Source organism: Oryctolagus cuniculus, chromosome 14 (assembly GCF_964237555.1).
Source record: "Oryctolagus cuniculus chromosome 14, mOryCun1.1, whole genome shotgun sequence".
In the NCBI taxonomy this organism is placed as follows: Eukaryota; Metazoa; Chordata; class Mammalia; order Lagomorpha; family Leporidae; genus Oryctolagus; species Oryctolagus cuniculus.
In genome coordinates, this window is record NC_091445.1 from 24801914 (window position 1) to 24946092 (window position 144179).

At 38.4% G+C, this 144179-nt stretch overlaps 1 protein-coding gene across 4 annotated transcripts; it reads right to left on the reverse strand.

The window, feature by feature from the left end:
• Positions 1-17147: 17147 nt before the first annotated feature.
• On the reverse strand, positions 17148-115197 carry SLCO6A1 (solute carrier organic anion transporter family member 6A1). Of its 4 annotated transcripts, XM_002713955.4 has the most exons (14): positions 114548-115197; positions 104777-105037; positions 91788-91973; positions 89415-89511; positions 85294-85415; positions 84362-84468; positions 73266-73410; positions 62552-62747; positions 56739-56895; positions 49825-50012; positions 32898-32962; positions 28052-28189; positions 19744-19901; positions 17148-17328 (listed from the first exon to the last, which is right to left on the reverse strand). In XM_002713955.4, the coding sequence occupies exons 1-13, from the start codon at positions 114864-114866 to the stop codon at positions 19759-19761; spliced, it is 2124 nt and encodes a 707-aa protein (XP_002714001.2). In that variant the 5' UTR covers positions 114867-115197; the 3' UTR covers positions 17148-17328; positions 19744-19758. The 4 variants fall into 4 exon arrangements, 3 of the variants coding, with proteins under 3 accessions (XP_002714001.2, XP_051709913.2, XP_051709914.2); XM_051853953.2 differs by lacking the exon at positions 104777-105037; XM_051853954.2 differs by lacking the exons at positions 91788-91973; positions 104777-105037.
• Positions 115198-144179: the final 28982 nt, after the last annotated feature.

The following is a 144179-nucleotide window of genomic DNA, read 5'->3' on the forward strand; positions in this document are numbered from 1 at the left end:
GAGAGAGAGAGCTAGAGAGAGATCCTCCTGAAATCATTTAGCAGTGAGATATTTCTGCTGTGGAATGTCTTATGTGAAGTATTTCCCACTGAGTGCACTTTGTTGTCCCATAGGTTATTCATAGCATCTTAAGAGGATTAATGTCATTTAGAACTTTTCTTCTTGTTCAGACAACACTGAAGTGGAAGAGCAAAACAAAACATCTTAAAGGAAGTTTAATAAAGAAAGCCAGAGCATAGGTACATTTTTGTTCTGAAGAGCATAAATATAATTATGGCAGGGTTGTTGTATTCATTGAACACAGTACCAGGAAAAAATAACTTCCTGGATGGGTTAAAGTGAAAAAGCTTTCATTAACACAATGAGAAGATTTTTTTTCTACTTGGAAGTTTCATAGCATTGTTGAAATAGGTCTAAGCAAGCAAAAGCACACACACACAACAGTACTTAAGAAAAGTTCTAGAGAAATATATTTAAAAGATAATTTACTTTGGAACAAAAATTTTGATCCATGTATAGAGTTTTTTTTATAATACATGCCTTTCATGAACTTTGGAAGTATCTGTGTGTCTGGGTGTGGGGATGGATGGTGTATTAGTTTCCAAGGGCTGTCTTAATAAACCGAGTCATTTAAAACCGCACAGATTTATTCTATCACAGTCTGGAGACTGAACATCCAGAATCAATGTGTCAGCAGGACCACAGTTCCTTGGAAGTCTACAAGGAAGAACATTTCTTCTGAGTCATCGAGCTCCATTAATCATTTTATGGATGCTCCTGGAGAGAAACCTCTTCCTATTTGCTTCCTCTCATAAGCGTTTGAATATACTCAAACCACCCATCATATCACAGCGTCAATAGCAACAGTCACCACATATCTCACCTTAAAGATATTTTTTACTTAATACACAATTTGTTTGACAGCTATTTTTAAGTCACGAATTAAGGTAACCTTCCAGTTTTGTCATTACTGTTGCTGTTCAGAAGTGTATTACAAGTAAAATTTTTGTTCATGTGTATCTGATCTTTTTACCTCTGGTGTTTTTAATTCTTTATATTTTATATTCTGAAATCTCATTTTTAAGAAAGTAGACGTGAAATTGAATGTGAGGATTCATGTCTCAAGACTAAATGAAAAACTTTAATCATTAACTGAATAATTACTTCCATATTTATATACTAACATATAGAGAATTTTTTGTTACATATTTTATTTAAGTTATACACATTTCATGTATTTCTTTATACTGTAATAGGAACATATTAGCACTTCCTCACCAACCTCCCTCCTACCCACACTCCAAACTTTCTTCCCCCTCCCTCTTGGACTCCCACACTTAATTTTTACAAAGATCTTTTTTTAAGTATACTTAGTGATCATAGTTAACACTACCCTAAGTAAATAATTTAACAAATAATATGAAGAGAAAAAAATAAAATACAATTCCTCAGTCAGAAAGACAGGGCTATAAACCATCGATTCTCAAAATGTCTATTTCACCTTAATATGTTATATTTCACATACTCTATTTGTTACCTCTGATCAGGGAAAACATATGACATCTGTCTTTTTGGGACTGGCTTATTTTACTAAGTATAGTGGTTTCTACTTGTGACCAATCTAGTTGCAAAAGATAGGATTTCATTTTTTTTTAACTTTTATTTAATGAATATAAATTTCCAAAGTACGGCTTATGGATTACAATGGCTTCCCCCCCATACCGTCCCTCCCACCCGCAACCCTCCCCTTTCCTACTCCCTCTCCCCTTCCATTCACATAAAGATTCACTTTCAATTCTCTTTATATACAGAAGATCAGTTTAGCACACATTAAGTAAAGATTTCAACAGTTTGCTCCCACACAGAAACATAAAGTGAAAAATAATAGATGATTTTTTAAATGATGATGAAATCAGATCAGACTTATTGTCATGTTTAATCCCAGTGAGAGTCAAGTTGGGAATTGATAATTTCTTCTTCTTTTTTTTTATAGAAGATCAGTTTAGTATACATTAAGTAAAGATTTCAACAGTTTGCACCCCCATAGAAACACAAAGTGAAATATACTGTTTGAGTACTCGTTATAGCATTAAGTCTCAATGTACAGCACATTAAGGACAGAGATCCTACATGAGGAGTAAGTGCACCGTGACTCCTGTTGTTGACTTTACAAATTGACACTCCTGTTTATGGCATCAGTAATCTCCCTATGCACCAGTCATGAGTTTCCAAGGCTATGGAAGCCCCTTGAGTTCTCTGATTCTTATCTTGTTTAGACAAGGTCATAGTCAAAGTGGAGGTTCTCTCCTCCCTTCAGAGAAAGGTACCTCCTTCTTTGAAGACCTGTTCTTTCCACTGGGATCTCACTCTCAGAGATCTTTCATTTAGGGTTTTGTTTGTTTGTTTGTTTGTTTTGTTTGTTTGTTTTGTTTTTGTTTTTTTGCCAGAGTGTCTTGGCTTTCCATGCCTGAAATACTCTCATGAGCTTTTCAGCCAGATCGGAATGCCTTTAGGGCTGATTCTGAGGCCAGAGTGCTGTTTAGGACATCCGCCATTCTATGAGTCTGCTGAGTATCTCGCTTCCCATGTTGGATCACTCTCCCCTTTATTTATTCTATCGGTTAGTATTAGCAGGTACTAGACTTGTTTATGTGCTCCCTTTGACTCTTAGTCCTCTCATTAAGATCAATTGTGAACTGAAATTGATCACTTGGACTAGTGAGATGGCACTGGTACATGCCACCTTGATGGGATTGAATTGGAGTCCCCTGGTATGTTTCTAACTCTACCATTTGGGGCAAGTCAGCTTGAGCATGTCCCAAATTGTACATCTCTTCCCTCTCTTATTCCCACTCTTATGTTTAACAGGGATCACATTTCAGTTAAATTTCAACACTTAAGAATAACTGTGTATTAATTACAGAATTAAACCAGTCATATTAAGTAGAACAGACAAAAAAACTACTAAGAGGGATAATGCATTAAGTTGTTCATTAACAGTCAGGGCTATGCTGATTAAGTCACCGTTTCTCATAGTGTCCATTTCACTTCAGCCTTTGTATACACAAGCAATGCCATGGCTGAAAAAGAACTGCTAAGATCAATCCCATTCACAATAGCTACGAAAACAATCAAATACCTTGGAGTAAACTTAACCAAGGACGTTAAAGATCTCTAGGATGAGAATTACAAAATCTTAAAGAAAGAAATAGAAGAGGATACCAAAAAATGGAATAATCTTCCATGCTCATGGATTGGAAGAATCAACATCATCAAAATGTCCATTCTCCCAAAAGCAATTTATAGATTCAATGCAATCCCAATCAAGATACCAAAGACATTCTTCTCAGATCTAGAAAAAATGATGCTGAAATTCATATGGAGGCACAAGAGACCTCGAATAGCTAAAGCAATCGTGTACAACAAAAACAAAGCCGGAGGCATCACAATACCAGATTTCAGGACATACTACAGAGCAGTTGTAATCAAAACAGCATGGTACTGGTACAGAAACAGATGGATAGACTAATGGAACAGAATTGAAACACCAGAAATCAACCCAAACATCTACGGCCAACTTATATTTGATCAAGGATCTAAAACCAATTCCTGGAGCAAGGACTGTCTATTCAATAAATGGTGCTGGGAAAACTGGATTTCCACGTGCAGAAGCATGAAGCAAGACCCCTACCTTACACCTTACACAAAAATCCACTCAACATGGATTAAAGACCTAAATCTACGACCTGACACCATCAAGTTATTAGAGAACATTGGAGAAACCTTATAATATATAGGCACAGGCAAAGAATTCCTGGAAAAGACCCGGGAGGTACAGGCAGTCAAAGCCAAAATCAACTATTGGGATTGCATCAAATTGAGAAGTTTCTGTACTGCAAAAGAAACAGTCAGGAGAGTGAAGAGACAACCGACAGAATGGGAAAAAAAATATTTGCAAACTATGCAACAGATAAAGGGTTAATAACCAGAATCTACAAAGAGATCAAGAAACTCCACAAAAACAAAACCAACAACCCACTTAAGAGATGGGCCAAGGACCTCAATAGACATTTTTCAAAAGAGGACATCCAAATGGCCAACAGGCACATGAAAAAATGTTCAAGGTCACTAGCAATCAGGGAAATGCAAATCAAAACCACAATGAGGTTTCACGTCACCCCGGTTAGAATGGCTCACATACACAAATCTACCAACAACAGATGCTGGCGAGGATGTGGGGAAAAGGGGACACTAACCCACTGTTGGTGGGAATGCAAACTGGTCAAGCCACTATGGAAGTCAGTCTGGAGATTCCTCAGAAACCTGAAGATAACCCTACCGTTCGACCCAGCCATCCCACTCCTTGGAATTTACCCAAAGGAATTTAAATTGGCAAACAAAAAAGCGGTCTGCACCCTAATGTTTATTGCAGCACAATTCACAATAGCCAAGACCTGGAACCAACCTAAATGCCCATCAACAGTAGACTGGATAAAGAAATTATGGGATATGTACTCTTTAGAATACTATACCGCAGTAAGAAACAACGAAATCCAGTCATTTGCAACAAAATGGAGGAATCTGGAACACATCATGGGCTGAGTGAAATAAGCCAGTCCCAAAGGGACAAATACCATATGTTCTCCCTGATCGGTGACAACTGACTGAACACCAAAAAGGATTTCATTTTTTTTTTTACAGCTCAGTAGTACTCGATAGTGTAAAATTACCTTAACTTCTTTATCCAGTCACAGTTGATGGACATCTGTGTTGATTCCATATCTTAGCTATTGTGAATTGTGCTGCAATGAATATGGGGGTACTGATAACGCTTTCATATGCTGATTTCTTTTGGTTTGGGTAAATTTCCAGGAGTGGGACGGCTGAATCACATGGTAAATCTATATTCAGCTTTCTGAGGTATCTTGATCCTGTCTTCCACAGTGGTTGCACTGAGTTTACATTCCCACCAACAGTGTACCAGGGTATCATTTCCCCCACATCCTCACCATCATTTGTTATTTGTTGATTTCTGTATGTGGGCCATTCTAACTGGAGTGAACTGAAACCTCATTACAGTTTTGATTTGCATTTCCCTGACAGCAACTGAGGCAGCTGATCCTGAGCATTTTCTCTAGTGTCTGTTGGCCATTTGAATTTCCTCTCTTGAAAAATGCCTGTTCAAGTCCTTTGCGCATTTCTTAACTGAATTGTTTTGCTTTTGTTGAATTTTGTGAGCTCTTTCTAGATTCTGGATGTTAACCCTTTATCAATTGCATAGTTTGCAAATAATTTCTTCCATTCTGTTGGTTGCCTCTTCAATTTGCTGAGTGTTTCTTTTGCATTGCAGAAGCTTCTCAGTTTGCTATAATCCCATTAGTCAATTTTAACTTTGACAGTCTGTGCTTCTGGGGTCTTTTGCAAGAAGTCTTTGCCTATTCCAAATAGCTTGCAGACTTTCTCCAGTATTTTCTAATGATTTGATGATTTCAGGTCATAAATTTAGGTCTTTGATCCATTTTAAGTGGATTTTTGTGTAAGGTATAAGGTAGAGGTCTAATTTCATACTTCTGCGTGTGGAGATCCAGTTTCCCCAGCACCATTTGTTAAAGAGACTGTCTTTGCTCCAGGGATTGAGCTTCTTTCTCAAAGATAAATTGGTTGTAGATGTATGAATTGATCTCTGGAGTTTCTATTCTGTTCTGTTGGTCTACAAGTCTGTTTTTGTGCCAGTACTAGGATGTTTTGATTATAACTTCCCTATAGTGTGTCTTGAAATCAGGTATTGTTATGCCTGTGGCTTTGTTTTTGTTGTATAAGATCGCTTTACCTATCTGAGGTCTCCTGTGTTTCCATATGAATTCTAGCATCATTTTTTCTACATTTTAAAGAATGTCCTTGATATTTTGATTGGGATTTCATTGAATCTGTAAATTGCCTTTGTTATATGGACATTTTAATGATGTTGATTCTTCTAATCCATGAACATGGAAGATTTTTCCATTCTTAATGCTTTCTTCTATTTCTTTCTTTAGTGTTTTTTAATTTATATTGTAGAGATCTTTAACATCCCTGGTTAAATTTATTCCAAGATATTTGATTCTTTTTTGAAGCTGTTGTGAATTGGACTGATCTTAAAAAGATCTTTCTTAGCAATGACCTTGTCTGTGTATAAAAAGGCTATTGATTTTTTGGTGATGATTTTATATCCTTCCATTTTACTGAACTCTTTTGTGAATTCCAATAGTCTCTCACTGGAGTCATTTGGATCCCCTATATAAAGTATCATGTCATCTGCAAATAGAGATAGTCTGATATACTCATTTCCAATTTGTATTCCATTTATTTCTTTTTCTTGCCTAATGGCTCTGGCTAAAACTTCCAGTACTATATTAAATAGCAGTGTGGAGAGTGGGCATCCTTATCTGGTTGTGGATCTAGGGGGGATTCTTCCAGCTTATCCCCATTCAAAAATATGCTGGCTGTGGATTTGTCATAGATTGTCTTGATTGTGTTGAGGAATATTCCTTCTATACTCAGTTTGCTTAAGTTCTTCATCATGAAAGGATGCTATATTTTATCAAATGCTTTCTCTGCATCTATTGAGATAACCCTATGTTTTTTGTCTTCAGTTTGTTAATATCATGTATCACATTAATTGATTTGCCAATGTTGAACTGTCCTTGCATATCAGGGATAAGTATCTTTTGGTCTGGGTGAATGATCTTAAAGATGTGTTTTTGGATTTGATTGGTAAATTTTTATTGAGGATTTTTGCATCTATGTTCATCAGCAATATTGATCTATAGCTCTCTTTCTCTGTTGTATATTTTTCTGGCTTAAGAATTAAGGTAATGTAGGCTTTAGAAGGAGTTTGGGAGGTTTCCATCCCTTTCAATTGTTCTGAATTGCTTGAGAAGAATTGAAATTAGTTCTTCTTTAAAAGTCTGGTAGAATTCAGCAGAGAAGCCATCTGGTCCTGGGCTTTTCTTTGTTGGGAAGGTCTTTCTTAGTGATTGGTTATTGGTCTGTTTAGGTTTTCTGTGTCTTCATGAGTCAGTTTTGGTAGAATGTATGTGTTTTTTCTGGTCATGTCTGTTAAGAGTTCTATGTGCTTCCTCTACTTGGACATCCCTTTCTTTCTCCAAATTGGGGAAATTTTATGTTATTATTTCACTAAATAGGCCTTCTAGTCCATTCTCTCTTTCCACACCTTCAGGAACTCCTAAGACCCATATGTTGGGTCATTTGATAGTATCCCATAAATTTTCCAATACTGATTTTAAGTTTTCTATTTTATTCTTTTTTTTTATTTGTTATTGTCATTTGTTTTGGTTTGACTCTAGGATTTCCAAAGATTTATCTTCTAGTTCTCTAGTTCAGAGATTCTTTCTTCTGCCTCACTGAATTTGCTCTTAAGGCTTTCCACCACATTTTTATTTGATCTATTGAGTTCTTCATTTCTAATATTTAATTTTGATTTCTCTGTAAAATCTCAATTTCACAGGAAAAATTTCATTCGTGTCATTTTTGTTTTTAGTTCATGGATTCGCTTTTGATTTCTGTTGAAAATCAAAAAATGATTAATTTTTTTGAATTCTGTCTGGCATTTCATCAATCTCTTCATCTTCACATTCTAATATTTAAATGTTCTTGTATTTCTTTGGCGGGCTCATGGTATCTTCCTTATTTCTGTTTCTTGAATTTCTGAATTTATTTTTAGGTATTTGTGTAGTTAATTGTTTTTCCCCCTATTATGGTTTTTATCTTTGAGTTGTACCTCTGTGGCTTAGTGGGGTGTCTGTGCTTTCAGTGAATACTGAGAGGTGTGTGATGGGTGTAGCCAGGGAGCTCTGGCCAGTGCTCCAGGGTAGAGTGAGTGTCTAAGGTAACACCCAAGTTGGGGGTGGTTGCTCTCCTCTTCATTAACAGAAATGGAGGCAGGGGTGGTCACGTCTGCTGGTGTGTTCACCCCCTCACTTCCTCTCCTTCACACTGAGCAATGCCTGGGTGTTAGTCCCCAGTGTGTTCAACACTCATCTGTGAAATGATCTGTGCAGACCTCCCTGTATGCACAGTTCCAGCTGCAATGAACTGCCCCAGCAACCGAGGAGTTCTGAGAGTGTGGCTGTGCACCCAGAGCTTACCCAGAATCCCAGTTACACCCTGCACCATCTGACACAGTTGCAGTGTTTTTACAGACTCATCAACCCAGGCTTCCACAGTGAAAGAGTGCAAGAGAGTCCACTCCACCACAGAGCCTGTCCTGTCCACAGAGAGGCTAAAGTGTTCCCAGTGCCACTGCCTATGTGTTTCACCCTGTGCAGACCAAGTATGTTCCCCCTAGCCAGACTCAAAATCTGTGGGGAACCCAGATTTTTCCTTCTGATAAAATCCCTGGGTCACAAGCAAGCACAATACCTGCCTTCCACAGCCCTACTACTTTCACAATTATGCTGGGTGGGTACAAGATTCCTTGCGGGCTGACTTCGCTTTGGTGGGGATGGCTCCCCCTCCCTGCCCATTGCCACATGGGCATAATGGAGCTGGTGTTGTTGCCCTGATGATAAGGTGGGACAGACCCCACCAGTTGACTCAAACTGTTTTGGTTGCTGTGGCTGCCCTTGTGGACAGTTCCTGCAGCTGCTGGTTTTGCACAGATAAGCTGGAGCCACTGCTCCTGGTTATGTCTGAAATGGTGCCAGCTTTCTCCCAGCTAGCTAGCTCCAAAGTGCTGGTATGGCAGGGGAAGAAGTGGAGAGAGAGGCATGCTGTTCCTCCCCCCACCCCAACCCCACTCCTGGTGAGCAGGTGCCCAGCTCCCCTGAGGGTTCCGGTCAGACTCAAACAAATGCAGTCTACTAGACTCTCCTTCCAGCTGTATCAACATTGGCATGGGCTGATGCAGTCTGGCCTCACCTTGCTATCCTGAGCAGGCTTCTGGGTCCTTTGTTGTGTTCGTGCTGCATGCTCCATGCCCCATGCTTGTTGCATGTCTGTGCCTTCCCATTAGCTCCAGCCCATTTCTACTGCTTTCACAAGATCTCCCTCTGCAGTTTTCCCTGAGAGCGTACCTTCTCCAGTTTTTTTTTTTTTCTGCTAAATTCACGAAGCCTAGAGCAGACCTCTTTATCGCTATTCCACCATCTTGCCTCCCTTATATATGTATATTTTTAAGATTTATTTGATTTGAAAGGCTCAGTTACAGAAAACATCCATTTTGTTGCAAATGACAGGATTTCATATTATTTTTTACCGCTGAGTAGGATTCTATGGTGTACATATCACATAATTCCTTTATCCAGTCTTCAGTTGATGGGCATTTGGGTTGATTCCATATCTTAGGCATTGTGAACTGAGCTACAATAAAGATGGGGGTACAGATAACTCTTTCATATGCTGATTTCATTTCCCTTGGGTAAATTCCCAAGAGTGGAATGGCTGGGTCATGTGGTAGATCTATATTCAGGTTTCTGAGGAATCTCCATACTGTCTTCCTCAGTGGTGTTCCCAGTTTGTATTCCCACCAGCAGTGAATTAGAGTACCTTTTTCCACATATCCTCACCAGTATTTTTCTGCCATTTAGGGGGTGAACCAACAGAAAAGGAAGACCTTTCTCTCTGTCTCTCTCTCTCACTGTCTAACTCTGCCTGTCAATAAATAAATAAATAAATAAAAACTGAGGTCACTATTTCCTCCTTATGGCATTTTCAAAATTATAGTAGTTCACAGAAATCTGGAATTTGCAGTTGAGAATTTTATTCCTTGACTACATATCTCTAAAATCTGTATTTCCACATTTTTTCTACTAATACCTTAATCCAAGTCACTACTGGCTCCTTTCCAAAGCACTCAGAATTAGAAGTTTATCACAGTTCTCTATGTAAAAGCCAAAGTTATTTTGTGATTATTTCCATGACACTATTTGAAATTATTTAGAGGTTTCCCATTTGTTTTATAAAAAAATATTGAAACTATAATGTTGCTCCCATAGCTTTTCATCCTCGGGTTCCCCTGTATATTCATACAAAATTCTTTCTTGATCCCAATTCTCTCTCAATGCTGCCTTTTACTTTTTCTCATTCCTCAAATGCATCAAGTTATTTTTAAATTAGAGACTGTATTCTCTCACTTGTTTCTTTGGCTCTCAAATCCATGCCAAAATCATTTCTTGGGTAACCCTACCAGTACATGTGTGTGTTTGCCTCATTCCTCCACATCTCATCACTCCCTGCATACTACCCCTTCCTTACACATATCTTATCTTGCTGAAGCACATACATTAGCATATCTTCTCCTAGGGTCTGTGGGAGGTAAACTGTCTATCTGAAATGTTTCTTTATAACACTCTTGAATAATAATTTCTCTAGGAATAGAATCCTGAATGGCATTTCTTTTCTTTCAGTGTTTGGAAGAAATTATTCCATTTTCCTCTATTACTAAGTTAAGGCATCAGTCTAATTGTCACTTTGCAAAGGATTTAGCTATACTCCCTGGTTTTGATATTCAAGAGGCTCACTGAAATTTTTCTAGGTGAGGATTTTATTTTCATTTTTTCAAGTCTGAAATATTCATAACAAATTATTTCTTTCTGGGTATATAAATTTTCTATTGTAAACTCATTTTCAGTGGTGGTTTGTCTATAGGGAATGCCCATGGGTGTAGCTGAAGAAACAGCTTTTGAAAAGATTTAACCTAGCTTATACCAGAAACTGAGGGAGTCATTAGCTTGAGCCAGTTCTTTGGCTAAGACCAGTTCTTACTTTCTCTACCTTCCTTCAAACACTTCTATTTTTTTTAAAGATTTATTTATTTGTTTTAAAGTCAGAGTTACACAGAGAGAGGAGAAGTCTTCCATCCACTGGTTCACTACCCAGATGGCTGCAATGGCCGGAGCTGTGCTGATTCGAAGCCAGGAACCAGGAGCTTCTTCCAGGTCTCCCACATGGATGCAGGGGCCCAAGGACTTGGGCCATCTTCCACTGCTTTCCCAGGCCACAGCAGAGAGCTAGATTGGAAGTTGAGGAGCCAGGACTTGAACCGGCGCCCATATGGGATACTGGCATTGCAGGCTGCTGCTTTACCTGCTATGCCACAGTGCCGGCCCCTCAAGCACTTCTTTAGTCTCGAATCTCTCAAACTATTGCAATATTCTTCTATCCTCCCTTTCTTCTCTTCCCACTCAAAATACATCCCACATCCTGCTACCAGGGACAGTTCCTCAAAATGAGGTTCTAAACATTTGCGCATCTCCGGTTAATACCATTTCATGTCAGCTATTGCATAAGATAAAGGTCAAGGTGCTTAATATGACATAATGGTTCTTGCAAGGTTTCTCTGTGTGTAACTTCCTATGCACAAAAAGGTTTACTTCTCACTGCAACATTACTAGCAACCTCATTTTCTAGCAATTTAAAAAATTGTTGAGAGCAGGCATTTGGTGCAACATTTTAGATGCCACTTAGAATGTCTGCATCACATTTCTGGGTGCCTAGTTTGAGAACTGGCTTTTCCGCTCTTCTAATCCAGCATCATGCTAACACACATCCTAGGAGGCTGCAGGTATTAGCTCAAGTACTTGAGTCCGTGAAACCCATGTAGGAAACTTGGGTGGAGTTCCAGGAACCTGGCTTCAGCTTGACTCAACACTGGTTGATGAAACTATTCGGTGAATGAACAAATGGAAGATCTCTATCTCTCTCTCTGTCTGTCTATCACTCTGATTTTCAAATTTCAAATAAATAAATCTTTTCCAAAAAAAGGACATAAGGAATAAAGAAGTGATTGCTAACCTATTCAGTATAGACAATAACCAAAGAGACTATTCAAAATTTATGGCCACTTTCCTGAAGAATAGACCAGAGAACAAGATTCAGACACCAAAATGTTTGTGGAGGAGCTGGCCATGAAAACTAAGGATGATCATTGAATATATTTTCATCTGAACTAAAAAAGTATAGTATGTAATAAGAAATGGCTCTGGACAAAATAGCTGTAATATGCAATAACAGATGATTAATGAATTAGGAAGAATGTATTAAAAGTAAAATAAGCTTGCTGGTTGCCTTACAGTTATTCACAGCAAGTAAAAATTATTGTCCTGTGTTGAGAATAGGAAAGGAATGGGAAATAAAAGTATGCTAGTTAACGTTGGAAGGCAATCCTTATGGGTCATTTGTGTTTATGCACATCTGAATTATTCTTTTAAGGAATTATATGTAGTAAACAGTCTTGGAAGGTACTCTGCCTCTGGGTTAAAGACAATGCATCACCATATAATATAAAATATGAGGGCTTTGTAACCGCCGTCTTCTTCTTTTCCAGCATTACTCACTTCATGTGTAGGCAGATTGTTCTTAAAAGCACAAACTGATACCAGGCTCTACTTAAGAGATATATTTCAACCAAAGAGTTTGAGGAAGCTTAAAAATAAAATAATAGGCATAAATATATTACAAGAGGCCATTTAAAAGAAAGCAGTTACAGTTGTAATATATGATAAGATAAAATTCAGAACAGAAGGCGTTAAAAAAAGGACTACTATGTAAAATGAAAATACAGGAGTTATTTACAGAAGCAAATCCATAGTAACTGCTTTTATGAACCTTAAACTATGGTCTATTTCAGTATAAAATTTATTATATTTCTCTGAAGCTGCAATCTTCCAGTGCAGGTTGTGGGACAAGCATTTAAGAGCAAATGATTTATTTGAGAAGGGGCCCAGAGGAAGAATGGGAAGTGAAATAGAAAATGTAAAGCCACTAGATGGTGCACTAGATTGCTGTTCACTGGGGCCTGGGGCCTGATTGCTCCAGGAACCCCTGGGAGATCATGTAGAAAATGCATCAGAGCTGTCTTGCTGAAGCATAAGAACTAGTTTGTCTTTATTCCCCAAATCCCTTAAGAGTGGAAAATATTCCCAGAGTCACTTATTCCTTAATATTTCTGGTCTGTTTTACTCCCATCCTGAAGGAAACATCTTGAATGGGGAGTGCCAAGAGCTTGTGATGGGATGCTCTTGGCATATAGTAGAAACAGTGCGCATGAGAAAATATGGCTAAAGCACTGACACCCCTGATGAAGTCTACACCTTGCACAACTCAGATTCTCTGTACTCCATATTAAATTCACTTAATCTACATTTCATCACTCCATCTATCATCTAGCCTCCATATATGGGATGGTGAACCGTCAATTAGGGATTCTGGTGGCAAGAAGAGATCAAGTACAAGGCCATGGAAAAGATTCAGGGGAAATCTTGGACAGCTAATTACAGTTTATTTTGGCCAATTTCAATTCTGAACACAGTAGCAACTACCCTTTCCCCACCTCCCAACTCCAGGTAAAGCAGTTGTGCATGTTTTTCTGGAGCAACTTACACACAGCTACTGTGGACAACTAACTCTCTGTCCTACAAACAAATAGGTTTTGATCATCAGTGGAAGCTGCTTTGGTCACAGAGGTGCAGACAGCAGGGCATGGGGTCATGATGTTCTTACTTCCTCTCACCATCACAGGCCCTCCCTGTGGAATTTAAAGACTTGGAGCCCTTCTCCCCTTCATTTTTCTTTCTCTCTTTCTGTGGCAAGACAAGAAAAAATATGACATTCAAAAGGAACTGCAGAGGTAGGGAAAATTAGACATTGACTGTATATTTCTATGGAAAAATCACATTCTTTTTTAGGAAAAATTTGAGAACACCTTAAATGTGTGCCTCAAGCTGATTCTTGGCACAAAGACAGCCTTAACTCATTTTAAAAACAAAAACAATGTCAACAACTGGACAAACAAAACCCTGAGAAAAGTGGAGAATCTGATTTCCAGAATTAGATTCAAATGTTCTGTGTTCAACAAAAGTCACAAGCCATACAAAGAAATAGGAAGGTAGGGTTCATTTCAAGAAAAACATAATTCAACATAAACTGTCCCTAGAGAAGCCTGATGGCAGACCCACTAAAAAGTCTTTAAAACAGTTATCTTAGAGTTGCTTAAAGAACAAAATGGTGTAACAAATGCAACTATCAATAGGGAGATAGAAAACTTAAACCACAAAAGGGTGAAATAAGAAGGCAACTGAGTAAGGTGCTAACTGAACATTTCCCCACAGAAATACCAATTTGAGCAGCTATTCACTTACCAAGTGATCTTAGGGGCCAAGGAAACCAGATGAAAGAACCTGTTGCTTTGTTTTAGTCCAATAATAACAGAAGATGCACTGAAGAATTGCCTCATCACCTCTTCTCCAATTCCAAGCAGTCCCAGATAGAAAAAGAGATACCTCCTTCTTGGGAATGGGAGAGGGACTAAAATCCAGGCCTTATATTTGAAACTAAGTACCAGGCCTGCTTTTCTTATTTATGGAGTTGGGTGGGGTCCCATGACCTCTGCACCAGGCCAGTACCTGCAGACTGAGCCTTTGATCCCCTCTTTGTCCCAGGTGGCTTAGGGTCACATCTACCACCACTCTCCCTATCTCCTGCAGACAGCTGAGTCAGACTCCAGTTGTTGGAGGGTAGGGTGAGAAAGAATTTAGGACCTTGCCCTGAAACTCAGAGCAGACCTGCTGCTGTGAGGTCTTGTGCCAGATAAAGCCCAAATGTTTCCATCCCCAGGGAAGTGTTCACAAGTACAGCTGCTGGATCTGCTTTGGCATCAGGAAGAGAACTGCATCCTTATAGAATGGATGCATTTCAGTGTGTGTCACCATCAGCATTGCGCATGCCTAGAAGACACCCGGAGATTATTCAGGCCCCGGTGACTATGAGACTCATTTGTGAAGCAACTTAATGTTAGCGTGGGCAGCCTTTGGACTGCCTCTACCACCTCTGCCCCAAAATACACACTCCAGGCAAGGAATAAGACTTCACTCACAAGGGAAACAGGCAAGGAAGTGAGATCACAACTTTGACTTGAACATCAGAGCGAGTCCCATTATGGTGAAACCCAGAACCAGATAGAGACAATAGGCCAGTATTCACAGAAGTCTCTAGAATTGCCCTAACATCTGATGGAGGCATGGAATACATAGAACACATAGCATGATGTGTATTTCCGACTGCGTCATTCTCAGCCTCTCACAGGATTGGTGTACATTTACAAGACAGTGCACTGTATAACAGCTGTGAGACTCAGGTGCAACCCAGCATAGTGTCAGGGTGAGAAGCCAGGAAATTACCTTCTCTTCTCTCCCCTAGCCATGGGAAGACTGAAAGGTGCGAGATTCCAGACTCTGGGGAGTAGGGCACTGAAGTGAACACAACTCTAAATCTTGGATTTAATGAAACCATCACTGGGCATATACTAGCGGTCTTTGCCCCCAGGCCAGTGCCTGCAGAAGAAGCACTGGATGTGCTCCAGTACCAAGTAGAGACCTATGGCCACAGTCAACCAGAATAATATCCCAGCCAACATCACATGATTGGTTGCCGTGACCTTGGGAGATATAAGCTCTTATACCATAATATGGAGGTTTCTTTCACCAATGAAAAAAATCAGCCAAAAAACATCAACAAAGAAGCAACAGAGTTAACCTACACTTCACACCAAAAGGACCTAACAGAACATTCCATCCCATAGCTACAGAATATATATTGTTTAGGCCTGCACTGCGGCTCAATAGGCTAATCCTCTGCCTGCGGCACCGGCACACCAGGTTCTAGTCCCAGTCAGGGTGCCGGATTCTGTCCTGGTTGCTCCTCTTCCAGGCCAGCCCTCTACTGTGGCCCGGGAGTGCAGTGGAGGATGGCCCAGTCCTTGGGCCCTGCACCTGCATGGGAGTCCAGGAGAAGCACCTGGCTCCTGCCTTCTTCGGATCAGCAAGATGCTCCAGCCGCAGCACACCAGCCACGGCAGCCATTGGAGGGTGAACCAACGGCAAAAAAGGAAGACCTTTCTTTCTGTCTCTCTCTCTCTCACTGTCCACTCTGCCTATCAAAAAAATTTAAAAAATTATATATTGTTAAAGGTTTATTTATTTATTTGAAAGTCAGAGTTACAAAGAGAGCAGGAGAGACAGAGAGAGAACTTCAAATAGATCAACATAAAGATGTTAGAAATTAATCCACTCACCTATAGCCAACTAATCGTTGATAAAGGTGCCAAAAACATGCACTGAAGAAAAGACTGTGCCTTCAGTAAATGGTGCTGAGAAAGCTGCATATCCAGATCTAGAAGATTAAATCTGGGCCCTTTCCTTTCACCCTACGCAAAAATCAATGCAAATGGAATCAAAGATCTAAATGTAACCTTGACATTATAAAATTAATAAAAGAAAGGGGAAGTATTCAAAGCATTAGACTATGTATCTGATTTTATGTTAATACCATGCGATTTTCCTTTCAATAACCTTATTATATCTTGAAACCTGGTATTGTGAGACCTCCAGCTTTATTCTTTTTTGTTCTAGATTGATTTGACTATTCAAGGTCTTTTGTGCTTCTGTATGAATTTCTAGTCTAGTTCTAGTTTTGTATATATTCATTTACATTGTCCCTTTCACCAGAAATAAGTTTATGAAGAAAATACAGTAAAGTCTCCCCAAAACTTCTGCAGCTTTGTAGCCAGAATACAAACACAATACAATCATAGTCTGAATATGTTTCAGCACAGTTGAATCTCCACTACTATTTTTACCTAGAATCAGTATTTTGTCAGGTTTAAATAATAGTTTTTAGGGCTAGCCTTGTGGTGCAGTGGGCTAAGTAGTTGCTCGTAACACCAACGTCCCATATCAAAGTACAGGTTTGACTCCTGGCTGCTCTGCTTCCCATCCAGGTTCCTATTAATGTGCCCTAGAAGGTACTTGGGCCCCCACCACCCATGGGGGAGATCAGGATCAAGTTTCTGATTCTTGTTTTCAGATTGACCCAGCTGCATCCATCTGGAGAGTGAACGAGTGGATGAAAGATATCTCTCTCTCTCTCTCTCTCTCTTTCTCTCTCTCCCTCACCCATACTCCTACCCCTCTTCCTCCTCCCTTTCTTATTCCCACTGAGATCTATTTTCAATTGACTTTATACATGTTTAACTCTATGGTAAGTAAGATTTCAACAAACAGTATGAAAAAAAGAAGAAAAAAACTGTTCCTCAACAGTCAAGACAAGGTCTGATGAACTTATGTTTAAAAATCCTACAGAAAGCAACCAGAAATGTTTCACAAGAAGGTCCTTTATTATTAAAATACAGATTAGCAAAAATAAATTTCTGCAATCTAGGTAAACACCATGTGTGATTATCCTCTTCAGAATACAGGACACAGCAGAAAATCATGTAGAATCTTTAAAGATAGATTCTGGTTTTCATCTTCGGATCCTGGACACCCTGTGATCCTGATGGTTCAAACAGAGGAGTCAGTGAAGCAGGGTTTCATGTAAGACTGGTTTTATCATTTCATAAATGAATGTTGAAATTAAGGAAGAAAAGCACATAAAGCAAGGTTTGAATACCCTTTCAATCACATTTCCTCCTCCTTCCAACCGTGTGACCTTGAGTCACAAGGTCATTGACTAGTAGAAAAAAATAAGAAGCAATTTTGTCAGTTATCACTTCTAGGAGAACCAGGAAGCGTTGCAGAGAATATCTTTGCTATACAGCAGCTTAATTTTTAGCCAATATTTGGAAAATATAATTTGGATGAAAGCACAAATATTGTATGAATATTACAACAAAAATTCTGCAGGCATATGTTGGCTTCAGAAAAATCTCATAAATGATTGACACATTTTCTACATTTAAATGTGACTATTTCTTCACATGACTAGTGATTAATCATAAAATGAAGTATAAAGCACAAATGGATATATCAGTTCAGCTTAATAGGTAGCCTTTATCAATAAAATTCAAGTGAAGATAAAAATGTAAAGGTTTGTGGTCATACAGAATTTTATAATTACTAAATTAAAGGAGACTTAGAATATGTATTTTAAGGTGGTCAGTAGACTGGAGAAACTTTCTGGGTAAATCTTTTCTTGTCCAATCATAGATGAAGAAAATGATAATGTTTAAATGGCTTTAAGTGGAGCAAGTGTTGTGGTGCAGCACATTAAAATGCCCGAGACTTCTGCATCTCATATCAGAATGCCTGTGAACATGTTCCACCTCTGCTTCCGATCAAGCTTCCTGTTAAGGTGCCTGGAAAGCAGAAGATGATGGCCCAAGAATGTGGGTTCCTGCCACCCATGTGGGAGAGTGGGAGACCTAGATGGAGTTTCTGATTCCTAGTTTGGCATTTAGGGAGTGAATCAATGTATGGAAGATTCATTCATTCTCTCTCTCTTCTCCCCTCTCCCCCTCCCTCTCCCTCTCCCTCTCTCCCTCCTTCTCTCTTCTTTGTCTCTATCTCTGTTACTCTGCTTTTCATTTAAATAAACACATAGATAAATATCCAAATAAAAGCTTTAAATGGTCTATTTTTGAAAAGAAATATTACTTTAACTTATTTAATATTCATTATATGACCTGAATCCAAAGCACAATTGAAAAGTAACATGAACAAGCCGGCGCCGTGGCTCAATAGGCTAATCCTCCACCTTGCGGCGCCGGCACACCGGGTTCTAGTCCCGGTTGGGGCGCCGGATTCTGTCCCGGTTGCCCCTCTTCCAGGCCAGCTCTCTGCTATGGCCAGGGAGTGCAGTGGAGGATGGCCCAGGTGCTTGGGCCCTGCACCCCATGGGAGACCAGGAAAAGCACCTGGCTCCTGGCTCCTGCCAGGATCAGCGCGGTGCGCCGGCTGCAGCGGCGGCCATTGGAGGGTGAACCAGCGGCAAAAGGAAGACCTTTCTCTCTCTGTCTCTCTCTCTCACTGTCCACTCTGCCTGTCAAAAAAAAAAAAAAAAAAAAAAAAAAAAAAAGTAACATGAACAAACTACAGGAAACTTTGTCATCCATATACTACATGGCCAAATGATAAAGCTGCCATCAGAATGAACCTATGTAATGATTTCATTTCTTTAGGATATTTGCCTAGCAGTGAGACTACAGTAAAATGGATGGAACTGGAAGACATTACATTCACTGAAACTTGCCAGACACAGAAAGGCAAATACTGTGTGTTCTCCCTCCTATGTGGAACCCAAAGTAGTCTATCCAAACATAAAGTAACTATTACTAGGATCTGAGAAGGGTGGAAAGTGGATAGAGGGAGGCTGGACAATGGTTACCAAAACACGGTTAAGACAGAAGGAGTAACTTAGTGTTCCACAGCACAGTAGGATGACGACAGTTCACAAAAATGTATCATAAATTTTCTGAGCAAATAGAAGACTGGAACTTGCAGACTCTAATCATAAACTAATAACATGGAGAGAAAAATCTGCCAGAATACATTATAAACGTCCATTGAAATGTTTACACTATACTCTGCACGTAAGTACAATCATTAAATCTTAATAAAAATTTTAAGAAATGTTTAAAGAGAAGGAAATACTAACTAACATAATTAGATCTTGGACACACCTGTTGCTTTATCACCATTAAAAGAAATCACTTATTTCATTTTCCCATTTTCACCTCAACTTTAACAGCCAATAAAACTATCAATTTCCTATTGGTAGCATGCAATATGTTCTTATAATATTTCTTCAAAATTCATAGCCATTAAGACTATAATTTTATTATATTTTTACTCAATAAAATTTACAGAAATAAATGAAGCATACTCATTTGTTAAACATGTAATTATATTATTATTTTATATTTTATCAATATAATATCACATTGAAAAGTAGAAAACATGAAATTCTTACACAGTGATGATCCAGTTATAAATCAGTTCTTTCCCCTCCTTTAACTCTCAGAATCCTCATAGGCATAGGCAAGCTTTCAGTGCTTTCCTTTCTAATACCTTTATATACATAAAATGCAACAGCAGTGAAGAATATAGTGCATAATTTGCAAAAAACACCTGAAATTTAAAAATTCAATAATCAGGTTGTTTTAGAAACAAAATGTCTGTGGAAAGAATACCATTGACCAAGAAAAAGGTAAGTGTAGTTCATCCCTAAAGGTATATATTCCCTATGTGCAAAATTAAATTATTACGTGATCTTAAAAGATATTTTTAGTGTTTACTAAACATTTAAGATCTCATTAGTCATATGACCCAAAACAGAAGGTATGTCATTATTTCATATAATATGTTAATTCTGAAACATAAAAAGAAATTTGTTTCACCTTTTAAAAATATTTATTTACTTGAAAGGCAGAGCAACAGAGAGATGGAGAGACAGAGAGAGAGGGAGAGAGAGAGAGAGAGATCTTCCATCTGCTGGTTCACTTCAAATGGCTGCAATAGCCAAGTCTGGGCCATGCCAAACATAGGAGCCAGGAATTCCATTCTGGTCTCACATGAGTGGGCAAGCGACCAAGTATTTGGACCATTTTCAACTTTCTTCCAAGGCGCATTAGTTGAAAATTGGATCAGAAGTGGAGCAACAGGGAATCAAACCAGTATTGGTGATATAAGATGCCTGTGTTGCAAGCAGTGGTGTAAACCACTGTGCCACAATGCTGGCCCTAAATGCCTGCTTTCAAAACTTAATAGCAATTAGAACCTGTCACTTCATGCAGCTGTGCTTTGCTTTCTTTCCTCCTTCCTTCTTCCTTCCTTCCTTCCTTCCTTCCTTCCTTCCTTCCTTCCTTCCTTCCTTCCTTCCTTCCTTCCTTCCTTCCTCTTCTTTCTCTCTCTCTTTCTCTCTCTTTCTCTCTCTTTCTCTCTCTTTCTCTCTCTTTCTCTCTCTCTTTCTCTCTCTCTTTCTCTCTCTCTCTCTCTCTCTCTTTCTCTCTCTCTCTGTCTCTTTCTCTCTCTCTCTGTCTCTCTTTCTCTCTTTCTTTCTTTCTTTCTTTCTTTCTTTCTTTCTCTTTCTTTCTTTCTTTCTTTCTTTCTTTCTTTCTTTCTTTCTTTCTTTCTTTCTTTCTTTCTCATGTTTGAAATATCTATCATTTTCCCAGTACAAATAGATGAAGAGTTTTTTTTAAGTCAATCTGAACATAAAATAGTAATTACTAGAGACTTGGAGAATGTGGGAGAAGGGGTAGGGAGGGAGATTAGATAACTACCAAGTCACAGTTAGAAGCAGTAAGTGCTAGTGTTACAAAGCACCTTGGGATGAATACAGATCATAGTAGCACACCTATGCAAGGAAATAGAAGAGAGAATTTCCAAGACTCCAATAGTAAAGTAACAATAAAGATAATGAAACATTAATTACCCTGAATAACTTGGAAGAAGCAGAGTTAGTTCTTTAAATGTCTGGTAGAATTCAGCAGTGAAGCCATCTGGTCCTGGTTTCTTTGTTTTAGGGTCTTTATTACTAACTAAATTTCTGTCTTGGTAATGGGTCTGTTTATGTTGTCCATGTATTCATGGCTCAATTTAGGTAAGCTGTATGTGTCCAGGAATCTATCCATTTCTTCTAGATTTCCCAGTTTGTTGGCATGCAGCTCTTTGTAGTAATTTCTGCTGATTCTTTTTATTTCTGTGGTGTCAGTTGTTACATTTCCTTTTTCATCTCTAATTTTATTGATTTGGGTCTTCTCTCTCCTTTTTTTTTTTTGATTAGTCGGGCCAATGGTGTGTCAGTTTTGTTTATTTTTTATAAAAACCACCTCTTCATTTTGTTGATCTTTTGTATTTTTTGTTTCAATTTTGTTGATTTATTTTTTAATTTTAATTATTCCTTTTCTCCTACTAGTTTTGGGTTTGATTTGATGATGTTTTTCTAGATCCTTGAGATGCATAGATAGCTCATTCATTTGGTGCCTTTCCAATTTCTTGATGCAGACACCAATTGCTATAAACTTTACTCTTAACACTGCTTTTGCTGTACCACGTAAGTTTTGATATGTTGTATGGTCATCTTCATGTGTTTCCAGAAATTTTTTGATTTCTCTTCTGATTTCTTCTATGACCCACTGTTCATTCAGGAGCATATTGCTCAGTCTCCATGTGTTTGCATATGTTCTAGAGATTCCTGAGTTTTTGATTTCCCCCTTCATTGCATTGTGGTCTGAGAAGATGCATAGTATAATTTCTATTTTTTTGAATTTGTTGAGACTTGTTTTATGGCCTAACATGAAGTTAATCCTAGAGAAGGTTTCATGCACTGGTGAGAAGAATGTGTATTCTGCAACTGTAGGATAATAAATTCTGTGGATATCTACTAAGTCTATTAGTCTATAGTATCGATTAACTGCTGTTTCTTTGCTGATTTTCTGTCTGGTTGATCTGTCCTTTGCTGAAAGTGGAGTATTGAAATCCCCTATTACTGTTGTATTTGAGTCTACATCTATGCCTCCCTTTAGATCCCCTAACATTTCTTTTAAACAGCCTGGTGCCCTGAAATTAGGTGCATATGTGTTTATAATAGTTAACATCTTCATGTTTATTTGATCCCTTAATCATTACATAGTGTCCTTCTTTGTCTCTCTTAACAGTTTTTGTGTTAAAGTCTATTTTGTCTGATATTAGAATGGCTACACCAGCTCCTTTTTGGTTTCTGTTAGCATGGACTATCTTTTCCCATCCTTTTGCTTTCAGACTGCGTGCATCTTTGTTAGTGGAATGTGTTTCTTGCAGGCAGCAAATATATGGGTTTTGCTTTTTAATCCATTCAGCCAGTCTGTGTCTTTTAACTGGAGATTAAGGCCATTTACATTTAAGGTGATTATTCATAAGTAATGACTTTGCCCTGTCACTTTTCCATAAATATTCCTATTTAGTGCTTTGGATTTCTTGTGTATTTTTACTGGGGAGATTTCCTTCCTTTTCCTTCTTCTGTAGCGATGATCATGTTTCTGTGTTTCTTTGTGCAGCACATCCTTAAGCATCTTCTGCAGGGTTGTACGAGTGGTGACAAATTCTTTCAATTTCTGTTTGTCATGGTCTTTATTTCACCTTTGTTCATAAATGAGAGCTTCGCAGGGTATAGTATTCTGGTTTGACAATTTTTTTGTCTTAGTACTTGGAATATATCTCACCATTCTCTACTAGCCTGTAGGGTTTCTAATGAGAAGTCCACTGTGAGTCTAATTGGAGATCCTCTGAGAGTAATCTGGCGTTTCTCTCATGCACATTTTAGAATCTTTTCTTTATATTTTACTGTGGGAGTCTGATTACAATGTGTTGTGGTGAAGATCTTTTCTGGTCATGTTTATTAAGAGTTCTATTTGCTTCCTCTCCTTGGATGTCCCTTTTTTCCTCCTAATTGGGGACATTTTCTGTTATTTCATTAAAAAGGCCTTCTAATCCTTTGTCTCTTTCCATGCCTTCAGGAACTCCTAGAACTCATATGTTAGGTTATTCTATAGTACCTTATAGATTCCTAACAGTGTTTTTAGTTTTCTAATTTCTATTGAGTCTGACTGTATAGTTTCCTATGCTTTGTCTTTTGAGTCAGATATTCTTCTGCTTCACCAATTCTGTTGTTAAGGCTCTCCACTGCATTTTTATTTCTTCTATAGAATTCTTCATTTCCAAAATTTCAATTTTTTTTTTAATTTATTTGACAGATAGAGTTAGACAATGAGAGAGAGACACAGAGAGAAAGGTCTTCCTTCTGTTCGTTCACACCCCAAATGGCTGCTGCAGCCGGTGCCACGCTGATCCGAAGCCAGGAGCCAGGTGCTTCCTCCTGGTCTCCCACATGGGTGCAGGCGCCCAAGCACTTGAGCCATCCTCCACTGCCCTCCCAGGCCACTGCAGAGAGCTGGACTGGAAGAGGAACAACCAGGACTAGAACCCGGTGCCCATATGGGATGCTGGCACCGCAGGCAGAGGATTAGCCAACTGAGCCACGGTGCCAACCCCTCCAAGATTTCATTTTGATTTCTCTTTAAGATCTCAATTTTGTGGGAGAAAATTTCTTTTATGTCATGTATGGATTTCATTAGTTTGTGCATTTGCTTCTGATTACTTCTAAGTTATCCTATGATCAATGTTTTTTGTTTGTTTGTTAGTTTGTTTGTTTTTTGACAGGCAGAGTGGACAGTGAGAGAGAGAGACAGAGAGAAAGGTCTTCCTTTGCTGTTGGTTCACCCTCCAATGGCCACCGCGGCCAGCGCGCCACGGCCGGCACACCACGCTGATCTGATGGCAGGAGCCAGGTGCTTATCCTGGTCTCCCATGGGGTGCAGGGCCCAAGTACTTGGGCCATCCTCCACTGCACTCCCTGGTCACAGCAGAGAGCTGGCCTGGAAGAGGGGCAACTGGGACAGAATCTGGTGCCCCGACCGGGACTAGAACCCGGTGTGCTGGCACCGCAAGGCAGAGGATTAGCCCAGTGAGCCGCGGCGCTGGCCTTGATCAATGTTTTTAATTCCATTTCTGGCATTTCTTCAATCGCATCATCTTCACAATTTAGTATAGAAGTGTTGTATTCTTTTTGGGGTGTCATGTTGTCTTCCTTATTTTTGTTTCTTGAATTGGAGAGTTTGTTATTTGGCATCTATGGAGATACTTGTTGGTTTCTTTGTTTTTTTTTGTTTTTTGTTTTTTTGTTTTGTTTTGTTTTGTTTTTCACCGTGGTGGCTTTTATCGTTGGACCATGTCTGAGATTATTAGTGGAGTGTATGCTTTCAGGGAATACCTAGGAGCTCTGTTCTGTGTTCCAGGGTGAAGGGTGTGTCTGAGGTGACACACTCATGTTTGGTGTGGTAAATCTCCTTTTTTTTTCCCCTCAGAGGGAAGTTTTCTTCTTGTCTGTTGGTGTAGGCTTAACTGAGCTCCTCTCTTCAAAGGAGACCAGTGCCTGGGCCCTAGCCCAGGTAAAACTAATATAATTTTAATAGAAATCTGAAACAGATTTGTATGGGAGGAAAGAAATTAACTGGAAAGGGAGTGCCATGGAAGAAATTCCTCTATCCTGTTTTGGATGCTGTTTCTACAGGTCTATCAGTTATCAAAAACTGTCAAACTGAACTCCTAAGATCTATGTTAATGTTATTAATACAACTAAATTCTTTTTATGAAAAGTATTGTTTGATAATTTTTCACAAACTAAATACAGTGGGCACAGTACTGGGATCAGCAATAAACCATTGTTCACATGCCAGAATCCCTCCTCACAATTCCTCAAGGTACTAACCCACAAACTTTAGTTTTCTTTGATTTTAGAAAGCTTATATGCATATATAATGGGTCAAAATAGGTAAATCAAATCATGAGCATGTTTACATTCATTTCTCTACTTTCCTTCAAAATTAGACTTGAGCGATTCATTCTTTCTTTTTATAGTTGTGTAACTTTCATTTTCATTGATGTATAGGATTCTGTTGTTGAATTTACCACAGTTTGCCATCCATTCTGTTATTTATTAGCAATTTGGTTATTCATTTTTATGAAGAGTTATTTCAAGTATTTGGTCCCTTTTCTGTTATCTATCCTTTTGTTATTACTATTGCACTGTCTCCACCATGAATCAGATGAGGGTACTTGTTAAAATTTGTTTCTGTTTTCTTGATTCTGTTATGCTGGTCAATGTGATGCTACTTTAACTGATACTGCTCTGTATTATTTTTATAGTTTTGTAACAGGTCTTGATATCCAGTAGCATACATAAGTGGTCCTTAGGAAACTCATGGAAAATGCAAATTATAAAAAAATGTTTTCAAATTTTTTTCTCCTAAAATAAACTTATCCTATAATTCTGTTTTTCCACAAAATTTTAGAAGTGTGAGGCAATCTTTCATTGTAATTTTGACATTGTGGTTTTAACTAGTGACTTTTTGTTTAGAATTCATAAAAGAGCAGAGATGTTCACCCTTACCACTTCTATTTAATATAGTATGGAAATTCCTAGCCAAAGCAGTTATGCAAAATAAAGAAATAAAAATTTATGTAAATTATAAAGGAAGATGTACAACCATCTCCACAGATGGCATGATATTTAGAAAACCTTAAAGATTCCACTACAAAATATTAGAACAATTGCATGAATTCTGTAAAATTTCATTAAATAAAGTTTAAATGAAAAGCTTTTATCTGTTCACATAACATGACTGAGGATTGATCACATTTGTCCTTATTATGTTGATTTGCTACATTCCTTCCTCTTCCATTTTTGGAATAATTTGAAAGGAATTAATATTATTTATTCCTTAACTGTTTGGTACATTTCACCAGTGATTCCATCAGTTCCTAGACTTTTCTTTGTTGAAAAGTTTTGATTACTGATTTGATCTCCTTATTATTAAGATCTAGATAGATTTTCTCCTTCATGATTCTTAGTAAGTTATGCATTTGTAGGAAATTTTAAATTTTATACACATTTATTCAGTGTGTTGGTATATAACTATTCATAAAGGTTATTGCGTTCTTTATAATGGTTCCTCTTTCATTTGTAATTTCATTTGTTTGATCTGTCTTTTAACTTTGTTATTCTAACCAAAAGTCTATCAGTTTTGCTTATCATTGCAAAAAAAAATAAAGAAATTCAATTTCATTGACCTTTTTCTTTTCTTTTCTAATCTCTTTTCATTTGCTTCTGCTCTTATCTTTATTATTTTCTTCCTTCTGCTGAATTTTGGCTCAATTTTTTTCTAGGTCCTTGAGATATAACACTAGATTCAGCCTTGCTCTGATTTTTTATTAAATAATTGAATCAATTGACCTTTAATTAATTGTAAGTAAGGATATATTATTGTTAATTGGGTTTCTATTTTTTATTCTTTTGTTCCAATACTCCTCTCTTGCTGTCCTTTATTATTATTATTATTTTTTCAAAAACTTATTTATTTTATTTGAAAGTCAGACCTACAGAGAAAGAGATGGAGAGAGAAGTCTTTGATCTGCTGGTTCATGCTCCAGATGCCTGCAATAGCCAGGGGTTAGGCCAAGCCAAAGCCAGGAGCCAGGATCTTCCCCTGGGCCTCTAACATGGGTGACAGAAACCAAGCACTTGGTCACTCTCCCACTGCTTTTTGCAAGCCATCAGCAGGGATCTGGATTGGAATTGAGGAAGGCAGAGCAGGAACCAGCACCTATATGGGATGCCAGCATTGCAAGTGGTGGCTTCACCTGCTACATATCAAGACCAGGCCCTTTCTTTATTACTGATTTTTTTTGTAATGGTATGTTTTCATTTCTTTATCATTTGTATATACCATGCCCCCCCCCTTTCTGGTTCCCATGAGTGATCTCTCAGCAATGTTTTAAAAAGACTTCCTTAAAAACAATGCCTCTGGGGCCAGTGCTATGGCATGGCGAGTAGGGCTGCTTCCTGCAGTGCTGCACCCCTTTTGGGTGCTGGTTCACGTCCTGGCTGCTCCACATCTAATCCAGCTCTCTTCTGTGGCCTGGGAAAGCAGTGGAAGATGGTCCAGGTCCCTTCATGTGCATGATAAGACCCAGAGGAAGCTCCTGGCTCCTGGCTTTGGATTGGCCCAACTTTGTCCGTTGCAGCCAATTGGGGAGTGAACCAGCAGATGGAAGACCTCTCTCTCTCCCTGCCTCTTCTCTCTCTGTGTAACTCTTTCAAATAAAATAAATAAATCTCTTTTTTAAAAAAAGTAATACAAACCTACGTAGATTTTCCCAACACTTTGACCATTGTCTCCACCACCACAGCATCCCTATGTCCGTTATTTGTTCAACAAATTGCTTGCTAAGTTCCAAGATACATTACACCATTGAACAGAAGAAAAATGTAAGATTTACATCTAAGAAAGATAAGATTCTCTTCATGATTCCAAGAGGTTTAATAATTTGGCTCAGATTTACTTAACTCTTATCCATGGAAATGGAAAGTGTCACATGATCAATCAGTCTGTTTTTATACTTGATCAGAAGCAGGCAAAGTTAGCTCCCAAACTGAAATTCTACTATTTTCCACTCCTTCTTTGAGAATCAGCATAGACCTATTGTGTATTTAATGCAATGACTCAAATATTTACAGAAATCCTATGTTACTTTGGTTTCTAAAACATTTTCTGTGTATCATAAACTCAATCAAACTATTTATTTGTTCCTGGTTTATTGTTTCTTGATCTGATTGTAAACATCCTTAAGCTTTTAAAACAATTGTATTTCTATACAGTTCTTGATTATATATAACTTACATATTCCTATAAATTGATAGGCCATTTTTGTCTTGTCATACATCCAGCAACGTCCTATGCGAGTACATTGTTCTGAATCCCGAAAGGTACAAGAAGTTTCTACTGTCATTTTAAAAATTAATGGTCCAGGAATACTTCCTGTAAAATATACAATGATTACAAATTCTCCATGAAAATGCTTGAAGTTATGGTAACTTTGTTTTAAAATTAAGCATTTAATATCTATATATATGTTTAAATTATACAAATATGATAAGGCATCACTCTAAAAATATTTAAAATTATCTGATAATTTAACTATAGATAGGATTGTTAATCACTAGAAGCAATGTGTGTTTTAAAAAAATTCTTATTTTGACAGTCATAAAAAACTAGTAGATTGTAATCTTTTTAGAATTTTGTACATGTTTTACGGTTGGGGAACATGATTAATAAGGAGATTAAGCAATTTACCCATAACAAGGTGAGTGTAGATATGGGAGTCAAATTTTTACCCTCTGAGATAAACATAATAATTGCTAAACCAAGATAAAAGCCTTTACTCATCTTTTTTAAATGCTTTTGCAAAACTGAGTCATAGCTTTTCACTCCCAAGTTACTCAAGAATCTAGAGATTATCTAAAATAAAGAAATGGTAATTTACTTTTCAAGAAGCAAAAGTCTCATATTTACCTATACAAATGTTTTCTTCATTATTTAACAGAATCTCAGTACATAGTGTTTTGTTCCTTAATAGCATAATATTTACCAACCTCATAGGCTGTTATGAGTCTTCATTAATTAATGTTGGGAAGATTAAGATCCTTAGAAGAAAGGAACTGTAATCATCATTTTATTTTTGCATGATATGTTAGAGATTAAGAATTTAAGATGCTATTCCTGTGACAAAGGCCAATAAAGATAGGCAGACCCTATGCATCTGAGGGCAACCCGCAGCTTATAAAGTGATTCCCCTTGGAAATCATATGAGAGGCTTCATTAGATTCTAATTTTAGAATTTTTTGTCCTTATCTTCATCTGCATGAATTCACCATTGATGAAGGAAGGAGTTTAAAGTTCCTTTTGTCATCTCATCATTTTGCCTTCAATCTCTGCACTTAACCAGCACTCCTGCTACTTTCAGGTTTCACTCTTTTCAGGGCTGGGTTAAAGAGAGGGACTTCTTTTTTTTTATCTTTTATTTAATGAATATAAATTTCCAAAGTACGACTCATGGGTTACAATGGCTTCCCCCCCCATACCGTCCCTCCCACCCACAACCCTCCCCTTTCCCACTCCCTCTCCCCTTCCATTCACATCAAGATTCATTTTCGATTATCTTAATATACAGAAGATCAGCTTAGTATACCTTAAGTAAGGATTTCAACAGTTTGCTCCCACACAGAAACATAAAGTGAAAAATAATAGATGATTTTTTTTTAATGATGATGAAATCAAATCAGACCTATTGTCATGTTTAATCCCAGTGAGAGTCAAGTTGGGAATTGATATTTTTTTTTTAACAGAAGATCAGTTTAGTGTACATTAAGTAAAGATTTCAATCGTTTGCACCCCCATAGAAACACAAAGTGAAATATATTGTTTGAGTACTCGTTATAGCATTAAGCCTCAGTGTACAGCACATTAAGGACAGAGATCCTACATGAGGAGTAAGTGCACAGTGACTCCTGTTGTTGACTTTACCAATTGACACTCCTGTTTATGGCATCAGTAATCTCCCTATGCACCAGTCATGAGTTTCCAAGGCTATGGAAGCCCCTTGAGTTCTCTGACTCTTATCTTGTTTAGACACGGTCATAGTCAAAGTGGAGGTTCTCTCCTCCCTTCAGAGAAAGGCACCTCCCTCTTTGAAGACCTGTTCTTTCCACTGGGATCTCACTCGCAGAGATCTTTTTGCCAGAGTGTCTTGGCTTTCCATGCCTGAAATACTCTCATGGGCTTTTCAGCCAGATCCGAGTGCCTTTAGGGCTGATTCTGAGGCCAGAGTGCTATTTAGGACATCCGCCATTCTATGAGTCTGCTGAGTAAAGGAGAGGGACTTCTGAGGACAAGAAATCAATAGTCAACAATAGGAAATGACTAAGAGTATTTCAACTGTATTCACCTCTCTCTCTCTTTTTTCATCTTTGATATTTTGTCCTTTCATACTTTTTTTGGATCAACAATTTATTGTGTTTTGCTTTCTAGGAAACTGCCACAAACTTCACCATTGCATGTGAAATTTTAGTACACGGAGGCACATGACTAGAAAATATCTAATTACACAGGACTGCTTTCCCATTACATTGCCAACAGATAAGACAATTTTCAAAGATGATTGCAGGGTTTGATGATGCTTTGCAAATAGTTTAGACCCCTGAAGAAAGCAGAAAACAAACCAAAGGGTTTCCAGCCATGGCAGCCCCTCTACAGAGACACCTGCTAAGACACATGTGAGCACATCCCTGATCTGCTTAAAACCCTTTCCCTTGGCTCTCTACAGTCCTTAGACAGAGGCCATGATTTAGGTAGGGCTCCGTAAGGAGGGGCACAAAGGGGCACCGATCTTCATTACAATCCTACTGCCTGTTTCCCTCCTCAATCATAACCCTCAGCTTGGAATGCATTTCCCAGCCTCCAGCTAGTCCTTCAAGGCTCAGCTCCAAAGTTAGCTGTCAACATCCCTAAAAGTTAACTGCACCATTTTCTGGTTCCCCATAGGATTCATACACACATGTGCATTAGCCATCACTGTATTCATGCGTATACACATATGTATGAAAAAAAAAGAAAAAAAAAGAATTTTGTACATGTTATTTAGAATGCATATCAAAATTTTTGTTGATTTCTATATGAAAAATTTAGGAGAAATTAACTAAAATAGAGGTACTAAAACACTGATTTTGTGAACTCATTGAATTTTCTAAGATCCTCGTGAAATTTTCAATGACTAAAAAATGACTTTGCAGTGTATAATTGTTATTTATCAAGGTAGTGAGGAAAGCAACTGAAAATGCAAATCTTTGCTGTTCTTAGTAGTAGCTCCAGATTCAGAAGACTTCAGGTCCAAGGGAACACCGGGGCTGCCTGAGAAACCTGCACATACTCTTAAGAGGCAGTACTGCTTCAGCAAAAGTGTTGCCTCTCAGCTAGAAGTGGAGAAATAATCATGCATTCATGGGCAACTGGGTAACCCCCATACACACCCCAGCACCCCAAAGGCACCAGAACTGGGTTCTCAGAACTAAAGTTTCTAATGATTGACCATCTTATGACATTACCAGGGTCCTCTTTTCTCATGACTCTTGAAGCCTGCCAATGTCCATTACCTAGATTTCCTCTCTCAATGAATGATAATATTTTTGTTATGGTTGCTAAAGTCTTAAAGCCTCTGTCTGCTATTCACTTTTAATACTCCCCACTGTATTTTTCCGATCTATATTAATCTTGGTTGTGTTGATTGTCTCTGTACAACTGTCTCTATACAATTGTTTCTGTACAACTTCCAGAACCCAGTAACTCAGACTTCAGCAAGTCTCTCTTTTCTTTTTCTACACATTTGTTTCCTGTTAAGTATTTCTCCCCTCCAGCAAGTAGGGTTATCTTTAAATGTATATCAGAAAAATATCAATCCTCTTCTTTAATTCTATCATAGCTTAGACCTGAAATATTGAGAGACAGTTTACATCTATAATACTCTTATTTTACCCTCTCCCATTCAAAAATGAATCAGCCTCAATGGCTTACTTTCTGATCCAGGAAACTGCTGGTTCACTTGATATTTCCTATACTACCTCTTCCGTTGCAAATATCTCCTTATCTGTCCAGCATTAATATATGCTTGAATTTTTCCCAGTTAAAATGCCTACTTTTAATCATACAAATTAATCTAGATGTAGCATGAATCCCTGATCTCCATTAGAACCATAGTTTGATTGTGTAAACATTTTTATTACATTCCTCTCAGTCTTCATAACAGTCCAATTTTTTTTTTTTTGATAGGCAGAGTTAGACAGTGAGAGAGAGAGACAGAGAGAAAGGTCTTCCTTTTTTTCCGTTGGTTCACCCCCCAAATGGCCGCTATAGCCGGCACGCTGCGCAGATCCGAAGCCAGGAGCCAGGTGCTTCCTCCTGGTCTCCCATGCAGGTACAGGGCCCAAGCACTTGGGCCATCCTCCACTGCCTTCCGGGGCCACAGCCAAGAGCTAGACTGTAAGAGGAGCAACTGGGACAGAATCCAGCAACCCAACCGGGACTAGAATCCGGAGTACCAGCACCGCAGGCAGAGGATTAGCCAAGTGAGCCATCACGCCGGCCCAATCTTATTTCTTTACCCAATCAGTACTTTTAACCAACTACTTGAATTACAGTTTCTAATATAAAGTGGATTTGGAATCCAGTTTCTGATATTTAAGAAAGCCAAAGAATAAAGTTCTCCTCCCCCCCAAGAAGAATCAATCGCTTCTGTTGAAGATGTAAATATTTGAAACATATTCAGTGTCTTCAGTGATAGGAAGGTTTAAAAGCACAATTCCAGGGTAGTGACTTCCTACATGAGAAAACAATGCAAAATATAGCTTTTGTTCTTAAACAAAGGTTTTGTATCAGTTTATCAAACCATTCTTAAGAGATGATAGACATACTGCAGATTAGATTGTCTCATACTATCAAATAAAATAATATGCATATTTTTAAGTTTGGATGGACATTACATTAGACATTCTCACTTTAACTATCTGCTAAGTTCTGCATAGAAATTCCTCCTTATTGTTCTGCATCATTTTATCATTTTTTAAATTCTAAATATATAGACACATCAAAAAAACAAATAATTTGATGTAATGAAAATATTGCCAAAAATGCATACCAAATATTCTCAAAACCGTATAACTCATTCCCAAGGCCAGAGAGCATAGTTTGTCAGGTACAACCCTGAAACAAAGTAATGACATCATCAGCACATCATTATTATTATCTATAAAGAATACACTGCTGGCTTCAAGGCTGAGTTTTTTTTTTTTTTCCCCTGTGCAACAGCTGTACTAAGAATATTTGGCCAGTTGACAGAGTTCAATCTGGCTCATTAACAGAATGAAATTCTTCTCAGTTCTCCGTATCCTTTCTTTTGCCAATCATTTCCAAAGATCTCCCTCTTTATGAAGAGAAAGGATATAATGGGCTGCACACTTGTCTTTCCTCATGACTTTCTTCACATCGTTGCTTTAGGTTTCCTTTGTCTTTGTGAAATGCACTCTGTACCTTTTTCTACCTTGCTCTCTGCCTCAGGAGACCAACCTGAAGGGACTATGACATTAAGTCTCATGCCTTCTCGTCTCAGCTTGGATCTACCAATCAAGTGCCCCGAGTGAGGGAGGACAGTGAGGCCAAGCTCCTCATTTTCAGACTCCCACCCACTACTGTCACCTCAGGTTGACTGGATTCTGTAGGCAAAGCTGTCCTTCCTACAAGTCTCCTGCTTTATGTCCCTTGTTACCTTGGGCTTGGGTATTCCAAGAGGTATTTCACTCTACCTCGGGATTCCTTACACTCTTCCCACATTTTGGTTATCTCCTTTTTTTCAATTCAACTCAAAGTGTCCCAATTTGGGATACCATTTATTTCATCTGGAACCTATGATGACTGCATTCATTATATAAAATAAATAAAAAAAACCTTCCCTGAAATAAACAGTGAAGATATCTGAAATTCCTACTGATAAAACTGGATGTTTATTTTAAAAGAAAAATATTGTATACAAGAACATATTAGAGCTTTAAAAAGTAAATTTAAAATTTTTACTATTTCAGGATATAAAAGAGTAAGAGCTATTTTTTAAACAAACTCCATGAATATCCTTTGTTTCCTTATATTATATTTTGAAAAACAAAATATGGTTTGGCCAATAGTTTCACCAAAATGAACCACTTGATAACAATGTAGCATACACACAGTATTTTGTGATATTTTATAAAAAATAAAATAATTTTACCTGTACATAACTGATAAAAATATTTTATTCTTTGAAAACTTGCTATTAGAGGACAATATAAACTAATGAATTATAAAGGACTAATTATACTTTAACAAACAATTAACATTTCTACTTGTAGAAATAATAATTTCTTTTTTTATTTAGTAAATATAAATTTCCAGTTTATGGATTACAATGGCTCCCCCCCCCATAACTTCCCTCCCACCTGAATCCCTCCCATCTCCCGCTTCCTCTCCCATTCCATTCACATCAAGATTCATCTTCAATTATCTTTATATACAGAAGATCAATTTAGTATATATTAAGTAAAGATTTCATCAGTTTGCACCCACACAGAAACACAAAGTGTAAAATACTGTTTCAGTACTAGTTATAGCATTACTTCACATTGGACAACACATTAAGGACAGAGATCCCACATGAGAAGTAAGTACACAGTGACTCCTGTTGTTGACTTAACAATTTGACACTCTTGTTTATGGCGTCAGTTATCTCCCCAGGATCTAGTCATGAGTTTCCAAGGCTATGGAAGCCTTTTGAGTTCACCGACTTTGATCTTATTCAGACAGGGTCATAGTCAAAGTAGAAGTTCTCTCCTCCCTTCAGAGAAAGGTACCTCCTTCTTTGATGGCCCTGTTCTTTCCACTGGGATCTCACTCGCAGAGATCTTTCATTTAGGTCTTCTTTTTTTTTTTTTTTTTTCGTTTTCCCAGAATGTCTTGGCTTTCCATGCCTAAAATACTCTCATGGGCTCTCAGCCAGATCCAAATACCTTAAGGGCTGATTCTGAGGCCAGAGTGCTATTTAGGACATCTGCCATTCTATGAGTTTGCTGTGTATTCCCATGTTGGATAGTTCTCTCCCTTTTTGATTCTATCAGCTAGTATTAGCAGACACTAGTCTTGTTTGTGTGATCCCTTTGAGTCTTAGACCTGTCAGTGTGATCAATTGTGAACTGAAATTGATCACTTGGACTAGTGAGATGGCATTGGTACATGCCACCTGGATGGGATTGTATTGGAATCCCCTGGCACGTTTCTAACTCCACCATTTGGGGCAAGTCCAATTAAGCATGTCCCAAATTGTACATCTCCTCCCTCTCATACCCACTCACATTTAACAGGGATCACTTTTCAGTTAAAATAATAATTTCTATTTAGTATTTCTACTATGAATCTTAAGTTCTCTTCAATTAGGACACAAATGAGATTAATTTTTTTCCTCAAAAATTTTTGTAGATAGGCCACTGCTATGGGCTTCCCCTCCAACATAAAATGACTTATCAGGAGCCTGCACTGTAGTGTAGAACATTAAGCCTCCACCTGCAGTACTGGCATCCCCATATTGCATCAGTTCAAGTCCCAGGTACTCCACTTCTGATCCAGCTGCCTGCTAATGGCTGCAAAAGCAGCAGAAAATGGCTAAGGTCCTTGGGCCCCTGCACCTATGTGGGAGACCCAGATGAAGCTCCTGGACCCTGGCTTCAGCCTGGCCCAGCCCCAGTCATTGTGATCATTTGGAGAGTGAACCAGCAGATGGAAGATTTTTTTCTCTCTCTCTGTATTTCTGCATTTCAATTTTTTTTTTTTAAAGTGACTTATCAGTATGTAAACTGCTGATTCATTTGGGGGCATTTTCTCTTATAAATTTTTCATTCACCAGCTTTATACTCAAGTTTCATGATAGTTTTTTTTTATGGAGGAAATAATTTTTTTTATGCTTTTCTATTTGAGAGAGAGAGAGAGAGAGAGAGAGAGAAATCCCATCTGCTGATTCACTCCCCATGCCTGCAACAGCCAACATAAGGAGCCAGGAACTCTGTAGTTTTTCCACGGAGAAGGTAGAGAATTGATTATTTGAGCTATCACCTACTGCATCCCAGAGTGCACAAAAGCAGGAAGCTTGATTCAGCAGTGGAGCTGGGACTTGAACTCAGGCACTCCAATATGCTATGCAGATGTCCCAAAGGGCATCTTAGTCACTAGATTAAATACCTACTCGTCATGATACATTTGATATTTATTCTCGCTTCAAATTTAGCAGAATTCATGTTGCTCTGATAGGGATTCATTTCAAACCGATGTCTTATCCTTCTTAGTGCCTCAAATTCCTATTTAGTCAGGTTGTAACAAGTTCTGTGAATTTATTTTGATGCAAAAATATTTAAAGTCTGTGCATAGCTTTCCCATGTAATACAAGGGTAGCTGAAGAAGTTCATTAAAAAAAGGAAATTAAAAATATCTTTTTTTTTTGACAGGCAGAATGGACAGTGAGACAGAGAGACAGAGTGAAAGGTCTTCCTTTTCCGTTGGTTCACCCCACAATGGCCGCTATGCCCGGTGCTCTGCAACCAGCGCACTGCGCTGATCTGAAGCCAGGCGCCAGGTGCTTCTCCTGGTCTCCCATGCAGGTGCAGGGCCCAAGGACTTGGGCCATCCTCCACTGCCCTCCCCAGCCACAGCAGAGAGCTGGCCTGGAAGAGGGGCAACCGGGACAGAATCCGGCACCCTGACCGGGACTAGAACCCGGGGTGCCAGCGCCACAGGCGGAAGATTAGCCTATTGAGCTGCGGCACTGGCCCTAGAAGTATCTTTTTTATTATGGTACAACAAAAAGACTTTGGAAAGCCATGCCGTTTTCTCCTAATGTGCATTTTTCACAGTCTTTCTGAAGACTACTCACACCCATTTTTCATGTACTTGGAGAAGACTCCATATATGATACCGGTGCTCTCTGAAGCAGATATAGAACTGACAATTATTATGAAGTATAATCATTAAGAAGTACGTATATACATCAGTTTGAATTCAACGTTGTAATCAATAAACAAAACAAGATGGAAAGATTAGTAATAACAAGGTTGTTCCAAAATAGTTAAGTGTGCAGTACTAAAATAAATAATAATAAATGTTTACAAAACACAAAATTATTAACCAATAAAGTGAATATGTGTTTAAAAATTTAGTCTAATGAGTAAGCTATACCAAGCTGATTTAAGAATTTCATAGAGTGGGGCCGGCGCTATGGTGCAGTGGGTTAAAGCCCTGGCCTGAAGCGCCAGCATCCCATATGGGTGCCAGTTCTAGTCCCAGCTGCTCCTCTTCCAATCCAACTCTCTGCTATTGCCTGGGATAGCAGTAGAGGAAGGCCCAGGTCCTTGGGCCTCTGCACTCGCGTGGGAGACCTGGAAGAAATTCCTGGCTCCCGGCTTCGGATCGGCGCAGCTCCGGCCATTACAGCCATCTGGGGAGTAAACCAACTGATGGAAGACCTCTCTCTCTCTCTCCTCTCTCTGTGTAACTCTGACTTTCAAACATAAAATAAATCTTTATTAAAAAAGACTTTCATAGAGCAATAACACGTGAAATTTTTCTTAAGGTGTCAGTTTATTTCACTCAACATGATGTCCTGCATTTGCAACCAATTTAATGCAATTGATAGAATTTCATTCTTTTTTATGGCCAAATAATATTCCATTATCTCTCTATCTGTATATAAGCCATTTTCTTTTTAAAATTTTGCATTTTTAGACAATTCTACCACATACACTTCAGATGTGGACAGTATATACAGATACGCACACATAATCTATTTTTTTGAAAATGGATATTAATATTATTTGGGAGTTAAATATTTTTAGAAAGTCAAAAAGGAAAAAATGTCTGAATGTATCAGTTTTGCTGCAAATTCAGTGTTTTGTCAAATGTTTTAAATATTTGTCAAGCAAACTGTTAAGAATTATATACCACTATGGTCTTAATGATCTGTGACTATTTTAAAATTTACTGTAGGTGAGTGAAGTTCAGTATTTTATTTTTAATTCATGTTGTTTACAGTCCTTGCCTGTATTCCTGTTTAACTATGATCTTTTTACTCTTTATTTGTTGAAATTTTTTTTCTGGAGGATTAAACCTTTGACTACAGTGTAAATTAATAATCTATTACCTAAAAAATAAATACATTTTTAAGTTGAAAAGAACCTTCAGTTACAAAAAATGTTAGTACTCTTCCTAAACATAAAAGAAAGCTTCCGTGGTTTCTTATTTGACCTCTACATTTGTATTTTTAGTCCATATCATTGTTATTTAGTCAGATAGGTATCTAGCACAAAATCTGTTCTTTCCCTACTGAAAAGAAATAGAACCATCATCCTTGCCCAACCTGAAATGATTCATTCCCATTTCATTATTGTCCTAAGATCATTTTCCTCATTTATCACAATCAATCAGTAACCCAATAACATGATTTAAAAGGTATGTTTTCTTGCATCTCTCTCTGCTTTTCTTCATCTCTCTTTCCACTGGCCTATTACAAGCCAATATTTTCTGCCTGATAAAATGAAGCAACTGTCTGATTCATCTTCTAACAACCATCCTTAACTCCTCTGTCCCTTCTTAAAGAGCCAGAGTGTGGGCTGACACTGCGGCTCACTAGGCTACTCTTCCACCTGCAGCACTGGCACCCCGGGTTCTAGTCCTGGTCGGGGTGCCGGATTCTGTCCTGGTTGCGCCTCTTCCAGGCCAGCTCTCTGCTTTGGCCGGAGAGGGCAGTGGAGGATGGCCCAAGTGCTTGGGCCCTGCACCCCATGGGAGACCAGGAGAAGCACCTGGCTCCTGGCTTCGGATCAGCGTGGTGCGCCGGCCGCAGTGGCCATTGGAAGGTGAACCAACAGCAAAGGAAGACCTTTCTTTCTCTCACTGTCCACTCTGCCTGTCAAAAATCTGATGTGGGATCTGTCCTTAATGTGTTGTCCAATGTGAAGTAATGCTATAACTAGTACTGATTTTACACTTTGTGTTTCTGTGTGGATGCAAACTGAAGAAATCTTTACTTAATATATACTGAATCGATCTTCTGTATATGAAGATAATTGAAAATGAATCTTGATGTGAATGGAATGGGAGAGGGAGTGGGAGATTGGAGGGGTGCGAATGGGAGGGAAATTATGGGGGGGAAAGCCAATGTAATCCATAAACTATACTTTGGAAAATTATATTTACTAAATAAAAAAAGGAAAAAAAGAAAAAAAAAAAGCCAAAGTGGCTTTTGAAATTCTGATTGTTTAACTGTCTCACACTGGGATCCTTTCATGTCTTCCCATTGTTCTAAGGATAGTATCTACAACTGCAAACGTACCAACAATAGGCATCTTGGTGTGGGGTCAGTCAGTCTCACTCCAGGCTGACACAGTCCACCCCCCGCCCCCAACCTCCTTGTTCACTGCATCCTATAATATAGATCACTATAAAGCTACTTCTCCCATTAAAGTCTTGGCATATGTTATTCTGGATGTGAAAAATGCTCAAATATCATCACTCAGCCTTAGCCCAAATATCATTTCTTCAGGAATACCCTCCCTGAATATGTTAGTATTGCAATCAAATGTATACTATTGAAATTCCATTTTTTTTTCCTGACTACCTTGTTGCCTTCTAATGTCAGCGAGTGGATCTGGTAACTTTTGTTCCTCTTTTATTCACTTTTTTCCCCCTGAAAATGATGATGCACCTCCCTACATGAAACTAAAATCATTATCACATTACAGGAGAATTATGTAAAAATAATGAGGGATGGAAGGAAAAAATGAGGCCTGATTGTTCTTAATGAAAACCTTGATGGATACAAATGAATCATGAGTCCTTTTTGTTTAGATTTAAGCCTCATACAACCTCAGATTTCAGAAAATTTCTCAAAAGATAAAAATTTTGTATTTCTTAGCCACATGAATCACCAAAAATCATGACAGATTGTCAACGTCGATCCCATGTCAAATACCTTTAGAACTGGAAAATACTCACCACTTTCTGCACTTCCTCGAGTTTTAATCTCTCTAGTCCTTGGCCTCTTTCTGACGTTACTCACTTAACTCAGCTTTTCTAGTATCTTCTGTAGAAGCATTCACCTTCTGCAGACTGCTTCATTCTACCCCACTTCTGCAGTCAGTCTCATCACTTATTTGATAACAGTTTTGTAAGTTATGTCTTTGGCTTTGACTTTTACTGGCTGTTTGAAAACTAAGATATATCGGTTGTATTTGTAATGGAATTACATGCTTTTGGAAAGCAAAACAGTATAAAGGGGGCCCACTTGGGAAACTTCCTTGCTTATATCCCTGAGCTCATGTACTACCAATTCTACCTCACCTCTTCTAGAAAGTGTTTATACCTACAGTGCTTCTTTATGAAAATATGAGTAATTGTAAATAAATTTCTCCATATTCTCTTTCTTTACAGAGGGTAACATACTATATTCACTCCACTATAATTTAATATATTCACATAGTAATGTTTTCTTAAAATCCCTTCCTGGGCCTGGCATTGTGGCACAGCAGATTAAGCCTACACCAGCAACACCAGAATCCCATGTGAGTGCTGATTCATGTCCTGGCTGGTCCACATCCGATTCAGCTCCCTGTTTATGCACCTAGGAAAGCAGTGGAAGATGATCCAAGTACTTAGGACCCTGCCACCCACCTAGGAGACCCGGATGGAGATCCAGGTCCTGGTCTCAGCCTCCAATCACGAATGTCACAGCCATTTGGAGAGTGACCCAGCAGATGGAAGATATTCCCTCTCTCGGTCTTTCCCACCTGCCTCCCCACTCCCTTTCTCTCTTCCTCTCTCTTTCTGTAACTCTGAATTTCAAATAAATACAGTAATTCTTCATGAATCCCTTCTTATCTGACTATTCAAACCCTCCCTGCTCAGTTGCTTGTTATTGCATTGTTCAATTGCGAATATTTATTCAATGAGTCTCTAGTTCCTTCTCATTTAGACTTTGTCCCTAGTGTTTTGATTATCTGTATCACATAAGAAATTATGTAAATTTATCTGTTTGAAGAATGTCTGCGATAAAGATTACATGAAGAACAAGAGTTGGCATAAAGGGTAGAAACATTCGTAATTTTGTTAGTGTTGACATCTGTTTATAGGGTTTATACTGTGTTGTTTTCTCTCGAAAATACATGAGAGTACTTTTTACTACAGTCTCATACAGAGACTAATTTACCAAAGTTTTATTCCTGTCAACTACTATAAGAATATAAGAAAACATTTAAATACATTAAAATTTTAATTTCTATTTCCCCTGTTGTGGAATTGACTGAACATTGCTTCACATTTCTATTTATGTTTTGTTTTCTTTGATGCTTGCCCACTTCTCTACTTGATCATTAATCTCAATAGTGTTTTGTATAATAAATCTATTAAATATTTTATAGGATATTAATTACAAATAATGTTTCTTGACTTCTGATTTTGCTAATTATTTTTTAATTTTTTGAAGATTTGTTTTTATTTGGAAGACAGTGACAAACAGAGAGAGGGAGAGACACACACACAGAGAAAGAGAAAAAGCTTGAGATTTTCCACCCACTGGTTCACTATTCATTTATGCCCAAAATAGTAAAGTCTGGGTCAAACAGAAACCAGAAACCAGGAATTCTAACTGGATCTCCCACAGAGAGGGCAGAAACCCAAGTATTTGTATCATCATCTGCTCTCTCCTGAGAGCATCAATAAGAAGCTGAGTAGTGAGTGTGGAATAGCTGAGACTCAAACCAGCACTCTAATATGGGATGCAGTATCCCAAGTGGTGGCTTCACCTGCTGTGCTAAAACTGTCCCTAAATGTGTCAGTATTTCCTCACAATTTCTAAACTTTAGGTTAAGTTACAAATAATCAATTTTAAAAGATAATATGGAAATGTGCTAGTAGCTTCTTCTGGTGCTATGGTTTGGATATTAGTCTGGGTGTCCATCAATTGTCCATGTGTTAAAAGCTTGGTCCTCATGTTTTGGTAACAAGGGAGTGGAAACTTAATACAAATATGTTGTTTGGAGGTGAGACCTTTGGGAGGTGATTGGATTTCCATTAGGTCATTATGTTGAGACCCATGGTCAAATCCTGATGGCTTTAAAACAGAGCCACCATGTGATGCTCTGTGCTACCCAGAAATGCTGCTGGCATCTCCAGTGGCAGAACCAATGTAATCTGTCTGATCTTGGACTGTGAACCTCCAAAACTGTGAGATGTTTCATTGTAGTAACTGAAAGCTGACTAAAACATCTAGTATTTGCATTTTTAATTTTTTTTTTTACTTTTCAACCTTTGTTATATTTGATTTTCCTAGTGTATTATATAAGTTCTGGATATAATTTCCTCCTAATCTATCCAATTACATCCAAATCATTTTCCAAAATACTGCATTTCTCCTGCACTTATTTAAGATTTTACTTTCATTATATAATACATTCTAATGTGATTAGGATATGTTTCTAGACTTATAGTCAGTCTATTAATAAGTGATTACTGTATTTTTAACTATTATGATTTTATAGTGCATTTTAGCTTATGAAGCTAAGCCTCCACTATTTTGCTTCTTTGTTTCATCTTCTCAAGCAAAAGTAGCTTGAGAATAGCAGAAGAAATTATGGAATCAGTCTGTGTAGTTTAACACTTTTATTGGTATTTTCACTATCATACTTAAATCATTGATTAGGGAGAATTTATATATTTGTAGTGTTAGGTGTTCTGATCAAATAATACAGGATATGTCTTTCCAGTTTGTTTAAGTCCATCTGTATTTGTAACTTTGGTTGTGTGAATATATGTGTGTGTGTGTGTGTGTGTATGTGTGTTTTATTTCTTACTTTTATTTCACAAGAACTATATAGTCGTGCAAGTACAATGTATCTATGTACCTTCACTCAGTTTCACCCATCTTATATAAATATAAATATATAATTTAGAACTACATATATATACATGTGTGTGCATGTGAGTGTATATGAGATATCTTATATAACTATAACATAGTATCATAACCAGGAAATTGAAATGGGGAGCATTACTGTGAACTATAGACTTTATAATATTTTCATTTGTCATTTTTAAAAAAAACTTTAAAATTAAATTATTTTTGTGTGTCATTCTGTGCAACATTATTCTGTGCATAAATTTGTACAACTAGCATCATACACAAGATACAGAATGTTCTATTTTGTAAAAGAACATCCAATACTACCTAGTTGAAATCACCACTACAATCCCTCAACCTAACTTTGTCCCATGACAACCAATAATCTAGTCCCTCTCTGTATAGGGTGCCTTCAGGAGCAGTCTTACTCATGAGGGCTTCACATATTTCTGGTTAAATTGATATGTAGGTGTTTCTCTTTGTTGCCTCATCTGCTCCCCCTTAATTTTTTCCATTTTTAGGGAGCTACTCTCTGTCATTTTGTTATCTGATATGGAAATAAACTAAAAAGCCTATTTATTTTATGCATTTTCCATACCCTGCTACCTACTGAATTCTTACCTACAGGTGATAGGCATTATTTCCAATACAACGTAGAAAGGAGTGGTAATATTAGCCTTGGAAGTTTTGCGGTAAAGGAAGGACATAACAATTGGAGTCAAATCTCACCCAGAGTGAAGGGTCCTGGGTTTCACTCTACTGTCAGTCAGGATCCCTTGAAAGACTACACCAAAGGTTAAAGGGTAAGTAGGAAACTGAAAACATCTTTTAAAGACCTTAGCCTATCCTCAAATTAGCTTAATTCTTGATTGAGATGCAAGGAATTATCCCTGTCAAGATATCTGAAAAAAAGTACAGTAATAAAACCTTTTGGAATTATATAATGGCCAATGCCTTTTTTCTTTTCTTTCTTCCTTTTCTTTTGTTTTCTTTCTTTTTTTTTTTTTTAAAGCAAAGAAAGATTTAAGTCAGAAACCTCCTGCTGCAGTAGCCAGGCAGGGAGTTCCAAGAGGGAAAGACCTTCTCTATTATTTTATATATACAAAATCCCATATGTGATTTTTTTTTTTGTTTAATTTAAAAGACAAGACTAAGAGACAAAGGGGAGACAAAGAAAAAGTGATCTGTCATCTACTCATTAACTCCTCCAAATGGCTGCAACAGCCAGGCATGAACAAAGCCAAAGCCAGAAACCAAGAAACGATCCTGGTTTCTCAGTAGGTGGTAGGAGCCAAAGGACTTGTGCTATCTTCTGCTGCCTTCCCAGGCACATTAGTAGGAAGCCAGATCAGAAGCAGAATAGTTGGGACTCATGGGATAACTGTAAACCACTGTGACACAATGCCAGCTCTATTAGGATCTCTATCTTTTTTTGTTTGTCTATTTGTTTGTCTCTTTTCCTATCTTACCAGTATTAAGATTTCATCATTTCAAAATATCTTCTTTTTTAAAAAAAATTATTTTATTTATTTGAAGGGCAGAGTTATAGAGGGAGAGAGAGAGAGACAGAGAAAGAGGGAGAGAGAATCTTCCACCTGCTGGTTCACTCCCCAAATGGCTGTAATGGACAGGGCTGAACCAGGCCAAAGCCAGGAGCCAGGAGCTTCATCCAGGTCTCTCACATGGGTGCGGAGGTCCAAGGACTTAGGCCATCTTCCACTGCATTCCCAGACACATTAGTAGAGAGCTGGATTTGAAGTAGAGCAGCCAGGAATCGACCCAGCACCCATATGGGATGCCAGAATTACAGGTTTAACCCATTACATTACAACCCTGGTCCTCCAAATAATTTCTTATAACCAAAGAGAAGTTTTTGGTAAGCCTGGTGGTAACCACAAAGCAAACACTTATATAATATATCTACCTACCAAAAATAATAAGCAAGAAATCAAGGTATACTACGAAAGAAAAATCACTTAACCACAAATGAAGATTTGAGTTGAATGAAGAAGAAAGAAAAGAATTATAATGAAAACATAAAATGAGTATCAAAATGACAGTAATAGACCTTGGTTTTCAATAATTAATTATGATGGCTGGCACCTCAGCTCAATAAGCTAATCCTCTGCCTTGCAGCGCCAGCACACCGGGTTCTAGTCCTGGTCGGGGTGCCGGATTCTGTCCCGGTTGCCCCTCTTCCAGGCCAGCTCTCTGCTGTGGCCCAGGAGTGCAGTGGAGGATGGCCCAAGTCCTTGGGCCCTGCACCCCATGGGAGACCAGGAGAACCACCTGGCTCTTGGCTTCGGATCAGCACAGTGTGCAGGCCACAGCGCGCTGACCGTGGCAGCCATTGTGGATGAACCAACAGAAAAGGAAGACCTTTCTCTCTGTCTCTCTCTCTCACAGTCCACTCTGCCTGTCAAAAAAAAAAAAAAAAAAAAAAAAAGGAAAGGAAAGAAAGAAAAAGAAAAAGAAAAAAAGAAAAAAAAGAATTAATTATCAGTGGACTAAATTTTCCAACTAAAGACATGGAATGATCTGATGTATTTTTAAAAAAGAAAAACAGGAACCAATTTTTTGCTGCTTCCAAGAAACTCATTTCTATCCTAAGGCTACCTATAGACTGAAAGTGAGAAAATGGAGGGAGAAGTATGGTAGAGTAGCCATACTTCTCCCAAACAAAATAGACTTTAAATCTATATCAAAAGTGGTTTAAAAATAAAAGGAAGAACATTATTTAATGAACAAACAAAAGGATTCAATCTAGTCTGATGAAATAACAATTATAAATATATATACACCAAATATCAAAGCAACCAAATAAATAAAATATTATAGACCTAAAGGGAGAAATGGACTCTATTACAAGGGTACTAGGAGACTTCAACACCACACTTTCCAAAATGGACAGGTCATCCAGGCAGAAAATCAACAAAGAAACAATTCATTTGCTCACTGGAGTACTCAGACCTAAAGGACGCTTATAGAGCATTTGATACAATCGCTGCAGAATACACATTCTTCTCAACAGCATGTAAAACATTCTCCAGAACAGATCATACATAAGTCACAAAGCAAGTCTTAACAAATTTGGACAGAAATAATTTTGAACATCTTTCCTGAATTCAATGCAACAAAACTAGAAATCAATAACAAGAAAACTTTAGAAACTACATAAATTTGTGAAAATTAAAAAAAAATTACTCCTGAATGAACAATGTATCAAATAAGCAATCATAGAAGAAAATTGAAAAGTTCTTGAAATGAGTGAAAATTGAAACACTTCATAGTAAAAGCTATGAGATACAGCAAAAGCAGTACTATGAGGGACATTTACAGCAATCCATGCCTGTATCAAAAAAACCAAAAGATACTTAGCATCAGTGCAAACTCCAGGACCAGATGACATCACTGCTGAATTCTATCAAACATTTAAAGTAGAATTAACATCAATCTTTCCTCAATTATTTCAAAAATAAAACAGGATGGAATTCTAAATTCATTCTATGTGGTCAATATATACACTGGTCAAACCATCCAAGGACCAAACAAAAAGAAGAAAGCTACATATCAATTTCTTTGATAAACACAGATGCAAAAATCTTTAGTAAAATTGAGACATATTAAATCCAATAGTATATTACAGAGATGTTTCACCATGATCAAGTGAAATTCACTCCAGGGATACAAGAATGGTTCAGTGTACACAAATCAATAAATGTGATATATCTTATCAACATAATGAAGGAAAAAATCATATCACCTCAATAGATGCAGAAAAAGAATTTGATAAAATTCAACCTCCTTTTATGAAAATTCTGAACAAGTTATGTAACGAAGAAATATATCTCAAAACTAAAGACTATATATAAGAAGTCAAGTCAGGCTAATAACTACTTGATAAGGAAAAGTTAAAAACTTTTCCCCTAAGATCTATCTAGAAAAAGTCAAGGATGTCTACTTTCTCCACTTTTATTCAACATTATATTAGAAGTCCTAACCAGAGCAATTAGCAAGGCAAAGAAAAAAAAGACATCCAGATTGGAAAGGAATAAGTCAAATTGTCACTGATTTTAGATGACAAGATCTGATATAGAGTGAAACCCAAAGACCTCATCAAAATGCTATTAGAACTAATAAACTAATTGAACAAAGTTTCAGGATACAAAGTCAACATTCAAATATAAGTAGCAGTTAAGAAATCATAAGAAATGCATAAGAAATCAAGAAAACAATATTATTTCTAACTTTTACAAAAAAATGGGAATAAACTTCACTCAAATGGTGAACATTTTCTACAGTGAAACTAAATCACTGACGAAGGAAGTTGAAGAGGACACAAAGAAGTGGAAAAACATCTGTGTCCATGGATTTGAAGAATCAATATCATTAAAATTGCATACTAGTCACATTGATTTAAAGATTCAATGCAACTTCTATCAAATTTCAATGACATTTTTCACAGAACTAGAAAAATTACCTCTAACATTTGAATGGAACCTCAAAAGATCATGATAGCCAAACCAATTTTAAGAAAAAGAACAAAGCAAGGAGGCATTATAAAACCTAGCTTTAGGGCCAGCTCCGCGGCTCAACAGGCTAATCCTCCACCTAGCGGCGCTGGCACACCGGGTTCTAGTCCCGGTCGGGGCGCCGGATTCTGTCCCGGTTGCCCCTCTTCCAGGTCAGCTCTCTGCTATGGCCTGGGAGTGCAGTGGAGGATGGCCCAAGTGCTTGTGCCCTGCACCCCATGGGAGATGGCTCCTGCCTTCGGATCAGCGTAGTGCACCGGCCGCAGCGCGCCGGCCGCGGTGGCCATTGGAGGGTAAACCAACAGCAAAGGAAGACCTTTCTCTCTGTCTCTCGTCTCTCTCTCTCACTGTCCACTCTGCCTGTCAAAAAAAAAAAAAAAAAGAAAGAAAGAAAGAAAAAAAAAAACCTAGCTTTAAATATGTCACAAAACTACAGTAGTTAAAACAATATAGAGTATATTAAAACAATATAGTATTGTCATAAAAACAGGTCCACAGATTGATGAACAGTATAAAACCCCAGAAGTAAATTCACACATTTCGAGCCGACTAACGGATCTTAGACAAAGTTAAGAACAACAATAGTCTTTTGAATCAATGACGCTGGGAAAATTGGATACCCACAAGCATAAAGGTAAAACTAAACACCCTTCCCCACCAACACACACACTATGAACAAAAATCAGTTCAGAATGGTTTAAAGACTTGAATGTAAGGACAGGGACTTTGAAACTACTAGGAAAAAAATCATAAGGGAAACACTTCAGGACATTAATGGGCAAGGATTATTCCCCCAACAGTGCAGGAAACAAAAGCCAAAATAGACCAATGGACTTTCATCAAACTAAGCTTTTGCACAACAAAGAAGTAATCAATACAGTGAAAAACAACCAAAAATTGCAGAATATCTGCAAGTTTTACATCTGTTAATACACAGAATTTATAAGGAATTCAAGCAACTAAATAGCAGATATGTGTGTATATGCTGTCCATTTGCACACATGTGTACATAATTCAATTTAAAACGGGCAGACATTTCTCAAAAGAAGACATACAAATGGCCAACAGCTACATGAAAAATGCTCAGCATCTCTTCACAAGGGAAGTGCAAATGAAAATTGCAGTAACACCTCACTCCAGTTAGATTTGCTATTATCAAAAGGACAAGTTATATCAAATGTTACTTTGTTTGACAGCTTTGCAAAGGTCCTAGCACACATGCACAGACTGCTGGAATTTCCACAATTTTTGGAAATCAGGGTGGTGGACAGACTGCAGTAGGTTACCGTTACTCAGTGTTGACCAGAGATGAAAACTGAACACAAATAATTGTACCACAGATGGGATATGATTCAGTAATGTGAGACAGAGAGCTGCCAGAGGTTGCATGCAGTTGTAAATCCTTTTTTTAAGTAAAAACTTCAAAAGTAGTGTCACCTTTTAAGAAACAAAACACTACAATTCCATAAAGTAATTTTTAAAAATATATCAAGTGTTGGTGAGGGTGTGGAGAAAAGGGAGCCCCTGTACATTGTTGGCAGGAGTGTAGATTAGTACAGACACTGCTTATAACAGTGTGGAGGTTACTCAAAACATTAAAACTAAAACTATCGTATGATCCAGGATTCTCACTACTAGGTGCATATCTAACAGAAGCGGAATTAGTCTGTAAACGAGATGTCTACACTCACTGCCATCTTTATTGTACCTCACTCACAAAGATCAAGAAATGTAACAAGTTTCCATTCATGGATGAACATACAAAGCAAATGTGGTATATACACGCAACTGAATACTACTCAACCGTGAAACTTGCCACTTGCAACAACATGGATGGAACTGGATGCTCAAATGTTAAGTGAAATATGCCAAACACAAAAAGATGATTATCACATAATCTAACTCATGTGGAGCCTTTCAAAAAGGTGATCTCATAGAAGCTAAAAATGCAGTGATGGTTGCCATAGGCCGGGGAGGGAAGATGAGAGTGTATGAGTAAAGGTTGATTAATAGGCATGCTGTTAATTAAAATTCAGTTCTTCCTCCACTAGCTACGTCTAACTTGCTTAGTAGCCACATGATCCTGGTGGCTTACTTGTTAAGACATTTCCTTTACTCCTATTCAAATAGGATATTTAGAAGTAAATAGTCAATAAATAGCTAAAGTTAATGAATCAACCAATAATTATACCTGTATAATTAAATTTTCTATGTTTATAAATATTTTGTGTGTCAAATTAAGTAAATCCATTTAGTTTTAGGTTAAACAGAATATGATGTCTAAATCTTTTAGACAAATAAGTTAGCTGAAAGAGAATATTAAACATATGCATGATTTTGATATGTAAAAATTTCCCACATATTTGAATTTCCCATGTATGGTAAATTGGCTTAAATAACCAAAACTAAATGTGATGTCTACACACTTTATGAAACTATTTACATAAAGTTCAAAGAGCAAAAACTATATACATACGTGTGTAGTAATTTTTACCTCTGAATATTCTAAAATATTCCTAAAATTATTTTCTTATGTATTAAAAGCATAATGATTATGTATAATTTATACATACCGGAAGATGCACAGGGTTCCTGGTATACCAGAAAACCCAGAAAATATAATTGAAGAAAGCAACAATGCAATGAACAAAGGTAATTTATGGCAGTTTGCATCACATTTCCCAAGTCTGGCATCAACAATATCCCCATCCTGATCTGGGCCTGTTAATCCCTTATGAATGCAAGAACAATTGTAGTATGTCTATGAGAATTGAAGACAGGAAACAATGTTTCAGAAGTATAGTCATTAGACAAAAACTTTTATTGTCACAAAATAAAAATTAAATCAGTAACTACAGAGTGATCCAGACAATTTCATTAATGTATTTCCTTACATTAAATCCCCCTTTCACTATTTAGGAATTAAATATTAATGATATAATCCAAGGTATTTTACCTTACCTAGAATCATTATTTTTGGTGTTTTGTGTTTGTGTGGGGGTAGTGTGGGGGAGGTGGGTGTATAAATAGGTACTTAGGAAAAGTTCTGTTGATTTCACAAATTTTCCTGAAAGATTTATATTCACTTTTTTTTTTTTTTGACAGGCAGAGTGGACAGTGAGAGAGAGAGATGAGAGACAGAGAGAAAGGTCTTCCTTTTGCCGTTGGTTCACCCTCCAATGGCTGCCACGGCCGGCGCACTGCGGCTGGCGCACTGCGCTGATCCGATGGCAGGAGCCAGGTACTTATCCTGGTCTCCCATGGGGTGCAGGGCCCAAGCACTTGGGCCATCCTCCACTGCACTCCCTGGCCACAGCAGAGGGCTGGCCTGGAAGAGGGGCAACCAGGACAGAATCCGGCGCCCCGACCGGGACTAGAACCTGGTGTGCCGGCGCCGTAAGGCAGAGGATTAGCCTAGTGAGCCATGTATTCACTTTCATAAATAATTATTGAACAACTATATAAATTTTGAACTTCTAAGAAGAGTGTAATGAATAAAATTAATTTCAACTGTGACAAAATCTGGACAGTTAACTGAATATGATGGGTTTGAGACTATGCTAAAAAGATAAGATTTTATTTTACATGTCATACTGTTGCAGAAGACATAGCTCTTGGGGCTGGCAGTACTTTCAGGGACACATACAAATATTTTAAGTGTCAAAAGCAATCAAAGATAATGAGTATCTAATCATAAATCTAGCCTAAATCATATTTCTTTTTATACAATGCACTTCTGAACAATGCCATTTATTGTTTAGAATTACTTTTTTTAAGAAGAAAGAGTAACACAAAGGCAACAGAATATAGTACCAATGAAAGTTATAATGTGGTCCTTCATACAGAAGCCATGAAAATTTGTAGTTACTGTTTCAAGGCTGATAATTCAGGGGAGACAAGCCAGGGATTTATTTGGAGAAGACTAAGCATAGTTTGGAGATTCAGTAATTATTAATATGTTAATCTATTGAAATAATTCTAAATTTCAGAAAAGGAGGGGGACAAAGACAAGAAGGAAGGGGAGGAAGAATATCAGTAGTAACAACAGAAACACAGAACTAGATGGCAAGTCAAGGAATAAGAGGAATAGAAAATGGCTTCAACCTGAGAAATTCAATATGCCAGTTGGGTTGAGGAAGTTGCTATGGGATAGCTGCAAATGTTGAATAATAGAAATACCCAAACGTCTCAGTTGCAACTGATTTATTCCACCAAACTTATTGACCACTTATGTGGCAAACATCATTCTAGATATTGAAAAAACATAGTAAATTATATAAGAGACAGCACTGATGCATATAGAAAACTCTTTGTAAAGGGAGACTAGCAATTAAAAAAGAAATCAAATAACATAATGCAACATACCCATGCAAGTACTATGGAGAAATAAAACAAAGCAGGGGAAAAGTAAAGGCAATATTGGTTGTTAGCACATTCAGGAATTGTCTGGATGATTAAGTTGTACTTGAGCCATGATCTGAATATATTAAAGAAGTGAGTCACATGGCTATCTAGAAGAAATGTCTTTCAGAATGGCATGGCCTGGAGTGCAATGAACATGAAGGAAACTAAGAGGAAATATATTCAAGATGGTAGAGGAAATGTAAATTATACAGACCTCGATTGATAACAATCAAATCAATTCAAGAATCTTGGATTTTATTCTTAGCGATGAGAAGCCATTGGAAGGATGTAAGTGTAAATGACTTATATATTAAGAGATGGCCCAGGCTGCTTTGTAAGCTACTGGACTACAAAGTGAAGGATAAAGGCAGAGAAAACAATTAAAAAGCAATTAAATGTGCAAGACAACAGAGCTGGGTACCAAAGAACATATGAAAAAAATAATGAAGATGGTCAGTTTTACCATTTATTCTGAAAGTAGATTTGAAAGGATTTATGAAGGGGTCCTAGACTGGGAGTAGTTATCAGCAACAGAAAGTCATATGGGGAGGACCTCCCCGAGAGACTAAGACCTTCAGCCAAACTTGCGAAGCAGTTAAGAAGTAAAACACCGTGAATTCACTCCTCCGTTTCTGTATTTCTGAATACCAGTGAGGACTCATTCTTGTCATCCAATCAGAATTCAGAAGGCAAAGAAGTCCTCATCCTATCATTCATTCTACGAGGACAATGAAAGGGGTAGAAAGGATGAAAAAGTGCATCTGGAGGTCAGACAAATGATACCCAGCTCAGCAGATGATTTCAGGCCCAGAATCCAGGGTAACTAAAGGGAGAAGTGGAAATATGAAGATTTATCAAGTAGATATGAAGCTGTGGAAGGGTTAAAGAACTGAGGAGCTGAATGAGCTGTCCGTGGTTTGGCCGGCGCCACAGCTCAATAAGCTAATCCTCTGCCTGTGGAGCCGGCACACCGGGTTCTAGTCCTGGTCGGGGCACCGGTTCTGTCCTGGTTGCTCCTCTTCCTGTCCAGCTCTCTGCTATGGCCTGGGAAGGCAGTGGAGGATGTCCCAAGTCCCTGGGCCCTGCACCTGCATGGGAGACCAGGAGGCGCGCCGGCCACGGTGGCCATTGGAGGGTGAACCAACGGAAAAGGAAGACCTTTTTCTCTGTCTCTCTCTCACTGTCCACTCTGCCTGTCAGAAATAAATAAATAAGAAGAAGGAAGCCGTGGTTCAATAGCAGGTTAATTGAAATTGAGATCAGAGAACGAGTAAGATTATTGACAAGAAAAAGCCTACATGCTGACCAGATGAAGATGCAGATTAGGTAGGATGCACACTAATGCTTGGGAAAGAATAAATCCAGCAATTAGAGGGACAGAGGATTAGACTCTCAAGATGAATTTCAAAATCACTAAGGATTTTATTGAATAGGTGAACAATGAATGAGGGCCTGAAGTCTTCATGGAATGAGAGGAAGCACACTGAATCTGAAAATGACAGTAACAAGAAGACTAGTAGAAGGAACAACTGGTGTGATGTTTCAGTGACTGATGCTTGGGAGAAGGGAGGGAGAACATGTTTTAAAGGGAGTAGTGAGGAACAAGGCGGATGCTAACCTCTACTGTGACACAGAGGAAGGTGGCAAATGGGAGAGAATATAGCCAGCTTCTATTTAAGTAGCAGTGAAAAGGGAAGCGTTTTCCAGGACAAAGCATGAATCAGAGTCCAAAGGTAAAGGGGCGAGGATAGAAAAGAGGTTGAAAATATGGTGATTTTGCTGATACTTGTGACTTCCAGAGGACACAGTAGAAGAGTTAGGGTGATATGGATAAGAGGAAGTTGAAATCAATCAAGGAGATACATAGCATATCCATATAGGGATAAGAAATTTCCTGACAATTCATGACTTCTGAAAATAACAATCATGTAGAAGTAAAATGGGCATAATATGACTAGTCCTTGAACCACCAGTTCTTTAAAATTTCAGAGTAATATAAACAAAATGACATTGAAATGAAATGGTAAATATATTTAGTTCTAGCATAAAACAGGAAAGTAGATATAAATCCTGCCATATCAACAATTACATTAAATATTAATAGTCTGAAAACCCAAAAGACAGAGTAACATAATTGCATAAATAACAAACTATGTTATACGGTGGCTATGGGAGACTCTTTGAATACAAAGACACCAATAGATGGAAAATATGAGTTTAGAATTAAGATATACTATGGAAATAATCAGAAGAAGAAAGCTAGAGTAACTGTATAATATCCTATAAAATAGTCTTGAAGACAAAGAATATTATTTCCAGAGATGGAAAAGGACATTCTGTAAAAATACAAGGAACCACACATCAAGAAGGTGAAACAGTTATCAGTGTGTACACAGAACAGAACCTCAATATAGATAGAGCAAACATCAGGTGAGAAATGGGTAACTATGCAATTACAGTATAAGATCTTTCTCATACGCAGTGCTCATAATTTAATACATTACAAGTCATGCAAAGTGACAACAAAAATTGCTTAAAATTAAAAGAAATACAATAATAAAAGTAGAGTTGGAGGTAACATAGAGACTGGGGTTTGCAGCAAGAATGTTAAGGCAGCTTTGGTTAATACCTTCCAGGAAATGGAGAGAAAACCGCTCAGCTGAAATTATAATGAATTCAATTCTGAAAATTACAAATGAAATAAGAACCTCAGCAAGTGTGTTTAACGGCACAGTAGAGAATGCAGAATTGAGGGTTAGAGACTGAGAGACAGGCTCATGCTCTATTTAACAAACAAAAGTGGGAGATGGAAAACAGAGAAAATTCTGAAAAGATATAGGAGAGAGTGCAAAAGTCTGTCTTCAGTCAGTATCAGGCACAGTTCTAAGACTCCATCCATCCAAGATGCCCTCCCTCTGTTGTATATAGCCTGCATATTTCCAAGGACAGTGAACTGATGAATGCTACCATAGCAAAAATCACTTTTAAGAAAAGGGAATATTTGGGGTAATTTTCACCTAGTTGGGTGAGCCTCCAAATATACTGAGATCTTCCTGAAGTCAGAGTTTCAAACATCTGACACAAGGGAGATTGTGTAGGCTTGAAATTGAAAAGAGACATGTAGAAGCTAAAAACACATATGGGTAGCCTGTATTTATAAAACTAGTCCCCAGCAGACAGCCACAAGGAAACAAGGACCTTATTTGTTTTTACAGCCCAAATCAAATTTTACTAATCAGAGTGTCTGCTATGGTCAGATGTCCTACAGAACCATTGTTGCCATGACAGCTAATTGCCCTGTTGGGTAATTTCTGACAAATCTGTTGTATTCCTCTTTCAAGCATTATTAGGAAAAATTATTTTATTATTTCAATTTTTGTAGAGAAAATATTTTCTTCAAAAAATATTTCCTTCTTCCTTCAATTTCTATTAGCTAGCATATAGCATATTAGTTACCATATAATTTGAGTGGTTAATTTCCAATGTACTCATGATGAATCAACTATTCCTTAGAGGAATATAATAAAGTTATGAAGAGTTCCAAGAAATAGAATGTCCCTGACAGGAAGTCTCCAGGAAAGAAAAGAGGGATTGAAATTATACAGTAGATGGCCTGCTTTGCTCTCAAATATCTCATGGTACCAAAACATCAGGTTCAAGGAGTTCTTCTGTACACGCTGGTGAAAGTGGTTTTTTTTTATGCATTTACTTATTTCAAAATAAAATGGAGGAAAGTAAATAAGTGGGAATCTACATAAAGCAAATTTTTCATAAGTTAATTAATTATTGAAGATGAGTAATTGAGTCACTGGAATTCGTTGTGCTTTCCTCCTACATTTAAAACTCTACAGAGTACCATATTTTGAAGTCCTAAACGTTACTTTTAACATGTAACACTTATGAAGAAAGATCTTTAAAGGATTTATAACTTTTTTAGCTTAATGCCCAGTGAAAATCTGAAGGCATTATTGTATCACAGACAGTCACATATGGGTGACAAGTGACTTTATCATTAATTAGGGAAGGTGGAATAACACCTATGAATCAGGAAGTATGTTACTTTGTTGCTCTTACCCATTCACAAAGATTACCTAGAGAAGGAAAAGAGAAATGGTATTTTTAAAGCCTGGGTCCACACTTCTTACTACTTAGAAGGTAAAAGCTACTACTTAGAAGATAAAAAAAAAAGTACTACTTAGAAGGTAAAAGCTGAAGTAGATATTCCATCACTCAGTTAAAAACTTATCTGTGCACCTTTGGATATAAAAATAATTAACCCAGACCCAAACCAATAAAGGAGTGGTCAGCTGCTTTTCATGACAAAAATGAGAAGGCCCAAGTAAATAAGGGATTATGATGGTAACAGCCTCAAGAGAAGAGCAAACTGGGGAGGGGGCAGATTTTAAAACTGCTGCAATTTATGTCAAAACCAAAAGACAAACAAGGAAAGCATACATTCGGTTTCAGGTCATTCCCGCCATGCGACTCTTCCTTATCTCCAACTTAGCTGTCATGGATGATGTGCTTCATAAAGGCCGTCTATGTGTGGCATACTCTAGTAAGCCATAAAGTGACTGATCCCCTGATCTGACTTAACATGAAGGGGGAAGGGAGGGAAACAAGAAGATACACAGCAAAAATTCTGAATACTTTACAGAAAAACATAAACTGGTGTAAAGCACAGTATTGCTCAAACTCTTACTATGGAAAATTCTGTATTTTAAGGTTTTGAGGAATTGGATGCTGCTGACAGAGAGCATAGAAAAAAAAAGAACTACATTAAAGTGAAGACAATGTCAGTGTCAATGTTTCTTTCAACATTGTTTTGATGAGAGGCAGATGATAAATAGCCACTGCTTCACGGCTACAAAACGGGTGATGTAACACATGGAGCTACGTGTTAACAGAGGAGTTATTTCCCCCACTCCCAATCCCCACAGACCCTTGTATTATGGAAACAAAACAAATTTTGCTTTAATTTTTTAATTAAAAAAGTTTTTATAGAGTTAGGAATAAAATATAACCAACATCTATAAACTGAACACCTTACTGGAGAGGAAGAAGGAAAAGAAAATAAAATCACCTGTTTTTTTTCCTGTGAATATTTAGAAAATCTGCAGCCAGCAAAGCAGGGAGAAAAATATTCCACATTATCTCTTCCACATACAGAAGAATAAAGTGCAGTTGAGCATCTACAGTGCTTGTTGCAAGGAGCTGTGAGGTTTACCATCTGCCCTGTTCTGCAAAAACAACATGAAAAATAATTATAATGCCATTGTTTCATAATTATTAACTTATATATCAATGTATCTATCAGATTCATAAAATACACCTGTCAAAATAAGTTCTTCTTAACATCTTTCTTCTAAGAAAGACTCTTTCTTCTAAGAACGAACGTTCTTTCTTAACAGCTTTACTGGGGTATAACTTACATACAAAAAGTGCAGAGTTAGAATGTACAACTTGAATCTTTTTGACACATGAACTTATCACCACGATGATGCTAGTGAATATAACCATCACTCTGAAAAGTTTCTTTGTCCCTGTGTGCAATTCCCTCTGGCATTCCTTGATCTACTTTCTGTAGCTATTCATTGGTTTTAACTTCCTAACATTTCACAAAATGGAATAATGGAGTGTGCATGCTTTCCATGAATTCTTTCACACGACTACTTTCAATATGGCATTGAAATCAAGTAGTGTAAATGTCTCTTGCTTTGTTCTTTTTGCTCACGATTGCTCTGTCCACTCTGGGCCTATTTTTGTTCCAAAATTTTTTAGTAATGTTTTTCTTCATCTTCTGGGGGAAAAATCTGAAATTTTAATAAGGATTACAATAAATCTGTAAATTGCTTTGAGTATTATGCACATTTTAACAATGTTGATTCTTCAAATCTGTCAACATGAAATATCTTTTCATTCCCTTTATCAGTGATTTATAGTTTTTGTTGTGCAGATCTTTCACCACATTAGTTAAACATGTTCCCATGTATTTTTTGTAGCTATTGGAAGTTGGATTGCTTTCTTGATTTCTGTTTCAGATAATTCACTATTGCTGTATAACAATGTTACTGATTTTTGTATACTGACTTTGTGTTCTGAAACTTTGCTTGCTTATTAGTTCTAACACCATTTGATAAGAGTCTCTGGGCTTTTCTCTCTATATATGATCATAACAGTGACCATTTGAGTTCCTCCTTTCCAATTTAAATGCTCTTTATTTCTTTCTCTTGTTTAATTGTTCTAGCTAGGACCTCTGGACAATGTTGAATAAAAGTTCTGAAAGTGGGAATCCTTTTCTTCCTCCAAGTCTTATGGACAAATCCATCAGCTTTCCCCCATTCAATACAATATTGGCTGTTGACTTGTTATACAAAAGTCTTCATTATAATTTGCTCAGAATTTTTATCATGAAGGGATGAGTTTTGTCAAATACCCTTTCTGCATCTAATAGGATGATGACATGCTTTCTGTCCTTCATTCTCACCATTGGTGTATCACATTTATTGATCTGTGTTTATTGAACCATCCTTGCATTCCTGGGACAAATGCATGAACATGGTGAATGATTCTTTAAAAGTGCTGTTAGATTATATTTGCTAGTATTTTTTGAAATAATTTTTGCATCCATGTTAATCAAGTATACTAACATGCAGCTTTCTTTTTTTGTGTGTCCTTGTCTGGTTCTTGTATCAAGGTAATGCTGACTTCATATAATTAATTCAAAGGAGTTCCCTCCTCATTTTTTAAAATAGATTTTTTATAGATTTATTTATTTATTTGAAAGGCAGAGTTACAGACAGTCAGAGGCAGAGAGAGAGAGACAGAGAGACAGAGACAGAGAGGTCTTCCATTCACTGCAAATTCCCCAAATAGCTGCAATTGCCGGAGCTGAGCCTATCCGAAGTCAGGAGCTTGGAGCTTCTTCTGGGTCTCCCGTGTGGGTGCAGGGCAGTTGGCCCAAGCAGTTGGGCCTTCTTCTACTGCTTTCTCAGTCCATAGCAGAGAGCAGTGTCTGAAATGGAGCAACCAGGTCTCAAACCGGTACCCATATGGGATGCTGGCACTGCAGGTGGTGCACTAAGCCATGGCTCTGACCCCTTGAAATAATTTAAGAAGCACAGTTGTTATTTCTTCTTTTAAAAGTTTGAGTGAAGCCATATGGTCTTGGGCTTTTCTCTAATAAAATTTTTTTGATTACAGATTCAAATGTGCTTCTTGTTATTGGACAATTTAGGTATTCTATTTCCTCATAAGTAAATATTATTAAGTCTCTGTGTTCAAGAATTTGTTAAAGAGGTTGTAATGCTTTATGTCTTCACCTGCAGTATATAACAGTTTCAGTTGTTCTCCCCTATTTCTCACCAACACTTCATATTGTCTGCAGTTTACTTTAGACATTCTTACTAGGGCATATTGTAATTTTTACTGTTGTGTTTACTTAGAGACTAATGATATTGACCACCTTTCCATATGTTTATTTTTCATATTTACATATTGTTCGCCTAAATATTGGTTCAATTGTTTGGCTTCATTTCATTTGCTTGTTTGTTTTCTTATTGTTAAACACTGAATGTACTTTATATAATCTGGAAGCTAAATATAGAAATTTCAAATATTAGAGTAGTCTACCCTGTGTAAACAGGGGTCTTTCAAAGATCAGAGGCATAATTTTTGATGAAATCTATAGTTTTTCAATTTATTTCTTTCTTTATCAGGTATTTGTTGTGATATTTAAGACACAAAACTAATCAGTCTTGAAATCAAACAGTGTTAGCCCTTCTCTTTTGTTGTTTTTAACAATTATCTTTGGCTTTTCTAGATCCCTTACATATCTGTATAAATTTACATATGAGTTTTATATTGCTAATATCTAAGCATGAAATATGGCTGAAATTTTATTGCTAGTTGATTAAAAACATGCATCAGTTTGAATGGAATTCACATCTTCCAGTTCATGAACATGGAATATCTTTTCATTTTAAATTTAGATCTTTAATTTTACCCACTAATTTTTCAATAATTACTATATAGATACAGGTCATTCATATCTTTTTTAGATTTATCTTTAAGTTTTTAATCTCAGTTGTTAACAATATTTTTTTTTTTGACAGGCAGAGTGGACAGTGAGAGAGAGAGACAGAGAGAAAGGTCTTCCTTTGCCATTGGTTCACCCTCCAATGGCCACCACGGCCGGCGCGTTGCGGCCGGCGCACCGCGCTGATCCGATGGCAGGAGCCAGGAGCCAGGTGCTTTTCCTGGTCTCCCATGGGGTGCAGGGCCCAAGCACCTGGGCCATCCTCCACTGCACTCCCTGGCCACAGCAGAGGGCTGGCCTGGAAGAGGGGCAACCGGGACAGAATCCGGCGCCCCGACCGGGACTAGAACCCGGTGTGCCGGCGCCGCTAGGCGGAGGATTAGCCTAGTGAGCCGCGGCGCAGGCCCATATTTTTATTTATGAATAATTCCCAGATGTTTGTGTATAGTATACAAAAATACTTTAGATATTTTATTATTGACTTTGATTTCTACAACAATTTTTCTTCATGCCATTGTTGTTGGCCCTGTTTTTCATATTAATTTCTGCTTGTTTACAGGTATTACATAAAGTACCATAGATTATTGTACATTGATCTCATATCCAGCAACCTTACCAATCTCATTTTATTAGTTCTGGTATTTATTTTCATATTCTACATACACAGGCCTGCTGTCTTCAAATAGACACTTTTACTTCTCCTATCTGGATACCTTTTTTTTTGTTTTCCTTATATTATTGAAATAGCTGGAATCTCAATTAGAATATTAAAGTAGACATATGTAAAGCAGATATCTTTTGTTCCTGGATCATTCACTGTGTTTCATCATTGTCTTTGTGTACTGGAACTGCTGTAACAAAACATCAGCTAGTAGGTAACTTATAAGGCAGACATTTATCTCTGACAGTTCTGGATATTGTGAAGTCCAAGACCAAAGTGCTGTCAGGGCAGATTCCATATCAGTTGAGGGTGTTTTTCCAGTGTGTTGTCACATGAAGGAGGGAGGTAAAGCACGGATCTCTCCCTCTCCTTCGAAGTACACTGATTCCAGCCTCACAGCCACATCTAAACCTATTTATGTCCTAAAGGCTCCACATCCAAATATAATCACATTGGAGGTGAGGGCTTCAACGTATAGCTGTTGGGGGCATGCAAATATTTAGTCCATAAAAATCGAGTATAATGTGAGCTGCAAATTCTCATACATTCACTTATCAAGTTGACGTACTTCCTTTCCATCCCTAGGTTCTTGGTTTATTAGAACGGAAGTAACATTTTATTTAGTAGTATTTTTTTATCTTTCATATCTTTGCAGATTTTAATAAGATTTTTTCTTTTAGTTGGTGTAGTGAATATTCTTTTAGTTGGTGTAGTGAATATGGAGTAATGAATCAGTTTATTTTTAAATATTAATCCAAGTTTTCATTTCTGTGATAAGTCTGATTTGATTATAATCTAATTTCTTTTTAATATGAGGGAGTCTTCAAAATGTTTATGGGCCATTTCTATGTTTCATAGAAACATAATTATGAAATTAAGAAAGAAATTATGCATGTTGGGGCCAGTGCTGTGGAATAGCAGGTAAGGTCGCCGCCTGAAGTGCTGGCATATCAAATGGGCGCCAGTTCAAGTCCTGGCTGCTCCACTTCCAATCCAGCTCCCTGCTATGATCTGGGAAAGCAGTGGAAGATTTTCCAAATGCTTGGGCCCCTGCACTCGAGTGGAGATCTGGTGGATTCTAGCTCCTGGTTTCAGATCTGCACAGCCTTGGCAGTTACAGGCAATTGGAGAGTGAACCAGAGGATGGAAGACCTCTGTCTCTCCCTGCATCTCTTTCTCTCTCTGTGTAACTCTGACTTTCAAATAAATAAATAAATCTTTTTAAAAAACAAACTATACATGCATTTCAAAAACTTTGCTCCAAAATAAATTCAAGCTGACTCGAATTTATTATAGCATGTGTGAACAAGATCTAGTTTTAAGAAATATATGACATCATCATATATAAGAAATATATGACATCATTGTGAAAAAAAAAAACTCCTATCAGAATAACATAAATTCTGTTTAAACTGAAGCAAGAAAAAAACACTATACTACATTTATAGTTATGCTTGGATCAAATATAATAAAATCACTGATGGTTTAGGAAAAATTTGTGAGGAAAGTGTCCTAAAGAAATTAGCAGTTTATGAGCAGTTCCAACATAGCAGAATAGGGAGAGAGCTCACTAATAATCCAGGAAAATATAGTTTAATAAAAGTAGAGATAGTGCAGTCTCAGGGAAGAGTTAGGGAAAAAAAACTGCAGAGGAAAATCTTTTAGAATTAGAGGGACATGGTGGATCGATGTGGAGGACTCGGGTGCCCATGGCTCGGGAGCCCAACTGTCGAGAGTTTCCTCCGTACCAGTGCTGGAAAGGGAGGTGAGGTGAAACCACAGTAGCCTGAGACACTGGCAGAAAAGCGGCAGAAAGAGCCTAGAGGGAACGAGGCTTGAAGCCCCTGTGGAGGAAAGTACACCAGCCTACCTAGAGGAGGAAAAAAAAAAAAAAAAAAGGATGGTATAGACATGATTCTTTCTCTCCACTCACCTCACAAAGGCGTGTGAAACAATAGAGCAGGCGCCATTTTGGATATACATAACAGTTGCACCAGCTCAGGGCTGTGCCTGCCCTCAGCCAAGCAAAATAACCCTTAATATGAAAGGTGAAACTATATTTCATATATCTTTCAAATACCAGTAACTCCAAGAATGATATTAAAACATAAGGGTTATTGAATAATAATTATTAATTAACTAAAGAATATATTATTGGGTGCTGATGTAAAATTATAATATACAAGGTTATATTTACCCATCATAATCTTCATTGATTCCAGCAAACTTCACTGAATCACAGTGTATAAAAATTAAAACCACAAGGGTTACTACTGATACAGCAGATGTGACCATCACAAATCTCATCAGGGCTTTGCAGGACATTTCTAACTTGGAAACAATGACACCTCCCAGAAGCTGGCCAAGGGCACCACCTGGAAGTAAAATAAGTCCTAAAAAAAAAGAGAGAGAGAGAAATACAGTTACAAAATAATTAGCTGGCAGCACAGAAAATTCAATACCCTCTTCTCTAAACCTATAGGAAACTACAATTTAAATTAAAAGACAAGGACACTTAAAAGCAAGATAAATACCACAGCAATAAACTAGAGAAATACAAACCTATGAATGAAGGCAAAGCCATAGACCTGTTGCACTCTAAGGCAATGATAGTGAAGTTTTGCTCCTATTCAATAATGGTGTCTAAAACAAAGCAGAAACTTATTCCAAGCAAAACAAAAGATGGGGGCTGTCTTAACAAGCTGCCTGGATTGTTGGCTGACTGCAAGAGGCATTGATGATAGTCACAAGATTCACAGATTTGTGAATAAATATTGAAACAACCCAGCCATTGGTTCTATGAGTACACTGAAATATGAGCAAGTTCTCCACAAAATGGAGCTCCAGAGTGGTCATTCTAGGATGTGGCTTTATATTCAAGCATAAAAGAGCAGAAAGAGTCAAGCACAAGAATTAGAAAAAGGAGTTGGGGGAGGGGAAACCCAATAAGACAAAAAGCAGATGAAGACAGCACAGTGAATTCATACATTGACAGGATCCCCTCTTACCTCCCCCAAAATATAACAATGATAGATTTACAGAGGACTACAGCAAGAGAAATATAAGACTAAAAACAAACAAAAACAATTCCAATAACTCCCATTTAAATTTATGTCACAGAAACACTTGACAAAGATCTCAAAATAAGCAATTTTATAATGCTCAAAAAATACATAGCATTAAAATCAAGTATCCCATAAAGAAGAAAGAACAAATAAGGAAACTAGATATTAAAAATAGAAAAAATACATTTACTGAAAGGCTGGTAGATGAGAAAAGAACAAATAAGACACCTGGATATTAAAACCAAAACAAATATAGTCACTGAGGGGCCAGTGTTGTGGCATCTAGCAAAGCCACTGCCTGCAATGTTGGCATCATGATCCTGTCCCAGCTGCTCCATGTCCTATGCAGCTCCATGCTAATGGCCTGGGAAAACAGCAGATGGTCCTGGTGCTTGGGTCCCTGCTACCTACGTGGGACACCCAGATGAAGTTCCTGGCTCCTTGCCTTGGCCTGACCCAGCCCCAGCTATTGTGGTCATTTGAGGAGTGAACAGTGGTTGGAAGCGCGTTCTTTCTCTCTCTCTCTCTCTCTCTCTCTCTCTCTTTCTCCCCCCACAGCTACAACTCTGACTTTCAGATAAATCAATAAATCAATTTTTTTGTAAAAAAATACTGTCACTGAAATTAAAACTCAAGTTTCACAATAATTTTAAGACTAGAAACAATTAAAAGTGAATTAGCCAGCTGGGGCTGTGGTGTAGTGGGTTAAGTCTTTGCCTGTGGTGCTGGCATTCCATAGGGGTGCTGATTTGAGTCCTGGCTGTTCTTCTGTTCCAGTTCTATGCTATGGCCTGGCAAAGCAATAGAAGACGGCCCAAATGCTTGGGCCCCTGCACCTACCTGGGAGACCCAGAAGAAGTTCCTGGCTCCTGGTTTCCAATCGGCCCAACTTTGGCCATTGCCATTATGTGGGAGTGTGAGAGAGCTAATGGAAGACCTTTATCAGTCTCTCCCTCTCTCTGTCTGTAATTCTACCTCTCAAATAAATAAATAAAATCTTTTTTTTTTAAAAAGAGAGAATGAATTCGTGAATTATGTTATTCACAGTGCGTACCTAAAATAAAGAAGAAGAAAGAAGAATAACCAAAATGATCATGAGAAGAAAGTGAATACTGTGGAGAAGTCTGGCTAAAACATCATGAGACAGAAGATCAGAGGATCAAGGTCAAATTCAAAGGTGGTCAGTCAGTCATGTGGACAGTATGTCTTCTTTGGGGGTAGAGTGAAACATGAAATATTTTTCTTGAAAACAGATATTAACATCACAAGGTGAGGGGTTCATGACAATGAGCATAATGTGAAGGGGAAAAGGCAATTGTCATGTACATGGGATGGTTCAGCAAAGCAATATTTAGAATTATATAACAAATGACATGATATCCACACAATTTTTACTCTTTCTCTACATATTAATTAAATAACACAAATAAGAGGGAAAAAATGTGCTATTTGTCCTTCTTGATCTATCCTATTTTATTTAGCATAATGATCTCCAGTTCTATTCATTTTGATGCAAATAGCAGGCTTTCATTCTTTTTAGGCTAAATAATATTCTTTCCTGTAAATTTATATCATACTTTTGTTATCCAAATGTTAGGTGATGGACATCTAGATTGATTCCATATATTTGATATTGTGAATTAAAATGTTATAAACATGGAAGTGGGGGTATCTCTTTCATATGCTGATTTCTGTTTTTCCTTTGGATCTATTCCCAGGAACACTCCAATTATATGTAGCTGGGTTGTACGGTAGTTGTATTTTTGGCTGAGCAATCTCTACACTGTTTTCTGTAATGGTTGTAACAATTTGCCTTCCCACCAACAGTATATTAGGGTAGCGCAAATAAAAAACACAGCTAGACATGGAGGGCTCCAAGATGGCAGAATAGGGAGGGAGCTCACTGATACTCAGGGAAAAGATAGTTAAATAAAAGTGGAGATACTGTAGTCTCAGGGAAGAGTTAGGGGAAAAACTGCAGAGGAAACTCTTCCAGAATTAGTAGGGCATGGTGGACCTACGTGGAGGGCACAGGTGCCCACAGCTTGGGATCTCAGCTGCCGAGTCTATGTATCAGCACTAGAAAGGGAGGTGAGGCGAAATAGCAGTACCCTGAGACACTGGCATAAAGAGCCTAGAGGGAACGAGGCTTGAAGCAAAAGCCTTTAAAACACCAGTTTTAGTGTTAAATTTTATTTATAGATATGTTAAGGGACTTAAAGGGAGACTTAGACTCCAATACAATAGTATTGGGCGACTTCATTACTCCACTTTCAGAAATAGACAGATCAACCGGACAAAAGATCAACAGGGAAACAGCAGATTTAATCAACACTATAGCCCAAATGGATCCAACAGATATCTATAGAACTTTTCATCCTACACTTGAAGAATACACATTCTTCTCAGCAGTACATGGAACCTTCTCTAGGATTGACCACATACTAGGCCATAAAGCAAGTCTCAGCAAATTCAAAAAATTGAAATCATACCATGCAGCTTCCCAGACCACAGTGGAATGAAGCTGGAAATTAGCAACTCAGGAATCCCTACAGCATATGCAAATACATGGAGATTGAACAACATGCTCCTGAATGAACACTGGGTCATAGAAGAAATCAAAAGAGAAATCAAAAACTTACTGGATGTAAATGAGGATAACAACACAGCATATCAAAACTTATAGGATACAGCAAAAGCAGAGTTAAGAGGAAAGTATATAGCAATAGGTGTGTACACCAAGAAATTGGAAAGGTGCCAAATAAATGAGCTTTCAATGCATCTCAAGGATCTAGAAAAATTGTAGGAAACTGGACCCAAAACCAGTAGGAGAAGAGAAATAATTAAAATTAGAGAAGAAATCAACAGAATTGAATCAAAAAAATTACAAAAGATAAGCAAAACGAAGAGTTGCTTTTTTGAAAAAATAAAATTGACACACCATTGGCCCAACTAACTAAAAAAAGAAGAGAGAAGATCCAACCAATGCTATCTCACTAGTCCAAGTGATCAATTTCAGTTCACAATTGATCACACTCATAGGTCTAAGAGTCAAAGGGATCACACAAACAAGACTAGTGTCTGCTAATACTAACTGATAGAATCAAAAAGGGAGAGAATGATCCAACATGGGAAATCGGATACACAGCAGACTCATAGAATGGCAGATGTCCTAAACAGCATTCTTAAGGCATTCGGATATGGCTGAAGAGCCCATGAGAGTATTTTAGGCATGGAAAGCCAAGACACTGTGGCAAACACACACACACACACACAAACACACACACAGAACCTAAATGAAAGATCTCTGCGAGTGAGATCCCAGTGGAAAGAACGAGCCATCAAAGAAGGAGGTACCTTTCTCTGAAGGGAGGAGAGAACTTCTACTTTGTGACCTTGTCTAAATAAGATCGAAGTCAGCGAACTCAAGAGGCTTCCATAGCCTTGGAAACTCATGACTAGAGCCTGGGGAGATAACTGACGCCATAAACAAGAGTGTCAAATTGTTAAGTCAACAAAAGGAGTCACTGTGTACTTACTTCTCATGCGGGATCTCTGTCCTTAATGTGTTGTCCAATGTGAAGTAATGCTATAACTAGTACTCAAACAGTGTTTTACACTTTGTGTTCTGTGTGGGTGCAAACTGCTGAAATCTTTACTTAATATATACTAAATCGATCTTCTGTATATAAAGATAATTGAAAAGGAATCTTGATAAGAATGGAATGGGAGAGGGAGCGGGGGATGGGAGGGGTGCGGGTGGGAGGGAAGTTAAGGGGGTGAAAAGCCATTGTAATCCATAAACTGCACTTTGCAAAATCATATTTACTAATAAAAGTTTAAAAAAAACAAATCAATAAAATCAGAGATGTAAAAAGGAATGTAACAACAGACACCACAGAAATAAAAAGAATCATCAGAAATTACTACAAGGACTTGTATGCCAGCAAACAGGGAAATCTATCAGAAATGGATATATTCCTGGATACATGCAACCTACCTAAATTGAACCATGAAGACATAGAAAATCTAAACAGACCCATAACTGAGACAGAAATTGAAAGGCCCTCCCAACAAAGAAAAGCCCAGGACCAGATGGATTCACTGCTGAATTCTACTAGACATTTAAAGAAGAACTAACTCCAATTTCTCAAACTATTCAGAACAATAAAAAAGAGGGAATCCTCACAAATTCTTTCTATGAAGCCAGCATCACCTTAATTCATATAACCTGAAAAAGATGCAGCACTGAAAGAGAATTATAGACCAATTTCCCTGATGAACATAGATGCAAAAATCCTCAATAAAATTCTGGCCAATATAATGCAACAACACATCAGAAAGATCATCCACCCAGACCAATTGGGATTTATCCCTGGTATGCAGGGATGATTCAACGTTCGCAAATCAATCAATGTGATACACCACATTAACAAAATGCAGAAGTAAAACTGTATGATTATCTCAATAGATGCAGAGAAAGCATTTGATAAAATACAACACCCTTTCATGATGAAAACTCTAAGCAAACTGGGTATGGAAGGAACATTCCTCAGTACAATCAAAACAATTTATGAAAAACCAACGGACAGCATCCTATTGAATGGGGAAAAGTTGGAAGCATTTCCACTGAGATCTGGTACCAGACAGGGATTCCCACTCTCACTGCTGCCACTCAATATAATAATGGAAGTGTCAGCCAGAGCCATCAGGCAAGAAAAAAAAATTAAAGGGATACAAATTGGTAAGGAAGAAGTCAAACTATCCCTCTTTGCAGAGGATATGATTCTTTATTTAGGGGATCCAAAGAACTCTACTAAGAGACTATTGGAACTCATAGAAGAGTTTGGCAAAATAGCAGGATATAAAATCAATGCACAAAAATCAACAACATTGGTAAACACAGGCAATGCCACGGCTGAGAAAGAACTTCTAAGATCAATCCCATTCACAATAGCTACAAAAACAATCAAATACCTTGGAACAAACTTAACCAAGGACGTCAAAGATTTCTATGATGAGAATTACAAAATCCTAAAGAAAGAAATAGAAGAGGATACCAAAAAATGGAAAAATCTTCCATGCTCATGGATTGGAAGAACCAATATCATCAAAATGTCCATTCTCCCAAAAGCAATTTATAGATTCAATGAGATACCAATCAAAATACCAAAAACATTCTTCTCAGATCTGGAAAAAAATGATGCTGAAATTCATATGGAGGCATTGGAGACCACGAATAGCTAAAGCAATCTTGTACAACAAAAACAAAGCCTGAAGCATCATAATACCTGATTTCCGGACACACTACAGGGCAGCTGTAATCAAAACAGCATGGTACTGGTACAGAAACAGATGGATAGATCAATGGAACAGGATAGAAACACTAGAAATCAATCCAAACATCTATAGCAAACTTACATTTGATCAAGGTTCTAAAACCAATTTCTGAAGCAAGGATAATGTATTCAATAAATGGTGCTGGGAAAACTGGATGAAGCATGAAGCAAGACCCCTGTCTTACACCTTACACAAAAAATCCACTCAACATGGATTAAAGATACAAATCTATGACCTAACACCATCAAATTATTAGAGAACATTGGAGAAACCCTACAATATATAGGCACAGGCAAAGACTTCTTGGAAAAGACACAGGCAGTCAAAGCCAAAATTAACAATTGGGATTACATCAAATTGAGAAGTTTCTGTACTTCAAAAGAAACAGTGAGGTAAGTGAAGAGGCAACCAACAGAATGGGAAAAATATTTGTAAACTTAGCAACCGATAAAGGTTTAATAACCAAAATCTACAAAGAGATCAAGAAACTCCACAACAACAAAACACACAACCCACTTAAGAGATGGGCCAAGGACCTCAATAGACATTTTTCAAAAGAGGAAATCCAAATGGCCAACAGACACATGAAAAAATGTTCAGGATCACTTGCAATCAGGGAAATGCGAATCAAAACCACAATGAGGTTTCACCTCACCCCGGTTAGAATGGCTCACATACACAAATCTGCCAACAACAGATGCTGGCGAGGATGTGGGGAAAAAGGGACACGAACCCACTGTTGGTGGGAATGCAAACTGGTCAAGCCACTATGGAAGTCAGTCTGGAGATTCCTCAGAAACCTGAATATAACCCTACCATTCGACCCAGCCATCCCACTCCTTGGAATTTACCCAAAGGAAATTAAATTGGCAAATAAAAATGCTATCCGCACCTTAATGTTTATTGCAGCTCAATTCACAATAGCTAAGACCTGGAACCAACCCAAATGCCCATCATCAGTAGACTGGATAAAGAAATTATGGGATATGTACTCTGTAGAATACTATACAGCAGTAAAAAAAATCAAATCTGGTCTTTTGCAACAAAATGGAGGAATCTGGAAAACATTAGGGCTGAGTTAAATAAGCCAGTCCCAAAGTGATAAATATCATATGTTCTCCCTGATCAGTGACAACTGAGCACCAAAAAGGAAACCTGTTGAAGTGAAATGGACACCTTGAGAACCAATGACTTGATCAACCCTTGTCCTGACTGTTGATGAACAACTTAATACTTTATCCCTTTTAGTATATTTTTGTTCTACTTAATACCATTGGTTGAACTCTGTAATTAACACACAATAATTCTTAGGTGTTTAAATTTAACTGAAAAGTGATTCCTGTTAAATATAAGAGTGGGAACAAGAGAGGGAGGAGATGTACAGTTCGGCACACGATCAATCGGACTTATACCTAATGGTAGAGTTAGAAATGTGCCAGGGGATTCCAGTTCAATCCCAACAAGGTGGCATGTACCAATGCCATCTCACTAGTCCAAGTGATCAGTTTAAGTTCATAATTGATCATAATGAAAGGACTAAGAGTCAAAGGGATCACATAAACAAGACTAGTATCTGCTAATACTAACTGATAGAATAAAAAAGGAGATAACAATCCAACATGGGAAGCGGGACACACAGTGGAGTCATAGAATGGCAGATGTCCTGAAGAGCACTGTGGCCTCAGACTCAGCCCTTAAGGCATTCAGATCTGGCTAAAAAGCCCATGAGAGTATTATAGGCATGGAAAGCCAAGACACTCTGGAAAAAAAATGACCTAAATGAAAGATCTCTGTGTGTGAGATCCTAGTGGAAAGAATAGGCCATCAAAGAAGGAGGTACCTTTCTCTGAAGGGAGGAGAGAGCTTCCACTTTGACTATGACCTTGTCTAAATAAAATCAGAGTCGGTGAACTCAAAAGGCCTCCATAGCCTTGGCAACTCATGACAAGAGCCTCAGGTGATTACTGACATCAGAAATAAGAGTGTCAAATTGTTAAGTCAACAACAGGAGTCACTGTGCACTTACTCCCCATTTAGGATCTCTGTCCTTAACGTGTTGTACTATGTGAATTAACGGTATAATTAGTACTCAAACAGTACTTTATACTCTGTGTTTCTGTGAGGGTGAAAACTGTTTAAATATTTACTTAGTATATACTAAATTGATCTTCTGTATATAAAGATAATTGAAAATGAACCTTGATGTGAATGGGATAGGAGAGAGGGAGTGGGAGATGGGATTGTTGCAGGAGGGAGGGAGGTCATGGCGGGGGGGAAGCTGCTATAATCCAAAGCTGAACTTTGGAAATTTATACTTATTAAATAAGAGTTAAAAAAAGAAAAAAAAAACAGGAAAAAACCACACAGCTAGAATGACTACTCTAACATGTCTCCTTTATATGAGGTTGTAAAATGTCACTCAACCCCTGTTCTCTTCCATCCAGAACCCATAAACCCAGTCCAATATTGAGAAAAAGTTATAAAATTTCTGTTAGAGGAAAATCTTACAAAATATAATACTAGCACTACAAGTATAAGACCATCAAAACAAAGCAAGATTGAGAAACCACCATCACCCAAAGGAGCGTCTGGAGAAAGACAGCTAAATATGATGTGTGTTTTTTTTAATTGTAAACAGATTAGACAAAAATTGAGACTACCTGAATAAACTATTACTTTCAGTTAGTAAACATGTATTAGTACTGATTCATTAATTGTAACAACTCTACCGTACCAAAGAAAGGTGTTAGTAAAAGGGTAACTGGGGTGTTCGGTATCTATGGAAATGATCTGTAGCATCTTTGAAATACATTGGAAAAATTTTTAAATGTTTTTAAAAAGTAGCATTTCTCTTAAAAAGATAATTATAATAAAATAATGGCATCCATAAAACGTTTACAGCAGTTGTGCAAAAAGTAGTGAAGGAATACCCAAAAAAATGATGTTTGAAAAATTACAGCTAAGAATGAGAAATTTCATTCTGGGCATAAAAGTACTCTTGAACCATGAGGGAGCATTAAAATGCATTCTATTGCATAAGGAAACAAAGTAGGTAAACTACATATCAGAATAAAGCAAAAATTGCAATAGCCTGCACAGAAAATATTACTTAGCAATTTGTTTGAAAATATAGAAAATTTGTGAACTCTACTAAACATGGCCACACATAAAAATATACTTAATAGTGAGGGTGTGAACTCTTAGTGAATACATAAAATTTCCAAAGGGGAAAAGTGATTAAAACATGAGTCAATCAATAGAAGATATGAAGGTAGAGTGGAAAAATAAATTAATTAAAAAGATAACAAATTAAAATGATCAATTATTTTATTATATAAAAATTTACAACAATGGAAATATGGATGACTGTCAAAATGATGTTATCAAAGTGGATATTTTGAGCAAATGAAACTTTGAAAATAGACTTCATATCCATTAGTATTATAGTAGATAAACAGTGATTTTTTTCTTAAATTGGGATACCATCACACTATTAACAATTATTAAATATGTCAATATAAATCTGAACAACATAATTTTAATGACAAAAGAAACAGGAGAGTATGTATAAGACAACTCATGGATTTTAGAAATATTTAGGGAGATTACTGATGCCATAGACAGGAGTGTCAATTGGTAAAGTCAACAACAGGAGTCACTGTGCACTTACTCCTCATGTAGGATCTCTGTCCTTAATGTGCTGTGCATTGAGATTTAATGCTATAACGAGTACTCAAATAATATATTTCACTTTGTGTTTCTATGGGGGTGCAAACTGTTGAAATCTTTACTTAATGCATACTAAACTGATCCTCTGTAAAAAAAAAAAAAAAAAAAAAAAAAAAAAAAAAGAAAAGAAAAGAAACTATCAACTCCCAACTTGACTCTCACTGGGATTAAACATGACAATAGGTCTGATCTGATTTCATCATCATTAAAAAAAAATCATCTATTATTTTTCACTTTATGTTTCTGTGTGGGAGCAAACTGTTGAAATCCTTACTTAATGTATACTAAGCTGATCTTCTGTATATTAAGATAATCAAAAATGAATCTTGATGTGAATGGAAGGGGAGAGGGAGTGGGAAAGGGGAGGGTTGTGGGTGGGAGGGACGGTATGGGGGGGAAGCCATAGTAATCCATTATTCGTACTTTGGAAACGTATATTCATTAAATAAAAGTTAAAAAAAAAAGAAATATTTTGTATATAGAAAAACACATGAGCACTAAAAATGTGTGAATCTGTATGAAAAGGATGATCGTAACTTCAAAAGAATATTGCCCATGCCTAGGAGGAAGAGGAATGGTCCGTAGAGAGGCACAGACATCCTTACAAGATTTCATGTGTCAAAGAACATTGCAATGACAGCAAAGTGCCATCATATTTTTTATATCTGGGCAAACAACAAGTATGTCATTCCTTGTATTTTCTGCTTATTTGAAATATTTCATATACATGAAAATCTTATACAATTTTTTTAAATAGGAATAATAAGGAAAGTCTACCTGAAATTATAGTTGCCACAGTGGGTGTTAATATAAACTGATTTTCTAAATATCTAGGCAAAAATTCAGAGGCTCCAATAAGAACTAAAGATTCTGATGCTTTGGACAGACATAGTAATATAAACACTGGATTCTTCATAAGAATCTGAAGCAGAAATATTATATATTAATAATTTTTGTTAGATCAAGGATACAAATTTATATATTAATAATCTACATAAATTTACCTTTCCCAGTCTAAACTGGAAAACACATATATTAAGTCATTCAAACAGAAATATACAGTTCATATTTATACAAATAGCAATCTTTCAATAGATATTTTTCATCAACCACAGATACTAGTTGACCATTTCTATTTTAATTTACTATACATACCATCTATAAATTTGTTTGTGATCTTGGTTACTTGTTGGAAAGATCTGGGGGGATGGGGCTGGTACTGTGGCATAGCAGGTTAAAGCCCTTGTCTGCAGCCCTGGCATCCCAAATGGATGCTGGTTCAAGTTCTGGATGTTCCACTTCCAATACAGCTTCCTGCTAATGTGCCTTGGAAAGCAACAGACGATGGCCTAAGTCCTTGGGCCCCTGTACCCAGGTGGGAGACCCAGAGGAAGTTCCTGGCTCCAGTTATTGCTACCATTTGAGGGTACAGATCACTCTTTCAGACTCTGATTTCATCTACTTTGGGTGAATTCCCAGGATTGGGATGACTGGGTGATATGATAGATCTATTTTCAGATTTCTGAGAAATCTCCACAATGTCTTCCATGGTGGTTGTACTAGTTTATGTTCCCAAAAAAATGTATTAAGGTGTATTTTTCACCACATGCTTGCAAAGATTTATTGTTTTTTGACTTTTGGATAGCAATTCTGATGGGGTGAGGTACAACATTGTGGTTTTTATTTGCATTTCCATAATAGCTAATGATACTGACCATTTTTGCATGAATCTTTTCATCATCTGAATTTCACACTTTGAAAAATGCCTAGTCATGTCATTACCCATTTCTTAACTGAATTGCTTGTTTTGATGCTTGAGTCTCTTGAGCTCTTTATAGATCCTGGATATTAATGCTTTATCAGTTTCATAGTTTGCAAATATTCTCTTCCATTCTGTTGTTTGCCTCTTTACTTTTGTTGAGTGTTTCTTTTGCAGAAGCTTCTTATTTTGATGTGATCCTTTTTGTCTGTGTTTGCCTTTATTGCCTCTGCTTCTGAAGTCTTTTCCACAAGGTGTTTCCCTATGCCAGTGTCTTGTAGAGTTTTCCCAAAGTTCTCTAGTCATTTGATGGTATTGGGTCATAGATTTATGTCCTTGATCAATTTTGAGTGGATTATGGTTTAAGATTGTAAGGTAGGGGTATTGTTTCATCCTTCTGCATGGATAAGTCCAATTTTCCCAGCAATATTTGTTGAAGAGACTCTTCTTTCTCCTGGTACTGAATTTAGCTCATTTATCAAAGATTAGTTGGGTGTAGATTGATTTCTGGGGAATAAATCTGCTTCACTGGTCTACACATCTACTTTGGTGACAGTACCAAGCTGTTTTGATTATAACTGCTCTGTAGTATGTCTTGAAATATAGTATTGTCATGCATCCAGATTTGTTTTTGTTGTTTAAGATTGCTTTAGCTTTTCAAGGTCTCTTGTGATTTCATATGAATTTTAGCAGCATTTTTTTCCTAGATATGAGAAGAATGCCCTTCATAATTTGATTGGAATCACATTGAATCTGTAAATTGCTTTGGGTAGTATGGACTTTTTGATGATATTAATTCAATGTCATGAACATGGAAGATTTTTCCATTGTTTTGTGTCACCCTCTATTACTTTATCTAATGTTTTTAATTTTCATTGTAGAGGTCTTTCACATCCTTGATTAAACTGATTATAAGATATTCAAATTTTTCATAGCTACTGTGAATGGGGCTCATCTTACAAATTCTTTCTCAGCCATATCATTGTATATAATAAGGCTATTGATTTTTGTGAGTTGAATTTACATCCTGCAACTTTACCAAACCCTCTTACAAGTTCCAATAGTCTCTTAGTGGAATCTTAAATAGGATCTTGTCAGCAAACTGGGATAATTTGACTTCTTCCTTTCCATTTGTATCCTTTTGATTTCTTTTTCTGGCCTAATGGTTTTGACTAACTTTCAGAACTATACTGAATAGCAACGGTGAAAGTGGGCACCCTTGTCTGGATCTTACTGGAAATGCTTGCAACTATTCCCCATTCAATATGATACTGTCTGTGGATTTGTCATATATTGCCCTATTTGTGTTGAGGAGTATTCTTCTATACTAAATTTGCTTATGGCTTTTATAACAAAAAGTAGGTTGTATTTTATCAAAGGTCTTCTTTGTATCCATTTAGATAATCATATGGTTATGGTTTTTATTCTATAATTTGTTAATATTATGTATCACATTTATTGATTTGCATTTGTTGAACCATCCCTGAATACCACAGACAGATTCCACTAGATTTGGTGAATGAGACTTCTTATATGTAGTTTGATTAGATTAGCTAATGTTTTGTTGAGGATTTTTGTGTCTGTGTTCATCAACAATACTGGCCTATATTTCTCTTTGTTGTATCTTTTTCTGGTTTTAGTATTAATGTGATGCTGGCCTCATAGAAGGAATTTAGGGAGATTCTCTCTGTTTAAAATGTTTTGATAGTTAAAGAAGAAAGGGAATTATTTCTTCAAAGGTTTGGTAGAATTCTGCAGTGAAGCCATCTGGTCCTGGGCTTTTCTTTGTTAGGAGGGTCTTTATAACTGATTGAATTTCTACTTTGGTTATTGGTCTATCTAAGCTTTCTCTATAATCATGACTCATTTTGGTAGATTGTATGTGTCCAGGAATCTATCCATTTCTTCTAGATTTTACAATCTGTTGGTATATAACTGTTTGTAGCAATTCCTAATGATTCATTTTATATATCTATATATATAGATATATATATTATATATATATTATACATATATTTATATATATAATGATTCATTATATATCTGTGGTATCCATTGTAACATCTCCTTTTTCATCTCTGATTTTATTAATTTGAGTCTTCTCCCTTTTGGGGGAGGGGAGGTTAGTTGGGCCAATGGTGTATCAATTTTGTTTACTTTTTTATTAAAAAACCAGCTCTGTGTGTCGCTGACCTTTTATATTGCTTTTTTTGTTTTCAATTTTATTTTTTTCTTTTTTTAACTTTTATTTAATGAATATAAATTTCCAAAGTACAGAATATTGATTACAATGGCTTCCCCCCCATAACGTCCCTCCAACCCGCAACCCTCCCCTTATCCACTCCCTCTCCCCTTCCATTCATATCAAGATTCATTTTCAATTCTCTTTATATACAGAAGATCAGTTTAGCATATATTAAGTAAAGATTTCAACAGTTTGCTCCCACACAGAAACATAAAGTGAAAAATACTGTTTGAGTACTAGTTATAGCATTAAATCTCAATGTACAGCACACTAAGGACAAAGATCCTACATGAGGAGTAAGTGCACAGTGACTCCTGTTGTTGACTTCACAAATTGACACTCTTGTTTATGGCATCAGTAATCACCCTAGGCTCTTGTCATGAGTTGCCAAGGCTATGGAAGCCCCCTGAGTTCACTGACTCTGATCATTTTTAGACAAGGCCATGGTCAAAGTGGAAGTTCTCTCCTCCCTTCAGAGAAAGGTACCTCCTTCTTTGATGACCCATTCTTTCCACTGGGATCTAACTCGTGGAGATCTTTCATTTAGGTTTTTTTTCCCCCAGAGTGTCTTGGCTTTCCATGCCTGAAATACTCTCGTGGGCATTTCAGCCATATCCGCATGCCTTAAGGGCTGATTATGAGGCCAGGGTGCTGTTTAGGACATTTGCCATTCTATGGGTCTGCTGTGTATCTCACTTCCCATGTTGGATCATTCTCTCTTTTTGATTCTATCAGCTAGTATTTGCAGACACTATTCTTGTTTATGTGATCCCTTTGGTTCTTAGTCCTATCATTACGATCAATTGTGAACAGAAATTGATCACTGGGACTAGTGAGATGGCATTGGTACATGCCACCTCGATGGGATTGAATTCGAATCCCCTGGTATGTTTCTAACTCTACTGTTTGAGGTAAGTCAGCTTGAGCATGTCCCGAATTGCACATCTCTTCCCTCTCTTATTCCCACTCTTATATTTAACAGCAATCACTTTTCAGTTAAGTTTCAGCACTTAAGAAGAATTGTGTATTGATTACAGTATTCAACCAAAAGTATTAAGTAGAACAAACAAACAAAAAAAATACTAAGAGGCATAACATATTAAGCTGCTCATCAACAGTCAGGGTGAGGGCTGATCAAGTCACCGTTTCTCATAGTGTTCATTTCACTTTAACAGGTTTCCTTTTTGGTGCTCAGTTAGTTGTCACCTATCAAGGAGAACAAGTGGTATTTGTCCCTTTGGGATTGGCTCATTTCACTCAACATAATGTTTTCCAAATTCCTAACAGGGATCACTTTTCAGTTAAAATTTAAACACCTAAGAATAATTGTGTGTTAATTACAGAGTTCAACCAATGGTACTAGAACAAAAAAAAAATACTAAAATGGATCAAGTATTACATTGTACATCAACCGTGAGGACCAGAGCTGATCAAGTCACTGTTTCTCATAGTGTCCATTTCACTTCAACAAGTTTCCCCTTTGGTGCTCAGTTAGTTGTCGCCAATCAGGGAGAACATATTTTTTTTCTATTTTTAATTATTTCTTTCCTTCTACTAATTTGAGGTTTGGTTTGTTCTTGTTTTTCTAGGTCCTTGAGATGCATTGATAGCTCATTTATTTGATATATTTCCAATCCCTTGATGTAGGCACTAGTTGCTATAAACTCCACTCTAAGCACTGCTTTTACTTTATTCCATGTTATGATATACAGTGATGTCATCTTCTTTCATTTCTAGCATTTTTTATTTCTCTTTTGATTTTATCTATGGCCCATTGTTCATTGAGGAACATGTTGTTTAGTTTCTATGTGTGCATATATTCTAGTGTTTCTTAGATTGTTAATTCCCAGTCTTTCTATTGTGGTCAGAAAAAATATATCATATGATGTAAATTTTTTTTTTTTAATTTTTGAGACTTGTTTTATGGCCTAGCATATGGATTATCCTAAAGAACGTTCCATACACTGATAAAAAGAATGTGTATTCTGCAACTGTGGGACAAAATGTTCTGTAGATATCAATTAGATAGATTTGGTCCGTATTAGTTGTGTTGTTTCTTTGTTGATATTTTTATAATTGATCAGTTCAGGATGAAAGTGGGTGTTAAAGTCTCCTGTTATTATTGTGTTATAATCTACATCTCCCTTTAGATTCATCAGCATTGGTGTTAACTAGCCAGGCACCCTGGAATTAGGTGAATATATATTTATTATAGTCACATCTCCCTGTTGAATTGATCCCTTAATCATTACATAAAGCCCTTCTTTGACTCCTTTAACAGCTTTTTTTTATGTTAAAGTCTATTTTTTATGATAATAGGATAGTTACACTTAGTCATTTTTCTTTTCATTAGTATGAGATATTTTTTTCCATCCTTTCACTTTCACTCTGCGTGTATCTTTCTTGGTGAGATGTATTTCTTTCAGGCAGCAAATGGATGGGTCTTGTTTTTTAATCCATTTACCCAAGTCTACATCTTTTATTAGAGAATTTAGGCCATTTACATTCAAAGTTATTATTGATAGTAATGACTTGTTCCTGTCATTTTCCTTAAATATTCCTATTGTTCATTTTGGATTTCTTTTGTATCTTTACTAGGAGATTTCCTGCCTTCACATTCTTTCATAATGATGACTACTGTTCTCTGTTTCTGTGTATATCACGTCATAAGTATCATATAAGGCTGAAAGAGTGGTGACAAAATCTTTCAATTTCCGTTTATTTTGTAAGATCATCTTCATTTATAAATGAGAGCTTTGCTGGGCATGGCATTCTGGGTTTCTGGGTTGACAGATTTTTTTTTTCTCATTTAAGACTTGGACTATGTCTCTCCATCTCTCATAGCTTGTAGGGTTTCTGATGAGAAATCAGCTGTTAGTCTAATCAGGGATCCTCTAGAGGTAATCTTTCATACATATTTAAGAAACTTTTCTTTATGTTTTATTGGTGTAAGCTCGACTATAACCTGTTGTTGTGAAGTTCATCTCTGATCACGTCTATTAGGAGTTCTATGTCCTTCCAGCATTAGGTTTTTCCAATCTCCAAATTAGGGAAGTTTTCTATTATGTTTGGTCATTTGATAGTATCCCATAAATCTTGAACATTACTTTCAGTTTTTCTAATTTTTCTTCTTTTTCTCATCCTCCTCCTTTGTCTCCTCCTCCTTCTCTATATTGCCTGACAGATATTTCCAAAGATTTGTCTTCTAACCAGATATTCTTTCTTCTGCCTTACCAAGTCTGTTGTTAAGGCTTTCCACTGTATTTTCTATTTGACATGTTGAATTCTTCATTTCTAATATTTCAGTTTGATTTCTCTTTAATATCTCTATTTCCCAGAAAATTTTCATCCATGTCATGTGTTAATTTCTTTATCTCATGCATTTGCTTGTCTGTGTTGTTCAGTAAACTTATGATCATTCTTTTGAATTCCTTTTGATGCATTTCATCAATCTCTTCATCTTCACATTCTAATATTGAAGTGTTGCTGTGTTTCTTTTGGGGAGTTATATTGTCTTTCTTGTTGTTTCTTGTGTTTCTGTGTTTAGTTTTAGGCATTTCTAGGAAACATCTGGTTTTCTCCTCTGATGGATTTTATCTTTAAAATATGCCTCTGTGGCTTAGTGGAGATTCTGGTCCTTCAGTCGATATCCAGAGATGTATGCTGGGTGGAGCCAGGGAACTCAGGTCAGTGCTTGAGGGTAGGACAAGAGACTAGGGTGACAACCAAGTTGGGGATGGTAGACCTCCTCTATTGCCAGCAGGGAGGAGGGTATGATCTGGTGTGATTACAGCCTCATCCTCTCTCTGTCAATAGTGCCTGGGGTTAGCCCACAGTTGTTATATACCCTATCCACACTGGCACATGAGCCACACAAAGGATCTGTGTCTCTCAGTACCACAAGACTGCCCCATCCACAGAGAGGAATTCCCAGAGCCAGCTGCCTGTCAGTGCTCCACCTTGGCTGTTTGAGTCTAGGTGCCTGCGATAAAGTAGGGAGAGAGGAGTACCTCCTAGTCCTCAGTGGATGCCCTGACCCCTGCCAAAAATCTAGACCAAACTCACAGTCAATGGGAAGATGGATTTATCCCTCTGGTTAGAATCCCCTAGTAGCACAAACGTGTGAGACACATAGTCAATGGGCACCCTTCTTGGGGGATGAGAAGAAAGAAATGTTCTCTCCCTTTATGGGGTTAGGTGGGCACCCTGCCTCGCACAAGTGCTTCAGGCTGCACTCGAAGTCAGTGTGGTCCACAGTGTTCTGCTTCAGGCAATGTTACAGTGGCATGGGCTGCTGCAGTCTTCTCTCACCTCACTTCAAGAAGCTGACAACTCCTCCAGCCCCCAGCCAAGGGGTCACTGGTGGTGTCCCTGCTCACTGCTGTGTAGTTATACTGTTCATGATGCTCCATGGCTTATCTCCTCTTTCCACAGACGTCCCCTGCAAACTTCTCTCTCTCTTCTGGGAATGCAACCACTCCGCCTTTCCTCAGTTACGTTCCCGTGGTCAAAGTAAGCTTGTGTGGATGCCCAGGAACCGGTTGGTAACTGGAACCACCTCTGAACTCTTCTGATTATGAAAATACTTTCAGATCCTCAGGAATATATCAGAACCTTCAAAGTCCAATGTCATTGCACAGATGTACATTTTAAATGTTTGACCCATCTGTTGTTGCCCCAGTAAGAAGTGATGCCTCTAGTGGCTGTGAAGTTGGCCTTTCATACCTGTTTGCCACCGATATCATTATTGTTGACTATAATGCCCCTGATTTTCCATGAGGCCACAAATCAGATCACTCACCTCCTATGGCAGGAAGACTGCCAGCCTTCACACTGATCAGACCATGGAAGTAAAGGAAAAGGGAACAATTTAAATGACGCAGATCTCATTCTTCCAAACAAAGCTCACGAAATTTTCTTGAATAAATGCTTTGGGCTTGTTTTACGCCTCTGGTTAATTTCCACAATTTTGAAATGGTCATTGACAGTTACACCAATTTCACCATCGTTTTTTGGAGGTGAGGATTTGCCAAGGCCCTTATTCTGCCATCCTAGAAGTCCCACCTTCTGACAAACATTAGAGGAAGACATCCTCCAGCTACTGAAGCACACAAGTAGAAGCCTAAGAAGTTGTTATCAGGTAACTATATTATTTTTTTATCCTAATAGTAATGAACAAAGCACACTATTTCCAAGAGATAAATATTGGAATCCACCTGTTATTGTTTCTTGTGTATCAATAATGTAAAAAAAATAAAAATCAAAGCTTAAAACATTTATGTTTAAATTTTGTGATGTTTCTATAAATGTTATCTTAATCATTAACAACATAAAAGAGTTTATCATTAATTGCATTATTTTTGTTTTATTAAAATATGTACATGTACTATTTATAAAAATTAAAATTACAGGGCTGGCGCCATGGCTCACTTGGTTAATCCTCCACCTGCAGTGTCGGCAGCCCGTATGGGCACCGTGTTCTAGTTCCAGTTACTCCTCTTCCAATCCAGCTCTCTGCTGTGGCCCGGGAAGGCAGGGGAGGATGGCCCAAGTGCTTGGGCCCCTGCACCCCCATGGGAGACCAGGAGGAAGCAACTGGCTCCTGACTTCGGATTGGCGCAGCATGGGCCATGGCAGCCAATTGGGGAGTGAACCAACGGAAGGAAGACCTCTCTTTCTCTCTGCCTTTCTTCTCTCTGTATAACTCTGACTTTCAAATAAATAAATAAAATATTTTTAAAAATAACAAGAGTGTCAATTTGTTAAGTCAACAACAGGAGTCACTGTGCACTTACTCTTCATGTAGGATCTTTGTCCTTAGTGGGCTGTACATTGAGATTTAATGCTATAACTAGTACTCAAACAGTATTTTTCACTTTATGTTTCTGGTGGGAGCAAACTGTTGAAATCTTTACTTAATGTGTGCTAAACTGATCTTCTGTATATAAAGAGAATTGAAAATGAATCTTGATGTGAATGGAAGGGGAGAGGGAGTGGGAAAGGGGAGGGTTGCGGGTGGGAGGGACGTTATGGGGGGGAAGCCATTGTAATCCATAAGCTGTACTTTGGAAATTTATATTCGTTAAATAAAAGTTTAAAAAAATTAAAATTACATAAAAATCTTAATGGGAAATCATTAACTACTGTGAATGATTCAGAAGTTCATAAAAAATAAACATTAGGTGAATAGAAACAAGTAAAAAGATTTCTGATTTTATACAATATATCCATTCATTTTATGAATAATCAGACTAATATTATAAAAAGCATGATACATATATGTGTGTATACATTGCATACATAAATTATAATAAATATCTATCAAAGTGCTAAGGAGGGAGAAATATTTTGCCTAGAAATATTTAGTAGGATCTGACAAAGATGTTTTCTTAGAATGCAGAAGAAATGTAAGGATATTTGAAGTAAAGAAATTATCTATATAAATTCACAGAACCATAGAAGGGCCAAATGAGTCCAGGAAAGAAGAAGTTTAACCAGAGTATGTGTCAGACAGGGATAAAATTCTGAGGAAATGAGGGAAGAAAATTCAGTTGATACTTTTTTTTTTCTTTAAAGATTTATTTGAAAGTCAGAGTTACATAGAGAGAGAGAAGGAGAGGCAGAGTGGACAGTGAGAGAGAGAGACAGAGAGAAAGGTCTTCCTTTGCCGTTGGTTCACCCTCCAATGGCCGCCGCTGCAGCCGGCGCACCGCGCTGATCCTGGCAGGAGCCAGGAGCCAGGTGCTTTTCCTGGTCTCCCATGGGGTGCAGGGCCCAAGCACCTGGGCCATCCTCCACTGCACTCCCTGGCCATAGCAGAGAGCTGGCCTGGAAGAGGGGCAACCGGGACAGAATCCGGCGCCCCGACCGGGACTAGAACCCGGTGTGCCGGCGCCGCAAGGTGGAGGATTAGCCTATTGAGCCACGGCGCCGGCCGAGAGAGGTCTTCTATCTGCTGGTTCATTCCCCACTTGGCCGCAAGGCCCGGAGCTGCGCCTGTTCTGAAGCCAAGAGCCAATAACTTTCTCCAGATCTTCCCACATGGGTGCAGGGGCCCAAGGACTTAGGCCATCTCCCACTGCTTTCCCAGGCCATGGCAGAGAGCTGGATTGGAAGTGGAGCAGCCAGGACTTGATCCGGCACCCATATGGGATGCCGGCACTGCAGGCGACAGCTTTACCCACTACACCGTAGTATCGGTCCCCATTTGACACTTTCACAAAGAGTCTGGAAAGTCCCACTAAAAACTTGTGAAATTCATCTGTCATGTAATCTGGGCAGGAACTTGATAAAATTGGTGAGGACTACAATTCTGTAGGCAGCATAGAGAATAAAGTTATGAGTAGGAGAAAATAAGTTAAAAATAATATTAATATTTTGAAGTTTTTATTTTTTCATTCCATAGTATCTGTACCTTAGGCTTTACTTCCCATCTAGAGAAACAAAGAGCTCTTCTCCACTGACACTGAGATATTTTCTGTGACATGATGCTTGTGGGAGTATTTGTTAACTTCTGGAGTTCTCTTCAATGTCATTTAAACAAAATAAAAACCGTAAGGTTTACACTTACACATTATCTGATTAAATGCCTTATTTATTTTCATAGGGGAGAAACAAACACAAAATACTATAAACATAAAGTTAAAAGAAATAGGAAGAAAAGATCAGATACCTTTCTATAACACTAGCGAAGTTCTTGGCAATGCTATTTAGGTAAGCTAGGCCCTATTCTGTGTTATCTGGAAATCTAACAAGACAATTAAGAGGCTCTAGCTTTAAGTTTACAACTTTATTGGTTATTTTCTTAAGTCCATTATTATAAAAATATATAATTCAACTTAATCAGGTTGTACACATAAAATACTTTACCCAAAGTGCAGCAAACAAATCCTTGATACTAGTTCCAAATTCCTTATCTTTGAGATTGTCACTTGAATAAGTCTTTTTACACTTCCCAGCTGTTATCTTTGCTGTACCTACATGTTAACAATTATTTAAAAAAATAAACTTATGGCATGTTCAAAAACGTAAAAAATGAATAAAACACACAAACACACACCCTAATCCTAATAAACCCAGTATTCCCTGGAATTGCAAGTGAGCTATTTTTGAAGAATTGATCAACTTCATTAAAAGACACCTTCTTATAAAACGGTCTTGTCCTCAAGAACATTCTGTGATGACAAAAATACTCTATATTTGTACCATCCAGTACTACAAGCCATTAGTTGAATGTGGCTACTAAATTTTTGAAATGTACCTCCTATGACTGAATAAATGGACTTTTGACTTAGCCTAAAATTTAAGTAGCCACATTTGGCATGTGGCTATCATATTTTGCAGCACAACCCTGGAATATAAAAGAATAATCTTTGATAGTATCAAAAATATTTTGTACCATCAAAATATACTGTTGTACTTCTCTCACTACATGTATTTTTAGTGTTACCAAAATAAGTTTAAGGATGATTATTTCTTCCAACAGTTGAATGAAATACATATATTAAATGATGCGAGTTAAATAGATTTAAATATACTTCATTTTTTAAAAAATACCATCTGGCCTCTAGATATAAAGCATTTTGAAAGGAAATAATGAGAAGCAAAGATATGTAGTAATGAGACTGTGGCGTGAAAATGAAATATTTGGTGACACTGCATCTCTATGACAGGCCACTGCACGTGGAAGTGGCATAGTCATGAAGAAATGTAGCTCATCCGCAGGCTGAGGAAGGGAGTTGAGGAGGGCAGTAGGGGGAAACAGTTATCTCCAATTTAATAAATGAGAATTGTGTAGTCACCTGCTATATTACGTGGAAAGCACAACAGTGGTATTAATGTAGACCATGCAATAAGAGAGGCAAGAAGAAAACTATTCCACCAATTCCACCAGAGTTTTAGATTACCACCACGACCCATATTGCTATAACAGAGAGAAATGAAAAATTTCAACTTTGGGTGTTTTATTAAAAACTAAGTCATAATCAGAGAGAGAAAAGAAACTTTATACGTGAATTTGTCACTGTTGTTTGCTGGTTTTGTTGAGACAGAGTGCTAGCCAGTCCTCCAATTATGTTTCTCTCTTCTTGCTGGATACTAATCTTTGCCCTTTCCTTCCTTTCCCTGGCACTGCTATGGTGAAACAGCAGGCTTGCTCTTTCCTGCTTGACTTTTTTCTCTACCAGAGTCATGTATTTAGAAGACTATACCTTTAACCCTTTCTTTAAAATCATGCCTTGCCTCGACTGGACTGCTCCTTGCTCTCCACTACAGCTCTGGCTGGGCTGTTGCAGGCATTTAGGGAGTGAACAGGATCTCTCCCTTACACCCATAATTAATAAATAAATAAACCTTGCCCCTTTAAATGAAGCACCTAGACTTTTATGGCAAACCCAGCCTTGTAATTTCCACAACTGATCCTTTGGCATTTGACCCTTAATATCACATACATTTTGAATGCCTTTCTTCTAGTCCCTTAAATCAATTCCCAGCTTTGGTGTGGATTCCTCCTTCTAGTGATTATTCCCAATTACTGTTAAGACTGCTTGTTAAGCTCTCTGTCTTCTGTCTTCACAGGTGACTATTGGCAACCAAGACCTGGCACATCCACTGCCTTTCATACAATGAGGAGAATGTGCCCACATTCTACAAGACTACAAACTCTAACTCATGATGACATGGCATTGCAATCTTGATTTATAGTATCTGCCAGTCATATGTGGTTACACGCAGAGATCAACTCTGGATTTTCACTAGAGCTGTAAGATTCTTTCCTAACTATAATATCAAGTTAATATTATAGCTAACTATAATATGTAGTATATTATAATAACAATATAATCGTAACTATAATAGTTCAAAGGATTTTTTGCTTCACTTTTGAACCCAGCTATGCATTCTAACTATATACATTATGCTATTGCATATGATATGATTATTACATGTTTATTTCATTGTATAGCAAGATGACCCACAGAAATCAACTTAGAAAACTATAAAGTGTAAGCGAAGAATTTGATAAGGTTACAATACAGCAGAAATCACATTAGAGATAAAAGAATTAAGTCTAGGCTTAACTAGGCTAATCCTCCACCTGCGGTGCCGCACCCCGGGGTTCTAGTCCTGGTTGGGGCACCAGATTCTGTCCTGGTTGCTCCTCTTCCAGTCCAGCTCTCTGCTGTGGCCCAGGAAGGCAGTGGAGGATGGCCCAAGTGCTTGGGCCCTACGCCTGCATGGGAGACCAGGAGGAAGCACCTGGCTTCCTGGCTTCGGATTGGCTCAACACGCCGGCAGTAACAGCCATTTGGGGGGTGAACCAATGGAAAGGAAGACCTTTCTTTCTGTCTCTCTCTCTCTCTCTCTCACTGTCTAACTCTGCCTGTCAAAAACAAAAACAAAAATAAGAGAAAGGTACTTCCACTTTGACCATGGCCTTGTCTAAATATGATCAGAGTTGGTGAACTCAGGGGGCTCATGACAAGAGCCTAGGGTGATTACTGAGGCCATAAACAAGAGTGTCAATTTGTTAAGTCAACAACAGGAGTCACTGTGCACTTACTCCTCATGTAGGATCTCTGTCCTTAGTGTGCTGTACATTGAGATTTAATGCTATAACTAGTACTCAAACAGTATTTTTCACTTTATGTTTCTGTGTGGGAGCAAACTGTTGAAATCTTTACTTAATGTATGCTAAACTGATCTTCTGTATTTAAAGAGAATAGAAAATGAATCTTGATGTGAATGGAAGGGGAGAGGGAGTGGGAAAGGGGATAGTTGCGGGTTGAGGGACATTATGGGGGGGAAGCCATTGTAATCCATAAGCTTTACTTTGGAAATTTATATTCATTAAATAAAAGTTAAAAAAAAAAAAACAAAAACAAAAGAATTAAGTCTATAGAAAGGGGAAAATTTGATTTATAAAAAAGCTGTTTTAAAATATCAATTTTTAAAAATAAAGAATGATCCATCAAGTTCACCAGTACATTTAAAAATTCCTTTGAGGAAAAAACAATAGAGTCTTGGCCCACACCTCATATTATAGTAAAAAAAGAATATTGAATTTAGATCTAATATAGAAATATATTTCTAAAAGTATTGGAGAATATGCAGTCAAATATTTTATTAATTTTGTAGAGGGTCAGAACTTTTTAAAATATTTATTTGGGAAGCAGGCAGGCAGAGAGGGCTCCTATATGCTGGTTCACTCCCCAAATACACACAGCAGCCAAGATTGGGCTGTGCTGGAAGCCAGTAACTCCATCCACGTCTCTGATGGAATTGGAACCCAGAGCCTTCTGTGGAATGCAGACACTATTTTGGGTAGGGGCGTGTGCCATTATCACTTTTTAGCGTATCCCAAGAATTTTTTTACCCAATATGTAGATATTTTTCACCATTCTAAAAGCAGGAATAGATTCTGAGGCACAGAAGTGATGGATTACATTGGATACATGTATTATGTTTGCTGCCGCAGTTCCACCTGTATTTTTCCCATCCTGCTGTGTTACTTGAAAGGGTGGAACCATACGCACAGACATTACCAGCAGGCTCCTCTCTCCTCTGGCTCCCTGTGTAGGCTTGGCCTGTGTGGGGACTGCAAGAGCTCTGAGGCAGGGTGAGAACAGGAGGAAGCTGAGATCTGGATAGTCGTTCTCATGTCAGTGGTTTAGCTATGACTGTTGAATAAAAGGCCATGTTTCCCCCTCTACAGTCATTTATTTAGCTGTCTGTATAGTCTACTGTACTTCTGACTCCTCTTGTCTTTTCAGGTCTTAAAGTGATACTGGCTCTTTTCTTTTGCTAAATTCTTAGTATGAACTCTTCCTGTTCAGATATATTTAAGTTTTTTTCATATGATTTAAATAGCCCTTTTTATTAAATTATATTGTTAAATTATCCAAAAAGAGTATGTTATCAGGACTGTAATTCATACATAATTCATACATACATTTATTGGGCCTCTTGTTTTTGTTTAATTTGAATGTGTTGTTCATGTCCTTTCTTGTTTCATATTGATTCATTATTTCTTGCAGATTAGTAGAAATTCTTCACGTATTATAGATGTTAATTATTTGCTGGGTACATGACAAATGAGTTCTTTCAATTGTCTTTAAATTTTAGTTTCCTGTCTGTATTAAGAAGTTCTTGGGGTAGATGCTTAGTCTGGAGGGTAAAATGCCATTGTACATGTCCCTGTCCTATAATAGTGTCCCAATTCCACAGAAGCTCTGAATGGGAAACACTTTGGCTCAGAGCTCCGGAAGGCATGTCAGAAGTCCCCAGGGGGTTCATGTGAACTTGAGGCCTGCTCCTCAACCAGTGACGACCAGATGTGAGCGGGTATGCATGCCAGCTCCTGTACGCAGCTGTTGGGACAACTCTGAGACACGTTCTATACTGTACCTCAGAGTCCTCCAGTGGGATTGAGCCCTAACTGTCCCAAGCAGTAAACCACTTCACAAAAAGGAACTATTACCTTCCTGCCATTCTGCTGCTCACCTCCCCACTAGCCCACCGTACTTCGTGGTATCATCTTTCATGTGTTCATTTAAATACATATAAAATATGTTGCTATCTTTGCTTGAAATATAATTTAAAACATTACCTATAATGAAAATCTTACTACTAATTCCTCCTAATTTTTTATTAAATCATATGAAATGTACCATCTTAACCATTTTTCCATATACAGGAATGTTACCTATGTACCACATTATTTGCCACAGACCTTTTTCATATTGCAAAACTGAAATTCCATGCATTGCTTCTAATTCATATGAACATATGTGCAATATTAATCACATTTGCCTGCATTTTTCTAAAAATATGGGTCTTACAAATTTAATATATAAATACATGGTTGTAAGCTATGCTATCTAGTCAATAAATATTTCATAGAATGTAAACCAAGAAAATGACTTACTTTCTGGAAGAAGTACTGTTCTCAGCAACCTTAACGAGTGGTGCTCCCATTGCATGACCACAGGCATATCCAAATATTATTGCAGCTTCTGCAAAACCTACAAATGATTATTGAGCATCAAGCAACTTCTAAACCAGCTCTGTCTTAAAATGATTAAAATGACTGACTTAAATAGACCACTTTCTGAGTACTTTTCCTGGCATTCTTTTTCAATATTTACTTTTTTTCTTATTAAAAGACAATGGAACACAGAGAGAAATCTTCCACCCCCCCAATTCACTTCCCAAATGTCTACAGCAGCAGGCCAGGGCCAGGCTGAAACCAGGAGACCAGAATTCCATCTGGGTCTGCCATGCGGGTGGCAGAGACTGAAGTACTTGAGAGCCATCAGCTGCTCCCTCCCAGGCATGTTCGAGAGGAGCTGGATCAAAAGCAGAAGTGGAGACAGGACTCAATCCCAAGCACTCTGATGGAGACCCAGGCATTGCAAGCTGCAGCTTAATCCAGTGTATCACAAGTTGTACCCCACATTCTGAATGAGTGTTAGCAGATGTCTCTAAAGGAAGAGAACCAATAGGAGATATTTATAACGTATATGTGTGCTGTGCATGCGCGTTTGTGAGAGAGACAGAGAGAGAGACTTATTTTAAGCAATTGGTTGATACAATCACGAGGTCTAATAACTCCCAAATGTAAAGGGGAGGTCAGCAGGATGGAAAATTAAATAACAATTAATTGTCCAGTCTCAAGACAGAACTGATTCATGTTCAAGAAAATTTAGACTTTATGTCTATACAGCCATCAGTTGATTGGAAGAGATTATTCACATTATGGAAGTAACACACTTTACTAAAAAATCTACTGACTATGGGGCTGGCGTTGTGGAGGAGTGGGTTAAGCCACCTCCTGTGAAGCTAGCATCTCATTTGGTCTCTGATTCGTGTCCCAGCTGCTCCACTTCCAATTCAGCTCCCTGCTACTTCATTGGGGAAAGCAGTGGAAGATGGCCCAAGTGTTTAGGCCCCTGGCACCCACATGGGAGATTCAGATGAAGCTCCACGGCCATTGTGGCCATTTTGAACTGGCAGATAGAAGATTTATCTGCGTCTGCCTCTCTCTCTGCCTGTAACTTTGCCTTTCAAATAAATAAATACATTTTTTTTAAAAAAATCTGCTTCTTGTTTGACCAAATAACTTGGTTCCATAATGTAGCCAAGCTGATGCATTAAACTAATCATAGCACATTATCCAATGGATGTATTTAAAAAACATAACGCAATTACATAATTTGTTGCCTTTATTTAATTTATATGCTTATGCTTAATATAAATATTAATTCTCTCATTTAATTTTAATTTGTGGTACTATAGTAAGATGAGATCTTGTCATTGGTATCCCTCACCTTAGCTGAGAGAGGACCAAAAGTGCCAACAGAGTAAGCTTCTCCCTACAGTGGGTAGATGCATGTTTTTATTGCTTGCTATTCAGTAGAACCAAAAAGAAAAAAAAAGCACAAATTTGAGTATCATCTATTTTAATACGAACATGACTTTTCTTATCTCTGTTAGAAAATGATTATTTTATTGGAGAATATTATTTTTATACCACCTTTACACATAAAAACAAGTTTATATCTTTTGTTTTCAAAAATAATAGTTACTAGGGCCAGCATGGTAACACAGCAGGTAAGACTGCTGCCTGTTTTGCCCGCATCCCAAGTGGGTGCCAGTTGGTGTCCCAGCTGCTTCACTTTCTATCCATCTCCCTGTTAGTGCATAGGAAAAGCCTCAGAAGACAGCCCAAGTGCTTGGCCCCTTAAACCCACATGGCAGACACAGATGAAACTCCTGGATCCAGGTTGTGGCCTGGCCTAGCCCTGGCTGTTGTGGCCATCTGGGAAGTGAACCAATGGATAGAATCAATCTCTCTCTCTCTCTCTCTCTCTCTCTCTCTCTCTTTCTCTGTAACTCTGATTTTCAAAATAAATAAAGCTTTCAAAAAACATAGTTACCTAATCCTGTAAATAAACAATCTACCAGGGCTAAAATCTATTAAACACAAAAAGTACAGATTATTCTAAGATATACCCAGAGTTAGAGTTACTAGTTGTAGGAGAGAGTAGCATAAGACATTGTTAATAGGAGACACTACACTGTATTCAATTAAATAGCATATGACTTCTGTTCTTGATAGGATGAACATATTTTGGTGTTCAGTTAACTTAAACATATCAGAGACCCAAAAGACATTTAGTTTATGCAAAGTCATCATAAGGGCCAGCAGTTAGTACTGCCATATGATTTTAGATATATACACCAAAGTACAGAAGTTCAATGAAAACTCAACCAAAGTGGAAGATAAGCAAACACTTGCCTAAATAGATGCCAGACGAGTGTGTGTCGACGCTGTCATAAAGAAAGGTGACTGCAAGGATGTAAAGAGGCATTCCTGCTATTCCCTGCACAGTCTGCCCGAGGATGAATAAGAATACATATTTTGACTGAAATAATGACGTGCTTTTTGGGCAAATATCGAGGACCTTCGTTTCGTCACAAATATCTTTTGAAAAGATAATTACATTGTTGTTAATTTAATTAAAGTCAAATATAAACACATATAAAGTAGTTTATCAAATATTTACACTTTCCAAAATTATGTTTTTCTCTTTTAGTTAACACTCTATGCACATTGAATGCAGCAGTACAATTATCACATTTTCAGGAAAACACCATAATTAAAGTAAACCTATACTAGAAAAGTGTGTGGATCATAAACCAAAGCATAAGTGTGCAAGCATGATTGTGCATACACAGGTGTGCATCAATGTGTGCTTGTACCTATACATTTACATACACATAATATATATTATATATGTATATACACATAGACTTTCCTCTTTAGTGCAGGGTCCAGGTCCTTGGACTGTTGACTCCAAGATAAAAGGATTTCTAATGTGGGGTGTGTGTTTGGTACAGCGGTTAAGACACCTCTTGGGGCACTCACATGCCCTATTAAAGTGCTTGGGCTTAAGTTTCAACTCCACTCTGACTCCTGCTAATGCATTCCTCCCTGGGAGGCAGCAGGTGATGGCTCAGATATCTGTGTCCCTGACACCCACAGGGTCAGATCTGGATTGCATTCCTGCTCCTGGCTTTGGTCTGGTTCAGCTCTAGCTGTTGTAGGCATTTAGGGAGTGAACCAGTGAATGGGAAATCTCTCTCTCTCTCTCTCTCTCTCTCCCCCCCACCTTCCCTCCCTCCTCCCTCCCTCTCAAAGTTTTTAAAGTATTTCTAATGTTGTAAATCATCTTATTTATTGAAGATTACCTTCTATTTTTGAAGATTGTATTTATTTATTTGAGAGGTAGAGTTACAGACAGTGAGAGGGAGAGACAGAGAGAAAGGACTTCCTTCCATTGGTTCACTCCCCAAATGGCCTCAATGGCCGGAGCTGCACTGAACCGAAACCAGGAGCCAGGTGCTTCTTCCCAGTCTCCCATGTGGGTGCAGGGGCCCAAGGACTTGGGCCATCTTTTACTGCTTTCCCAGGCCATAGCAGCATTGGTTCACTCCCCAAATGGCCACAGTGGCCGGAGCTACGCCCGATCCAAATCCAGGAGCCAGGTGCTTCTTCCCAGTCTCCAATGTGGGTGCAGGAGAACAAGGACTTTGGCCCATCTTTTACTCTTTCCCAGGCCACAGCAGAGAGCTAGATTGGAAGAGGAGCAGCTGGGACTGGAACCGGTGCCCATAGGGGATGCCAGTGCCACAGGCAGAGGATTAACCCCGCTACGCCATGGCGATGGCCAAAAGATTACCTTATGACTTGAGTTCTACATCCACTTGTTTAGTAATTTTTACATTAACTTTGTGTTACTCTGCTTACATAATTTCCCACAATTAATTTCTCACTGAATTTTAAGACAAGGGCTAATAAGTTTATTAATCATGCATTTGAAGTGATATTTGCATGATTGTGTGCTCTTCTCTAGCCACATACAACTTGAAAATATAGGTGCAGAGTGCGGAGGAGAGTTGATTGTAGTAAGTTTACAATTTTACCAAGTGATTGCGTGATTTGAAAGACATCAAATGAGTGACATAAGGAATGATTGGGAGATGCTGGGATAATGAAACGGAGCAGGATCAGTGGATTGTTAAATTAAATTACATTAAAAAATATTTGTTATAGTCATTACATGATTATCCATTAAATTTGAATTATCTCACTTTGCAGCATATTTCTTACGGTTTTTAAAATTTGTATGTTTATAGAATAGTACAAAATAAATATCCACATATTTGCACTTGTTATTAGACTGGTAGTTCCACACAACACTATTGGATCACACTGGTTGTGAACATTGGAAGTTAAATTTGACAAGTATTCTTTTTTTTTAAATTTTTTTTTTTTGACAGGCAGAGTGGACAGTGATAGAGAGAGAGAGACAGAGAGAAAGGTCTTCCTTTGCCGTTGGTTCACCCTCAAATGGCCGTCGCGGTCGGTGCGCTGCAGCCGGTGCACCGCGCTGATCCGATGGCAGGAGCCAGGTGCTTCTCCTGGTCTCCCATGGGGTGCAGGGCCCAAGGACCTGGGCCATCCTCCACTGCACTCCCTGGCCACAGCAGAGAGCTGGCCTGGAAGAGGGACAACCAGGATAGACTCCGACGCCCCGACCGGAACTAGAACCCGGTGTGCCGGCGCTGCTAGGTGGAAGATTAGTCTAGTGAGCCGCGGCGCCGGCTGATAAGTGTTCTTAAAATGTTATTGTGGGAAACCTTAAGCTGCAGATTGCAAAATAGAACACAGATATTTTCAGCTGGTTTACTTTTGTGTGTGTGATAGCTGATCCCTGTGTCTTAGGATAAAGTCCCTAGAAATGTATTTCAAATGCTGGTAATTCACTTATGATCTGTCAAGCCTCTTCATTCCTTAAATCCTCTCCCTTCATGCACTACACTAGTTCTACCTTACTTACTCATTTTAAATGTCAAATGTAGTAACTACAAATCACTCACTGCAATGCCAAACACCTACACTCTAACCATCCCTACCTTTCCAGTCCACTCCCTCTAGAAACCCAATTCCAATAATAATCGTTAAAACTCACCAGGACCCACAATCCACTGATCCTGCTCCTTTTCATTATCCCAGCGTCTCCCAATCATTCCTTATGTCACTCATTTGATGTCTTTCAAATCACGCAATCACTTGGTAAAATTGTAAACTTACTACAATCAACTCTTCTCCCCACTCTGCACCTATATTTTCAAGTTGTATGTGGCTAGAGAAGAGCACACAATCATGCAAATATCACTTCAAATGCATGATTAATAAACTCAAAGAATGGACTGGCACTGTGGCATGGTAGGTTAAGCCTCTGCCGGTGGGGTGGCACCAGCATCCCACATGGGCACCAGTTGGAGTCCCAGCTGCTCCACTTCTGATGCTGCTCTCTGCTGATGGCTTAGCAGATCACCCAAGTGCTTGGGCCCCTGCACCTTTGTGGGAGTCCTGGAAGAAACCATTGTTGTCATTTGGAGAGTAAACCAGCAGATGAAAGATCTCTCTCTCTCTCTTTCTCTCTCCATCTCTCGGTCTGTAACTCTGCCTCTCACATAACTAACTCTTTAAAAAATAATAAATAAACAAACATACAAACTCAAGGAGGTCCTTCATGCTCCTGATAACAATAAATTGTGTCCCCAACCTATGTACACTGCTTTCTCATTGAAAGCTCATTTGTTTCCATTCTCCTAGGGGTGACAGTACTGAGCATCCTATTGTCCAACTTCTTAAAAATAATGTTTCCACTAGTAGTATAAAACTACTAATTTAATGCTATTTTTAAAAAGTTTATTATGGACTATAAATTATATGACCACTGGAAATAGCAACCAATAGAGCAAAGAATTTCAAGAAGGAGGAATTAGTCAATATTACAAAATATTGGTGATAGTTGAAGAAATATATAAGATTTTTATAATATCAATTTGCACTAATTGTCTTGATGACTTGGTAAAAATAATTCTACACCACTCTGGATTCAAAACAGGTTAAAGTGAGCCAAATAAAGAATAGGGGAGATAAACATCTGGGTGCATGAACAATTCTTTCAAAATATGTGTCAGTGAAATTGAAGAGTTTGGACAAAGTAACATAAAAAGGACTTTATGTTTACTATTATTTTATTATTTAAGAATTGGAATAACTGTGGCACCTTTGAGGACTAATGAGTGGACACCAACAGACGTGGAGAATTTTCCGAGAGGTGATCACCAATGGAACAAAGTCCCCCAAGAAGCCAGAGAGCGGGTACATTTAGCAGGAGGACATGGCTCATGCTTTAACAGGCAGGAAGAAGTCAAGCATGTCAACATGCAAATATAGGTGGAATTATAAATTCTACGTTGAGAAGTTAAATCAGGGCTGGCACCATGGCTCACTTGGTTAATCCTCCGCCTGTGGCACCGGCATCCCATATGGGTGCTGGGTTCTAGTCCTGGTTGCTCCTCTTCCAGTCCAGCTCTCTGCTGTGGTCCGGGAAGGCAGGGGAGGATGGCCCAAGTGCTTGGGCCCCTGCACCCGCATGGGAGACCAGGAGGAAGCACCTGGCTCCTGGCTTCGGGTCGGCGTAGCTCCGGCCATAGCAGCCATTTGGGGGGTGAACCAATGGAAGGAAGACCTTTCTCTCTATCTCTCTCTCTCACTGTCTGTAACTCTACCTATCAAATAAATAAATAAAAATCTTTTTAAAAAAAGTTAAATCAATTTTCTTTTACAATATGTAGTTTCTATCCTAACATGGAAGAACTAAGCAAATAGTCTAAAATTCTTGTAGGTTAAAAAAAGGTTTTCAGGTGAACAGGTCCAACTGAGAACACAAAATGAGCTTGACAGCACAAATTTATTATAGGACTAATCAGCAGTCCAAGTACTGTTAATATAAAAGATGCATGTTGGGGTCAAAGCTTTACAGGCCAGAGACGAAAAAAGGGCCTTGAGACAAGAGAGCTTTAGGATAATGATTAGAGTGAGTCTGGAACATAATACTTCAGATAAGGAACAACAAATATCAAAAAACAAAAGGAAGAAACAAGGACTATCTGATACATGGGGAAAGTATATATCACTGTACTGAAGGTTGACTGAGAAATATAAACTATAAATAAAGGAAGTAATAACTATAAATAAATATAAACTATAAATAAAGGTAGCATATGATAGAGGAAGAAAGAATCACTACACTGGGGCCAGTGCCGTGGCTCACTTGGTTAATCCTCTGCCTGTGGCACCAGCATCCCATATAGGCGCCGGGTTCTAGTCCCAGTCGCTTCTCTTCCAGTCCAGCTCTCTGCTGTGGCCTGGGGAAGGCAGTTGGAGGATGGCCCAAGTGCTTGGGTCCTTGCACCCGCATAGGAGACCAGGAAGAAGCACCTGGCTCCTGGCTTCAGATCGGCGCAGCACCAGCCGTAGCAGCCATTTGGGGAGTGAACCAACGGAAAGGAAGACCTTTCTCTTTGTCTCTCTCTCTCTCACTGTCTATAACTCTACCTGTTAAATAAATAAATAGAATCACTACACTGGAGGTCATAGTGTAAGGGAAAAAAATTGTTTTTGTTACATGAGTAACAAAGAGCTGGACCAGCGATGTTAAGGGAATTCTCCGTAAAGGGACAGTGTACAGAAACCGTGGGTATGTGTGGGTACTCACTTAAATTTAAGCTGTAGAATAAAGATCAGAATGTGACACATTGAACTAGTACAGAAAACTTAGTTTTCACTTGAGTTTGTTTTGCACACACACACACACACACAAAAGTGCAGAACAAATGCATAGTTTCTCATAGTACACTTTTTCTGCACCATAACAGTTTTTGGGGGCCAGCATTGTGGGATAGTGGATTAAGCCACCACTTTTGAAGATGACATCCTATATCAGAGTGCCAGCTCATGGCCAACTACTCTGCATCCAATCCACTTTTTTGCTAAAGTGCCTGAGAAGGCCTCTGTCAGGACCAGGCCTCTGACCAGGATGGAATTGCTGACTCTTGGCTAACTCAGACTCCACTATTGTGGGCATTTGGGTAGTGAATCAGCAGATAGACTTCTCGCTCTTTGTCTGTTGAAAATACAATTGACACCAACATACTCACTAAAAAAGGAGACAGAAACATCGAGCAACAAAATGACGGGTCTTAGTTCTTATCTATCAATACTATCTTCAAATGTAAATGGACTAAATTCACCAGACTTAGGTTGGCTGAATGGATAAAAACCATAACCCCACTATATGGTGCCTACAAGAAACTCACTTCACAAACAATGATACACATGGGCTGAAAGTGAAATGTTGGAAAAAGTTATACCAGGCAAATGAAAACCAAAAGCAAGCAGGCATAGCTATCCTGATATCAGATAAAACAGGATTCAAATAAAAATTATAAAAAGCCATTGTAACCCATGAGTCGTACTTTGGAAATTTATATTCATTAAATAAAAGATAAAAAAAAAAAAAAAAAGACATAAAGAGGACAGTATACTTTGATAAAAATTCAATTCAGCAAGAAGTCATAAGAATCATGAAAATATATACATTCAACACAGGATGACTCAGACATATACAGAAAATACTATTAGACCTAAAGGCAGAGGAATACTCCAATAGAATAATAGCAGTTGACTTCAACACCCCACTCTCATCAATGACCAGATCATCCAGACAAAAAAATCAATGAAGATACATCAGAGTTGAAACATACTATTGAGCAAATGGATCTAATAAACAATCACAGGACATTTAACCCAACAGTCACAGAATGCTTACTCTTCTCATTGGCACATGGAACACTTTCCAGAAAAGACCACAAATTAGGTCAAAAGCCAAGAGCAAATTTAAAAAGATTGAAATCATATCATGTGTCTTCTCAATCATAAACAAAACTAGAAGTCAACAATAAGAACAATAGGATACTCATAAATACTTGGAAATTAAACAACAAGCCACTGAAAGATCAATGGGTCACTGAAGAATCAAAAATGAAATGAAAAATTTTCTTGAAATAAATAAAAATGAAAATACAACATATCAAAACCTGTGGCATACAGCAAAAGCAATGTTAAGTCTGAAACATATTGCATTACATTCTTACATTTAAAAAAAGAGAAATGTCTCAAAGATTTAATGATGCATCTTGAGGACATATAAGACAAGAACAAACCAAACCCTAAATTAACAGGAGGTGAGGGGCCGGCGCCGCAGCTCAATAGGCTAATCCTCCACCTAGTGGTGCCGGCATACCGGGTTCCAGTCCCGGTCGGGGCGCCGGATTCTGTCCCGGTTGCCCCTCTTCCAGGCCAGCTCTCTGCTGTGGCCAGGGAGTGCAGTGGAGAATGGTCCAAGTGCTTGGGCCCTGCACCCCATGAGAGACCAGGAGAAGCACCTGGCTCCTGGCTTCGGATCAGCGCGGTGCACCGGCCGCAGCGCGCCGGTCCCGGCAGCCATTGGAAGGTGAACCAACGGCAAAGGAAGACCTTTCTCTCTGTCTCTCTCTCACTGTCCACTCTGCCTGTCAAAAAACAAAACATAAAATGGCAGATGTCCTAAACAGCACTCTGGCCTCAGAATCAGCCCTTAAGGCATGCGGATCCGGCTGAAAAGCCCATGAGAATATTTCAGGCATGGATAGCCAAGACACTCTGGGAAAAAAAAAAAAAAAAAAAAAAAAAAAAACCCTAAATGAAAGATCTCTGCGAGTGAGATCCCAGTGGAAAGAATGGGTCATCAAAGAAGGAGGTACCTTTCTCTGAAGGGAGGAGAGAAATTCCACTTTGACCATGGCCTTGTCTAAATATGATCAGAGTCAGTGAACTCAGGGGGATTCCATAGCCTTGGCAGCTCATGACAAGAGCCTAGGGTGATTACTGAGGCCATAAACAAAAGTGTCAATTTGTTAAGTCAACAACAGGAGTCACTGTGCACTTACTCCTCATGTAGGATCTCTGTCCTTAGTGTGCTGTACATTGAGATCTAATGCTATAACTAGTACTCAAACAGTATTTTTCACTTTATGTTTCTGTGTGGGAGCAAACTGTTGAAATCTTTACTTAATGTATGCTAAACTGATCTTCTGTATATAAAGAGAATTGAAAATGAATCTTGATGTGAATGGAAGGGGAGAGGGAGTGGGAAAGGGGAGGGTTTTGGGTGGGAGGGACGTTATGGGGGGGAAGCGATTGTAATCCATAAGCTGTACTTTGGAAATTTATATTCATTAAATAAAAGTTTGAAAGCAAAAAAAATCATGAAATTCAAAAACAAAACAAAACAAAAACAAAACAAAAACCAGGAGGTGAGGAATAATAAGGATTAGAGCAGAAATAAATGGAATTGAATCTAAGAAACACAAAAGATGAACAAAACAAAAAGTTGGTTTTTTGATAACATAAACAAAATACATAAATCTCTAGCCAGACTAACAAAAAAAGAAAAAAAAACAAGTAAATGTAATTAGGGATAAAAAAACACATTACAACTGACATCACTGAAATACAAAGAATCATAAGAAACTAGTATAAATAACTATTTGCCAATAAACTGGAAAACCTCAAAGAAATGGATAAATTCCTAGATTCATATAACCTACCAAGATTGCATCAAGATGATATAGACGATCTAAACAGACCCATAACAAGAAATGAAACTGAAGCACTAATCAAAAGATTTCCATTAAGGAAAAGTCCAGGACCTGAATGCTTTACAACTGAATTCTACAAAACATTCAAAGAGGAACCAACTCCAAAACTGTTCTAACTATTCTAAAGTATTTACCAGGATGGAACTCTGCCAAACTCTTCTGATGAAGCCAACATTACTTTGATACAAAAACCAAACAAAGACATGCTACAAAAAGAAAACAGCAGATCTATACCATTAATGAACATAGATGCAAAGATTCTCAAAAAGATACTAGCAAATCAAATCCAAAACCACAGCAAAAAGATGATACATCACAATCAAGTGGGATTTATCCCAGAAATAGAAGGGTGGTACAACATTTGCAAATCAATAAACATCATAAATCACATCAATATAATGAAGAATAAAAACCATATGGTCATCTCAATAGATGCAGAGAAAGCATTTGTTAAGATTCAACACCCTTCATGATAAAAACCTTTCAGAAATTAAGTATAGAAGGAGCATTCTTCAAAATTTTAAAGGCTATATATCAAAACCAACAGACAATATCATACTGAATGGGGAAAAACAAAACATTTCCCCTCAGATCTAGAACAACACAAGGATGTCCACTTTCACTACTCTTATTCAATGCAGTACTGGAACTTTTAGCAAGAGCAATTATGAAAGAGAAAGAAATAAAGGGCATTAAACGTGGAAAAGAGGAAGTCAAATTATCCATGTTTGCAGATGACATGATGCTGTACATGTAAAAACCTAAACACTGCATCAAAAAGCTGTTAGAATTGATAAACCAATTCATTAAAGTTGCAAGTTACAAAAGAAACATACAAAAAATAGCTTTTTTGTATGCTGATGATGAACTTACATAAAGAGAAATCCAGTGCACAATAGCCACAAAAACATGAAATATTTAGGAATAAATTTAACCAAAGAAGAGAAAGATCTCCACAATGAAAATTATCAAACACTGATGAAAACATCAAGGACACACAAAAAAATGGAAATATATTCCTTGCTCACAGATTGCAAAAATCAATAGCATTAAAATGTCTATACTACCTAAAGCAATCTACAGATTCAACACAATTCCTATCAAAATACCAATGACATTCTTTAAAAAATTAGAAAAAACAATCCTAAAATTCAATTGGAATCACTAAAGACCAAGCAATGCTGAACAAGAAAATCAAGCTGGAGGCATCACAATACTTGACATCAAAGTATACTATAAAGCCATAATAATTAAAACAGCATGACACTGGCTTAAAAACTGATGCATAGATCAATGGAATAGAATAGACAGACAAGAAATTAAGGGGGCTGGTGCCGTGTCTCACTTGGTTAATCCTCCACCTGTGGCACAGGCATCCTATATGGGTGCCGGGTTCTGGTCTCGGTTGCTCCTCTTCCAGTCCCGCTCTCTGCTGTGGCCCGGGAAGGCAGTGGAGGATGGCCCAAGTGCTTGGGCCCCTGCACCCACATGGGAGACAAGGAGGAAGCACCTGGCTCCTGGCTTCGGATCAGCGCAGCACCGGCCGTAGCGGCCATTTTGGGGGTGAACCAATGGAAGGAAGACCTTTCTCTCTATCTCTCTCTCTCACTGTCTATAACTCTACCTGTCAAATAAAAAAAAAACTTAAAAAAAAGAAATTAATGCACGTACATATAGCCAACAGATTTTTGACAGAGGTGCTCAGAACATACAGTGAAGTAAAGTTAAGCTCTTCAACAAATGGTCCTGGCAAAACTGGATGTATATATGTAGAAGAATAAAATTAGACTCATAACTTTCACCATGTGCAAAAATCAACTCAAGATGAATCAAAGACTTAAATGTAACACCTGAGGCTAAGAAGTTGCTGGAAGCAAATGTAGGGGAAACACTCCAAGACACTGGTATAGGGGACAACTTCTTGGACAAGACCCCCAAAGCACAGGCAACAAAATCAAAACTAAACAAATGGGACAATATGAAACTCAGAAACTTTTGTACAGCAAAGGGTACAATTAATAGAGTGAGGAGACATCCAACAGAATGGGGAAAAAATTTGCAAACCATCTATCCAACAAAGGCTTAATATCCTGAATATATCAGAAACTTAAGAACTAAACAACAACAAAAAATCCAGTTGAGAAATGTGCAAAGGATTTCAATAGACTCTTATTAAAAGAAGAAATTAAAATGGCCAGAAGTGTATGAAAAAATGCTCAACATCACTAGCCATCAGAGAAATCCAAATCAAAACCACAATGAACCACCTCGCCCCATAAGAATGGCTAAAATCCCAAACATAGAGATTAACAAATACTAGCGAGGAGGTGCACAAAGGGGAACACTTATATACTGTTGGTTAGAATGTAAATTAGTGTGCAGCCACTGTGGAAAACAATGTAGACATTTTTAAAAAACTAGAAATATACTTGCCACATGACCAAGCAATCCCACTACCAGGTATATACCCAAAACACAATGAAAGTATCAAAGAGATAACTGTACCACATGTTTATAGCTACACTGTTCACAATCACCAAAATTTTGAATCAACCAAGGTGCCCATCATCAGATGAATGGATTTTTCAAATGTATGTACACAATGGAATGTTATGCAGCTGTAGAAAAGAATTAAAGTCTACTATTTGTAGCAAAATGGACACAACTGGAGGACATCATGTTGAGTGAAATAAGCCAGACCCAGAAAGACAAATATCATATGTTCTCCCTGATATATGAAAACTAAAATTTAAAAAAAGAAGAAGAAGAAAAGAGATCAGTATTGCAACAAATTCAGTTTTGTAAAACTTTCATTCCTTTGTGAAACCAGTGGTTAAGAACGTTATACTATTATAGTTTTAATGAGTTGTGATCACTTTAAAATTTTCTGTAATTGGGTGGCATGTTCATTTTTACATTCAGCTGCTGTTTATATAAGCTGTCTTATATTCCCACTAACCTTGGGTCATTTGTCATTTTGTTTTTCACTTTTTAAACTTCTTATTCATTGAAATATTAACCCTTTTTACTGTAATGTAAATTTAAAACATGTTATATCAAAAACTAAAAGAAAACAAAGAAAGGGAGAAGGGATGGACAGAGAGAATATTTCTAGGATTTTATCTACAAGCCAAATTGAATCTTTAAAACTAATTACAAATTTTAAAAAAGAAATATTCAAAAAATTTTCCACCAAAATAAATTTCAATTATATTTTTTCATGAACATTTTGAGGATCCCTCATACACACTGGTTGAGACACAGAAATTGAAGGTCAATTTATCATCAGTATGGAAAATTATCGTGATTTTGAAGGGGAAATAGGGGCAAACGGACTTCACCAAGGTTCAAACAACTCATAAGGGAAGCTTAGTGTAACAGGTAACTAACTGGAAAATAAAAGCAGAGGGCAGAGTAGGAGTAAAAACATTCAGGAGATAGAAAAGAGAAGGGTGGAAGAAAAAGAATCACATAAGAGAATGTAAACATGTCAATATGTGTTTGTGTGTGTGTGTGTGTGTGTATGAACTGCACGTCAACACAGAAAAAGTCATTGTGTAAGAATTAAACTTCAAACACAATAAGTGAACTATATGCAAAGAGAGGTGTAGGAAATGAGCACTTCTGTAGCAAAGACTGTTTATTTCTCCTACTCTAGTACAAATGAGAGGCACCCAATAAATACACTAAATAGGTATTGTTAGATAATTCTGTGTTAATAGTCACTAACAAAATATATATATATATATATATATAATCTAAAGAAAACACAAAAGGAAGATTGTACTAATTCTACTCCCATGATTCATATTGAGATCTGATTAGCATTTTTAAGATGTATTAAACAGTGTTCTCTAACTTTTAACCCTTTCTGACCAGACCAAGGTTTAAGGTAACAAGAATGACATGTTTTCTATCCCACTCTTCCTATAAGTCATCTTCCAGTTCAACGAGCTGTCAAGCTATTCTATAACTACAATGAATATGTTGAAAATATCTATGAGAGTATTTTTAAATGTGCATTATGAAAAAGTTATGTGTGACTTTCAAAGGTTTTTCTTGCACCAAATTGAAATTATGTTTTAATTCCACTTTTCCTTGAATGTCTACAAGCACTCTCATTTACGCATATCATATGCTTCATAGACTGACATAACAACATATTATTTAACATTGACTACACAGGATATAAATATATTAATGTATTAAAGTTGTCCCTTGGGCCCCTGCACCCACATGGAAGACCTGGAAGAAGCTCCTGGATCCTGGCTTTGGATCGACCCCGTTCTAGCCTTTGTGGCCATCTGAGGAGTGAACCAGTAGATGAAAGAACTCTCTCTGTGTCTCTGCCTCTCTGTAACTCTGCCTTTCAAATAAATAAATAAATAAATATTTAATAAATGAATGAACAGTTTCACAAAATAATTTTCCCAAAATATTCTTTCTCCTTTCTAGGTCCATCTATTATATGAAAGGGTATATGAATATGATATATATGTTTAAAGAGAGCCACAATTAAAAGGGATACTTTGTCAAATAAACCTGTGTGGATGGATAGATGGATGGATATACAGACAGACAGACAGGTATCACAGTCTATTTAAAGTTCCAATCGTTTAAATGAGTTTTGATTTGGCATATGATATTATATTTTAAAAACCTTACCTTCAATGTTTAGCTTAGATTGATTGTTTTCACCACGTAAGTGTGGAAGACCAAGTAAAATTGATCCAAGTCCTATGAAGAAGGAGGAATATGCAGTCCATTTTGTTCTGTTTCCTCTCCCTCCATAGTATGCTATTAATATTGCTACCAGGCAAGATGAAATATCATAGCTGGATGTCAATACTATACTTTCAAAAGTTTTCAGATGATAGTTCTTCTGAAAATTGCTAATGCTCAGATCTACAAGACCAAACACAATACCTAAAATGTAAAAAGGAACAAAAGAAAGCAATAATGTACTTTTTAAGATACAAAAAAAAAGATCACCATTATAAACATGACAAAGCAAAACTTAATTTAACCTGATTTATATTTGTTTTACCTCATTATGAAAGTTTAAAATCTGTAAGCACATGATTCCCTTTCTAAAACACTAATAGAACTTAACCTCTATGAAATTTTGCTAATTAAATTTTTAAACCAATTTTTAAGCTATCTCTACAAGTAATTTCCTAAAGAATACTAATTGTATAAACTCACCTCACTGAGTATGAGTATTGTTTACTATAATATATATTTTAATTATTAAAAATTAGTAAATGATACATTGAATTTTTGTTTATATGTCATCTAGAATAGAAAATAAAATATCAAAATAGTTGAGGTCCAACACATTCTTTTCTTTCCCTTCTGTAACCAGTATCCTGTATTTGAAATTTTCCATTTTTATTTTTAACATTTTCATCACAATATACACCCCCTCAAACAGTAGAGATACCTTTTTCCTTTTCTTTAATATTAAATAAATGGCGCCATACTATGTGCATTTCTATCACTCGGCACCCAAACAGTAGAAAAATAGCCAGACTAAGTGTTTGAAAAAAAATTAAATTGATCTCCAGAATGAAAAGGAAAAGTGGTTACTAGTCAAAATTCATTATTTTTTTTCTTTTTTTTTTCCCCACAGGCAGAGTTAGACAGTGAGAGAGAGACAGAGAGAAAGGTCGTCCTTCCATTGGTTCACCCCCAAAATGGCCGCTATGGCCAGCGCGCTGCGCCGATCCGAAGCCAGGAGCCAGGTGCTTCCTCCTGGTCTCCCATGTGGGTGCAGGGCCCAAGCACTTGGGTCATCCTCCACTGCCTTCCCAGGCCACAGCAGAGAGCTGGACTGGAAGAGGAGCAACCAGGACAGAACCGGCACCCCAACCGGGACTAGAACCCGGGGTGCTGGCGCCACAGGCAGAGGATTAGCCTAGTGAGCCGCGGCACCAGCCACTATTCAAAATTCATATCATCTATGTAACCATAGTTACTGTAGCATGGGCTGCTGCTATTGTTGACAGGGTAGTCACTACCTCTTTTTGTAGGAATCCTGGGGCCCTGATGCTCCCTAATGCTGTGACAGCCGGCTCACAACCACCAGTTGCTTCTACTGCTACAGCCAGACCCCGTGAGCACAGTGCTACTGATGGAAGTACCTACATTGCTTCTGCTGCCAGGAATAACCACCAGAAAAGGGGGAGGGAAGGAAAGAGGCTTCCCTCTGCCCCTTTTCAAATCTACCACAGTCTCTCATTAGTAACCCGTACGTGAAAGCCAACAGGAGTTCAGTGGTCATGGAAGTAAGAAAAACAAGCTTTGTAGCCTGCTGCTCCCCTTACAAATAAGAGCAAGTCAAGAAGGAGGCTATGGAGGTTACAGCCAACAGACAAATAACTTGTACACTTCATCCTTGAAAGTACTATTTTCTCCTTTCATCCCACGTCAACTTTCAAACTAGATAAATATGCTTCCAACTGATGTTTGCAAACATGCTACCACTCTTTCCCCAAAACAAGAGACATAGCCCAGTCAGTCACTATATCCACTTTAGGCTAAGGTTGACAAAGCTTCCACCAACTGGAATAGATTCTCCTTAACCTAGAAACTAAAAGTAACTGCAAGTTATTAAGCAAACATTATCACAGCCTGATTATATTTCTTAGAGGTTGAATTGCCAGAAAAATCACAAGCCATAATTGTAACCTAAACTCACTTAACAGAACAATAGCAGCAGAAAACAAGAGGTTGAAACTTGACTGCACCAGGGAAAGAATTTTCTTCAACTCTCACTTTGGATGGGGTCAAGGAGAATAATACAGGCAAGAAATAATTTCTGTCAGTCACTGTCCATCTCTAGGTTGGGAGATATTAGTTCTTCCTTCTAATTCAGGAATCCTCAGTAACACAGAAACAAATTTACAAACCTACCTACCTTATGTAAAATATGAATGGAAAAATGAAATAGGCAGAGATAAAATAAAGAATTAGAACACAATCATACATTGCTTAATGACTAGGAAATGCAACATCAGGTGATTTCATCTTTGTGCAACCATCATAGAGTATACTAATATTGCTATGGCACCACTAGACAATGTAATTTTGCTGAGACAACTATCACATGCATTCTATCATTGACCAAACATCTTTGTGCAGTGTATGACTGTATATACATGCATAAACACATATACACACAACAAATACATTTATATGTTTACCTATGTACACATAAATAGGTAAGAGAAAAATCCATAGCTGCTACAAATTGTATTTCTCAAAATGGTTGTTAGATCACAGTCGATATTTAGAACTTCCTTCTTCCATTACTCACCCCATCTTTGCCCCTTGATCCCAGCTAACATACATATATGTTGCTATCTCAAAGTAGATCCCTAATCCTATATGACAGCCCCAAAATATTGTTGATCATTGTCTACTACTTGGGATCTTAGCTGAGTCTCCCATAGGCCATTATAATTATCAATAAAGCTAAGAGTTTTTGGTTATTGAGATATGAAGTAAGATCAGTAAATTCTATTAACATGATTCCCTGGCTATACTTCTTTTGCTATAAAATCAGTTCCTTGATTAGTAGTAATGCGATGGTAAATGTGATCATGATGGTGGATAAGGCATTCATCAAGTCCGATTATGGTAGTGCTGGCAGAAATATGATGAAAAAAAAGGAGTACCTATATCCAAAGTAAGTATGTATTTCTCTGAAGTGATATTATTGCTCATTCCATAGCAGAGGCAAAAATCCATAATCAAACCATCTCCAGGTAACTGATTTGTTTCACCGAAAAATAGGGCCATTTCCTAAATTGCATTGACTTTTCCTGGCTGCAAAGCAGCCGCTCAGGAGTGCAATCAGCCAGCTCTGATGAAGGTAAGGCCATGCATTCAGCTATTGTGAACCTCCATCTTCTATGTAGTTGTCCCTAAGAAAAAGAGGCCATTAAACAAGAGAAAAAATGTCTAGGGAAAGCAGCAGGACCTCATCATTGAGAGCCTCCTCAGCAATGGATTTCTTTGGGTGATAACTCACCCCATCTAGAAAGACATAACATGATCTGGCCTTCCAAGCCACAAACAGTCAAACCATCAGGTAATGATCGAAATGGTATCTAGGCAACATGGACACTCCAATGTACTATTCAGTGTTTTATCCATTGAGAGGGTCTCCTTTTTCCTCTACTTTCAGGACTGCTCCTGTATGGAACTATAATATTATCATATCATACTTCTACCTTCAAAATATAAACAGGCCCACCAAAAAACTGTGTCTCTTTGTTAATAATGGGCTTTGCAAGTGAAGAAACTTTTCCTTCATTTTAGAAGAGGTAACTCTACATGACCCTTGATCCCAACTCACATGCATAGATCCCAATTCACTCTACTGTGCAACAAACCAGTTGTTCCCAAGAAACATCACCGAAGGGCATGATGTATCCTCCTAGGACAGACTTTCTGGGGATGCTGGCTCTAACTCTAATAGAGTCTGGAAACGATAAGGGGTGATAGGGAGGCTCAGGAGGTCAATTCAGTGTCTTTGATCAAGATATTATCTTCTCTTCAAATAAAAGAGAAATAGTTGTTCCTACTAGAAGTAGAGGTTAAGGAATTGGAGGTTCCAATCCTCAGATTCACCAAATTCTGCCTAAATCCCTTTAGCTCTAAAATCAGTGCCCCAAGTTTGACATAAGGGATCTAATATGCCTATGAATTCAACTAATATTGTAACTCTGGAATCTGTGAATATGGGTTAGTACTATCAAAATAAACAGCATGTGGATAAATATGATGAGAGCCTTAGAGAACCCTGAAAGAAGCTCAGAAGCTTGCTAACCATGACCTAGACTTCTCATCATTCTGTCAAGCAGGCAGAAGCAGTCGGGCAAGCCCCAGGATCTTTGTAAAGTTCAAGTTTCCACTATAGGAGTCTATTGTAGCAGCTATTTCATTCCCTAAAGTCCTGCCTTCAATAAGAACTTTATTATTTAGAAATTATAACTTTATTATAGGCAATGTTTATAGCTCCTTTGTCGCTACAAGCCAAGGACTTCCACTGAACCATTTTCATGTGGTCAGTCATATCACTACGGCTCTTTGATAAATAGTAAATGTTAACAATGTGCAAGTCTTCAATTTTCCTAAGTATGCCATGTGCTACATTTGAGGTCACTGTGTTAAAGGGGTTTATCGGAACATAAAACAGCAAGGTCAAACAATAAAATTAATAAATAATGATAATATACACTATCCAATAAATGAAAATGCCATGGCTGCAAGAATGCTTAGACTATTCTCTTAGACTCTAACTTGATTTTTCAGGATCTATTGCACATAGAAACGTTGCCAACAGGCATCCTGGTGACCATGAATCTTGCATGCTGAAGCATGGGCCATGACAAATCTGGTGAGCGTACCAAGTGAGTAGCAGAACAGCAGCACCAAACACTTGCTCGCCCACTCAGTATGGGGAAGAGTTAATTTTAGACACTTGATCCAGATCACTTTTTGTGGGGAGCAACTGGGAACAACTCGGACTAGACTAAGTTACTGGAATTAAGACTTATTCTATGCATCTGCTCTCCCACAATATGGCGCTGGGAGAGGAGGAAACAGCTTCTACACAGCTGCCTCCAGTTCAACCAACAAGCTGCAGGACCTGCTCCTGATTGGAGGAGAGCAGCGTACTCGGTGTGTGGGTAGCAGAGTTGGGATTGGTGGAAGAGGACTATAAAGGAGGAGAGAGACAACACGCACCAGGAACATCTATCTGAAGGAACACCTGTGCAGCCCCCGAGAGAGCCGGCCGGCGGTGTGCCGCTCCCCCGTGGAAGTGGGGAAAGTGGCAGGGGGAACCGCCCTTCCACAGAGGTGGAAGGGACGGTAGCCAACCGGGAAGAACCAGCAGCAAACCCGGGAAGGGCCGAGCAGATAAAAGAACAGCGCAGGGTTTAGTGTTGTTCCTCCATGAAGAGGGGGAGTGACAACTTTTGTTGATCAGGGAACTTTCCCTGAAGGTAAAGTTTCATTAACACTGTATGTGGACAGGATCTAGAGAGCTCCCTCTCTCTCTCCCTCTCCTCCTTCTCCCTCTCCCTCTCCCTGATAAATAAATCTTTTAAAAAATGGCTGACAATTTCTCAAAACCAATGAAAGATATTAAAGCACAGACTGAGGCAGCTCAGAGGAAGAAGCCAAAGGAGAGTAAGTCCTCACATCTACACTTAGGCAGATCATCCTCACACTGCAGAACATTTACACGCAGGCACATGACCCTAGAATTGCAGAAAGTTAAAACACCATAGGGCCGGCGCCACGGCTCACTTGGCTAATCCTCCACCTGCAGCACCAGCACCCAGAGTTCTAGTCCCAGTTGGGGTGCCGGATTCTGTCCCAGTTGCTCCTCTTCCAGTCCCGCTCTCTGTTGTGGCCTGGGAAGGCAATGGAAGATGCCTCAAGTGCTTGGGCCCTGCACCTGCATGGGAGACCAGGAGGAAGCAGCTGGCTCCTGCCTTCGGATAGGCGCAGCAGCATGCTGGCCATAGCAGCCATTTTGGGGGTGAACCAATGGAAGGATGACCTTTCTCTCTGTCTCTCTCTCTCACTGTCTAACTCTGCATGTCAAAAAAAAAAAAAAAAAAAAAAAAAAAAAAAAAACACCATAACATTTACACCCAGGCAAATCACACTACTAAAAGTGCAGAATATTTTATCCAGACATATCATACTACAACTGTGTAAAATCAAAGACAGTGAGAAGCCAGCACTGTGGCTCAATAGGCTAATCCTCCGCCTGCGGCGCCGGCACCCTGAGTTCTAGTCCCGGTCGGGGCGCCGGATTCTGTCCCGGTTGCCCCTCTTCCAGGCCAGCCTTCTGCTGTGGCCAGAGAGTGCAGTGGAGGATGGCCCAGGTGCTTGGGTCCTGCACTCCATGGGAGACCAGGAGAAGCACCTGGCTCCTGCCTTCGGATCAGCGTGGTGCGCTGGCCGCAGCGCGCCTGCCGCGGCGGCCATTGGAGGGTGAACCAACGGCAAAGGGAAGACCTTTCTCTCTGTCTCTCTCACTGTCCACTCTGCCTGTCAAAAAAAAAAAAAAAATCAAAGACAGTGAGAAAGGCTTGAAATAAGCCAAAGGGGGGGGGGGAAGAATTGCTCATCATCTGTCAAAGATCAAGGATAAGAATCAGATAAATCATGCAAGCAGAAAAAGACTGGGGTAAAATATTAAAGCATTAAAAGAAGAAGAAATCAAGCTAGATTTCACCATCCAAGGAAATTATCTTTCAAAGAGATAGGAAAATACAGATCTTTTCAAACAGAAATTGGGGAAATTATAACAAGCAGATCTGCCAATTAAGAAAAGTCAAAAGAATTTCTTCAGAAAAAAGGAGAAAATAATGTAAGTCACACAATCATATGCACATAAAGAAAGGAAGAATGTTAGAGAAAAATTAAGTAAAGAAAACGTAGGAGCCCCATAGCCTTGGCAGCTCATGACAAGAGCCTCGGGTGATCACTGATGTCATAAATAAGAGTGTCAATTGTTAAATCAACAACAGGAGTCACTGTGCACTTAACTCCTCATGTAGGATCTGTGTCCTTGAAGTGTTGTATTATGAGAATTAATGGTAAAATAGTCTTAAAACAGTTCTTTATACCTTGTGTGACTGTGTAGGTGCAAACTGTTTAAATCTTTATTTAGTTTATACTAAGTTGATATTCTATATATAAAGATAATTAAAAATGAATCTTAATGAAGAATGGGATGGGAGAGGGAGTAGGATATGGGATGCTTTGCGGGTGGGAGGGTGATTATGGGGGGAAAACCGCTATAATCCAAAAGTTGTACTATCAAAATTTGTATTTTTTAAGTAAAAGTTTTCTTAAAAAAAAGAAAAGAAAAAGTAGGAGCCACCATTGTGGCATAGCAGGTAAAACCACTGCCTGCAGTGTTGGCATCCCATATGGGTGCCAGTTGGAGTCCAGCTGCTTCATTTACTATCCAGCTCCCTGCTAAAGTATGTGGGAAAGCAGCAGAAGACAGCCCAGATGCTTGGGCTCTGACACCTACTCAAGAGACAAGGAAGAAGTTCTTGGCTCCTGGCTTTGGCCTGACCCAGTCTTGGCCATTGTGGTCATTTGGGGGAGTGAACCAGCAGATGGAAGACCTCTCTTTCTCTTTTTCTCTCTCTCTGTCTCTCCATCTCTCACTATAACTCAATTAAATAAAATAAATATTGAATACAAGAATTTTTTTCTTATTATTTATTGACCTAATCAATAACTGTTGGTTTGAACTAACAGCAGCAAAATTTGTCATTGATTATTGCTCATAGGTAAGTGAAATGAATGATCAAATAAAAACACAGAATTATTAAAAATTTTATAATACTGCTAGAACTGTACTTGCACAGCAAATTACAACTTTGAGCCAATATTAGAAATAAGAATGCTAAACAGCTTAACAATAACCCACAGCTCTCAGACAAACTAGAAACAAGAATGTTATAAAATTAACAAGAATGTTATAAAATTAATAGTCCAAGTTGCCTTCTTAAGATAGACATTTAAGAGAAAAATAATCTCAAAGTGTTTAGAACGAAGGAGAGAAGAACACAAATCAGAGGGAAATAATGAAACACACCACAAATAGACTAGCCATGTAGAAAGGACAATGGAACAATAAGCTGGGGAAGCAGTAATTAAAATAAGACTGCAGTGACTTTATTAATACCAGGAAAAATAGCCTTTAAAACAAAAAACCGTTACTGCTACTCCACTGAATCTGAGAACCCGTCTCAACGACAGTATCCCTTACAATCTCACCTGGCCTAACAAAGCTTTCCAAAGATGCAAATCCTGTTCTAATAAATGCACCTCCCAGTGCCTTAGAGAAGGGAATATTTTCTTGGCTTTTTTGTGGAATATAACTGGAAAAGAGATGAGAGAGATTATGCAAGTAACATTAGTATGTCTAGTCAACATCCCTGTCTTCCCAAATCTTTGTATTCCCTATTCCACATCATGCCATTTTATTTACTCTAGCCAAAAAGCGGGAGGCAACCCAGATATCCAGGCAAGTACTCAGTGGATAAAGTGTGCCAATTCCATACAGTGGGATGCCACTAACACAGAACAACCTGTTAATACACACAAAGTTGCTGAATCTCAAAAGCACCAAGCTATCAAAAGAAGGCAGACACAGAAGACTAGACAGTCTATGAATCCATGTATATCAATTTCTAGAAAATGCAGGTGAGCAGGTCTCTTGCTACCTCAGGTGAGAGGTGGAAGCTGGAACAGACTGCAAAGGAGTACAGATAGAAAGACTAAAGCGCCACTGCACTGATGGTTGCACATCTGTATTTATTTACTAAAATTCAATTGTATCATTTTTGAAAGGCTGAATTTTTATGGTAGATAGATAATATTTATGTAAAGCAAAGGGGAGAAAGAAAAGGAGGAAAGGAAAGAAAGAGACAAGCTGATAAATAGATAAATACAGAGACATACCATTTTTATGAATGGAAGTCTCAGTATGATGCCCAAACTGAGCTAATGGCCTGTATATAATCAGGTTAAGTGATGGTGCAAAACCCATTCAATATCAACTGCTGGCTCAGAAATCTGCTGTTCACTGCCCACTGAAAAATGGGAGTGCATTAAGTGAGATAATGCTTGCAGCTCTTTCTCCCACCCAGCAGGCTGGGGAGGGGTCCCCTGGGGAGCTTCTCAGAGTTCTCAGGCTCCTCTTCAAATGGAGCCACAATGCGTCTTTTCCTCCTTTTCTTACTCTTTTATGCACTCAATGTGTATTTTTGCTTTGCCTTGTTTGGAATACGTATTTATTGACTGTTTCTCTGCCCTGGTCACTCCATCAGGGCCTGGGAAGAGGCAGTAAATAACAGAAATACTATTTATCCTGTGTTGATGCTAAGAAATCATTAGGCAGCCAATCTTGTTATTTAGGATTCAGAAACAAAGCGTGCAGGCCCCTTCTCATTTCCTTATTCCCAAAGTCCCTGGCCATCAGAGCCCCACCCAACTATCACAATTTAATTCAATCATATCTCCCTCGGAGAATTTTCTTGGAGCATCCCAAGATAAATAAATGACAATTACTTTGTTCTTCTCACATGGTTCTTATCACGTGCAGCCTTTAAATAACTCAACAGCCCCTCAACCTAGCCCGCCCATCCACAGACCTGGCCCCTTCCCCCCAACAACGTGTCACTGGGGTGGCCCAGGAGGGGCTGCAACCACAGGAGCCCTACCTGAAGGTGCCAGGGGTCAACTGCTTCTCTATTCCACCCACAGCTTGAGAACAGAGACCCCAAACCTCCTGCTGGAGCCACCACAGGGCGTCCTGGCCCATCCTACCTCTGGGCGCTGCCTCCCCCCTGCCCTCCCCAGGAGGCCCCTGCCCCTCGGGCCCACCTTGAGAGGAGGCCAGGATGAAGTAGATAACCATGAAGCAGCGAATGTCATTCAAACGCTGACAGCACGGGAAACTGACACAGCCCAGTCCGCAGGAGCCCTCCTCCTGGCTCTGTTCTGGCTCTGAGAGCGTCTCGGGAGCAGGGGGCCGCTCTCTTTCTCTAATTTCGATATTGCCCAACCTCATCACGCTGAGTGGGAACAGGTAGGGAGGTTTCTTCCGGGGCTTTGGGGTCTCCCTGGCGCCCTCAGCCTTGGCGCGACCTGCCAAGGCCTTGGGCTCCACATGAGTTACCGATCCTTTCCTGGCCCCAGGCATGGCACCAACCAGGGGGATCAGGGCCCCTGGCCTTCCGCCGCCAGCAGCGACTCCAAGACCACGGGACGTGGGCTTCGCAGGGCTGGGCCACAACGGGTACCTGCACCCCGAGCCCGCCCGCACCAGGACGTTGCTCCGTTGCCCTGGGAGAACGTCCACTGCTGTCTCCTCCTTCCGGGGCAGGGCGGGGGAGGGGGATGCAGGAAGTCCTCTCTGATGGCTGCGAACCCAGAGAGCACCAGACCAGCGCAAATGGAAGTGCCATAGGTCAGTCCTTGGGCCCCTGCACCCACGTGGGAGACCCGGAAGAAACTCCCAGCTCCCGGCTTCCCATCGGCCCTGCTCTGGCCATTGCGGTCATCTGGGGAGTGAACCAGCAGATGGAAGACCTCTCTCTCTCTCTCTCTCTCTCTCTCTCTGTGTGTGTGTGTGTGTGTGTGTATGTGTGTAACTCTAACTTTCAAAATAAATAAATAAATCTTTAAAAAATTTTAAGTAAATGGTCTAAACACTCCATCAAAAAAGCAAAGATTCAGGCTGATATTTGGCATAGTGGTTAAGATTCCATATTAAGATCGCTACATCCCGTTTTGGAGTACCTGGGTGCAAGTTCTGGCTTTTCTCAAGACTCCAGCTTCCTTCTAAAGCATACACTGGGAGGCAGCAGGTGATGGCACAAGTAGTTCAGTCCCTACCACCCATGTGGGAGAACTGCTTTGAATTCTCAGTTCCTGGCTTCTCCTTGATGCAGTTTTGGCTGCTGTAGGCAGCTAGGGAGTAAACCATCAAATGGGAGATCTGTGTGTGTGTGTGTGCACATGCGTATTTTTGTCTTTCAAGTAAATAAATGAATTTTTTAAATATTGTTAGATGGATACAAAAAGAGCAAATTCATGGGCATACATATGTACAAGAATGTCAATCTGAGTACAAAAGCATTCCACATGAAAAGAAAATGATCCAAAAAGAGTATTCCTGTAGTAACACAGCTGAAAAATACATAAACCAAAAACTTATAGAACTAAAAGAAAAATGCTTGCAGGCAAATCCACAGATGTAGGTGGCAATTTTAACCTCTTTCCCAGGAATTGGTAAATCAATACTCAAAAATCACAAGGACGTAGAAAACTTGAACAGGAGTGTCAACCAACTTGACCTATTGACATTTTTATATATTCTACCCAACAACAGGAGACTACAAATTATGTTTTGGATAGGCCATATTCTCAGTCATACTTAAATATCAACCAAATTTAAAATGTTAGCATCATATCAAATGTGATCTCTGACAGCAGAATTTAACTAAAAATCAATAAGAAAGATCAATGATCAATGCTAGTTTAAAAGTGGTTAGTAGTTCAAACCAAAGCCTGTGCAAACAAAGTTCTAACTGGGAGCTCCTTGACAAGCATTGTTGGTGAAACATTGACTCCCAGGTTGATTTATCCAGACGATTACTCCTTGCTCTAAGTCCTGTATCTGAAGAGTTATTTTTGAATAGTGTTAGCAAAGGACTCAATATTTTGTTCACTTATAATTGGTTATAACCTCATGAGTCTCAGAAAATTGCCCTCACTTCTACATTTGCCTTCAGATCACTGGCTGTACCAGAAATACTTAGCCTTGACTTCATATTAGAAATATTTGAGAAAGATAAAGGTTTGAATATCCAGGTCCATTGTTTCAGAATCTCCTGAGTGTTAGACTCAGGAATGATTTCTTTCAAAAATGTCTCACCGTTTCCAGTGTGCTGACAAGTTTGAGAACCACAGATGTGGATGATGCAGCCTCTACAGGCCACTTTGAAACAGGGTAAGACTGCAAAGACTCTTGTTGACAAAGAGGGGAGGGAGAGCCTCAAGAAAGCATTTAATGATGAACCATAGGATCCTTCAAGCTTCCTTTCTTCTTGTGGTCTTGACCCCATGCTTCCAATAGTAAATATGAATCTTATAACCTGAAATATAAAATTCCTAAAATAATTCAGTAAGATCTATTCAAAAGAAGCTTGTCTGTACTTTTCACTAAGTAGATATTTTGGTTGGAGAATGGATTGAGAGAAAGTGACCATGAAATGGAAAGGGAGGACTAAAAGAACCACAAATGAAAACAGGTACCACGTGGGCAAAAATTGGCTTTCAGGATCGTGTGCAATATCAGTTTTCGGAATGTTTCTTGTCCCTTACAGATAATACTAAGATTCAGTTGGTAGTTGAACATTCGCATAAAGACGTGTCTTCAAAATACTCATAGTGTATAGAAATGTTTCTGTTACCCTTTAGAACCAGACTGATCAGGGACGTCATATCTTCTCCCTTCTTTCCTCCTACCTTCCTTCCCCTTCTCCATTTCTTCACCTTTGCAGGATCATTTTTCATTTGACAGAAATACCATTCAGGGTGATCTCTATATATTCAGCTCAGACCCATGACTGAGCACATTCCATGAGCTATCAACTTTTATTGACCCTGTTGAAACAACCAGGTTGTTTTGATCAAGGAGCTTCCTTCCAGTAGAGTCACAAAGGGAATTCTAAATTTCTCCAGTTAAGCTAACATTTAAACCCAAAATATTTTTTCTTGGATCGGTGAGTTTTTGAGGTTAACTCATTAGAACATTTTCATGTGTCCTTATTCTAGGACTAAGTAACCTTGTATTTTTCCATCCTTCATAACCTTTTCTGTTCCAGGAATACAGTTTTGACTTGAGATATCTTTTTTTAGCATATTTACATTTTTCAACTTTTCTTATTACTGTTATCAACATTTCTCATGTGATTCCAAAGGACTCTTGTCTGACTATTTAGGGAAGTGAAGTGGTAATTTTTGACAGAATACCATCAGATAGGGCTACTGAAATAGAGCATTAGTTACAACGAAAGTGACTGGTTTCAGTTCAGAGAGTAGACTTCTTAGCTAGTGATCTAAAGCTCATCCCTGTGATCCAGAGCACGTGCTCATTGTAAAGGAGGAAAGCTGTCCATTAATCTGCACAGAACCTTGTAAATTTGAGCAAGAGTCCACTCTGTGTTTCTGTGTAGCTTTCTTTCATAACCCTTACTAAATGGCAACTTAAGTATAATTTTTGTAAATTTTTAAAAAGAAGCATTTGAAAAAAAACAAGCCAGTCTGTTCATCCCCCTCAAATCTTGAGTTGAATTATATAGCAATAAAAATACAGTAAAATCTTTAAAGATACTCTGTACTTCAACTACAAATGCAGCCTAAAATTCAAATAATAGATTGAGTCTAGTAAATGGCAGCTATTAAATAATTGAAGATACTACCTTTGGAATTAGAAACCTAACACAAGATCCACTTGCCACAATAAGTAACCAAACATCTTTAACAAGTCAACTGAGTTCTCTGAACCCAAAAAAATCCTTATTTTATTTATAAATGAGGATTCTTTCTGCCTTATATATCTCACAAGTATGTTGTGAAAATCAGAGGTAATAATATAAATGAAAATGAACTAAATCTGTAAAATTGTTAAATTTCAAACTTGTCAATATTATAATTAAACTACAACATAATTTAATTAAAAATAAAACCTAAAATATTTAAAAATAATCACAATTTTTCTTCCAGTGTTTACTGCTTGGGTTTATTTCTGGCTTAGAATTATCTCATTGTTTACCACACTAAAATCCTACAAGGTAAACTGCTTTCTAAGTATAATGTTTCCATTTCTAGAATCTATGATAACTTCTTGGTTTTCAAAAAATGAAAACAAAGAGAAAGCAAAGAAGAGAACTATAGTTTGTTGTGTTCCTATTCCCTATCTATCAACATGCTTGAAATGGACATTTCTCTTGGTTTTTCATGACTCAGGGAAGTTAAGTCCTTTCTTCAAGGGGGAAAAAAAGCAGTACAGGGAGACAGTGGAATTTAGCTTTGTTCTAATTCAGTGCTGCCCTCCCACCCCCACCCCACCCACAGACATCCAGAGATCATTTGCAATGTCTAAAGACATTACAAATGTATTGGTGAGATCATGTAGTATTTGACTTTCTGTAACTGGCTTTTCTTACTTAAGATAATGTCCTGAAGATTCATCTGTGTAGTTACAAATGGCACTATTCCCTTTCAGAGGCTAAACTATATACACATACATATAAATATATAATGTATCTAACATTTCTAACATTTTCTTTGTCCATCCATACATCAGTGAACACTTTGGTTATTTCCATATCTTGGCTATTGTGAATAATGCTGCAAGAACATTGGAAGTAAAGGTGTTTCTTTAAGATTGTGATTTTTATTCCTTTGGATATATATCCAAGAGTGGAATTGGTAGATCAAACGGTTGGTTCTATTTTTAATTTTTTGAAGAACCTCCCTATTGCTTTCCAAAAATGGCTATTCCAATTTACATCCCTTATCACCATTTCTCTACATCCTCAGCGACGCTGAACACTGTAATTTAAAATTTCCTATAAGTCATCTTAAAAATAAAAAGAAACAGGTAAAATTAATTTGAACAACATATTTCACTTTATTTCAACTATATGTCCAAAATATTATCATTTTAATACATTATCAATATTTTAAAATTTTTATTAGTGAGCTATTTTACATTCTTTCTTTCCTATGAAGTCTTACATATTTAGTGTGTGTTTTGTATCTGCAGCATACATCAGTTTGGACTGGTCACATTTCACATGCTCATAGTCACTGGTGACTGGTGACTGCCCTAAAGGAGAGAATGATTACAGAAGTTCCTTCCTAGTTCTCAAAAGTTAACTTTATAAGTTATTGTAGAGCTAGAATCTGTTAAATAACAGAAATGACATCTTTCACTTATTAATTCCTTAACTGTAGCCTCATTAAATATTTGACTAGCAAATCATTGCTTTTTCCATTTTTATAATAAATTTATTTTTTAAAGCCAGGATAAATGACTTAATTATATCTTTATAATGTAAACATTTATTCAGGTTCATATACATATGTTTATATTTACTAAATATGTATATGTATTACACATATGTATACATGAAATATATATTTATATCCATTATATAAGCATGCATATGTTGTCTACGTGTTTTATATATTATGTATTCACATATGTTCAGCATATGCTCATATGTTAACTCAGATATATATTTAATCATATATGTTTATTCAGATATACATTTAGTCATGAGATTTTTACTACATAGTAGAGGACACTATGAACCAGCCACCAGAATTGTAGTCTACGTAATTTAGAAATAGTGGGGAGCCGGCACTGTGACGCAGCGGGTTAAAGCCCTGGCCTGAAGCGTCAGTATCCCATATGGACGCCGGTTCTAGTTCCAGCTGTTCCTCTTCCCATCCAGCTCTCTGCTATGGCCTGGGATAACAGTAGAAGATGGCCCAAGTCCTTGGGCCCCTGCACCCGCGTGGGAGACCCGGAAGAAGCTCCTGGCTCCTGGCTTCGGTCAGCGCAGCTCCAGCTGTTGCAGCCATCTGGGGAGTGAACCAGTGGATGGAAGACCTCTCTCTCTCTCTCTCTCTCTCTCTCTGTCTCTACCTCTCTCTGTAACTCTTTCAAATAAATAAAATAAATCTTAAAAAAAAAAAAAGAAAGAAATAGTGGGTATTTGCCTTCCACACTGAACCTTAGTAAACATCGCACTTTTTCCATCTTCATGCGACAACACAATGTTTGATAGAGTTCCATGGCATGACATCACGATCACTTATTTAATCATTTCCATACTGATGGCTACTGAGTTGTTTCCAAGTTTTGCTCCAACTAAATTAAAATCAATATATCTTTGTATATTTTCCTAAAATATCAATCCCTGATTTTGTAGAAAATGTGAAGAGTCACAAAACACATTCCACTTCTGAAAATACTACATGTGAGGGCCCGCATTGTGGCACTGCCTGCAATGCCAGCATCCCATACGGGTGCCGGTTTGAGTCCCAGCAGCTCCACTTCCCATCTAACTCCCTCTGGTGTCCTGGAAAAAGCATCAGAAGATGGCCCAAGTACACAGGCCCCTGCCACCCACATGAGAGACCCAGATGATGCTCCCGGCTACTGATTTCAGCCTGGCCCAACCACAGCCTGTTGTGGTCCTCTGGGGAGTGAACCAGCAGATGGAAGGTCTCTCCTCGCTCTATAATTCTGATTTTTAAATGAATAAATAAATATTAAAAGAAAGAAAGAAAAGATTAAAAGTGAAAAAATTGTCTTTGGGTCTAGAAAACCATAGATATTGCAATCATTTTGCATGTTTTCTCAAAGTTTACAAGTTACTATCCCATGAAACTTCAATACACACATTGAAATAGAGCTACCAACTAAGCAGTACCTGATGAGTTTAGTGTTCCAAGAGCTTAAGATAATTCAAGAAACTACATTGAATTAGACAATTAATGAGATGCTATTATATATTTTCCACATAATATCTACTTCAGCTAAAACTTCTCAATATGTAGGAAGAGCTACTCATTTTGCAGTTCATATAGCCATTTTAGAAAGTGAGTCAGTAAAATAGAGAACTTGATGGTGCAAATTACCACAATGTGGCTTAAAGGAGTGACCTGTGTTAAAGAATATAAAACTGTTTTCTCTTAGTAAGCAGTCCTCATTTGCTTAACTTCCCTGAAAACTGATTCTTGCTCACTCTCTCATTGAGCGTGAGCTTGTATTAGTTTCTAATACGCTGCCTCCCACAATTATATTGTCAAACACGATATATTCTACACAAAATATAAGATCTGCAAGTTCTAAGTTAAAGTATATTAAGTATGCCAGTGCTATAAATACTATTTTTTCTTGATGATTTACAGGATTTTTACTTTGTATTTTCTTTTCTTTTTTGGCTTGTTTTCAATTGCTTTAGTTTATAGACATTAGAAAACCTCTATATAAATGAAATGCTACATAGTTTTTAACACTTGGCGGAAAACAAGAATGGAAGCAGGGAGGAAGGAAGCATCATTGTAGAGATGTGCACAGACTTTGGATCCTGCACCACTGCTTAGTTACTCTTTGATTTGGGGTAAGTCTTTCATTCCGACCCTAGGTTCATCATTGGTAAAATGAGGATAATAATTAGCCATTTGGATAATCAGGGTGAGGATTAGAAACAATAGATTAAAAAAGTGTCTAGCCCCATTCCTGGCAGAGTAGGCACTTAAGGAATTATTTTTCAAATGATCAGAATCATGAACCACTATATTATAGAAAACAGCTACCATGTGTAGCTCTGTACAAGTTGTGTCCCCATTCAGTACGTAAAAATTGACTCAGTTGAAGGGGAAATTTACTGGCAGTGAAAACAGTGGTTGCTTTGATTTGATTGGAACACATCGTGTATATTTGTGGCAATGTCACACTTTACTTCATTGATTCCTGAAGGTGTCGTTACTCTAAAATTTTTAATGTTAAAAAAGATGTAAATGCTAACCAAACTGATTTGGCCATCACTCATTGAATACATGAATCAAATTATCACACTGTGTCCCACAATTAAAATAATTAATCAAGTATATAAAATTATATCAGCAAACATCATCCCCGAAGGTCATAGAGAAAGGGCAACACTTGAGATTGTCCTTAACCAGCTGGTGGAATTTGAACTTAAACAAGTAATAATGTTTACAAGAAACACAACATCCTAAATTAATGTGTGCTGTGAGGTACATATGAGGTAAAGTTTTAGACACTTAGAAAGAGAGTTGATCCTATGATAGGCTTCCTGAAACAGCTTCAGTGACAAAAACTATTCTGAAAGAGAAGTATCTAGACCAAAAAAAGAAATAGTATGCAGATACCCAAAAATGGCTCCCTGACTGAAATCTTTGTGGAAAAAAGGAACTCAAACTGGAAAAGCTGAGGTCCAACAATCAAGAAATGTGTGATGATGAATTAAACATGTTTCTCTTTACTCTTTTACTAGTGAGGCCTGGAATTTCAGTGCATAAAATGGTAGAGTGGATTAGAGTTGGAGATACTTCGAGGATACTTCAAAACTTTTGTGGAAAATGGAATTAAAATAAGTTTATTCTGTGGGGTGAGCATGTGGTGCAGTAGCTAAGCCATCCCTTGAGAAGGCTGCTTTGGGAGTGCCTGCTTGAGTCCTGGCTTCCCCACTTACAATCCGGCTTCCTGATGATGCGCATCCTGGAAGGCAGCAGATGATGGGAGAAGTCTGTGCATCGCTGCCAGTCACACAGGGACCGCGGTGTGGTGGCGTTGCAGGCTCCTGACTTTGGCCTGACCCAGCCTTAGCTGTTACAGGCATTTGAAGAGTGAACCAAAGGATAGAAGATTTCTCTCCATCTGTCCTCTCTACCTATCAGATAAAAAGAAAAGAAAAGAATAAAATTTAAAATACAAAGATGAGCTCATTTTGGTAAAAAAAAAAAGAGATCTGTACATAGTTTTTTATAATATATATTCAAAATGAACTTTTTGAAGACCCTTCATAGACCATTCAGGAAAACAAGTGGAGTTATATACTGCTGAAAGAGAAGTTAAATGATGAAAAGGTCATTTAGAAACTTTCTGCTAGAGATAATGCACTTTTAAAATAATTTAAAACCATTTAGAATTTTTGCTAGGGTACAGGTTATATTTTTGAGAACAAGTAAAACAATAAAAATTAAACATGGATTGCTGAAGAGAGATTGTTCTTTTCAAATTATTTATTTGATTTTTTTATTTGAAATGGAGGGTGAGGAGAGAGACCTTCCATTTCCTGGTACATTTCCCAAATGCTTGCAACAACTGGAGCTGGGTCAGCCCAAAGCCAGGAGACTAGGACTCAATCTGAATCTCCCATTACAGATGGTAGTGACCCAGCTACTTCATTCCTGCTTCCCATTAGCGTGTGCATCTCCAAGTGGCATCTTAACCATTGCATCAAACTCCTGCCCTGAAAAATTATTCTGACACTTGTTAAAATAAGATTTTGGGGCCAGCATTCTAGCATAACAAATAAAGCTGCCACCTATGAAACTGGCATCCCATATAGGTACAAGTTTGAGTTCCAGCTGCTCCACTTTTAATTCAGCTCCTGTTGATAGCCTGGGAAAAACAGTGGAAGATTGCCTAAGAGCTTGGGCCCCTCCAGCCCTGTAAGAATGGAGACCTGGAAGATGTTCCTGGCTCCCAATCTCTGCCTGTTCCAGCCTTAGTTATTTCCGCCATCTAGGGAGTGAACCGGCAGATAGAGGCGCTCTCTCTCTCTTTCTCTCCCCCTCTCTCTGTAACTCTGACTTTCAAATAAATAAACCTTTAAAAATTATTTTTGTTCAAAACTGTTGCAAACAGGGAAAGAAATTGTACTTCATTTTGAATACAACAAGTACAAGTGGCAATTTACAGTCAAAGATCAGAATGAGGGCTTGTCTTAGTCCATTTATTGTTGCTGTTGCATAATACTACAGACTAGAAAATTTGTAAAGAAACAAAATTCATTTCTCATAGTTCCAGAAGGTGAGAAGTCCCAGAGCAAAGGTTTGTATCTAGTGAACACCCTCACACTGTGCCATAACATGGCAGAGGTCATCACAATGCAAGAAACCATGAGAGCAAAAGGAAGTAGAAGCACGAAAAGCTGGGGGAGTCAAACACATTTTTATAACACCCACTGTCACAATAATTAACCCAGTATTGTAACAGTCGTCTTCATCCATCATGAAGGCATAGCCCTCACGACATAAACACATCTTAAAGATTCCAACTCCCATTACTATTGCAGGGGCAATTAAACTTCAACAAGAGTTTTAGATGGAACATTGAAATCATAGCAGAGCATCAATAGGTAGAAAATTTCTGGGAGGAAACATCAGTGATATGGAGAGTCTTGCTAACCTGACCTAACAGGATTCCTGTTAAAGGTTGGCCAAGCTCTTCATCAGTTATAGGAGATGGGAAACTTAACCAGATACCAAGTGTGACCAGACATCAAGTGTCTGATGACTTTGCAGGATCTTTCCTAAGACTGATTTGGGCAAGGTGCCTATTTAAAGTCAGGTAAGGAAACAGTCTTTGTCACTATACACATTTAAAGATTTTCTTTTCTTTTTCTTTTTTTTTTTTTTTTTTACTGTTGATAACATGTTGCTTATATTACTTGAAATAAATATATTTCAATATATAGAAACTTTGGGAGATTATCCTTTACTATATTTTGAAAGGAACGTGCCTTATTGATATAATAAATAAAGCATATCAACCAATAAGAAAATGTATTAAATAAAGCGCATTAGCCAATACAGTTAGGAATACCTCCATAGCAGCAAGGGAGCATGGATACCAAGGATGTTTTACAGAAGGGTACCTGAAGGATTTGGGCACTGGAGTTTGTCACACAGTGTTCTTAGCACAGGTCCATCAGAATCTGTGCCTCTGTCATCACCAATGACTGCGTTTTCAGAACACTAGTATGAAGAGTGCCGTCCTCAGTGACTATAACAACATACCTGAGCCTAGTATTTCATGACGAAAAGTGGTTAACCCAGCTCATGGTTTTTGAGGCTGAAAGTCCAAGATGAAGCCTCCTCCTCCTCCCAAAACTATTTGGCCTCTGGTAAGGACCTAATGGCAGATCACGTTGCAACAATAGTGGCACCTGCAGAAGCAATCTCAATGCACGACAGGAAGCCAGAGAGATGCAGGGGCCAGACTTGCTCTTTTTATAACAATTCACTCCCAATGAAACCAGGTGTGGTCCTTCCAGAACATAGCCTGTGTCTTCCAAGGTTGATGCTCTCAATGACCTAATCAACTCCTACTGAGCCCTACCCTTTAAAGGTTCTACCACCTCAACATTGCCACACTGGAAACCCAGCCTCCGGAACAAGAAGCTTTGGAGAACCTGGTCAAACTGTGCCCCAGTCATCACAGGAAGTTACTGTGACATTAGTGTATCTGTAAGATTGTCTTAGAACACACGAACACATGATTCTGAAGGAATGGGTATTGAGAGTTTTAGTTTAGAAGATCAAGGCAGTCTGTAATCGCAATTTGTTTGGTCTCTTTAGTCTAATATGCCAGTGCATTTTGCAAACTGTGGCTTCTATATAAATTCTTAGCTCTCCCCCTACAACTTACTGCAATAGGGACTCCCCTTCCTCTCTATTTTATCAGAAATACTGTTGTAAATGATTTCATTTGCTGCCACCTAGAGGACATAGAGTTTCAATTTTTTTTTTTACTAAATCTGAAATAAATGAAATTAGACATTTATAACAAAGTTCACCTGCTATTAGTTTTGTTACTTACATTTTCTTTCAAGGAGGCATGCTTAATTATTTTCAATCACAAAATTAGTTAACATTCTCAACCACGATTCTAGTACTCTAGCTTTGAGAGTTGAATCAAGAGTTTTGATTATATTCAGTGTATAATATATTTTTGCTTATACTATGCGAACTTTTATAACAGAGCACAACATATTTATAATACTTGAATTTTAAAGGAAGCTTTTTCATTTTTATTTTTTATTAATTTATTTTCTTATTTAAAAGGCAGAGAGATGGAGAGAGCTCTACCTGTGGGTTTACAATCCAGTGCCCGCAACAGCTAGGGCTGGGCCAGGCCAAACGGGGAGGCTGAAACTCCACCCAGGTCTCCAATATGGGTGGCAGGGACCCAAGTACTTAATCTATCACTGCTGCCTCTCAGGTGCACATTAGCAGAAATCTGGATCAGAAGAGAAGTAGCGAGGACTTAAACCAGGCACTCCAATATTGGTTGTGGGTATCCTAAGTAGCATCTTAACGACTGCCAAACTGCCTCCTCAAGGCAAAAAAATTATAAGGCAAATTTTAAAACTAGCAAAGTCTCATTTGCAGGCAAATTCGTACCAGTGGACCTGAACTGTACCAAAGTCAGGTTTCAGATGTATGGTTGAGAGTTTACCCTAGGTAGAAAATTGATATCTATTGTCTGTCTTCTCTCCTTTGAACAAAGAGGACTTCTTTTACACTCCCCAGAGAAAGGAACATGGAGGAAAACTTCTAGTCACTCCCTCCACCTCATTATCTGAAAATCCTCCATGGAAGGGTTAACTTTGTTAACCGGTTCGTGTAGGGAAATGACACTGCGTGTGCAGGACCCCAGCCTAAAGTTTGGTGTCCTCTCTGTTAAGTTCCACTCAGTAAGAAGAAGCACATTTATCTTCAAGCTCCCATTGCACTCTTCAATGCAGTTTTTTTTTAATGTAGTTTCTTTTTCAGCAGCAAAGCTGATATTTTGCTCCCTAACTCACTTCTATACCTATTTTTTCAAATGTTCAGAACCCAAAGGAAAAAGGCAACATAGTTAGTATCACCACAAAATCCAGTGTTTTGAATGTGCCTGTGTGAAACATTACAGTAATCCAATTTGAAGAAATGCAATAAATGGGAAAAAGTTTCTTCAGGGCAGGATGTAGGGATGAGCCTTAGAGACAAAAGACCTTTGAAAAATCAAGCAAAAGAGAGGCAGTGCTGAAGTGAATGCAGGAGCTGAGAGAGTGACATTCATTTAACCTGACCTAGCAACTACCTTCTAAAAGCAGTGGTTTCAATCAGCTCAGAGGCTCAGAGCAGGACAGCCCTTCGTATTCTTAGAGCTTTTGTCCTGATTTGGGATCCTGGAGAACTTTATGAAAGCACTTTTCTTTTCTATTTCTTAGTGGTATGATACAGAACCTAAGGCCAATGGAACTGGAAGAAAAAGAAATTTAGCGTTATTGACCTATTCTGTGTCCCATTAAATGATGCTTGGTCCACTTATGCCCATTGCCATTCTTTGTCCCTCTGCTGTTCTGTTCTGAAATTCTCAGCCTTCCTAGGCACCTCCTCCTGCTAGGTTTAGCCAATGGGAATTGGTTGGAGAAGGAGGAAACCAGGGCAGCTCTCACCCTCTCTCTTTGTCTTGGTAATTTCTCTAGGAACAGCTCCATCTTCCCCAAGGATCCAGTTTCTGCCATGAAGCATCAGCCCCCTCCCTTCAGCAACATCACTTTCTCTGTATCTCCTCCCAACATAGGGACACAGCAGCTTCCTGTTGTTAACCTCTGAAGCAATTTCTGTCTCTATTTATTTTCTCAGTCAATACACACAGCGGCAAGCATTTGGCACAACAGTTAAGATCCCATTTGGGACACCCATATCCTATATCAGAAGTGCATGGTTTCAATCCTGGCTCTGTTTCCAACTCCCGCTTCCTGCTAAAGCACACTCTGGGATGAACAGATGATGGCTCAAGTACTTGCATCCATGCCACTGACCTGGGGAACCTGCATTGAGTTCCTGGGTCCTGGCTTTGGCCTGGCCCAGCCTCAGTCGTGTGTGTGTGGAGGGACGAGAGGAGCAGTTCTTTGGGGAGTAAATCAGAAGATTCAAGATCACTATCTGTTTGCCTGTCTCTGTCACTCTCTGTCTTGCAAAATGAGTTATTTATGAAACTAAGAACAAAGACACACAGAGAGTGATCTCTGGTCTCAACACACGTATGTACCCATAGGTGCAAGTATAGTTTAATCCTGATGTTGATTCCATGTCTAAATCCTTTCTAGAAAAAGCATCTTTGGTGAGACTGAGGAGAGCAGCAAACTTTTAGGATCAGAATGTGGTATAATTAAGTTTTAATAGGAAGTCCATGTTAGCAAGTGAAAGTTTGGATGTGCAGATGTTTCTGTTTGAGGGTTCCAAAGAACTTCCACTTCCGCTCCACCATACTTCATTGATAAGATCAGTGGCTATGAGAAGGGACACTACAAGGAGGGTAGAAGGTAAAATTCTGGAGAGATTTGTAGTGAAGGTGATGTAGGGACAGAAAGACTACTTAACACCAATGACTTTGTACTAGACTGATAAGAGACATGGTAGAAAAAAGAAACAATCACTTCATGACATTTTCAGACTGCTATGGGTTTACATTGTAGATTCAACTAGTAAACACATCAAGATTTGAAAAGGTCTCTGTCACAGCTACTCAATTCTGCTACTTTAGCTACAGACATTATGTTGGTGAATGAGCAGGGCTGTGTTCCAATAAAACTATTTACAAAAAAAACAAGTATCTGGCTTATTTTGTATAGAGGCCATGGTTTGTCAACATCTGTTCTAGTGGAATAAAAGATATATGATAATAACTGAAACCATGGATTATTTAACAGAGACTCTAAAATTACTATAAAGTAGAAGGCCAGTGTTGTGGTACAGTGAGCTAAGCTGTTGCCTGCACCCTAGCATCCCATATTGGAATGCCATTCGTGTCCCAACTGCCCCACTTCTTATCTACCTCCTTGCTAAGGCACCTGGGAAAGCAGCAGAAGATGGCACAAGTACTTGGGCTCCTGCCATTCATGTGGAAGATCCAAGCTCTTGGCCTAGGCATGGACCAGCACCAGCCATTCCAGTCATTTGGGGAAATGAATCAGCAAATAGAAGATTCTCTCTCTCTCTCTCTCTCATCACTCTGCCTTTCAAGTAAATCTTTTTTAAATAAAAAAAGTACCAAAAAAGAGAAGTACCAAGTGCAATGAGAATATACAGCAAGAAATTTTGCCCTAGCTTAGAGAATTAAAATGGATTCCCTTGGAAATCATGTAAGCTAATATTTGATGAATGCAAGAATCACTATGTTCCTAAAGTTGTACTTATCAAATGCAGGAAACTTGTATTTCTTAAAAGGTTTCTGAGGAAAAATATTTGATAAATGCATATTTTCTAAGCCACAGACTAGGCGTAAGAAGAATACTCTGGCAGAGGGAACAGCTTATGCTAAGGCTGTATGGTGAGAAAGATCATAGAAACTTTAAGGAACTGAAAAAGGCCAGTATCTTAGCGTTCAAATGTGCACAACTATTAACACATACAGATTATAGACTTCACTATACCAAGCACTGGGAATTCACCAGTAAAAGGGGACACAATCTCATCAAATATGTATTTCATTTGTAACACTCTGTTCAGAAGGAGCAGCCAGAAAGTGGACTGACCTGAGGTCAAAGGGAATGTGTGGAGAGAAGTGGCTGATGTACTAGGATTTCATGGCACATACTAGGCCGATAACTGTGCAACACAGTCAGTTCACTCTAGGGACACCCAAATCTCCTCAGCACATTCATCATCCCTTCCCCAAACCCTAGGGAAGAGAAAATATAGCTCTCTCTAGCTGTTCTTCTCAGAGGCCCTCCTTATCTACCCGGAGTCATCTCCCTTTAGTCCTTGTGAAACCAGAATGAACTTTTTATTTTTATGGGAGGAAGAAAGGGACAAGAATGGGTGAGAAAAAAATCTAGTATGAATTAGCATCTCAGGAATGTCATCCATCTGTAAAAACTCTATATACTCAAAAAACTTCAAACATATGTAGTGTGGTTCTGAGAACAAATACCAGTTCTTTCTAATTTAAGTAACTATTTAAAGATAGAAGAAAATGAAGATAACTGAACCACACAAAAGTGCCATTATTCTGCTTCTGTGATCTAAAAAATATTATTTACATAGCTTGATCTTTAGTTCAGAATTTTCATGTTCTCCATATGTAATTTTTTTCTAAATTCAGAATGTTTATTTGTAATGAACAACAATTTTACTCTTCATCATTTGATATATATTGTAATTCCAGAACAGGATATTAACTTACATTATGAAAATTCCTATTAAAATGTTTGTGTTTCTAACCTAAAACAAAGGCAATACCTGATTTCAAAGATATATTCAAGGTTCTCCATTTATAAAAACAAAAACATTCCTGGCAACTTTGATGGCCTAGGATTCCCTCCAAAATATATGCTATTCTGCATTTTTCAAAGATGGTACAATAATATATGCTTACCCTCCTCCTCATGCTCCCTCTCTATGTGACGTTAACAACTGTCCACCAAAGAGTGGGATCTGTGTGTCTTCCCGTTGAGTCTGGACAGGTTTGCGATTACCGCCAGAGTGGTAGCTCTCTGCCTATAAAGCTAGATCATTCTGAAGACCCACCAACCTCAATTCAAAATACAGACTTAAAAATTCAATATACTTTTAAATGTATTTATTTGAAAGCCAGAAAAACAGAGAGAGGAAGAGACAGTGAGAGCAAGAGAGATCTTCTGTCTTCTGATTTACTCTCCAAAAGTTTGCAACAGCCAGGTATCCACCAGGCCAATAGCTAGGAACTCCATCGAGGCCTCCCCCATTGGTAAGCAGGGGTCCAAGCACTTGGACCATCATCTGCTTCATGCACATTAGCAGGAAGCTGGATCCGAAGTAGAGCAGCCAGAACTCACACTGGGGCACATGAACTGGAGTTCCAACATGGGATGCCTGTGATGCAAATGGTAGCTTACCCCTCTGTGCCACACAGTAGCCCCCCAAAAATATTTCTTTGAAGTTATGATCAGGGACACACAAGCTAAGCATCATGTTCACATGTCAAAGTATATGGAAGTGGAAGATTTCTCTGCTCTTCTTATCCCTAAATATTTTCAGTGATCCACCACTCAAAGACTAAATGAGGTCTTCCTTCATTTTGTTGAATGAAAAAATTATAAATCACTAGACCTGCAAAAAAAGTAACTTTAGATATTAGTGTTATTCACTGTCTCAACACTACTAACAATACTACTTCATGCAGGTACTGAAATTAATATATCAACTGAACGCATCATAGTAAGATTCCTGATGGGTAAGAGGTATACTTTTTAAGAAAGAAAGGTTGTGAAAAGAGACAAAAACCATGCATTACCCCATTCTTCAGCGGCAAGTTCTCTGGCAGAGTACACGTGGAGTTGACTTCCTTCAAACTGTCCACATGGGCCAGATACTCCCCACCCCACCCCTGAATTTTAGAAAAGAGATGTTGCATCACTCACCCAAGGTTACAAATTTACCAACTGACAGCGCCAAGCTTTGCATCCAAGTTAGTCCTAAGGGCCACATTCCCACACTGTCCTGCATACCTCTCATAACACCATAAGTGCATACTCACAATGTTCTGATGCCTTATGCTGCTCAGGATGCCGTAACCAAAGCACCCCACACTTAGTGCCTTCAGCAACAGAAATTTATCTCTCATATTTCTTGGGGACCAGAATGTTCCAAAGCCAGGTGCCAGTGTGTTCTGTTTCTGATGAGGGTCTTCTTCCTAGCTTGCAGACAGACAGTTGTCTTCTAGGTGAGTGTTCACATGGCCTTTTCCTCAATGCAAGCTCATGGAAAATAGAGATCTTTCTTTCTTCTGCTCCTCATTAGGCCAGCAGCTCTATCGGATTAGGAACCTCTCCACTCCCTACTTACGACCTCCTTTAACTTTAATGATCTCCCAAAAGTCCTGTCTTCAAATATCACCACATAATACCATGTCCTATCAGAATCAAGGGAAAACTAGGAAGAAAAAGGATTGAGAAGAAAGGAAATTACTAACAAATGCAAAAATTGTTTGTTCTAAAACCTAGTATTTTGTAGTTTATGTAATTTTTTGCATATTTGAGAAGAAGAGAGATAAATAGAAACAGAGAGAGAGAAAGCTCACATCCATTGGTTCACTCCCCAAATGCCCACAACAGGTAGGGCTGGGGCTCAGCTGAAAACTCTACCTAGGTCTCCCATGTGGGTAGCAAGAATCTAATTACTTGAGCCATCATTGCTGTCTCCCAGGAACTACAATAGCACAAAGCTGGAATCCAGAGCCAAAACTGGAAATCAAAAGTGTGGGATACGAGCACCGTCTGCCCCCCGCCCCCAAGATTGATTTATTTATTTGTTCTTCTGTATATTTATTTTTTTAGAAAGGCAGAGTGATAGGTGCACACACACACACACACAGAGAGAGAAATACAGAGAGATCTTCCAACCTCTGGTTCACTCCCCAAATGGCTCTAAGCTAGGCCAAATCCAGTAGGCAGGAACTCCACCCTGGTCTCCCACATGGGTGGCAGGGGACCCAGTGCTTGAGCCACTGTCTACTGCCTTCCCAGGCACATTAGCAGGAAGATGGATCAGAAACAGAATAGCCAGGATTCAGACTGGCACTCCAGTACTGTAATACCTGTGTTTTAAACAGCGACTTAACCCACTGTGCCACAACACCAGCCCCATGACATGATCATCTGAATCCCAAGGCTAAATAGCCATCTTTATATGATATTTACTTAGTTATTAGTTTCTGAGGACCACAAGGATGATTACATCATTTGCTTTCACCTTACATCTTATGTGTGTGTTTTTAAAGAATTAGAAACAACTACAGGTCATCAATCTCTTAACATGCAAAAAACAAAAACAAACCCCCAAAAACTCTCTTATCTGCCAAAAAAAAATACATGAAAATCAAGTTCTTTCAGAAGTCATATGTATGTACTAAAACCTGATCTGAATTGATTCATGGTCTTTAACTATCACATAAATTTAGATTTCATACATAAATATCACTTAAATTTACATCATCATATATTCATGCATCTGATCAGAAATGTACCTGTGATGAAGCTAAAGGTACTTCATATTATATAGTATGTACATAAATTATATTTCCTTTTTTTTAAAGATTTATTTATTTATTTGAAAGTCACAGTTACACAGAGAGAGAGAAGGAGAGGCAGAGAGAAAGAGAGAGAGAGAAGTCTTCCATGTGCTGGTTCACTTCCCAATTGGCCGAAACTGCCAGAGCTGCGTCGAACTGAAGCCAGGAGCCAGGAGCTTCTTCCGGGTCTCCCACGTGGGTGCAGGGGCCTGAGGACTTGGGCCATCTTCTACTACTTTCCCAGGCCATGGCAGAGAGCTGGATTGGAAGTAGAGCAGATGGGGCTCGAACCGGTGCCTATATTGGATGCCAGCACTGCAGGCAGAGGCTTTACCTGCTACTCCACAGTGCCAGCCCTTATATTTCCTTTCTAAAGTTCAAATAATTTTCAAAATATATCTAGCCTCAAAGGTTTCAGATTAAGAATTACAAGTCTGTAATACTTAATAACTGAGCATTGAGCAGAGTAACATGTAAATTATACTCATTTGCTATTAACATATATTTGCAATCAATATAAAAGTTCTAATAATGTAAATTCTTTTTTTTTTTTTTTTTTTGGACAGGCAGAGTTAGACAGTGAGAGAGAGAGAGGAAGGTCTTCCTTTCCATTGGTTCACCCCCAAAATGGCCGCTCCGGCAAGCGCGCTGCGCTGATCCGAATCTAGGAGCCAGGTGCTTCCTCCTGGTTTCCTATGCCGGTGCAGGGCCCAAGGACCTGGGCCATCCTCCACTGCCTTCCCGGGCCACAGCAGAGTGCTGGACTGGAAGAGGAGCAATCAGGACACAATCCGGCGGCCTAACCAGGACTAGAACCCTGGGTGCCGGCGCTGCAGGTGGAGGATTACCAAGTGGCACCGGCCATAATGTAAATTCTTAAAGTGAAGCATTGACATTGTACAGTCTGGGAGGCAGCATATGATGGCTTGAGTTTCCTAGTTCCAGTCACATATGTGGGAGAAGACCTGTTGGAGTTGCTTGCTCCAGGTCTTAGCCTGGTCCAGACCCAGCTGACACAGGCAAGTAACAAGGATCTTGTGTTTATCTAGAATTACCCATTGATGGTAATTTTTGAACTCTGGTTTTTCTAGCTTGCCAAAACCCTTCTTGCACTGCTCCTCTACAGCAGAACCAGGAAGAAACTGCCAGGAAGGACAATGTGCCACAAATAAGCATCATGGTCTGAGTTCACATCTGTACCATTGTTCAACAGCAGAGCCAAAGCCAAGGTGTGGTAGTGCACCCTGGGGGATACGAACCCTGAATCAATGGAATTGCAAATCATGAAATCTCTCTCTCTCTCTCTCTCTCTCTCTCTCCCCCCCTCTCCTTTACTCCAAAGGAAAGGAGCAGGTTAGCTCCTTGTTTTGTTTTTGTTCAGCTTTTTTTTTTTTTTGACAGGCAGAGTGGACAGTGAGAGAGAGAGACGTAGAGAAAGGTTTTCCTTTCCCGATGGTTCATCCCCCAATGGCCGCTGCAGTCAGCGTGCTGCGGCCGGCACACCGCGCTGATCCAAAGCCAGGAGGTAGGTGCTTCTCCTGGTCTTCCATGCAGGTGCAGGGCCCAAGCACTTGGGCCATCCTCCACTGCACTCCCAGGCCACAGCAGAGAGCTAGACTGGAAGAGGAGCAACTTGTTTTTCTTATTGATCTCCCAGCCATTTTAAATTGTCAATAGTCCTTAAAATTTAAAATCTAACTAGTAAATTAAACTAAGCTTTCATTCAAAGTATTTTCTTTCTTTCTTTCTTTCTTTCTTTTTTTTTTTTTTTTCTGCACCAATGTTTTGGAATTGTGATCTTAAGGCTTACACTCCCATTGATTTCTGAGTCTGTGTTTTGATTCATGAATGTATAAGGCGCTGGAAGAAAGAATCCAGAACCTTTGCTGGAACTGTGCCATAAATCTAGAGTATCCCACCATAAAATAACATCTCTAAGGAAATCTTATTGCAAGTAATATTAACTTTATGAGCCTCAGGAAACTCCATTTTCTAGTCTCAAAGACAGTAGATTTACCCAGAGTCTGCTGCATCTCAATAGTTACTCATTCAGCCAATGCTACTTGTTGTTGTTGGAAATCAGCTCTCACTTAAAATTCAGGTAGGGGCGGGCTCTGTGTCGTAGCAGGAGAACCACCGCCTACGGTGCTGGCATCCCATGTGGGCACCAGTTCGAGTTCCAGCTGCTCCACTTCCGATCTGGCTCTCTGCTGTGGCCTGGGAAGGTAGTAGAAGATAGCCCAGGTCCCGGGACCCTGCACCTGGGTGGGTGGGAGACCCGGGAGAGGCTCCTGGCTCCTGGCTTATTATCAGCAAAGTTCCAGCTATTGCAGCCAACTGGGGAGTGGACCTCCAGTTGGAAGGAGGGCCTCTCTCTCTCTCTCTCTCTCTCTCTCTCTCTCCTTCTCCCTCTCCCTCTCCCTCTTCCTCTCTGCCTCTCATTCTCTCTCTGTGTAGCTCTGACTTTCAAATAAGTCTTAACCAAAAAAAAAAAAAAAAAAGAATTCAGTTAAAGATTAGCTATTTGAAATAATGGGGGGCAAATGTTCAATAATTATATCAGCCACATAATGGGAAGCATTGCTTATATAGTTTGCCTGATATTTTCAAGGCTATTTTTGGCCATAGTTATGGTTGTCCAGAAAGAGGGAGAGAGACAGAGGTGGAGGGGGTGCATTTTGAGCTTCTAATGTGGAAACGTTTGGGTAAAAGGTTTAAAAGGTTGGTGAATTGTATGTGAAGAGAATCAGGCTCATTATCCTGTAACTTTTAGACTCAGGATGCCATTGTTCACTTGTTTGTCATATAGAGCAATAAATCTCTTTACCTACAAACAATGTAGCTAGATACATGCATCGCTTATTGACATTCCATTTTTTGTCTCTTGATGTTTATAATGTTGTCCTATATTGTGAAAACAATAATTTTATCAGTTAAAATTCTTGTTCTGCTGTTATATTTAGCATCTATGAACTTATTTCCCTGAGGAGGATAATACCTTTGTGCTGATGATGACTTAAAATTAAACATATAAAATATATATTACAGTTCAAAATGTAAATCCATAAATGATGATGAGGATGAAAATCATTACCAGGGCAAATTAGAAATCCATAAATCAAGTCCCTCATTTGGCACATCCCCTGGAGTTGGAATTTAATGTATGTATGTATATGCATTGATATCCTTATTATTCCAGAAACAGGGGACTTACTATTCAAATTATTTAAGCTAGACACCCAGTATACACCACATATGCACCCATGTATTAGTAATCATTGTTCTTTCGTGAGGAAGGAAAAGTAACTCAACTATTCCACCTTGTCAATGCTCTGTGCAGCCCAGTGTCTTGTCCACATACAGGTTATAAGAACCAGGATCATCATTTTTCACTGTAAAGATGGAAATAATCATATGGGCTGAAGCAAAGTTTAGGAATCATCCAGTAGATCAAGGTCAGGAAAGGATATCAATGGGCAGAGTTGTGACTGACTGAGGTTTGCAGGAGCTGAGAGCAGAAGAACCTTCGTCTGGAGTTCAGGAGGCCCAGGTCAGTAGTAATAGTTCAGACTGACACATTAAATTCCTATCTTGGAAAATCCGCTTGGAGTTAGTGATATCCTTTCTCTGTGCTGAGTTCTAGGTACAAGCTTTATCAGATTTGACTGAGTCACCAAATGTAAGACCTCAAAGCTCTGGACAATTGAGATGAGATCAGATTGGAGAAGAGATTTAGGAGTCCCATCAGGTGTCAGCACACATAAAGAATCAGATTTCAAGTTTGTGTGAGTCCTTGGGACCATCCCCTGGGAAAGGAGTATAAAAACACTGAAGTAGAAACGTGTGTGAGCATGTTACAGGCAGCCAGTACCAATATTTTCTAATGGAGTGGATTAAACAAAATAATCATGAATTCATTAGGAACTTATTGTATAAAGATCCCTGAGTGTTGAGAACTAATTCCTCGTGGAACTCTCATTTCTGCCTATCTTATGTGCATGAACAGATTAAAGAGAGTGTAAATATTGACAAGTTTAAACAAGTGTACAGAAGCATAGCTCTAAAGACTTAATGATAAATCTTTGATGAAGATGTTAAAAATAGTATCTAATTTTAAGATAAAATAATTTTTTTCTGTGGCTACTTGTTTGCAATTAATCTCAAGACATAGCATTTGAAGAGTCAAAAATAGAGAGCACTCTACTTGAAGAATGAAAGAAAGGTAGTGAAGTTCTCAGCACTGAGCAACATATCTGAAATGAGCTGAAACATTCTTCAAGTAATTGGTAGAGTACAGACAAAAATAGGACCAGTTATCTTTAACTAGGGAGAAGCCAACAAATTAGTGAGAACAATGATCTTTTAAATGGAATTATATTAGGAATGACATAAATAAAGCTGTTAAATGGCAGCTTTATTTTCATATTCCATATAGATATGGACTATGATGACCAATTCTACTATTTGGGGTCCATATTTCGATCCATATTCTGTTCCTGTAGAGAGTATATGATTTTTTTAAAGGTTTTAGCTGTTGTTGTTGTTTACTTGGAGTTTCTGTTTGGTTAGTTTTTGCATGAACCATCATCTCTTCTTTATTTCCATTCTAATTGAGGTATTTGCTCTAGAAGTCAGTGTTATCAGGAAAAAATAACCACATCCTGCCAGTTTTCAGTTCTCCATGTGTCACACCTCACCAAACACAGCTGAATTTCAAGCAAACACAGACAAAGTTCAGCCGCACATTTGGGAAATCTTGCTCATGAAATGTCAAAGGACAGACACCCAGTGAAATTTCATAAAAGGAAGAACAAGTGTAGGTGGGTTACCATAAGTTTGACTCTTGCCTCCAGGAGAAAATTAAATATTAAATACGTATGTTGAATTAACAGTTCATACTAGAAAGGAGTGTATGTATGCATCTAAATCAAATGCTCTGAGTCTAGTAGGTCAAAGATTTCTCACAGAAGCATACATTTTGTTCTACAAAAACAATCCTCATTTTATCCAAAAAGCTCTAACCAATCAACATTATATTCATAACATGTGAAAACGCTGTCTTCCTTGTCTTGTGTCTAAATAAAGTGATGTCATTTTGATTTCTTTTTATTTTAGTTGTTATTTTCCCAGTCGCGTGATAGTATTAGGGTTTGTTCTCAATAGTGGTTAATCTACTTATTCGATAAGTATCATTTGAATGAGAGGCAATATATTATAGTGATTGAGAATATAGGTTTGGGCTGGCGCCATGGCTCACTTGACTAATCCTCCACCTGCGGCACTGGCACCCTGGGTTCTAGTCCCGGTTGGGCTGTCGTATTCTGTCCCAGTTGCTCCTCTTCCAGTCCAGCTCTCTGCTGTGGCCCGGGAGGGCAGTAGAAGATGGCCCAAGTGCTTAGGCCCTGCACCTGCATGGGAGACCAGGAGGAAGCACCTGGCTCCTGGATTCGGATCAGCACAGCGCGCCGGCTGTAGCAGCCATTTGTGGGGTGAACCAACAGAAGGAAGACCTTTCTCTCTGTCTCTTTCTCACTGTCTAACTCTGCCTGTAGGAAAAAAAAAAAAAAGAATATAGGTTTGGAAATCAGCATGCCTGGATTTACATTTTGACTCCATCATTTACCAAATGTGTGAAATGTTGCAGGGCCTTGATTCCGTTAAAGATAATTTGAGGGTAACAATACTATCTCATGAAGAGATTACTGTATGAATTGAAGCATCCACACCCTTCCTAGTTCAAAAGGCTATGACTAGAGCAGAATGGGAGGAGATAGGGACAAAAGTTAGGTCAATGCAAGACTGTAATGACAGTGAAAGTGGTAGATTTCCTTAGAATCAAGAGTGGAGTTGCAAGCATACCAGGGGATTCCAATTCAATCCCATCGAGGTGGCATGTACCAATGCCATCTCACTGTTCCAGGTGATCAGTTTCAGTTCACAGTTGGTCATGGTGGAGGGACTGGGAGTCAAAGGGAGCACATAGACAAGTCTAGTACCTGCTAACACTAACCGATGGAGTAAATAAAGGGGAGAGTGATCCAACATGGGAAGTGAGATACTCAGCAGACTCATAGAATGGCAGATGTCCTAAATAGCACTCTGGCCTCAGAATCAGCCCTAAAGGCATTCGGAGCTGGCTGAAAAGCTCATGAGAGTATTTCAGGCATGGAAAGCCAAGACACTCTGGCAAAAGATCTCTGCGAGTGAGATCCCAGTGGAAAGAACAGGTCATCAAAGAAGGAGGTACCTTTCTCTGAAGGGAGGAGAGAACCTCCACTTTGACTATGACCTTGTCTAAACAAGATAAGAGTCGGAGAACTCAGAGGGCTTCCATAGCCTTGGAAACTCATGACTGGAGCATAGGGAGATTACTGATGCCATAGACAGGAGTGTCAATTGGTAAAGTCAACAACAGGAGTCACTGTGCACTTACTCCTCATGTAGGATCTCTATCCTTAATGTGCTGTACATTGAGATTTAATGCTATAACGAGTACTCAAACAATATATTTCACTTTGTGTTTCTATGGAGGTGCAAACTGTTGAAATCCTTACTTAATGCATACTAAACTGATCCTCTGTAAAAAAAAAAAAAAAAAAGAAAGAAATTATCAATTCCCAACTTGACTTTCACTGGGATTAAACATGACAATAGGTCTGCTCTGATTTCATCATCATTTAAAAAAAAAATCATCTATTATTTTTCACTTTATGTTTCTGTGTGGGAGCAAACTGTTAAAATCCATACTTGATGTATACTAAGCTGATCTTCTGTATATTAAGATAATCGAAAATGAATCTTGATGTGAATGGAAGGGGAGAGGGAGTGGGAAAGGGGAGGGTTGTGGGTGGGAGGGACGGTATGGGGGGGAAGCCATTGTAATCCATAAGTCGTACTTTGGAAATTTATATGCATTAAATAAAAGTTTAAAAAAAAAAAAGAATCAAGAGTGTAGACGACAGATAAAGACATTCCAATAAGAGTGACAGCATGCTACCGTGTAAAAGGAGGGCCCATTTGTGGAATTTCCAGTGTTTTTCCATGACTGGAACATAAATGACTCAGAAGTAACCATGGAAGATGAGCTTGCAGCTTACAAGTTATCAGGCATATTTTATGGACAGTGTTATGTTGGCCACAGAGTTCAGATTATAATGTTTTCATTTCGAATTAAATAGCTTACTTTGATTAACCACCAGAAGCAATGCAGAACGCATTGTAAGTAATACAAATGTATGTTTTTTTCTTTTGATGAAGATGTTAAATAATAGGCAGGATCTCTATGATTCAACTTCATTCTCATTGCCTGGAAAAATGAGAAAGCAAGGTCCAGCAATATGTATCACCATTGCCATTGTCATGAAGTTTAGACAGGACCTGAAGATTTCGGAAACCCAAGAAACCACAATTTATTGGTAACACAGCTGACATTTCTTTTTCACTTCAGGGGTGTGGGGGATGTAGTTGGTGAAATTGTTCTTCACCTGTTTGATGTGATTCTAGTAACACATCCTCTTTATTAACACAGGTTGACTAAGCAAGCATCACGTTCCCCAGGAATCAGTGACTACTCCAGGATCAGACACAAGAACCCATGTGTAGCCAATCAGTTCTTTTCTGGAAACTGATATGAATGCTGGATGAAAGGAGCTTCCATCTGAGATTGGAAGCCCTCAAGATGATGTAATTCTGGTGTTTCTATGGTCAGCATTGAGGTCACATACAGACATCTATCTGAGGTCAATAAATCAGAATACCAAAACTAGAGATGGAAAGAGATAAAGAAAAAAATCTCTTTGATTAGTCAAGATCCAAATCACCATTAATTTTTAACTCATATTTATCTGCCAATAAATTTCATTTTCTTTTTTATTTATTTGGCAGGCAGAATTCTAGACAGTGAGAGAGAGAGAGACGGAGAGAAAACTCTTCCTTCCATTGATTCACTCCCCAAATGGCCGCTACGGCCGGCGCTGCGCCAATCCAAAGCCAGGAGCCAGGTGCTTCCTCCTGGTCTCCCATGCAGGTGCAGGGGCCCAAGCACCTGGGCCATCCCCCACTGCCCTCCCGGGCCACAGCAGAGAGCTGGACTGGAAGAGGAGCAACCGGGACTAGAACCTGGCACCCATATGGGATGCTGGTGTCACAGGTGGAGGATTAACTAAGTGAGCCACAGCACCGGCCCTCATTTTATTTTATTATTATTATTATTATTTGACAGGCAGAGTGGACAGTGAGAGAGAGAGAGACAGAGAGAAAGATCTTCCCTTTGCCGTTGGTTCACCCTCCAATGGCCGCCGCGGCCGGTGCGCTGCAGCCGGCACACCGCGCTGATCCGATGGCAGGAGCCAGGGGCTTCTCCTGGTCTCCCATGGGGTGCAGGGCCCAAGCACTTGGGCCATCCTCCACTGCACTCCCTGGCCACAGCAGAGAGCTGGCCTGGAAGAGGGGCAACCAGGACGGAATCCGGCGCCCCGACCGGGACTAGAACCCAGGGTGCCGGCGCCACAAGGTGGAAGATTAGCCTGTTGAGCCATGGCACTGGCCTCCTCATTTTCTTTTTAAACCAATTTAAACTTCTGTTTCTAGGTGTCTAAGACAACACAGATGGTATGGAATATGAAAACTTTGATACAGACCACCAAAATAAACATAGACACATAAAATAAACACAGGCACCTCTGCACATTTTTTCTGTGGTCCATTTCATATTCTTGTTAAACATTTCAAATGGTAGTTCTGCTATATATGTCAACTGAGAAAGGTCTCAGGAGAATCCACTGAACAAAAATCCATGTCAGTAATTAGACCCACCTGTGCTTTATAAACTCACTCAGATTCCAACAACTTTATTTTCAGAAACTTTGCAGGAAAAATGGGCAAGGTGATTAAGAATATAGTCATCAGAGCCCTGCCACTTGGGTTGGCAACTACATTTTTGCCATTAATTAGTATATTAATTAATATATGAACTTGAACAAGTCCCTTAACCTCTTGGTGCCTCAATTTGCTCTTCTAAAAAATAGAAATAATTTTTTCCATCGGATAAGGCTACTGTGAGGATTAAATGAGCTAGCATATGTAAGAGGCTTAGAGGAAAGCTGGGTTGGTAATCAATATCACAAAAGAGAACACATGATGATATTTTGTTAAACTGTGGTGTAGAATTGCAATGTACTTTCATTAAATTTAAAAATGACCAGAATAATCTTTGTAAAATTATTGTGATCACTAACATTTCTTTTAAATGATGAATTTTGGATCAATTTTTATGTAACTCTGCCTCTGAATTATAAAATAGTTTGTGTACCTTTTCCATAGTTACTTAGGCTTTTTTTAAAAACAAGTAACATCCAAATGTTCATCCTTAATCTGAATCATTCAACAGATCAATGGCTTCCTAAGAACTTTATTTAAGAAGACTACAGGAATAACTAATTTAATTAACAGGTAGAAGTAAATGAAGATAATTGTGCTGCTCCTTCTATAATACATTCTGACATGGGAAAATGACTTGGTAATGCCTTCCCCAATTTTTGACACTAAAATCAATAATAGGGAATGAGCTATTCACCAAGTTCAGTAAGTAAATAGGTATTAATGCATTGCAATTAAGCCTGGGACCTACAAATTGTATTTTTAGCTAAATTGTAATTTACAAATTGCAGACCAGTTTAGCAGTTTTAGTATTTGCTAAAAATGAAAAAATATTAAACACTTAGAAGAGGCAGAAACTTGGCATTGTCCCTTGCCAGATAAGAGATTTTATTTAAAGCATAGATCTTCATGTGTCTCAATGCCCTTACTTATAACAAGACCTATTTATCTCAAGGATTGCTGTGTGATTCAACAGAAATCATTTTTGTCAAGATTTTTTTTTAAAGAATTATTTTATTTATTTGAAAGACAGAGTTACAGAGAGAGGTAAAGCCAGAGAGAGAGAGGTCTTCCATTCCGCTGGTTCACTCCCCAAATGACTGCAACGGCCAGAACTGAGCTGATCCAAAGCCAGGAGCCAGGAGCTTCTTCCAGGTCTCCCACGTGGGTACAGGAGCCCAAGGACTTGAGCCATCTTCTACTGCTTTCCCAGGCCATTGCAGAGATCTGTATCAGAAGAAGAACAGCAGGGACTCGAACTGGCACCCCTATGGGATGCCAGCGCTGCAGGCTGGGGCTTTAACCCCACTGCTCCACAGTGCCGGCCCCTTGTCAAGGTCTTTTTTAAAGTTATGTGATTCAATTATAAATCTCCTTTTCTATATGACTTAGCATCTTCTAAGCCATGTGCACCAAATGCTTTTCCTATAGTGCTCATTACCACATCCTTACTGTGAGCATGTATTATTTCTACATTATAGCAAGTAAGACACAAAAGTGGTGCCTAACTGCTCCAACATGACCCACAGTGCAGATGTGGAACCCAGATTCTACATCTAAGCTATAAAAACATTTCAAATTTTCTAACCCAGAACGACTTTTGTGTTTGGTCAGACGCTCAATCTCTTTTTCCTAGACCCCACCTCGGACTCCAGCCATGGCTCTAGAGATCAACTAATTGCTTGTTGTGATACACTTGGTGCTGACACCCCCAAGGGATGGGCTGCCCAGGGCCTTTCTGATTCTGTGCTCTGAGAGTCCTGCCGGATCCCACTCAGCAGACACACATCTGCTGTTGGGCAGTAGTAACTCTGGGTAACCCTCAGTTAGTAGGGGGCAGAGTCAGCCTAATGCTTCTTCCTGCCCATCCTCAGGTGGACAGTCCTGAGAGGTGTTTCACATCCTCCCTACACAGACTGAATTCCTATCACCCATAGCAGTGACCAACTCAGTACTGGCCTTTGTCTTGGCTTC

Coding starts and splice junctions, on each gene's coding strand:
- SLCO6A1 (XM_002713955.4), bottom strand. CDS start 114,866: ATGCCTGGGGCCAGGAAAGGATCGGTAACTCATGTGGAGCCCAAGGCC. Junction 89,512..91,787: donor CTCGTCTGGCATCTATTTAG/GCAAGTGTTTGC, acceptor AATCATTTGTAG/GTTTTGCAGAAGCTGCAATA. Junction 28,190..32,897: donor TACGGTTTTGAGAATATTTG/GTATGCATTTTT, acceptor TATATTTTACAG/GAAGTATTCCTGGACCATTA.